The 129495-nt window shown below is 36.4% G+C and overlaps 10 protein-coding genes and 1 pseudogene across 16 annotated transcripts in view; 5 read left to right on the top strand and 6 right to left on the bottom strand.

Moving 5' to 3' along the window:
- Positions 1–21556: 21556 nt before the first annotated feature.
- On the bottom strand, positions 21557–23884 carry LOC143894795 (uncharacterized). The gene is made up of 2 exons (XM_077401426.1): positions 22326–23884; positions 21557–22232 (listed from the first exon to the last, which is right to left on the bottom strand). The coding sequence occupies exon 1, from the start codon at positions 23768–23770 to the stop codon at positions 22496–22498; it is 1275 nt and encodes a 424-aa protein (XP_077257552.1). The 5' UTR covers positions 23771–23884; the 3' UTR covers positions 21557–22232; positions 22326–22495.
- A 1870-nt stretch (positions 23885–25754) lies between these two features.
- Positions 25755–26957, top strand: LOC143894815 (uncharacterized). Its single transcript, XM_077401451.1, has 2 exons — positions 25755–26194; positions 26297–26957. The coding sequence occupies exons 1-2, from the start codon at positions 25755–25757 to the stop codon at positions 26955–26957; spliced, it is 1101 nt and encodes a 366-aa protein (XP_077257577.1).
- Positions 26958–28000: 1043 nt separating this feature from the next.
- On the top strand, positions 28001–28864 carry LOC143894813 (uncharacterized). The gene is made up of 2 exons (XM_077401450.1): positions 28001–28186; positions 28282–28864. Exons 1-2 carry the CDS (start codon positions 28083–28085, stop codon positions 28862–28864), a joined length of 687 nt encoding a protein of 228 aa, XP_077257576.1. The 5' UTR covers positions 28001–28082.
- Positions 28865–37471: 8607 nt separating this feature from the next.
- On the bottom strand, positions 37472–39743 carry LOC143894794 (uncharacterized). 2 transcript variants are annotated; one of them, XM_077401423.1, is made up of 6 exons: positions 39470–39743; positions 39210–39356; positions 38788–39129; positions 38492–38687; positions 37856–38379; positions 37472–37786 (listed from the first exon to the last, which is right to left on the bottom strand). In XM_077401423.1, the coding sequence occupies exons 2-6, from the start codon at positions 39331–39333 to the stop codon at positions 37587–37589; spliced, it is 1386 nt and encodes a 461-aa protein (XP_077257549.1). In that variant the 5' UTR covers positions 39334–39356; positions 39470–39743; the 3' UTR covers positions 37472–37586. The 2 variants fall into 2 exon arrangements, with proteins under 2 accessions (XP_077257549.1, XP_077257551.1); XM_077401425.1 differs by lacking the exon at positions 39210–39356.
- Positions 39744–44979: 5236 nt separating this feature from the next.
- On the top strand, positions 44980–48001 carry LOC143894798 (uncharacterized). Of its 2 annotated transcripts, none has more exons than XM_077401427.1 (2): positions 44980–47612; positions 47871–48001. In XM_077401427.1, exon 1 carries the CDS (start codon positions 44984–44986, stop codon positions 46562–46564), a length of 1581 nt encoding a protein of 526 aa, XP_077257553.1. In that variant the 5' UTR covers positions 44980–44983; the 3' UTR covers positions 46565–47612; positions 47871–48001. The 2 variants fall into 2 exon arrangements, with proteins under 2 accessions (XP_077257553.1, XP_077257554.1); XM_077401428.1 differs by lacking the exon at positions 47871–48001 and having other exon boundaries at positions 44980–47294; positions 47452–47736.
- A 5604-nt stretch (positions 48002–53605) lies between these two features.
- On the bottom strand, positions 53606–56383 carry LOC143894793 (uncharacterized). Its single transcript, XM_077401422.1, has 3 exons — positions 56378–56383; positions 54718–56310; positions 53606–54607 (listed from the first exon to the last, which is right to left on the bottom strand). The coding sequence occupies exons 1-3, from the start codon at positions 56381–56383 to the stop codon at positions 53606–53608; spliced, it is 2601 nt and encodes an 866-aa protein (XP_077257548.1).
- LOC143894816 (uncharacterized) lies at positions 54476–58029 on the bottom strand. The gene is made up of 3 exons (XM_077401452.1): positions 57641–58029; positions 56425–57400; positions 54476–54607 (listed from the first exon to the last, which is right to left on the bottom strand). Exons 1-2 carry the CDS (start codon positions 57810–57812, stop codon positions 56427–56429), a joined length of 1146 nt encoding a protein of 381 aa, XP_077257578.1. The 5' UTR covers positions 57813–58029; the 3' UTR covers positions 54476–54607; positions 56425–56426.
- Positions 58030–69029: 11000 nt separating this feature from the next.
- Positions 69030–73572, top strand: LOC143894796 (transcription initiation factor TFIID subunit 11-like; annotated as a pseudogene). Its single transcript, XR_013256165.1, has 8 exons — positions 69030–69512; positions 69659–69995; positions 70174–70245; positions 70730–70778; positions 70998–71264; positions 71359–71448; positions 71789–71883; positions 71958–73572. The product of XR_013256165.1 is annotated as a transcription initiation factor TFIID subunit 11-like (transcript).
- A 4004-nt stretch (positions 73573–77576) lies between these two features.
- Superdeath (Suppressor of ER stress-induced death) lies at positions 77577–127073 on the bottom strand. Of its 2 annotated transcripts, none has more exons than XM_077401436.1 (15): positions 126923–127073; positions 87201–87570; positions 85623–85921; positions 84912–85070; positions 84135–84434; positions 83068–83251; positions 82634–82790; positions 82472–82553; positions 82114–82297; positions 81650–81857; positions 81079–81356; positions 80733–80932; positions 79363–79674; positions 79021–79102; positions 77577–78804 (listed from the first exon to the last, which is right to left on the bottom strand). In XM_077401436.1, exons 2-15 carry the CDS (start codon positions 87555–87557, stop codon positions 78655–78657), a joined length of 2952 nt encoding a protein of 983 aa, XP_077257562.1. In that variant the 5' UTR covers positions 87558–87570; positions 126923–127073; the 3' UTR covers positions 77577–78654. The 2 variants fall into 2 exon arrangements, with proteins under 2 accessions (XP_077257562.1, XP_077257561.1); XM_077401435.1 differs by lacking the exon at positions 126923–127073 and adding an exon at positions 90738–90879.
- On the top strand, positions 105395–119743 carry LOC143894805 (organic cation transporter protein). Its single transcript, XM_077401441.1, has 3 exons — positions 105395–106535; positions 108501–108978; positions 117541–119743. Exon 3 carries the CDS (start codon positions 117652–117654, stop codon positions 119350–119352), a length of 1701 nt encoding a protein of 566 aa, XP_077257567.1. The 5' UTR covers positions 105395–106535; positions 108501–108978; positions 117541–117651; the 3' UTR covers positions 119353–119743.
- A 539-nt stretch (positions 127074–127612) lies between the features above and the next one.
- Positions 127613–129495, bottom strand: part of Vha100-2 (V-type ATPase subunit a family protein Vha100-2) — a 37154-nt gene continuing 35271 nt past the window's right edge. For all 3 annotated transcript variants that reach the window (XM_077401437.1, XM_077401439.1, XM_077401440.1), the window contains exon 14: positions 127613–129495. This exon is cut by the window's right edge and continues 2067 nt beyond it. The gene's annotated coding sequence lies outside the window, so the exon portion shown is untranslated.

The following is a 129495-nucleotide window of genomic DNA, read 5'->3' as shown; positions in this document are numbered from 1 at the left end:
ATAAATAAGGTTATGTTTAAAAATATAATATATATAAATATAAAAAAATATCTATATTTTTTGTAAAAATTATTTTTTATCATTTTCGGGGGGGGCCCGGGCCAGGGGGGAAAGTTTTTTTAAAACCCTTTTTTTTGGGAAATTTAAAAAAAATATAATACTTAAACAAAAATATTATAATGAAAAAAAATTGTTTTACTTTTTTAAAACCTGTAGGGTGGGGGAAACATTTTTCGGAAACCCCCTTTTTTCGGAATTTTTTAAAATTTTTCTGTTACCGTCAGGGAAAAATATCAAATTTTTCCCAAAGGGGGGTACTGTTTCGAAATACGTTCGCTCTTCCCAAAAATTTTTAAATTTATACCAATAAAAAAATAATTGCTCTTTTTAATATATATGGCTATTGTTTTGATGTATTTTTTTTTAAAATTAATTTACCCCCCAAAAAATGTGAAAAAAAATATAAAAATTTTAAAATTCAAATATAGTAATGGGGGGTTTTTAAATTTTTAAAATTAAAAAATTTTAAACCGGGAAAAAAAATAAAAATTATATATATATATTTTTTAAGGCGTAAAATTTTAAAAAAACCCTTTTACAAAATTTTAATTAAGCGTTTAATATTATCAAAGGGTTTTTCCCCTTTAAAAAAAGGTGATAGTGATTGCGGGAAAAAAAAATTGGACTCGAGAAATTTCCTTTTTTGGGGAAAAAAACCCGTTTTCGAGTCAAATCTTTGAAATTTTTTTTAATTTTATCTTAAAAAACCCCCAAAATTTTGTCAAACATACCTGTACGGGGGAAAAATAGGCACGTTTAATTTAAAAAACTTGGAAAAAATTTTTTTTTAAAAACCCTGAAATTTCCCCCCTTTAAAATTTTCGGGGGGGGGGTAGTACCCGATTTTGTTTTATTCAAACAGAATCAATAAAAAATTTTATTTTTCGTTGCAACAACAAGCAGAAAATTGCTTTGGGGGAAAACAAAAAAAAAAGGGTTATCAAAAATGTCACGCTACTTCGAATAAAAAGGGAAATATTAAAAAGGAGCTTGAAAAAAGGGACCAGGGGCGTAATACCGGCTTTTCCCCCTAAAAAAAAATTTTTTGGGGGTTTGGGTCTTTTTTTTCATAAATAAATAAAAAAATTAGAAGACAAATTTTTTTTGGGAAAAAAAAAAAAATTTATCTAAAAAGGAAAGATTTTTTTTTTTCCCCCCAAAAAAATTATAAAAATATTTGATTTCAAACTTTGGGATTTTACTTTTTAGAAAAAAAAAGTACATCAAAAAATATCTTGCATTCGCTATCCCAATTTTCCCCTCTACGGGAAAGGGGGGTTTTAACGGCTTGGAGGGGGGGAAAGGGCCCCAAAGGGGGGAGGAGCGGAGAACGGGGGTGCGGGGGAGAGAGAAAGGAGAGGAGGAGGGACGGAGGAGGTTTTTTGGGGATGGAGAGGGCAGGGGGAAGGGGGAAAAAAAGGAAAAGGGGGGAAAAAAATCGCCCCCAAAAGGGGGGAAGAGAAACGGAGGAAAAAAAGGGGGAGAAAAATAGGGGGGGTTTTGGAAAAAACCCCTGCTGGAAAAATGCCCTTTTTAAATAAAAATTGGTTCCTTTTTAAAATTTTTGGTGAAATTGAATGGGGGGGGAAATTTTTTTAAAAATTTTGGGGGTTAAAAGGGGGCCCCCCTTTTTGGGAAAAAGTAAAGGGGGTTTCCCCTAAAAAAAAAAAATTTTGGGGGGGGTTTTTTAAGGGGGTTTTTTCCGGGGTTGATCTGAATCCGTCGTTATCAGTTTTCAATCGTTTAAAATTTCCCCCCCCTTTTTAAAGGGGGTTGGAAAAAAAGGGGAAAAGCACATGAATCGTGAAAAACCCCGAAACCCCCCAAAAATTTTTTTAAAAAACCCCAAAAAATCTTTTTTAAAAGCGTTTTTCCCCGGTTTTTTTTCTGAACCGAAAATCGGTTTTCAATCGTATAATGCCAATTTTTTTTAAAAATCAGGTAAATAAAGTGCCCCAAAAAATCGTATTAAATCCCATCAATAAAAAAATTTTTTAATTAAAAAAAAAAATCGGATTTAATGCTTTTTTTCCCGGGGGTTTTTTAAAAATTTGACTGATCGGGTTTAGGAGGCCCAGGGGGAATTAGGGCAGCGACGCAAAAAAAAATTTTGCACAACCAAAAAAACAATTATAGTCAAAAAAAGAAAATATATTTCAAAAAACCAAGTAATCACGTACGTCGTGAACGAAGGAAAAACGTACTTTTCCGTTACGAAAAAAGAGCCGGGGGAGGGGGTTGGGGAGGTAAAAAAGGGCAGCGTCTGTCCGGGGGGGACACGTGGGTTAACGCCCGGGAAAAACCCGGGGGATCCCCAGCGCGCGCTTTTGGAAAAACCCCGCGGAGATCGTTCTATCCAAACTTCCCCGATCCGAGAACGGTGACCCTTAAAAAAGAGTATTTTGGGGGCTTTTTTTCCGGATAAGGCGATGACCCCCCAAAAATTTTTGGGTCTTGGTATGCCCTTCGAAAAACAGTCCCCCAATTATCGTCTGTAAACATGTTCGACACGTAGGCGTTTTTTCAGTGCCTCTCGGATAAATGGTGGAAATAGCGAATTTTTTGTACCGCATGGAAAAAACTGGTTTTCCCCGGAAATTTTTCCAAATGCACCGTTTTTTTATCGCTAAACCCCTCGAGGGGGGGTTAACTCCTCGAACCCTAGTTCGTTGAGAATAGCCCCCCAAAATAAATTTTTTTCCTTTTTGGCCCCCTCCGTTAGCGCCATAAAACTCTCCCGGGGGTGGACGATAAAGCGACGGTCCTCTGCTTCCGTGCATCCCAAAAGGGACCCCCGCTAAACCCCCAAAAACAAACCCGGAATAAGAGGCCGATCGTCAGGACAATTTCCCCCCCGGAGTGGGGGGCCCCTTTTTAAAAAAGGTTTTTACTCGGGTTTTAGTATACCCACCCCCAGGTTAGGGTCCCCTTGGATACCTCAGAACCCTCTTGGCAGAAAAACCCTTTGGGGCCCTTTTCCCTGGGAATTTTTTTAAGGGGGGCCCAAAAAAAATCCCGCGAACTTTTTTCCCGGGTTTTGGTGGCCAATCCCCCAAATAGGGTCGGGCCCCCCCCCAGTTTTCTGTAGGGAAAAAAAATTTTTTCCCAAAATTTATAAAAGGGTTTTTTTTTTGACAGCCTCTTGTTAACATCTATAGGCGAAAATGGGGTTTTTTTGGCCCCTCTTTTTCCTTTTTTAAACACTCGGAGATCGGTGATGAAAAACCCCCCTGTTTCCCCTTTTTTATCGATTTTTTTTGACTGAACGTTATCCCAAAACCCGGGGGTTGATGGTCCAAGATCTTTGATGTCAAAAGGGGAGGGGAAAACGATCTTCCATTTTCCCTAATCGACCTGGGTTCTGGGCATGATACGTCGTCCCAAAAACCGCGATCGGGGGCGGGGGTTTTCCCCCTTTTTCCCATATAGTAAAAAACCAAGGGGGCCCCCCTTTTTTCGGGGAAAAACCCCCGAAATCAATCAGGGCTTTCGTGAATTTTTTAAAACCCCCGGGGTTTTCCCCTTTGGGGGGCCCGTAGAGAGTTTTTTATGAGTAGGCATACTTTGCCCCCTGACCCCAAATTTGAAAAACCCTTTTTTCCCCCCCTTAAATTTTTAGGGCCCCCGGGGCCTTCCACTCCTACTATGGCTACCAGGAGTCTCTTGGGGTTTCTTAGGGGGCTCCACCCTTTTTTTTTCCCGGGGAGTCCCTTTTTAAAGGGTTTCAGTAGTTAGGTCAAAATTGGGGTTTATGGGGCATCCCGGTCGGGCAGCCATTTTAAAACAAACAAAAACGAAAATCGGGGCGGGCGACTGGGGCGAACGTCTCCTTTTTAAAGAAAACCCTGGTTTTTGAGAAATCCCTGAGCCACGAGCGAGCTTTTCAACGCTCCGGGGTTCCCCTCAGACCCAAAATTTTTTTTGCGTAAAAAAATTTTTTGTGCCATAAAATTTTAGCACCTTTGGGACGACCCCCAATTCCCCCCAAATTCGTTTTTAAAAAATTGAACGAATCTCTTGAATCATACGTCGAACCCCCCCTCCAAAATTGGGCCTGCTAGTGCTAGCTCATGGGTTTTTTTCGGAAAAAAACCCCTTTTGGGGGGGTTTTGATTCTGCGTCCGGGAAAATTTTATTGTACTGCTTCCCCGGGGGGGGGCCTTTTTCCCCCCTTTTTGATGATTTTTTGGTTTCCTGGTCCTCGTCGGGCGCCTTTTTTCCCCCCCCCACGGGGGGGCGTCGTGGGGGTTTTGGGCACCCGGGGGAAATCGTTTTCCCCCACCAAAAATTGATTCCCCTTTTTGAGGGCTCCAATTTCCCCCCGAAAAAAATTTTTTTTCCCGCCTTTTCCCTTTGTTTTTGACGCCCCTTTTTTACAATTTTCCCGGGGAGAAATCCTGATACTTTTTTTCCCATCTTCGGGGTTTTTGGAAAAAAAAACTTAAAAAACAAAAATGACGACAAAAATTTTTCCCCGGGTACCCAAAAACCCTTTCCCCTTTTTCCTCTCCAAAACCAAAAACCGGATGCCCTCTTTGAAAACCCGTGGTTCGAGCTTGCTCCCCCCCGGGTTTTCCCCGTGGGGGCCCCAAAAAACCGAAAAAAAATTTTCGAAAAAGGGGGTTTAAAACCCGACATCGGGAACTTTTCCGGTCCTTTTTCATATGGCGTTTCCCTTTTTTAAAATTTTTTTGGGGGGAAAAGGGGTTTTTGATATAAATTTGTTTTTTAAAAACCGTTTCCCCCCAAAAAAGCACGGCGGAATTTCCCGCTTGGATGAGAAGACAACCCCCCCGAAATCAGCATTTTTGGGGTTTTTTGGCCCCCCCCCAGGGCCATTTTGTTGCGATTGGGGGGAAAACCATTTCCCCCCCCTTTTTTTCCCGTGTGACTTCAGGAAATTTTAAAAACTCGTTGCTCAGTTTCCCCCCGCCGTTTTCTGTCAAAAAATTTTTTTTTTTAAAACCCCCCCCTTTTGTTTTGGGGAACGGGGGAAATACTTTTTGGGGCCCCTTTTAAAAACCTCGTCTTTTTTTTTTAAGGAATCCACTTCACCCCAAAAGCGCAAAAAAATAAATCGATTTTCCACGAAATACCCTTGGGGCCGTGGGGGAAAATGAAAACGCATGGGTCCGCATACGCCCCGGGGGTATCAGGCCCCCCCTTTGCAAGTTTCCCGCAAAAAACCCCTTTTTGGGGGGAAAAAGGATTTCGTTTTATTTTTGCCTTTAAAGTTTTTGTGCCCCGGGGGGGTTTTTTTCCCCCAAAACCCGGGGGGCGTTTTAATTCCGAGGAAGTTTCCTTCGTTCTGTTTTCGCGAAACCCTGAAATATTAAAAAGTGTTTTGAGTCGTCTGTCCCAAAAAATTTTTTCGGGAATCCCCCAAAAAAACTTCAGATTCGGTCGCGACACAGCGGATTTTCGCATTTCGTATGAAAAAAAAAACCGCCCCTCTTTCACGACCAGTTTTTATCTCCGTTCCCGGGCCAACCCAAGCGCCGCCCTTTTTTAAAAAACGCCCTTTTAATCCTTTTCTTTTTTCTTCCGACAGACAGTAAAGGGGGAAAGCAAAAATTTTTAACATGCAAAGATTCTTTAACAATAGGGGTTTTTAAAAACCAAACCCCAAAACCCCTTTTGGGCCCCGGGAACCCGGGGGCCCTGCCCTGGGGGGAAAAGATTTCGGTTGTTTCCCGGGGGTTTGCGAGGTTGTTTTTTTCCCCGCTTTTTTAAAAAACCCCGTGGGGGAAAAAGCAATGTTTTTGGGACAGGTGCGCCCCCGCGCCGCGGCGTACCCCCCATCCGCGCACGCCCCCCCGGATCTCGCGAGAAAAACGGGGGGGGGGGCCCCAAAAAAGACCGGGTTTTTGCTCGTTTTGGGGGGTTTGTATCGGGGGAAAATTTTTTTTACGAAATCTGGGCTTTGGGGTTTCCAAAAAAGTTTGAAAATTTTTCACCGAATTCTTTCCCTTCGATTGAAATTTAAAATTTTTATCCCCCTTCGGCCCTGATTTTTTGCGGCGGGTTTTTTTTTTTAACACACCCCCACGGCCCCCGTTGCCGCTCCAGGGGGGTCGGGGTTTCGAAAAATTTTTATACGTAGAATGGGGGGGGGAACTCACCCCCGCGACCCCCCCCCGGGCCCAAAGTTTCGGGGTTTTGGAGGCAAGCTATACAAAACGCAAACGCGAGCACTTCGGGATTCACTCGATTTTTCCCTTTTCTCTAAATTTTTTTAAAAACGAAAAGGGCGAAAAAATTAGCTACCCTCACGCAAAAGGGCCCCTTCTTCCCCCGTGCACTTTTTTGCTTAAAAAGATTTCCCCTTTTTTTCCCCCCGGGTTTTCCCCTTGGGAAAATTTATTTATCGCCCCCTTTTGGCGCCAAACACCCCCCGATTTTTTGAACCCCTTATTGTTTTTTCCGAGGCTGATGGAAAAAGGGGGGTTCGGTTCGGTTTTTTGTCGCCTTTACCCCCGGTGCGAGCGGTGTTCTTTGGGGGGTTATCGGCGATTATTTAGGGTTGACTTTTGTCCCGTTCACGTAATCCCACTCGTGGGGTTTTTAATTAAATGCCTCCATGTGAAAACCCCCAAAAGTTCAAAATTTTTTGCGGTTAAGCGGCTCAAATCCCCGAAAGGGGGAAAAAAAGGGTTTTTAAACTTTTTATTACGGACGAGGGGGTAATCGATTTATGCGAAAAGGAACGGGGGGAAATATGGCCGTCTTCCCCTTTTTACTTTCACTACCCGTATCACTGCGCGCACATCGGGGGCCCCAAAACCCGTTGGTTTCCCCCGGGGAAAATTTGGGCAGCGAGGGGGAAAAGGGAATGCACAAAAAACGAAAAAATAAATCAGAAAAAAATTTTAAATTTTAAAAACAAAAAGTAATCACCGTAACGTCGTGAACAAAGGGGAAAAAGAGTGTACGTTCCGTTACAAAAAGAGAGCCCCGAGGGGGGGGAAGGGGGAAAAAACGCGAGGTGTGCCCCCGGAAAAAAAACCCCCGTCGGTAACGCCCGGGGGAAAACCCCAGATCGCAGCGCGCGATGTTAGGGTAACAGCGAGATCGTTCCCCCCAAAACGGGGGTTTCAATAAAAATTTAAAATCCAATTTTTTTTTAAAGGGGGTTTTAAAAAAAATAAACCCAAAAAAAATGTTTTGAACCCCCCAAAAATTTTGGAAAAAATTTTTTAAAAAAAACCCGGGGGAATCTTTTTTAAAAGGGGGCGATTTTTCCGGATTATCTAAATTCTACTAAAGGGGGTTTTTAAAAAAATCGTATTTTCGAAAAAACTTTTAAATTTGGGGGAAAAAAAAGCTATGTGAATCGGATTAAATTTTTTTTTAAATCATTAAAATTGAAAACAAAAAATTTTTTTAAAAGTAATAGATTTTTTTTACACAGGATTTTTTTTAATAAAATCAGACCCCCAAAATTTTGGGGAAAAAACAAAAAAAATGTTTTTTTTTTAAAACCCCTTCAAAAACACACGGGGCCCCCAATTTAATTTTTCTTTCTTTTTTTTGCCCAAAAACTTTAAAAAATTTTTAAAAAAAAAAAAAAATAAAAATTTTTTTGAAAAAAATTTTTTTTTTTTTTTTAAAAAAACCTTTTTAATCTGACTTTACACACATTTTGATCGTCCATTTTTTAAAAATTGGGGACGAGTGCGATCTTTTTAAAAAAAAGTCCCGATGTACTGGAACATTGTTAAATCAATTGATATAAATAAAAAGTCCCGTTGCAATTTTTTAAAATTTTTTTAAAAAAATTTTTAAAAAAAAATTTTTTTTTAAAAAATTTTTTTTTAATTTTTTTAAAAATTTTTTAAAAAAATTTTTCCAATAACCTTTTTTTTATATCAAGGGGTTTTAAAAAAGGGGTTTCAAAACAGGGGGGAAAATTTTTTAAAGGGCAAATAAAAACTAAAAATTTTTAAAGGGGGTTTTGGACGACAAAGTGTGTATTTTTAAAAAAAGTTTCCCCCCGGGGTTTTTTTCCCCTGAATAAAAAAAAAGGTTTTTTTCTAAGGGGGGTTTTAAAAAATACTCCCCCTTTTTAAAAAAATTTTTTGGAAACAAAGAATGGAATTAAATAAATAGTAAATTCCTTTTTTAATACCCCCGGGGAAATTCACATTTTTTTTTTTTGAATCGGTCAGTCCCCCCTTTTTAAAAAATTTTTTGTTTTATTTTCGCCCCAAAGGGGGCCCCAATTTTAAAAACCAAATGCCCCCAACGTTTGGGAAAAAATTTTTCCCGGGTTTTTTTTAAAAAAGTGCTTTGTTTACCCCGGCCCGCATAACAAATTTTACATGCATCGTTGACGGGGTGCCTAAAAGGGGTAAAGAAAAGGGGGCAAAACTAAAAAAACCCCCAAAATAATTTTTTTTAAAAAAAAAAAAAAACTAAAAAAAATCGTCAAAAATCGGCGTTGGGAAAAAAAAACAATAAAAATTTAAAAACACAAAAAAAATTTTTTAAAAAAATTTAAAAATTTTTAAAAACCCGTTAAAAAAAAGGGGGTTTTGAAAAAAAAAAATTTTTAAAACCCCCCCCAAATATCGGGAAAAAGGGGTCTGAAACAGTAAGGGGGGCAAAGCAAAAAAAAAAATTGGGGGGGTTTCAGCCGATACTCCAAAAACCCCCCTAGCAATCGTGGCATTGGGCTCGTTTTCGCTTTTTCTCTTTTTTTAAATTTTTTGGGGATCAAAGGGGGGGAAAAAAAAGCGAAAACGAGCGACGTTCACGATTGCAGGCTAGGGGAGATCGGTAAACCCCGAGCCGGGGCCCCCAAATTTTTAAATCCGCGGAAAAAAAAAAAGGTGCTCTGGGGGGGGAAAAACGACCCAAAAACCCCAAATACCCAAAAAGCCGCAAAGTAAAAAAAATTGGACACGGTTTAAAAAAATAATGGCAAACTTTTCAGATTTTTTAAAAAATTTTGTTTGGGGAAAAATTTTTTGTTTTTTAATAAAAAATTTTTTCCGTTTTTTTCCCTTTTTTTTGAAATTTTTTCTTTGAAAAAAATTTTTTTGGATGCCCCCCTTTTTTAAAATATGATTTGGGGCAAGACGGTGTTTGCTCAAACCGAATGATTACCCCCATTTTTTTTAAAAATTTTCATCGATGTTCTTTGATGCGGGGTTTCTAAATTCCCTTTTTTTCCCTTCCCCCAAAATAAAAAGCATCACAAATTTCCCACAATCAAAACTTAAAAACAAAATCTTGGGGGGAGATTGGGAAAAACCCCCCCTTTCCCCCTTTTTTAATGACACAGTCTAACCCCCTCGGGAGGGTTTTTGAAAAACCCCCTAAAGTTAAATTTTTTCGCTTTTTTAGGGTTTAAAATTTTTTCCGCAAACCCTTTTTTTAAAATCCAGAAAAGCCCCTTCGGGGATTTTGGGCCACTTGTTACTGACAAACCCCTTGGGTTTTTACGTTTTTGAAATTTCCCCCCAAATTGGGGCTTTTGGGAAAAATTTTTCAACAATTTTTTTGGGGAAAAATTTTTTAAAAGGTTTTTTTATTTCCACAAATTTTTGCTTTTTTAAACCGCGCTCAAAAAAAAAATCCCCCCCATAAAAACCAAAAATTCCCCTTCCCCATGTTAATTTTATATTTCATGGAGGCCCTTTTAAAAAAAATTTTTTTATACCGGCCCGAGAAAGGGGGGTTTTGGGGAAACCCAAATTTGTGGCAAGGGCCCCCCCTCGCGGATGACCGGGGGATAAAGGGGGAAATCAATTTTACCATTCTTTTCATTTCAAAGTGAATTTTAATCTATCGTAAAAATTGTTGAACTGTTAATAAAAAAACCAAAAAACCCCCCGGGGAAAAACCGCAAAAAATATCTCTACATTTTTTTTTTAAAAAAAAAAATTTTATCCAAAACTGACCGCTGTAAAAAATTGTTTCCAAAAAAATCCTCCATGACCACCCCCTCAAATTTTTTGGGGTGGGGGGGGGCCCCCCCAAATGGGCTTTGAAGATCTTTTTAAAAAAAATTGGCGTTGAACATAAAAGGGGGTAAAAAACTAAGGATCAAGTCTCCAGCCCTTAAAATTGTGGAAGGCGGGGGATTTTTTTTTTTGTAGTGAAAAAATTTTCCCATCTTTTCAATTTTTTTTTAAAACCTTTTTCTTTGGGGAAACGTTTGAAAATCCTTTTTAAAATTTTTTTTAAAAATTTTTCGTGTTTTGGGGGGTTTTTCCCGAAATTTTTTAATAACAATTTAAACGATTAAAAAAAGGGACTGAAAAAAAACCGTAAAAACGAGGGAAATTCCCCCCCTTTTGGAGTACAAATCCGTTTAAATTTTTTTTCCCCAAGGGTTTTTTTTTCTTTAAATAAAAATTAATCGGGGTTACCCCCTTTTTTTCAAAAAAAAAGAAAAAATATTTTTTTCCAATAGAGTAAATTTTTTCCCCCTCAAGGTAAAAAGAAAAAATTTTTCACTTTTTTTTTTTAAAGTGAAGTCGTTAGAGTAAAAATTGTCCTCCAAACTTCAAAAAATTTTTAAAAAAAAAATCGCTTCCCTTTTCCCCTTTTTCCCCCGCGTGTTTATTTGTTCCCTTTTAAAAAATTTTTGTTGAATGGCCTTAAAAAAAAAAAAAAGGGGCCCCCCCGATTTTTTAAAAAAATATTTTTGGGGGAAAAAAAATTTCATAATGATCCAGGGGGGTTTTTGGGGCATTCACCCGTTTTTAAAAATTTTTATATTAATACCCCAAAAATTTTTATTACCCTTTTTAAATGAATTTTTTTAAAAGATGTTTTTTAAAAATTAAAATATTTGCCTGGGGGTAATATAGGGGGGGAAAAAAATTTTTTAAACGCTTAAAAAAAAAATTTAAGAATAGCACCAAAATAAGGCGTTGGCTCACAAATGCAAGGCCCCCATTTTCGCCCCCCACCAAGGAAAGGGGTTTTTTAAAAAATACGAAAAAATTTTTTTAATCATAAAACTGATCTTAAGAAAAAAATTTTTTTTTAAAAAAAAAAATTTAAAAAAATTTTTATAAAAAAAATTTTTTTTTAACATAAAAATTAAAACCCCTTTTAAAAACCCCAAAAAAAAATTTTACATCTTTGAATACAACCCCCCCCAAAATCTTTTTCAAGGGGGTTTTAATTTTTATAAAACATAACAATTCAATCGATGGGGGAAACCCGATTAAAATTACACCCTTTAAAAATACCAACCCGTTTCAATTTTTTCCCCTTTGGGTTTAAATTTTTTTTAAAAAATCCTTTTTTCCGGACAAGAATCCAGTTTTCCCCCCGGGTTTCAAAAGTAAAATATATCAAAAACAGTTCTAAGCCGGGGATCGGGGGGGTGGTGGGGGGGGGGGGGGCCGACTTTTTGGCGAGGGGTTTTGCGGGGGGGCGGGGGGGACGACTTTTGGCGAGGGGCCCTGCCGGGGGGACACTTTTGGCGAGGGTTTCCCCCGGGGGGGGGGAAAAACCCTTTTTGGGGCGAAGGGTCTGCCGGGGGGAGGGGGAACGACTTGTTGGCGAGGGGTCAGCCGGGGCGGGGGGATGGCCGAGGAGGGGGGGGAAAACGGGGGGGGGGGGGAGGGTCGAGGACAAAGGGGGAAAGGGGGGGGGGAGGGGAAGGGGGGGGGAAGGGGGGGGGGGGGAAAAAAATCGTTTTGGGGGGGGGGGGGGCGGGGGGAGCCAAGGGGGGGGGGGAGGGGGGGGGGGGGGAGGGCTGAGGAGGGGGGGGGGAAGCGGGGGGGGGGGGGAGGATTTCGAGGGGGGGTCTGCCGGGGGGGGCTCGGGGAAAAGGGGGGGGCAGGGGGGGGGGACGATTTTTTTTGGGGGAGGGGAAAGGGGGGGGGGGGGGGGGGTCGGCGTTTTTGTGGGAAAACATTTTTTTTAGAATTAATAAACATATCGTATTAAAAAAGGGGGGCCCCCGGGGAAGGGGGGGGGTTTTTCAAAAATTTATGGCGGGGGGGGTTTTAAAAAAGGCCCCCGGTGGGGCCCCCGGGGGAATTTTATCAGGAATATAAACAAAACAGCGAGTTAGACTTTGGGGGAATTTCCGCAAAAATCCACCCTTTAGAACATAAAAAGGGCCCTTTTTGGGGTTAAAACCGGGTCTCACTACAAAAAAAAAACCCCGGCAATGGTCCGGGGGGGGTTTTTGAAGAAAAAAAAAACCGAGGTAAACAATTAAAAAAATGTTCCCCCCATGATTTTTTAAAAAACCGGGGGGGGGAGTCCTCTTCATTTTTTTTTTTTGGGGGAACCCCCCTTTTGCCGTTTAACGTTTAAAAACCTTTTCCCCGGGCGGGGTATTCGGTTATGGCGCGGCATAATTTTCAAAAAAACGAGCGCCGATTCCGGCTGCTGGAATGTTTTTAAAAAAAAAAAATTCTAAAAAAATTAAAATTTTAAACCCTAGCATCCGTTTTTTTGCCCCCTGATTTTGGATCCAAATCTTGGTTCAGTTTCGGGGGGTTTTTTTGGGGGGGGAACGTTCCTATTCAAGGGGGGGAAAATTTTTTTTTGTCAAGTATTCAAACCAAAAAAAATTTTTTTTTAAAAAAAGGGGATGAAAATTTTAATTTTTCCCATATGGATCGCGATTTAAAACCCCCCACCGGACTTCTTCATGATTGTCGCCCCCCCCTCCCCCGGACCCCCCCATAACAGCAAAAGAAGACAAAAAACCCTAGAGAATTTTAAAAAAATAGTTTTTGTTTTCCAAAAATTTTTTTGCTTTTGGGTGGACGTAAAAGGGTTTTTTTGCGAAATTTTTTTTTATTTTGAAAACGGCCAGAAACTTTTTGTTTTTTGTGGGGGCGCTTCCCAACCCCGGTGACACATACGTGAACGTCAAGCTTTTTAACCCCAGCCTTTTCGACGTAAAAAAAACCCTTAAATTTTTTTCACAATTGTCGTATAAAATCCCTTTTTTAAAATATATCCATCCCCCCAAAAAGGGGGTTTGATTTGATTAAGTAAAAAAAAACATTATGCGGGGGGGGACTTTTAAAAATAACGTGACAACCATGGTTGGATAATTAAAAGGGGGAAATTTTGGCCCCCCCAAAAAAGACGATGTTTAAAAAGGGAAGTTTTTCAACAGATTCATCGAGGGTTTTTTCGTGAAAGAAAAAAGGAAAGTAAAAATTGGGGCGGATGTGAAAACCAAAATCGCGGGGCATTTTTTTCGGTTTTGCAAAAATGGGGATACGGGGGGAAACCCGGGCAACCCCTTTTGCTTAAAAAAAAATTTTTTTCCCTTTAAACCCATTTCCTTATAAGTGGGTTTTTAAAAAGGTTTCCCAAAAAAGGGGATCGAGGGGGTGCGGGGAGGGGGGTTTGCGAGGAAGAATCACGTCCAGCCGCGTGCTGACGTTGTCCCCTTAAACATATTAGACCTAATTTTTGACTACGCAAATTTTTTTGGTCAAATTTTGTAAAAAAGCTCTATGATTTTTGAAGAAACATCATCAAGATTCATACAGGAAAATTTGGGGAAAAAAAGTCAAAAATTGGGGGGTGTTTTAACAATTCGTTTTCGTTTGTATATTCCCTTTTACCTCTCAATAATCCAATTTTTAAAATTTATGTTTAAAAAAAAAGGGGAAAGTAAAATTTGATGGGGGTTTAAAATTTGGGGAGCATAACATGGATTTAAGTCCCCTATTTCCCCTTTTTTGGTTTTTTTTTTTTTTTCGCCCTTGCATTAAAAATGGCAAACGATTTTGTTCACGTGCGATCAAAAAAAAGTGAAAATGCCCCCTCGAAAAATTTGGGGCGTAAAATTTAAAAAAAAAAAACAGCTAAAAATTTAAAAAAAAAAAATGGAACATCTCTGTTTTAAAAAGGAACCGACCTGGTGAAGGACCCAAAAACCAAAAACGTCCCCCTTTGGGGGGGAAATCTCCCAATGGGGAAAAACGATTGGAGAAAAATTTAAAATTTTTCAGCTCGAAGAAGACTGTCGTTCCAAAAAAACCCCGGGTCCCGCGGGGGGTCAGACTGTGAAACAGGTTAAACTTTAGTGGCAAAAAAATCGCGGGGACCCCGATGGGGCGAAGACTCTATTCAAGACCGGGGTTTTTTTCAATCGGGGGGGGAGCACGCGGCGGGGGGGGGAGTAGGGGTTTTAAGGGGAAAAAAAGGAAAGACTCCCCCTTGGGGGAAAAGATTCCCGGTTCGAATGGCGTGATTAACCCCGGGGGGGGGATAAATACAATTAAAAATCGAATCGCAAAAATTTTTCCCAAGACCCCCCAAGTCACGTTTCCCCGGGGGGTGGTTTGGGGGAAATCCCTCAAAAAAAAGAAAAGGGAAAAATAAAAAAACCCTGTTCAAACCCCGGGGGGTTTTTTTGGGACGGGTTTTTAAAAAAGCGAACAAAAAAGGGGGAAAAAAAGGGGGAAAACCCCCCAACTCTTCGTGCGTCCCAAACTGCGGGGGTGGTACGAAAAAAAACGTTTTCCCGGGGGCCCCCCCTTTTTCGCGTCCGAGAGTTTTTAGGAACGCGATTTTTGGAAAAAGGGTTTGTCCGTAAAACTCAATTGGGCAGTGAACGTAAAAAATAAAAAAACCCTTGGGCCCCCCGGGATGTTACAAATTTTCCCCCAAAAAAAAATTAAAAAAAAAAAAAACGGGGGATAAAAAAGGCAAACGTGGACAATGCGGGGTTGCGTGGTCATGGGCGCCCCGGTGTAAACCTGTCCCCCCATCAACATTCGGGGGGAAAAATCGTACCCTGTTCAAAAACAGTATTAAATTTTCCAAAAAGGGGGTTTAGTTTCCAAGACTTTGAAACAGATTAAAAAAATTCGAACGACTAACGATTTTCCCCCCCAAAGGTATCCATCGAAGGAGGGGGAAAACCCCCCCAACGTTTTTCCCCATACGGTCCCCGACCTGAAAAAAAAAAAGCACGTCAATTTGCGTACGTGCAGGACCCGGGGAACGACAACGTGGGGGGGGTTTCGCTGGATAAAAAAACTATCCCGCCCCCTGAGCTCGCAATTGAACAATACATGGTCCCAAAAAAAAATTTGCGATCGGTGGGTACTTATACCCTTTTTTTAAAAAAAATTTTAAAATATTTTATTTTTTATTTTAAATTTTTAAAAAATTTTTTTTTTTTTTTTTGCAGATGTTTACATTATTTTCATTTGAGCGAGAAATTGGGGGAAAAACCCCCGGGGTAGGGGGGCCGAAGTAAAAAAAATGTGCCATCCACTACCGAGCAGGATGACAAATTTGGGGGGGGATTCAAGGGAAAAAAAGAGGAAGGAACGATTCCATATGTTTGTATACGGGGCCCCCCCCCCAATGTACCCTGGAAAAAACGGATGCGGGGGCCGGGGAAAGTCCCCCATACACGTTCAACATCCCGGGTATTTTTTTATAGGATATTTCGTCGGGGGTCGGACGACGATCTTATCCCGTATCGATTTTTTTCGCGATAAGGGGGGCGTTTTTCCCCCGGGGGTTTTTCCCAGGAAATAAGAGGGGGTTTTTTAAAACCCTAAAAAAAATCTTGGGCCGATAATATCCCATGGCGGAAAAATTTTTCGAGAAGAGTGGAAAAAATTTTTAAAAGCGCAAAGACTGTCACGTTTTGCGGAAAAAAAAACCCCCTTTCCAGACGACGTGCGCGTACGCGATTTTTTGTTCCCGGGACCGGGGCGTTATAAGGTTTTCCCCCCCCCTTTTAAAATTTTTAAATTAAATTTTTAAAAAAATTTCCCCCCCTTCATTCCCCAAAAAATTTTTTTTTTTAAATTTTTTTGGGTTTTTCGGAAAGCGCATTTATTACAAGGAAAAGCACACCCCACAAAGGGGGCGCGTGATTTTTCTTCCAATCACAAAGGAAAAAAAACATTTCTTTTTCCCAAAAACGTCAAAACACTGAGGAAAAAAAATCCCAAAAATTTTGGGAAAAAATTAAAAAAAATCGCCCCGTATAAATTTTTTTAGCGCGAGTCTCAAAAAAATTTGCACCCTTTTTCCTTTCCCCGGGGAAAAGGGGTAATTTTTTTTAAAAATTTTACTTTTAAATTTTTTTCCCCGTTATCCGACCAAGTTTTTTAAAATTTTGACCAAAAGGGTTTTTCTTTCCGTACGAGTTTTTTACTGCGTCGAAATTTTGGGGGTGGGGTTTTTACCATCGCGCGCTCTTTTAAAAGTTCTTGACAGGCGCCCAAACCCCCCCCAGAGCGTTTTCGCGCCAACGCCGTCAACGTCTGGCAGGGGTTTTTCCCCTTCCCCAAAAACCGGTGGCTACAGCGACTGTATAAAAAAATCGATTTTTTTCTGTTGGCCGATATCTTTGAAAATTTTCGCGATAGCTGCGTCCCCCAGTTTTGGAAAATCGATCCGGCGATTATTCACTCAAAACCCGGGTTTTAAAGGGGGAGAAATTTTTGAAGCAAAAGGGTTTTCCAATTTTTAAAAACCTCACGGACATTGCCCAGGGTTTTATTTCATCGAACGGGGGATACCGGTGGTCTGAGTCAATGTTGGGGGAGACACGCGCAGGCCAATAACTTTTCATGCAATTTTAAAGATACATGGGAACCATCGTATACCTGATATATTTCGCCCCTAAACAACTTGAAAAGGCGGGGAAAGTAAAAAACCCTTGCCTTATGCAGACTTTAAAAGGGTCAAGACTTTTCAAAAATTTTGAGTTTACCCCCGATCGCTTTGGATTCGCCCACGGGTTACATTCTCGAATTTTGATCTAGAGTATCCCCCAGAATAAAAAAACGAAAAAATGCCCCACCTTTCCCGTCCGACGGGGGAAAAAACCACCCGGAAAACGGCAGGAAAAAAAATTCTCCCCCCCGCTGTACGTTTAAAAAAGCGTTAGTCACACCAAAACCCCCCCCCACAGCAATGCACGCGCCACGGTCTTTTTTGGGCACAAAAATTTTTTCGCGTATTGCAATTCCCCCCAAACTCCCCCGGTTTTTTCAAAATTTTTAAAACGAAATCAATACAAAATTTTTAAAAAATTGGCCCCCAAAAAAAAATTTTTAGAAAAAAAAAGTATAAAAAAATTTGGGAAAAAGAAAAAAAGGGGGGTTTTTTTGGGGAAAGATTTAAGGGGAAAAATTTGAAATCACGTTTTTTGTAAAATTTTGTGGGGGAAAAAAAGGGAAAAAAAGATACGGCGCGGGGGAAGGGGGGGTTTATCTCGAAACCAAATTTTTTTTCAGCAGGGGGGGTTTTTTTTAGAAAATTTATAGCCTTTGAACGGGGGAAAATCGAAAAGGTTTAAAAATTTTTTAAAAAACCCCCTTTTAAAAATTTTTATGTGTATTTTTGACATATCGAAAGTCGTTTGTAAAAAAAATTTTATCACAGTTAAAAATTTCCCCCGTATCGCGGGGGAAAGGGAGAATTTGGGGGAAAACCCCCAAGGACCCAAAAACCCCCCGGGGAAAACAACGATTTTTAGGTGTGCGAGAAAAAAGAAAAAAGATAAACGCTAATTCGACCCCGAGCGATTAACGCGTCGACCCCAAAAGGGCGTAAAAACCCCCCGAGAACAAAAAAGTGGCGGGCTTTATTTAAGGACAGAATAACCCCGGGGGGTCATGACCGAATTCGTCGGACTCACGAAAAAGTATTTTCCTTGCGAGTGGATGGTAAGAAAGGGGGGTTAAAAAAAAAAAAGGTGTCAAAAACCAAAAAAATACCCGGGCGATAAAGTTTGAGATTTCACGGATGTCTGCGAACGAAATTGGGGAAAAAAAAACGACGCAGGCTTTAATAAAAAGGGGGGAAAAACACGAAGGGGGTTTAAAAACCCTATCCGAAAAAAAAAACGCTCTGAGGGGGGTACGACGACAAGCGATTTCATTTTTTCCTAATTCAAAACCCCCCTTACCCGGGGGGGACAAAACGAATACCTTTGTAAGTTTGTATTGTATAAAAAAATGTATATGTATTGTAGAAAAGTAATATATAATTAGTAGTAGTAGTATATAACGTATGGTTTTTCGAATGTTTTGAATGTATAAAACGTAACTTTTTGGGGGGAAATTTTTTTTACAGTAAGGAAAAAAAAATTAAATAAAGGGGGTTACCATGTTTTTATTTCATTTTTTTTTTTTAAAAATTTTTAAAGTTTTTCAATTTCAAAATTTTTTTTGTATTAAAATAAAATTTTTTTATTTTTTTTTTTTTATGTTAAGAATAAAAAAAAAGTTTTCACGAATTAAATAAAAAATTTTTCTTGTGTTCATGAAATTGTGGGGGATCCCCTGAAAACCCCCCCCCTTTTTTAAAAATAAAAACCCCTCGCCCCCTTTTTGGGCCCCCACTTTCTCCACGAGTACAGGCTGGAAATCGGCGATGCAACTCGTGCCGTAGAAAAAACCCCCCAAAGGGGGGTTTTCCCCCGGGGGGTCCCGAGAAAAAAGGGGGTTTTTGGGGGGGGTACGCTGCACTTTAACGATTTTTAAAACCCCCCCCGGGGGTCCCCTTCCCCGGGGGGTAGCCCTTTTCGAAAATTGTTTTGTAAAATTTTTTTTAAAGCGCACCCCCAGTCACCCACTTTGAAAAATTTTTGGGGCCCGCGATCTTCTTTATCGCGCTGTAAAAACCGTAGCCAAGATCTTTCGCGGGTTTCGCGGGGGGGGGGGTTTTTCCCGGGGGGGGTGCCGATGGTTCGAAGCTTCGCGCGTTTTTAATCCGACACGAGTCGCCGGGGAAACGGTCGAAAACCCCCCTTTTAAAATTTTTTTGAGCGAAACATCTTCCACATGTTGGGTTTTTTTTCGTACGATTGAAAAACCCCGAAAAACCGGGCCCCCCTTAAACCACCCCCTACGTGGAAAATGATTTTTTGTGGGGGGTTTTTTTTTCCCCCAGACTTTTACGTCCGGGGTTTGGGGGAAAATTTCCCCCCCCCCTGGGGGGGGTTTTTGGGTTTTTTTACTAAGGGGGCCCCCCCTTTCGCGTGAATTATCTCAAAGGGAAGCGTCGGCTGTCTCGCTTTCCGCCTTTTCCTTGAGCGGCACGGCCCAAAGGTAAATTTCAACACATCGAGATTCCCCCCGCCGTCTTGATGCCCCCTTGCTTCTTTTCACCGACCCCCTTTGATAGTCGTTTTTTTGAACCTTTGTCATTTTTTGGGGTTTTTTCGGTTCATTCCCCCGGGATCGAAGGCAAAGTTTTTTTAAACGCGCCCCAAACCCCTTGGATCTTTTCGAACGCAGTCGTTCTCGTCTTTCTTTTCTTTTTATTTTTTTAAAATTTTAAAATTTTTAGAAAAGTTTTTTAAACCGCGTCACCTCATCTCAGGTTTCGCCCCGCGACGAAAAATTGCGCGACTTTTTTGTCAAATCCCCCGGGGGGGCGAACAGACGTTATTGCGCCGAAATTTCCCCCTTTTTAAACCCTTTTCCCCAGAGAAATGCGTTCGTCGCGTTCCCTGTGCCCCAAAAAACCAAAAGTTGATCGGCTTTCCCCCGTGATTGAACGGTTCCCCCCCTCGCAGGGTTTTTAAAATTTTAAAAAGCCCGGTTCGGGGGAATTCCTCGATGATCGACAACTCGTCGTCGGGGCATTTTGCCCTTCCGAACGTCGAACGCAACGATACCACTCGTTGGGGGGGCCCAGTCACGTGTCCCTCTTTTTGGGGTTTGGTCCTCCCCGGAGGATGGGTAACCCTTTTCCCGATTTTTTTTTTTCTTGGGTTTTTGGGAGAAACAAAATGAGATTCAAAGATACTTAATCCCAGTTTTTCCCCTTTTTCCCCCCGGGGGACGGGGTTTTTTTTAAAAGCACTTTGTTTTGCAAAAATCCCTTTTTTGTCTTTAAAATCCCCCGGGGTTTTCTCTCGGGGGTTTTTTTGAAGTAAACCCTAAATACCCCGGGGGGCCCCTAAACGCCGTCGTAAAATGTTTCCCTTTGTCCCTTTAAAATTTATTCCGAGCATCCAAATTTTTATTCCGAATAAAAACCCTAAAGTCCATCGATGCAGGCGCCCAAAAAATTGCGAGAAATTCGGCTCGGGCCCAATTTTTCTTCCCCCCCGTTTTTTTAAACCCTTTTGCCCCCGGTTTTGGGGAAACCTTATGAACGGTCGTCCTGATCGAGTCTCCGGGTTTCGAAAAAATTTCCGGTTTTTCGAAATTGGGACCTTTTCGGGGTTCCGGGTTCCTCGGTTAGAGGGTTTCGGGGGTTTCGATTTACGATTTACCCCGGTTTTGAGCAATCCGGGCCCGGATCTGATCTTTCTTCTTTTTTTTTTGGTTAAAATCCCCTCCTCCCTCCCCGCGTGTTGAACGGAAGCGGTTCGTTTCCGTCACGTTCCCCCCTCCGTCGGCTCCTCTTTTTTCAAAACCCGATAACCGAGTTGGCAAAAACTTTTTTAAAGGGGCCCATGAGAGGTTTAAATCGTTCCAAAACAAGGGGCCCTTTTCGATTTACCGTTTTAAAGCGCGAAGTTTTTTGCGAAAAAGAATTACTCGTCCCTTTTTAATCTCTTTACGACCTTTTTCCGTTCGGAATCGTTCGCTTTTTTTCGACGAGCCATCGCGGAAAAAAAAACCGGTGTCGATCTTTCTCCCCCTTAAAACCTAATGTTTCCCTTCGAGAGGTAAACGCAACGTGATCGCTTTTCGGTATCCGAACATTTAAAACCTTTTCCGTTGGGCCGTTCGAAACGCGTTTTTGTCCTTTTTTATCACTACAAAATTTACTTTTTTGCCAAACTTCCAAGGCAAATTTATCGTACGACATGTCGGTATTCACGTGATCGTTGTACACGTGTTTCAAATTGGTACCATCCTGTTTAAACAGGATCAGCAGATTCGCGTTGTCCCGTATCAGATGTTTAGGTATTCTCGCGTACGTCTGACAGAGATAGAAGGAGTCGACGTTCGAGTGCCTGCCCATTGAGAAATACTCTCTCACAGCGTCTTGCTTATCGCACGCCACGTCATCGAAGACGAAGATCGAGTTTGGACGTGCGTCGCTCGGTGGAATGACGTCACTGTTATTGGAGAACGTAAAATAGCCGATTTCGTCGATCGATGTCAACAAATTCTCCAAATATCGATATTTCGGCTGTTGCAGCGATTTCGAGTACACGTACACGTTTTCGAAACGTACACTGTGCGGACTTTCCAGCAAGCTGATCAGAACGTTGGTTTTACCGCAATTCGAAGGACCGCAAATGATCGCGCGTATAGTAGTCGGTAACATCGTACCGTGCTTGCGTTTCTCCACGTTGCCCCCCATCGACCGTGATCTGTCGTCGCAATTTGTCACGCGAATCGCCAACGGTTGTCGCACGAATCTCATTTCTTTCCACACTGCCGACTTTCTGGCTGCCTCGAATGCCTATATATAGGCGAGCGGAACCGCGAATCGCTCAGTAGCAAAAATGTTCGTCCTACTGTCGAGATCTTCCGATATTCGCGACTTGAGCTCCGAACAGCTGCAATTTGTGCCGAAAGCCGTTCTGCTGCAAACGTGCGGCAATCACGTCCACTACGTGTGGGACAAGCTTCCGGAACATTTAAAGGCGGATTTGGAGGTTCAGACATATCGTCGCTGTTACGAACATTACAATCGACCGTGGCAGCGAACGCACATCGACGGTCCCGCGCCAATGATAAAGGATTGCGGCGAATGTCAACGAAAAAAAATGGTGGAGGCCTGTTAAATCGCGCGATAAACGCACTTCCGTTCGAATTACACATTCCCAGCTATCAATTTTGCGGTCCGGGAACTCGTTTACAAGAACGATTGGCGAGAGGCGATCAAGGTATTAATCCATTGGACGCGGCGTGTCGCGAGCACGACATAGCCTATTCGCGTAACCGCGATCTCACCGAGAGACACGCGGCGGACGAGATACTCGCTGCGGAAGCGCGAAAACGCATTACCGCGAGAGATTCGACTCTCGGAGAGAGAGCTGCCGCTACAGCCGTTTGGGCGACCATGAAGGCTAAGACGAAGCTCGGAATGGGTTTGAAAACGAAAAAATCGAAAACTGCGAAGAAAAAAATCTAACGAAAAAACGGATATTTAATAAGAATTATTCGCCAGTGATGAAATAATAATTTGGTATAGTTAAACGGCCTGACTGGCAAGTTTTATTAGTATATCACAACGACGTTTCGACCACTAATTTGGGTCCTTTTCAAGTTATTTTAACAATGCTAGAATACGAGAATGAAAGAATATATAAGAAATTTAAAAAACAACATTACTCGTTGAACGAATTTACGATAATAACGATAAATAGGACTTACATGGATCATTGTGCGTCAATTATATAAAATTCGTGGCGGGTCGGAAAAATACGACGGTCTCATGTGAAGGCCGAAAAACTAATGATACATTATCGCATAATACAGTAAACATAGAAGGACAACTTAAAGTAATACATTATCGCAAAATACAGTAAACATAGAAGGAGAACTTAAAGTGAAGAAATTATTCGATCATAGACCAATGGTAGGTTTTCAGTGTCTTTCTGTGAGTTGATTGCCCCTTTATGTTTTTTAATAAATAGCATTTCAGAAATTTCACGTTTTTTTACATTTTGTTCTTTGTGTAAGATTGTAACATCCTGCCATTTGAAATTATGGTCGCAATCTGTTCTATGTTTACTGACGACCGAATGTTGGTTGGGGGGTTTTTTTATGTCTGCGCGATGCTCTTTTATACGCGTTTCTAAATGTCGCTTCGTTTGTCCGATATAGCATGCATTGCAATCAGAACAATCGAGTTTATAGACGACATCAGTGCATCTCCCGATCTCCAATCTATCCTTCCCTTTCCTGATTAGTGTATCCATTTTCTTAGGGACCGTATACAAAGTGTTCAAACCGTAATTTTTGAACGTACGGCGTAATCCCTCACTAAAAGTTTTTACGTAGGGGATGGGAACATAATTTTTCAGATCAAGAGTAAATGCACTGTCCTCGTTGTTAGCGTTATCCTCATTATTCGATCGTTTGTTAATTTCTGAAATTCTTCTTTGAATGTGTTTGTTCACCAAAAGGTCCGGAAAACAGTTATTAGACAATATGGTTTTCACTAACTTGATGTTCTCATCGTGAAACTGTTTATCCGACAATAGTATGGCCTGGTCAACTAAATTAATGACCGTGTTAATCTTGTATTTCAAAGGATGACTGGAGAAAAAATTAATATACCTGCCAGAGAACGTTGGTTTTCGATACCAGTTGGTGAACAAACAGTTGCCGTGTCTAAAAACAGACGTGTTTAAAAAATTCAAGGTGTTGTTCTTCTCGAGTTCATACGTGAATTTGAGACGCGGATGATAGTTGTTAAACGTACGGACAACCTCATTAAGTTTCGAATGCGGAATGCACATAAAAATGTCATCGACATAACGGAGAAAAATCTCGATATGAAAATCAAAGGATTGAAGGCAGCAAGTCTCTAAATCGTCCATAACGATATCGGCTAAAATAGGCGAGAGGGGGGAACCCATTGGACTACCGAAGATCTGTTCGTAGAACTCACCGTCAAAAGAAAAACTAGTGGAGTTAAGAATCATTCTGATAGCGTGTAGAAATTGGTCCAGATTCATCCGGGTCTCTCCCGATATCGCATCCCATCTTTTTTCGATTCCAGTCAGAACAAGTTCTATGGGTATGTTCGTGAACAGCGCAACGACATCGAGAGAGACCAGGACGTGGTCAGGAGGGATGCTGTGTTGCTTCATGCTCTCCACGAACGACCAACTATCTTTAACATGGGAAGACGGCTTCACAACTGCTTTATTCAGAATGTTGTGCAGATATGAGGCAATATTATAAAGAGGGCTTCCAACGGCGGATACAATTATGCGTAACGGGTAGCCCTCCTACCCGTTCTACCTATTCTTTCATTCTCGTATTCTAGCATTGTTAAAATAACTTGAAAAGGACCCAAATTAGTGGTCGAAACGTCGTTGTGATATACTAATAAAACTTGCCAGTCAGGCCGTTTAACTATACCAAATTAAAAAACGGATACTTCCGACAGCGAAACGAGGCGGCGTATTGCCGATTCTACCGTTGTTGGGAGTTCTCGGCTCTCTGGCCGGCGGAGCGGCGGGAGTTGTAAAGGCCGTGAACGATAACAAAGCCGCGCGGCGTCAGCTGGAAGAAATGCAACATCACAATCGCGCCGCGGAAGGTCGCGGACTTTATCTCGCTCCGTACAAATACGGACGAGGGTTGTATCTCGGCCCGCACAAACGCGGGCGAAGAGTAGCGTCGAAAATAAAAAAAAAAACGTCAAAAAGACGTTAAATATGCCCGCGGGTATTACGACTAACGTACAATTGAATCGATTGGCAAGGCGTATGCGCGTACCGTTCTTCAGAGGTGTCTTCATGCGTGATTCGTTACCGATCGGCGGTGTACGTCGAAACGAGAGCGGTATTGTGAATTTGGACGACGCAGCGGGTCCCGGTACTCATTGGGTAGCGTACGCAAAGAGGGAAGATCGAGTCGTATATTTCGACAGCTTCGGCAATCTTCGACCACCGAAAGAATTGGTGCGATATTTTGGGCCGAGCGTGACGAAGATCGAGTACAATTGCACGTCTTATCAGCGATACGATCAGAACATTTGTGGACAATTGTGCCTGCGATTTCTCCGGACGATCGACGCAAATTTAAAGCCCGACGGTGCGCCGTAGTGACTCAGTATTCGTTAACGGTTTCCGCCGACATGTCTATAACGTTCACGCTGACCGGGAAGAGCAGCATCCTTGCGGAGCACTATTTTCCCGCCGTGGATCTGAGCGACGGTGACTACGAACTCGGTCTAACGTGCTTTGAGACTTATCACACGATTCCGAACGTGAATTCTTCGAACAATAAATTTTATTTCGACGAGGATGACACGGAAATTACGATTCCCGAGGGATCGTACAAGATACGAGCCATAAATGAGTTTTTGAAACGCGAAATTTCACGAAAACGCCCGCGACGCGTAAATCGTTCCAAATCGTCGCGAATATCGCGCGAGAGGCGACCGCTCGCGCGAACGGCTACGAAGACGAGGCCGCGGAATAACCGATAGTGCTCCGCGCAAATTACAATACGATGAAGAGCGAGATCAAGTGCGCTTTCAAAGTGAACTTTAACAAACCGAACAACGTTGGATCGCTGCTGGGATTTTCGTCGAAGCGTATATTGCAGCCGAAACAGTGGCACGAGTCGGACGCGTCGATTAATATTATCAACGTAAACATTATCCGCGTGGAGTGTAACGTAACCGCGGGTGCGTACAGCAACGGCAAACGCGTTCACACGATACACGAATTTTCACCGAGCGTACCACCGGGATATAAGATATCGGAAACGCCGGCGCAGATCATTTATCTGCCGATCATCGCGCGAAGCGTTACGGATCTAACGATACGCGTCACGGATCAAGACGGACGATTGCTCGATTTTCGAGGAGAAGAGATCACCGTCAGATTGCACGTACGACGGCTACAGCGATAACGCCCGACGTGTGACATGCTCGTGTTGAACGACTCGGAGCACGCGACAAATAAGAATATCTTTACGACTGCGACGATCGACGATATCATCAAATCGACATTCGGTAGCGTTAAAACTGAGACGAAAACAGAGACGAGAAAGAAGCTCAACGCATCGAACGTTAAATTTTTACAATCTCTAGGATTCGCGGTACGAAACATCTGAACGATGACTGAAATTCTTAACATCGGAGGCGAGCCGGTCTTTGACGATCGCATCGTCAAGATCGAGACTCACACGTACAACCCGTACGCCAACACAACGTTCGAGTATAGCGACGAGATACGAATACCCATACAACAGCAGGATCTGTATACGTTGCCGTGCGAAAGTTTTCTCTACGTCGAAGGAATATTGACGGTGACCCGAGCAGCCGGCCAAGCCGATGACGTGGTATTGGGGAATAATTGCGTCGCGTTCATGTTCGATGAAATTCGATACGAGCTCGACGGTGTGGAGATTGATCATTGCAGAAACGTAGGAATAACCAGCACGCTCAAGAACTACGTAACGGTATCGTCCGACAGAAGCGTGATCCTGCGAAACGCGGGCTGGGAACCGCATAATAACGCGAACGGATACTTCAATTTCTGCGTACCGCTCAACCTGTTACTGGGATTTTGCGAGGATTACAAACGCGTGGTGATCAACGCTCGTCACGAATTAATCTTGATACGATCGCGCACCGACAACAATTGTCTGATGGGAAGTTTCGCGTTGGAGCCTACTGTCAAACTAGTCAAGATACAGTGGCGAATGCCTCACGTGGTATTGAGCGAGGTCAACAAGCTGTCGATGCTGCGCACCTTGGAAAACGGACGATATCTAAGTATGGGTTTCCGTTCGTGGGATCTGTACGAGTATCCCCTGTTGCAGAACACGACCAAGCACTCGTGGGCCATTAAAACCGCGACTCAGCTCGAGAAACCGCGATACGTCGTCTTCGCTCTGCAAACGGGTCGGAAGAACGTCATGTCCGCGGACACGAGCCGATTCGACGACTGCAAATTGACCAACGTGAAACTCTACCTAAACTCGGAAGTCTATCCGTACGACGATTTGAATTTGGACTTTGGTAAACACAGATGGGCGATTCTGTACGATATGTACGCGCGTTTCTGCAAGGGCTATTACGGATACGAATATCTCGAGCCGAGTCTCACCGTTTCGACTTTTCTACGTAACGGCCCGTTCGTGATCATCGATTGCTCTCGACAAAACGAATCCGTCAAAAACGCCACCGTGGATGTCAGACTAGAATTCGATTGCATGGAGAACGTACCGCCGAATACCTCCGCGTACTGTCTCATCATACACGATCGCGTGATCGAGTACAATCCGTTGACCAACGTAGTGCGCAAAATAGTCTGAGTGTTCGCGGCAACGTCGACGAAAATTTTGTCTCTCTTTAACCTCCGATACAAATTTATGCGAGGGGAAAAAGGGGAGCAGGATATAAAAATCAGAGTGTCGCGAAACGCGCGTCATTCCTCTCGATTCACGCATCGAAGAAAGAGAGATATCTCTTCATGTCCGCACCAACGTTCGTCGACCTGCAAGGTTTCGTCGTCGGGATGAAATTTGTCGTAAAGGAGGCGGCGGTGCTGAAAAACGGGGCCGTTCTGGCGCATTACATCTTTACATGCCCCATGCCGTGGAATCTCCTCACAAAATCCGACAAATCGTGCGCTTCCTGGTTGATTCGCAATCACCATGGATTACGATGGGAAGACGGAAACGTGCCGTACAGCAAGGTGAAGCGTTTAATTACATCGGCCGTGCTCGGTGAGGAAAAGGACGACAACGATGACGACGACGACGACGACGACGATGACGACAAGATGCCGACTCTCGTGTACGTCAAGGGATGCCAGAAACGAGAATGGCTGGTGGATCTGCTTGAGAATAAAGCGAGAAACCTAAACATCGAGACTCTGGATGCGGATTACGAAGATATCGAATCTTTAAATATTCTAGATGCTACCAATACTATGCGATGTGGAAAACACGTTAAGAATTGCGCGTTGCAAAATGTATTAAAAATATTTAACTGGTGGTCGAAACGCCAGAGAGAATTGTCATCTTTTTAAAAAATAAATTTTATATGTATGTGTAAATTTTACAATGTTTTATTTCCTTTCCCCCATTAATCGATAGTGTACAAAAATTAAAGAATAAGTAGGTATCGTGATGAATTCTAACTCGATAGCTTCGATATCAGTTTTAGACGAACATGTTTGAACATGTTTCGCGGTTGATGTCATGTGGAGGGGGGAGGGGGATATACGTCTTAATAAAGAAAAAAACATCTTACTTTAATCCCCTCTCCTAAAATTCAGAGCGCTAATTGGGCGTTCCAGAAACATTAATCCCTCCCTCCCCTCCTTCATCATAATTTTGTAAGTTGCCGCGTATATTCGATTAATTTTTTATACGACTAGTCTCGTATCGACTGCTTGTGCGAACGGTGTTCACTTCTCATAACCGAGAGAAAGAATGTATTCCGCTGAAGGAAGCAACGGCGGTAACAGCAGTGGCAGTAGACGTATGAATTATTACGTGCCGATTCCCGATGTTGAAACTCCAACGTGTGAAAACAAGTAAGTTTTGTATAATTTATAGAGCTTTATATTTTTTTATATCTTTTTTGCGAATTGTATTATTTTGAAAGTAATCTCATTACTTTTTTTTATAGCATTTCGTTGGAGCGTCGCGCGGTTCGTATACTAGGCAGACGATACGCATTGACAGCAACAGCTTATAAATATTTGGATATTGGGATCAACGTGGGACCTATGTCCTCTGTGGATATACATATTGGCGATAACCGAGGCAATCGAATAATTCTGCCTCATGCAACGTGGGTGACGTTCATCGAAAGACGTGCGGATATTCAGCAACTCGTGCAGTCACCATCGCATGCAGGACCATCATCGCTAGCGATTCGAGATCTGGAACTCGTTAAAATACGCGACGCAGATATTGTAAAATTGATCTCGTGCGACACCAGCTTGTACATGAAACCGTCAACCGTACTCTTCTTGTTCGAACTAGAACATTGCGTCGAAAATGTGTATTTTCAACTGTGCCAAAATATTCATGGCGTAAGTGAAAAATTTAAACAATTTGTAATCATTTTACGTCAAAATTGTATCACCGATAAATGTAACGCAGTTAGAATCTTGCGTGAATTTTATGATAAGAATTCAATTATTGATTGTGAACTGTTGGCGTATGCTGCAGATAATATTGTACATGATGCATTACATGAGAAATAAATGTATATATTAAAATGCATATCACTGTATCTAAAATTATCTTTCCTTCTCTCAATTATTTATTATAATGAAAAGAAACGCGCGAACGGGGGGCGGGAGCGAGAGAGAACGCGCGCGAGAGAGAACGCAAACGGGGGACGGGAGCGAGAGAGAACGCGCGCGAGAGAGAACGCAAACGGGGGACGGGAGCGAGAGAGAACGCGCGCGAGAGAGAACGCAAACGGGGGACGGGAGCGAGAGAGAAACTGCGCGCGAAAGAGAACGCAAACGGGGGACGGGAGCGAGCGCGCGAGGGAGAGAGAACGCGAACGGGAGCGAGAGAGAAACTGCGCGCGAGAGAGAACGCGAACGAGAAGACGGTCCTTTTCGAGAGGAAGACGAAGAAAATAAGGAAAAAAAGAAATAACGCGCAACGTCATAATCGAATGGCGCCGCAAAAAAACGTGATCCAGTGAACCTGTGACCCACATGTTCACCAAAAAACCTCAATAAATTGCCCTAAAAAGACATGTCTGAAGAGGACATTGCGGCGGTATACGTGCACAGCGGAGGTCTCCGAGAGACTCCCAGGCCAACTTTTTTTTCCGGCGTTTTTCATTGTTTCTCTTTATTTTTTAGTGCGCTACCGTAGTACGTAAAAAACAAAAAAATATGTAAAAGAAAAAGAATAAAAAAATGTATTTTTTAAAATATAAATCATGACTTAATTTCTTCACACGCATTTTCATTTGAGCAGTATATGCGACGTTCGACTCGAAACACTCGAGTCGCTTGGATATATCGTAAACTATGAAGCCATGCTCTGGCGACGCTCGCTTTTGTAGTGTGAAATGACATCTGTTTATAATACTATCCCCCCTGAGATCCTCGCCTAGAACTCTTATTGACATCACTACTCACGACGGAAAAAAAGTGGCATTCTGACTGCAGTCGCAGAGCAGTGCACGCGTTAGACGAGTCCGCATTTTTTGTGATTTTTAAAATTATTTTTGTGATGCCTCCGTACGATCTTCCTCCGTATAACGCGAAATACGTAAAAATCAGTGAAATTTTAAACGATCCTAATTTTAACGATTTTGATTTCGAGGACTTTGCTGGTGCTTGTGATCAGGAGGAGAGGCCCGCTGCTCTCCCGCGTCTCCCGCGTTTCCCGCGTATCCCGCGGACGATCGGTGTTGGACGCGGCCGGCTTTTCCCCCGCGGGCGGCGGCCTGTGCTAAACGTTAGTATCGGGGAATTTTTTAATTCCGATATTGATATTGACAATTTAGAGGACAGTAGTGATAGTGATAGTGAAATTGAAGAAGAGAGGTCCGCTGGTCCCCCGCGTCAGCCACCCGCGCCCCGGCTCCCAACAGCTCAGGTGGGCACGCCACCCGGGATTTCACGCGGGCGAGCGCTGAGGAACGCTCTCGGCCTCCCGGCTCTCGGACGCGGGCGGGCACAAATAAGTGACATTTGAGAGGAGAGGTCCGCTGCTCCCCCGCGTCAGCCACCCGCGCCCCTGCTCCCAACAGCTCAGGTGGGCACGCCACCCGGGATTTCACGCGGGCGAGCGCTGAGGAACGCTCTCGGCCTCCCGGCTCTCGGACGCGGGCGGGCACAAATAAGTGACATTTGAGAGGAGAGGTCCGCTGCTCCCCCGCGTCAGCCACCCGCGCCCCTGCTCCCAACAGCTCAAGTGGGCACGCCACCCGGGATTTCACGCGGGCGAGCGCTGAGGAACGCTCTCGGCCTCCCGGCTCTCGGACGCGGGCGGGCGCAATCTTACGCCGATTCCCTCGCGCAGGGTCTCGCGTATCGTCCAACGCCAGAGGACGAGAGATTGGCGGACGAGCTGGTGTTCAGCGTGGCTGAAATTGTGCACACGCGGGTTCTCCTCCTCCTCCTCCCGTCAACCGCCCTGGCCGCCAAAATCCACGGGAGGCACTAGCGGCAGCATTGAGACGGATGTCGGTGGGCCGCGGCCATGGAGCCCCCCCTCGTCGAAATTAAGGTATTTTTTTTCTTTTTTTTACCTAAAAATTGAAGAGCGAGAGAGAGACCGCGCGCGAGGAAGAGATAACGCGAACGGGGACCGGGAGCGAGCGCGCGAGGGAGAGATAACGCGAACGGAAGCGAGAGAGAACGCGCGCGAGAGAGAACGCGAACGAGAGGACGGCGCTTTTGTAATACCCCCGCGCCGATAAAGTGACGACCCTCCCCCCCCGGCGGTACCTCTTGTCAATGCGATATGTTTATTAATATTTAATAAACATGTCCCGACACGCTCGCCGACCCCCCCCCCGCTCCCCCTCACCGAGTTGTCCCCCCCTCCCCCCTCTCCCTCGCCAACGAGTCGTCTTTCCCCGCCCCACTCCCCCTCGCCCTCGAGCCCTCCCCCCCCGCCCCGCTCCCCCCTCGGAGCTCCCGGGGTAGATCTCTTATTGATATATCTACTTGCGAGGAATCGACTAGCTCGACCTAAGGGTTGGGGCGGGAGTGATGAAAGGCGGCGCGATATTCGGCATAAATGAGGCCACGAACTCAAGCAATTAACAAATCAAAATAACATTTATTTGTTAGAAATTTGCGCGTGAACCAATAAAAGCCGGCTTCGGTCGGTCAGACAAATCATATCATCAATCGCGCGAGCGTCAGAAATGAAACAAAAAGAAATAGTGATAGCGCGGACACCAGAATAAACGAGGTACTGCGTTATCGTATAGTAACGCGCAGAAGGCGCTGCGATTATCTTAGAACAGTATGACAAAACTTACAAGTAATATGGAACATCGACGGTAAACACGAAATAATCACGGAATTAGAAAATAAGATCTCGCAGGAAAGATCGCGACAGGACGACACCTCACGCTCGGAGTGCATGAACGCAACGCCGGGAGTCGCGCGAGAATTCTGTCGCCAATTATCTAAGCCTAACGCAAGTAGGAATCGTGGCGTATAAGCCCCGTCCCAACGTAATGATGAGGACCGAACGCAACACAATAACGAGCGCGAACGTTATACGAAACGGACTCGCAGTAACGGATTTTGTTACGAATCTTTCGCGATCTCCAGAGGCTCGCAATCGCGTCTTGATCTCAATTCCGCGGCCACGATACCATCCCGAGGCCCTTCGCTCTCGCTGTCGATCGCCATTCGATACGCGGTCTCATGGGACCGTACGCGTCGCGATGTTACAACGTTTCCCCGGACGAGAGCGTGCCCCGGAGGGCGGCGTCGTGGCGTTACATCTCGAGGTTAATTACTGCGGGCAACCTCACCGATGTGATGTCTCCTCGTAGGGCTCCTCGCCGTCACCTCGTATGGAGGATCGTCGCAGCGTAACAGATTTTCCCGACTCGGGGTGGCTATCGCGTATTTTAAGAAAAACGTTCGGACTCGCCGACGGACGACCAGAGAGTGTCTTGGAGTGTCTCGCTAGATTCTCTCGATAGCGGTATCGATGCGGCACCCCCTTCCGTAGGGGCGTGCCAACCAATCGAGAGCGAGCTTGCAAGCTCGCGCGATATTCTAAAGCAGGATCGTCGTAAGGTGGATCCTTCGGGGGCGCGCAACGGTCCCTCGGCGGCGTAGCGACTCCTTCAATTTGTCCCTGGACAGCGGACTGGACTTGGTTCTAGCCGGTGTGCCTCCGGTTTGACCTCGGAGCGGTGATCAGTCACCCCGCGGGCCGGTACTTCGTGAAGGCAGATTGCTGAGGCCGGATTTTCCCCAGGCGCCTGGGGCCCCGCTATCGGCGGCCTTGTCCATCGCTGCCTCATTCGCCGCACGCCTGCCGCGTTGCTCTCGCCGCCCGTGATCCATGTAGCTTCCGCTCTCGCCACCCCTCCTCGGTCCTTGGTCCTCCCGGACCCCTCTCGTTATCGGTACTCCCTCGAAGATTCGCCGTGGTGTGGGTGAGGCGCCGCGCGCATTATAATTACACATGAAAATAAGAGAATAGTCAAAACGCGGAAACGATATCGATTTTTGGCCTCTGGAGATCTCGTCGTAGCTTCTCTGGCTCGTCCCTGGGCGCAAACTTCCGCGCCTTGTGACGGCGGCGGAGCGCTGCCACGAAGCGGCTGGCCGCAACGTCACAGTGTGTATGTGTATGTGTATATGTGTGCATGTGTGTATGTATGTGCCAAATTTACCGAAATTTCTATAACTCTAGAACTAATCAACCAAATCTTAACGAATTATATATGAAATAGGGGTAGAAAAAACTGAAGAATATAATAGAATTAATAAAAATTGCTAATAATCAAGTTCTTTTTTAGGAAAATTTTGAATTTGCAGAAATGTTTGTTTATGCTTTAATTTCCGCAAATTTGGAGATTTCGATCTATTTTTAATTTTATTATATTTTTCAGTCTTTTTTCTACCCCTATTTCATATATAATTCTTTAAGATTTGGTTGATTAGACTCAGCTTTATACACGATCAAAGGTCCCTAATTTTTAGAAAAATGTCTGTAATAACTTTAACTTCTGTAAATTTTAAGATATCGGTGTATTTTTTATTTTGTTATATTTTTCAGTCTTCTCTATTTCTATTTTACGTAATTCTTTAAGGCCGGTATTCATAGTCGGGTCTTATATTCAAGATCGTCTTAAGGCGTCATCAGTTAATCAGATGGCTATATTAACATCTTATTTTATAAGCCTGACTATACTGTTGTAGCTCATTATGAACGCGATGTATAAAGCACCTAATATCACGAATGCGAGCCGCATCGTCTTCGCAGACTCAAGTATAACGGACAGAGAAGAATAGAAATGTTAACTGAACCCAACCAAATGATGTGCTCCTTCATGGGCAATTTCTTTGTTAGCGAGGGCAGGCAGAGCAATGTTCTCAGAGTGCTCGCGAAGGGTCGCGTACCCGATTTAGATATTATATCAATAATGCAAAACATTCTTTGCGGACGCTTCTATGACGAGGGTCGTCCTATTGGTAATAAGCATTCTAATCTAGTTACAATTAATTTAAAAAATAGATAAAAAGATGTTTGTATTATATATCCTATGTTTCGTCTTGCAGCCTTAGGTGGCGTTCTTAGGATGAGGAATTGACGAGTGGCACAAAACGTTATGGCAGAACAATATCCGCCGCAGGTGTTATCATTTATCGATCTCGCTAGATCGTTTCAATGTCACGACATAGAACTTGAATCAGATCTAATAGCTATTGGTACAATTATTAACACAGAACCGGAAATTTTGTCCGAAGAACTGCGTTATGGTTCTTTAAGTAATTTATTATGGTATGATAGTGCAAGTGGATAACAGTGACCATTTATCTTCAAATTACTGTTTTGGTTTACTAGCAAAAACTATTATTAATTATAAATCTCAATTTTTTATTTATTAATTCGTGTAATTGTATATCTATCTGCTTATGTAAAAAAATAAGCATTTGTAATTATTAAATTAAAGTAAATTAAATTAATAAATTCTAATTTTACTCATTTACTTAAACGTTAATCATGACCGTGATTACAATCTAATTTTCAATTTCTGTAAAAACATTATAAAATATTTATATAATTTTCAGCCTCTCTGCCGAAGAGGCATCATCAATTCCACAATTTTTCTAATTACGGAGCAGGCGGGCAGTTTGTTAACGATATCACGAAGGACACGATCGAGTATGAAGGATATTTCAATTTAGCAAGCAAAATTTATATGTGGGTTTGATGGTATCTCTATTCTTAAACTAGTTTCTTATATGTTTTTATATATAAACAGAAGTTTACGTAATACAAGGAATTGACTTGCTAAAGTACTTAAAAATTTATACAAATCTGAAAATAATGTTTGAGTGTCACATAATTATTTTGATGTTTCAACATAATTATTTTCAGATGTATGTCTTCCTGATTTTGTGACGAAGATATTGTGTCGGATTATAATATTTTATAAGTTTTTTGACGCATTTTTGATATAATTAATAAAATTTTTAATATTCTTCAAGAAACGCTTCAGCAATCAAAGACAAAAAATCATGATTTTAAAATATAAAATTAATCTACATTTTCTTGAAACGACAGTTGATTATGACACAGTTTTTCTAAGCAAAAATGATTTAAATCCCAATGTTTTGATACAACAGAACAAGAATTCTTGCAGTGTTATTCTGAAATAAGCTAAAAAATTACTTGAAAAATGATAAGATTAAAAGATTAAATCTAAAGAATAAAGAAATAATCTAAACATTATTTTTTATTATTTTATTACGTAATGCTAAATATATAAAACTTAGTTTAATAAAAAAATTTTGAATTGAAGCATTACATTTTATTCATAATTATTTTATGATTTATTTTGTATTATTATTATATAATATAATATTTTATTTGAATCAAGAAACACGGTAGTGTCTCGCGCTAAGTACACGCGGAGCGAGACCGACCGTGACTCTTTTACGCGACGCGACGGGTTGCGAGTACCCGAGATGTTGAGATCTCGATAACGAGTGAACGGATCAAGTTCTAAGGAAGCTTGATCGATAGCTTAGGGTGCAGTCCCATGCACAGCGAAAAATCGGAAACGACAAAAAGGGAACCGCAAAATGGAAATAGAGCATGCGCAGCTGCACAACGCGTCGTCTGCTTATTCCGTTACTTTTTTTCAACTTCAGGCATCCCATGCACGCTAAAAAATAGGAAAATTGAAGAAAAATCAGAACTTGTTAAAATCGAAAATACTATTTAAAAGTAAAAAGTAATAAAATGTATTATTTATATAAAGAAAATAAATATTATTAAACATTTGTATAACAACTACACTCGAAATTACTAATTTTTTGGTTCTATGAAGAAAAATTGGTTAAAGAAAGAGGTTAGAGTACCATTCCTTGTTGAAAAAGCTGCTCCATGGGACGCTAGAAATCGAAAAATAGAAACGGAAAGGTACGCAAAATTATATTGATTAAAAATTTAAGTTAAAAAAATTTTTATTTATTCTATAAATATTCTGTAATAATAGTGTCAATTACCATTGTTTAGGTACGTGAATAATTCATAATGAGATCAAAAGTTTATTTGATGCTAATACTGCAAAAATGCAGACAGTTGCAACAAATGCCACAAACACCTTGGCAATCTGAAATAAATTATGAACAAATTAACAAGATGTACTGCCTTTATCTTTTACTAAAAAGAAAAGAACTTGTTAAACGAAGATTCTGGGTAAGACCCATATTTACAGAAGAAATGAGATTATTACAAGGGTTTAGCGATAACTTAATTATTGAAATGATGCATCGTGATGAAGAAAAATATTTTGATTTTTTCCGTATGCATTTGCAAAGTTTAAATGAATTATTTACTCTTATTGAACCACACATTACAAAACAGACTGTGGTGAGGACTCCCATACCATCTAGAACTCGTTTTGAAATCTGCATTCGCTATTTAGCTACAGGTGATAGCTTTCAGTCTCTTAGTTATGCTTTTCGAGTAGCACCAAATACAATATCTAAAATTATATCAGAAACTTGTCAAGTTATTTGGGATGTCCTGGCTGAAATAGTTTTTCCAGAACCAACAGAACAGTTGTGGTATCAGAAAGCATGTGATTATGAAGATTTGTGGGACTTTCCTAATTGCATTGGGTCTATAGACGGTAAACACGTTGTTTTACAGGTATTTATGAATTTAAAAATGACCAACTATACATATACTGTATAACAAATTATTATGAAAAAAATAAACAAAAATTTTATTTACAGGCACCATATAAGAGTGGTTCTACCTATTATAATTATAAAGGTCAACACAGTATTGTATTGCTTGCCATAACAGATGCAAATGGATTATTTACTGTAGTAGACATAGGAGCAGAAGGAAGACGTAGTGATGGAGGAATTTTTATGCACAGCGATCTTGGTATCAGTCTAAACAATAATGAAGTCAGTTTGCCTCCATCAAGACAATTAGAAGAAAATGGTCCAAATTTACCTTATGTGCTAGTTGGAGATGAAGCATTCGCTCTTACTAACTACATGATGAGACCATATTCTAGAAGAAATGATTTAGATCTTTCTGAAAAAGTGTACAACTACAGACATTGTAGAGCCAGAAGAAGTGTTGAATGTTCTTTTGGAGTGTTAGCAGCACGGTTGAGAGTTTATCGTAAACCCATGGAAACCTCAGTTACTACTTCTGTTAAAGTTGTTCAAGCAACAGTATGCTTGCATAATTTTCTAATGGCTAAAGATATAACTCGATCACTTCAAAAGAGGCAATATTCGCAACTTTTTCCAGCAGAAAGAGATGCACCTGCACTTCATGATCTGCATGTTCAATATGTAAATATAAATAATGCTACTGGGATAAGAGATGCATTTAAGCAACATTTTAATACAACTGGTGTTATTGAACAACAATGGGAGAGAGCATTGCAAAATAATTTTTAAGCTTAATTTATACAAAGAACAGTTTATTTAAATTTTTTAATAATTGTAACATGAATAAATTGTACGTTATAACAAATACATGTTTGTCATACTTAAGTTTAAATATGTGCTTATTACATAATAAAGTGCATTTTAATATAATATTCAATAACCATATATGTATTTGTAACATTAAACTTAAATTAGTTTGTAATACAACAAAAAATCTTATAGTTATAGCTTTCTATTTATTTAGCCTATCTCCACTTAGTTTGGCATTTAATTTTGGCATTAAATTATTTATTAATAATATTGCTGATGGTTTAAAATAAAGGAATTAGGCATCAATATCTTGTAAATCTTCTTCTTGTTGTAAGCGAGTCAAAAAATCTATTTCTACTCTTGCTCTAGCTTTATAAGAAAGTCGTCTCATTCCAGCAGCTAACCTCATTGCAAAACTATCTATTTCATCCATCTTTTTGGGCTCTGTTTTTATATGTTTCATTATTTCCTTTTCTACATCGGCAGTTCTTTTCTCTGTTAATAAACAATGTTTTATTACAAATAATTCAAGTTTAGAGTATGTTACAAAATAAAGGTACTTACTATTGGAACTACTTGATTGCCCTTGTGAAGGTAGATTTTGAGTACGATTATTTGAAGATGATGGAAATAATGTTCTACAAGCATTTTGTACCTCTCGTTGTATTAATACATTGTCTGCAGGCTTTTGTTGAAACACACGTTGTAATTGGGATTGTGCTCCTGTACAAGATTTTTCACTCGGAGAGAATTGCATTTGAGTAATACCATGTGGTGTTGACGTATTCGATCGTGCTTGTGATGAAACAGTGGAGATTATAGATCGAGATGGAGATGGAGAAACTTCTGGCATGATTGCAGACTGTGATATTGGAGAAACACACGATCGCCTGCTATCGTTACTGGAAGATCCTGAAGCAACAGTATTTATTGTATCTGAGATATTACTTAATGCTGAAATTGGTCGAAAAAATCTCTCTTTAAAAATACTGTCGTGAACAAGTGTCTGTTGTGAATTGAATTCCATATTTTCTTTATTTGATGTACGGTTTGCATTCTTTCTCTTTAACTTCAATGATGATATTGTTCTAAAAAACAAAAAGTTTAAAAAGATATTGTTTAAACTCATATTTAAAATAAAATGTTTTGGAATAAATGTTACATGTACGCGTGCGTGTGTAGATATATACATATACGTACGACTTGTATGTTAAAAATTCATTCAAAAAACTCATTGTCTCATAGTATCTAAAAGATGACTTTAAATCATCATTAGCTGCAGCTCCACTTCTTTCAAAAGCTGCCTTCTGTTTCATTAGTTTATTTCGAGCTTTACAATAACATTCTCTTAGATATACCCAGCGCCTAGAAGCATTTACAGGTGTAAAATCACCTCCTGGAAAATAAGAAAATATATTTTAAAATATCTGTATTTTATGTTTTAATATGATACATCTTAATACATAAAATAATACATATATTTTAAAATACACTACCTCCAAAACTATTACTTATTAATTTCCATAAATCAGCTTTTACTTTCTTTGCTCTCTGCTTGGCAGAAAGTCTTGAGTCATAAAGCGCAGGCTTAAGTTGCACCTGGCCAATCAGACTTTCATCGTACTTGCCAGAAGCAAAAGGACCGTATACTTCCACAGCTTTACCAAGCTTTTTCCCTGATGGATCATTTTTCATCATGTCATCATAATCATCATATTCATTATCAGAAAATTCACTATTTTCCACATCATCTGCTTCATTTAATTCATTTCCATCAAGTTCTTTATTTATGCATTTACTGGAACTGTCATTTCCTACTGATATTTCTTGTTTATTAACTGCAAACAATGTGATAATCATTATAAAACGTTTGGGGTACAAATACAGCGTTACACTATTTACAACAAACAATATTTACCTATTACTAACATTCCAGTCTTATCCATACAAAATTCATTCAATTCACTATTATATATTGCTAACAACTGTGTTTTAATAAATTGTTCAAAAAACCATTCATAATATATCCACAATAGCCACATTTTATCGGATTATTCACTATTTGCTAAAAGAAAAATTTAAATATTGTTTTCTTATTAAATAAACACGTTCGTATTAAAATTATTTATATTATACAATTTTTCATTAATACAGACAAATATTCTTAAAATTACTTACTTCTGACATTTTTAATCGCTATCAATTTGCTCGCTCGTACTTTTAACTTATGCCTTCTTTTTTTAGGTTTAACGTGCATGGACCTGCATTTAGGTATATTGCACTCTTGTTCTTTATTCTTTTCAAAACGATGTGAATCTTTTAGCTTGTGCGCAGCGTCTAAGGTTATGTTTACAATCTGACGTAAATCACGTAGATACAAGATTGTAATTCTGCACAGTATGCACGCGCGTCCATTCCCCTTTTGCCGTTTCCGATTTTTTGCTGTGCATGGGACTGCATCCTTAGGGTCCAATTAGGGGGGGGGGGGTTTCTCTTATAATATTCCGCTACGTGCCCTACGAGCGGAGATATTGCGACGCAAAGTCCAAATGTGAAAATTTTTTATTAAGATACTTCCTCCTCCTCCTCCTCCTCCTCCTCCTCTTCCTCCTACTACTAACGCCGATGTCGTATATGATAACGTCATAAGAAACGTTACTTTCACTTTTTCGACACTGGCGGCTAGCGGCGTTAGTATCGCAGTGCAGTGCAGTGCAGACAGTGCGTTCGTTTAGCGCGCTGTCAGTCAGTTCATCATCAGTTAACCCATGGTAGAAATACAAGGGTATGCTCATACCGTGTCAGACCACTGCGCATTCCCACCACTTTTGTTTAAGCTTACGTCATATTCGTGTAGCATCGGAATGAATCGGATGTACTCGGTGATTCGCAATGGCTGCGTTCGCTCGGTTCGCTGTTTATGTCGAGTAATTCGTTTGTGATTATTACAGTGTACGCAATGACGTGTAATGTGAAAGGGCATATATTAGGCTGCGCGAAATGAACCGAGCGATTGCAATCGCAAATCACAGGCAAAAAAAAAGAAAGATGTCAAAATTTACTAATAAAAAACCTGTATATTAAATATTTGCATTTATTGTTATTTGATCTTTTATCTGCATCTTTCCTCTGCATATATAATTCTTTATGTCGTACGCCACAATATATTTTTGTTTTGCGTCTCAGCTGACAATTCTTTTCCAATCGTTTTCCGACTAGTTTTGATTAAAACTAATAATTCGCAGAATTTTAATAATAAATGACTGGAAATTAAAATCTCGTTTTATGTGAAATTTTTCCGTACGTCGCAATGATTTTTATTCAATGCACACAATTCTTTTTTTCTTAATAATAATAATATTTTCTGTAATATCATATATTTAGACAAACCCACATAAAATAATTATAAAATTCGTCAAATAACAATAACGTTTCTAACATCTACAACGAGAGACAAATTCGGGAAACGATGAGCGTTTATCCGTATGTCACGTGCGTTTTTTATATTTATATATTTTCGTTTATATATATTTATTTATTTATAAAACAGAATTTTCTCTCACATAAATGATCAACATTATTTTGTATTCACATATTGTCCGCTCAAAATGCTTTTATAAATGACTATTATAGATTCGCTGCTTAAATGTGCCGCTCAGTGTGACGTAATCTTGAACAAGTCACTGATTGGCTGGGTTCGGAAATATGCGCAAGAGCATACCCTTGTATTTCTACCATGAGTTAACCTATCTCGATCGATTGAGAGACACGGGTAAGTCGCATAGCGGCCGTGCTAGCGGGCGGACGTCTTTTCGTTGGCGGGCTTTTGCGAGTTTTTTAGCGTTCAGTTTTGGCGAACTTTTAGGTAGCGGTGAGAAAGGTTCGGAGGTTGAAGGAGGTCTTTGAGTACCTCTTGTCTGATTTGGGACGAATTAGTCAAGTATATAGTCCCCCTTCGGAGGGGGGACGATTATTAGGATGTCGGCGGGAAAAGGAGGTTATGATAGGGACAAAGACGATGAAAGGGACCTACTGATTAAGAAGAAGATCAGGGAAAATGAGATGATGAAACGGATGACGAATGGAAATGACCAATCCAGATCGAACGTGGTAAATAAAAAGGATGAAATGGCTGTTGTCGAAAGTCAGGAAGGAGATAATATTGCAAATAAATCAGAGGAAGTACGATCGAATACGTATTCCGAGACGAAAGATAAGTACTCAAAGAGTCGTAAAGATAAGATTTTTGTGAACGTACAAGGTAAGTTAGTCAAAGGACAGGAACAGGCAAGTAAAGCAGTTGATACAGTTCCTAGATTTGAAGGTGATTTTGAAGGTATGAAAGTAGTATGCTGTAAACTTACTAGTCAAAATGTCTGCAATAAAAAGGGTATGAATAAGATTAAAATACAAATGTTTTTACATAAAATTAGATGTTACCCTGATATTTTTGATATGGATCAGTTTAACTTAGCTAGACTTAAGTTTAAAAGCATGGAAGAAGCTAATATTTGTTTGGATAAACTAGTCGGGGAATGTAAAGATGACGTGCTGGTATATATAGATAACAGATCGATAACATGCAAGGGGGTGATATCGGATTGGCCCTTTAGTATTACTGAGTTATGGGAAGTGATAGTTGAGAAAGAAAATATAGTACAAATGGAAAGAATGACTAGAAAACGGTTTGATAAAGATAAACAAGTCAGAATAGAGAGTGACACGGATAATATTAGCGTTGTTTTCAAAAAAAAAACACTCTTCCAGAAAACATCCCCATTTTTGCAGGTTTCGGACACTTAAAGGTTAGACCATATGTAGAAGCAGTTAAACAATGTTTTAGATGTTACAGGTTTGGACACATTAAGGCTTTTTGCAAAAGTATGGAAAGATGTGGCAAATGTGGAAAAGAACCTCATGCCGAATGCAACTTTGATTATTGCTGTGTGAACTGTGAAGGATCTCATAGTTCAACCTATAGAGGATGCCCAGTGTTCCAATGGAATCGAGAAGTCAAGACGGTGATGGCGCAACATAATACTACTTTTTACGAAGCTCAAAGAATATTGAAGGGTATTGAGAATAATCCGGGAAAAGAATATGATAGATTTGTTAAACCATCAGATTGGCCGGAGATAAATTCATATGCTAAGGCGGTGAAACAAAGTCCACAGGTTAAAACGAAAACACACGGAGGTTAAAAGTACAAATAAATTAACGGAAGCAGGACAGGGTAGCAATAAAAGACGTATTTCTAGTCAGGATGCGCCTAGTACTTTCATCAATAGACGAGATGGTAATCTGTATAAAAACCAATACTACAGTAGGTTTAATGTGAGACAGGGTGAGATCAACCGTGATAAAAGAGGTATTGCGTTAAGGGGTGTAGTGGAGGAAGTAGATGACGCAAACAGGGTAAATAAAAGAAAAAGAGTAGAAGTAGAATCTGAAAGGTTAGGGAGTATTGTTAGAGATATAATGAATCTAGCTCAACAAAATTATTTAAAGGATACTATAAGCGATGTAGATATGATGGAATGTTTTGATAAAGTAGAGCATAATGATGATAGGTTTTACGGTGAGAGATATAAGCCATATAGTCAGGAATTGTATGATCAAAGACTCAGGGACAGAAGAAATAGAAGTCAAAAATTGAAAGATATCGATTATAGATCTTATGATGGTTAAAATATTATTATGGAACGCTCGTGGTCTTCGCAATAAGAAGCATGAGTTTGATTCTCATATTAAGGATTATGATATTGCGGTTGTTACAGAAACAAAGATTAGCGATTTGAATAGATTTCGGATATCGGGATATAATATAGTAGGTGTAGATAGTGCAAGTAATAGTGGAGGCATTATCGTTGTAATAAACAAAAAAATAGTATTTGAAGCCATTAAAGAGTGGTTTATAGGATCGGACAATTTTGATATATGTGGTATCAGATTAAATAACACACAGATAAAATTTAACCTTGTTACAGTCTATAGGAGACCAAATGGTAAAGAAGAAAGTAAGGTTTGGTCTAATATACTTAATTTCGATAAGAAAGGTTATGGAACAATAGTTCTGGGGGACTTTAATGCTCATAATGTGCTATGGAACTGCAATGATACGGATGTAAATGGGGAAAATCTACATGAAAAGTTCTTTAACCAGGGGTTCTTGAGCGTTAATCAAGATACCATATCCAGGTTAAATTATAGAAATCAGTTTGCGTCTAACTTAGATTTAATTTTTGCGGATGGCAATATGATTGATTACATTAACTATGAGCAACTAGAGGATACTTGGGAGTCCGATCATTTCCCAATTAGAATAAACATAGATATAGATACGATAGTTTATAAAAAAATTACAAATAGGTTGTCGTCCAAAAAAACAGATTGGGAAAAATATCGGAATATAATGGATAAAGCTATTGAGGTATTAGAAAGTAGTATGTACGGTAGAACTTTACAAGATAGATACACTATTTTTACAAACCAAATGAAACAGGCAGTTAATATGGCTTCAGGCAGGAAAGCTAATTATGTAAGGTCATCTAGTCCGCAGAAAGTTAAAGAAAAGAAAAATAAGCAACAGGTGAGATGGTGGGATATAGAGTGTTCCAAAGCTATAGACTTACGCAAAAAAAAATTGGCGATATATAGGAAGCTTCAGACTCTTCATGCATTCATTGAATATAAAAAACAGGCAGCTATTACTAGGAAAGTAATAAAGAAAAAGAAGAGGGAAAGTTTCAAATGTTTCTGTAATAGTATTAGTAGATTCACTAGTGTATCTTACGTTTGGAACACAATGAGGACTTTTAAAAAAGCTAGAAATAGAGTAAGTTGGAATAAATGGCAGATGGGGGATAGAGAAAAGCTTATTAAAGTAGAAATAGATAAGCTCTCGGCTCCGGGAGTTTCAAGGAGAGTAATAGAAGATGATACATATGATAGGACAGATAAAGAGTTAGATGCGTTTTTTACAGAAGTAGAATTAAGTAGAGCTCTTAGTATGATTAAAAAAGATTCGGCACCGGGTAGGGATGGTATAGATTACAAAATGATTAAGAATCTTCCTAGAAAAGCTATGTTATGTTTGTTGAGTTTATTAAATGATATATGGATAGGATTAGGTTTTCCAAAGGAGTGGAGAGAGTATCAAGTCTTATTCATAGACAAAGCTAACAAAAATAAAGTCAGACCAATATCATTGTCATCCTGCATGGGTAAAGTGATGGAGAGATTGGTTAACGAAAGGCTCATCTGGTGGGCGGAGAAGGAAAATAAGCTTCATCCTTTTCAAAACGGCTTCCAAAGAGGTAGATCATGCACGGAGAACCTGGTGAAACTTACCTCAGATATAAAAACGGCGCTTCTCAGTGAAGAGAATACGTATTAGCGGCATTTCTTGATGTGGCATACGATAATGTGAATTTCCATATCCTGAAATCTAAATTAAGAAGAAAGGGTTGTCCTGGTAGGGCATTCAGGTTTATTAATGTGTGGTTAGATGAAAGGGACGTGGAATACATCATCGATAATAAAACAACGGTCAGAAGAATATCAAGAAAAGGTCTACTCCAGGGTGCGGTGTTGAGTCCAATCTTGTACGCTCTCAACTCTGATGATATTACCGTGGATGTTGATGCCGACGTAATGGAGTTAAAATTTGCGGATGATATAGTGGTATATAAGATGGGTTCGGATAGAAAGCAAAACAGAGATAAGATTGAGGAGGCAGTAAATATAATAGCCAAAAACTTGGAGCTACTAGGCCTGGATTTGGAGCCTAAGAAGACAACGCTGGTGGAATATTCAAGGAGCGGTTTCGTAAATGACAATATTAGTATTATGGTGAAAGGGGTGACAATACCAAATAGCAGCGAATCCAGATTCTTGGGAGTTCGAGTGGATAATCAAGTAAAATTTGAAGGGCATATTCAAGATGTGAGAGCAAAAATAGAAAAGGCAAATTCTATCTTAAAGTATTTGAATAGTGTAACAAGAGGTACTGATTGCTATACTGCTCTTTTGCTGTATAAGAGCTTAGTAAGATCTGTAACAGACTATGGATGTTTTGTTTATGCACCTACTACCGGTTCGTTAAGACTGAAATTAGAGAGAGGTCAATATCTGGGTTTGAGGACGGCGCTTGGAACTAGGAACAGTACCCCGACGAACGTGTTAGTGGCGGAAGCCAAGGTAGATCTTCTCAGCGTAAGAGCTATGATGTTAGCCAAGAATTTCTGCACGAAGATGATTAAATATGGTAACCCGAGTATTAGAGAAAGTATAGACATCTTGAGCCAAAAGGAGATGTTGCATAGGATGCGGCACCCACAGAAAAAGAAGAGTATAATTTCATTAGCGTGGGATAGAGTCAAATTGTTTAGAAAGGATATCGGTCAGTCACTGAATAATTTTGAAGTATGGGACATGAATTATGAAGATCTCACGGAGGATATAACGATAGATACTGAAATAGGTTTTTCGCATAGCGCTGGTAGGAAAACCAAGGAAAGAAGACGTCTTGAAGAAATGAAATATGAAAAAAAGGATTTGGATTTTATCAAGGAGTTTTGTGATGAGCACGATCTGGAAAATCCTATGGTTATCTATACAGACGGATCAAAATTAGAGGATTCCGTCGCGACAGGAGCTAGTGTGATTTTTGAAAATAACAGTCAAGCTTTGTATGCTAGTCTTCCGAAGATGTGGTCGTCGTTCTCTGCGGAGGCTTTTGCAATATCTACTGCATTGAAAAAATTGGAGAAGGATCAAGATCAAGGAAAAGGATTTTTCAAGAATGTATTAATCTTATCGGACTGTCAGAGTGTTTTGAAAGCCATTAAAAACAATAGGCTGGATGTGTACAAGAGTAGTCTTATCTTAGATATCAGAAGACGTCATTTTAGGCTGAAAAATAAGTATGGATGTACAATTATATACGGCTGGATTCCTGCTCATCGAGGATACACAGGTAATGAGATGGCGGATTTGCTAGCGAAGGAGGGTGCATCGGAAGAGGCTATGTCGAATTTTCCAATCCCGATAAGTGATCTGAGATGTATATTTAAAGAAGAAGCTTGGAATTCGACCCAGGATGTATTAATCAGTGAAAGTTCCTATAAAGGAAAGGATTATTTCCGGAATTTCTATAACAAAAATACAAAACAGCCTTGCCCAGATAACAATTCGTGCAGGGTCATATTGCCTTCACGGCGTGATTATCACACCGTGCATGCACGAACGCATCATGCTCGCTTCACGAAGTGATTTTGGCATACGTGCGCGTATAGAAGGTCGCACTATGCCATCACGTGTGATTACACGTGTGATGGTACAGTGATTACGCACACGTGATGGGATAGTGATTACACACACGTGATGGCATATTGAACACACACATGATGATATAGTGCGATCTTTTACGATTAATATATAATTGATGATGAATTATAATATTTATCGTAAAAGATCGCACTACATATAAAAATAATATTTAAATATCAGATAAAATGGCAAAAACGTTACAAATACGTATAAATTCGGGTACGTATGCCAAAATCACTTCGTGAAGCGAGCATGATGCGTTCGTGCATGCACGGTGTGATAATCACGCCTAAGCGACCCCGCGTGCTTTCATTGTTTGCCCGCCTACGTGACTCGCTCGGCAGCAGCGGCTGGATTGTCATTGTCGTCCTTCGTAATCCGAATGTCCTCGCGGTAACATTTCGCGTGCTCCGCGTGCTCTGTATCCCGCGAGTGCTTAAACAATATAAGTTCCCGTGTACCCATTTCTGCCTTCACGGGCCATCCACGCCTTCCTGGCTTATCCTCGAGCCTTGCCTATCCGTCTGGCGGTGTGAATTTTGAATCCACCGCCATAATCGACCGGCCGGTCGCGCGCGGACACGCCTGTCCGCGTCTCGCCATTCGCCCCTCGTCGCCGTCGTAAGGAGGAGGATCGAGTTAATCGCTAATCGATCAACGCCAGTTGCTTGAGGTTAGTAGGATTATTTATATAAATATATATATACGACGATCGGTTACATATACGAAGAGGCATTCTTATATACTCGTTTTGCTCGGTCTTGCTCGATACTAAAATTAAAGAAAATAGAAAAGAGATAAATAAATATTATTACTATTATTGATTGCAGATTTACTATTATTGATTGATTGACTTATCCTCGAGCTTTTGCTATAATAATAATTGTTTGACCGCATAACCATCATTTGAAATAATTAATTATTCTTGACATTGCTATAATTTGAATATTTGACAACGTAGTCTACAACTCCGCTGCTGCACATCGTATCGGTGAGTCATGAATCATATTTTATTTGAAGTAATGGATCTTTGAAAATTGTATCGAATTTGTATCGAATTACATGTATATATAAAGCCTTGTGTACACGATACTAGAAATCAGTCCGAGTTTCGGTTTAAACCAATGAAACTGCTGCTTTTCTGTAAGAGCTGCAAGTTGATTGGCTTAAACCAAAACTCGGACCGATTTCTAGTATCGTGTACACAAGGCTTAATATATGGTTAGATATATGTTGACGTGTGTATCAGGTTAAGGGTCGACAGGAGTCACGGCCGAACTCCGAATTGATGTTGGAGACCTCGCGCGGTGACAATGCGAAACTTCGTTTCAGTGTCGCCAACGTCGAGAAACTAACTTCTGGTTTTATGTGTTATGTGGCCCTAGTCCGTGCCAGTTCTGAGCTGAGCGTTGAATGGCGGCCGAAGAGGACGACCACGACGACTCGCGCCGCCACGGAAGCCTCGCAGCAAGGAAGATCCGCGGGAGGCCAAGGCACGGGACCGAGCTCGGATCCCCGGGACCGGCGCGAGAACGCCGATCGGTTCACCTCGCCCAGGCCCGGCACGTCAGCCAAACCCGCTTCCCGACCAAGCCCGACACGCCCCGCTCCTCAGAGCCAATCTTTATTCCGAAGTTACGGATCCAATTTGCCGACTTCCCTTACCTACATTAGTCTATCGACTAGAGGCTCTTTACCTTGGAGACCTGCTGCGGATATGGGTACGAACCGGCGCGACACCTCCACGTGGCCCTCTCCTGGATTTTCAAGGTCCGAGGGGAAGATCCGGACACCGCCGCAACTGCGGTGCTCTTCGCGTTCCAAACCCTATCTCCCTGCTAGAGGTTTCCAGGGAACTCGAACGCTTATACAGAAAAGAAAACTCTTCCCGGATCTCCCGACGGCGTCTCCAGGTCATTTTGGGTTACCCCGACGAACACTCTTACGAGGGCCCGAATTGTATGCGGTTCCGCTGCCGGGTTCCAATTGAACTGCTCACGCGGACGCACGGTAGAAAGACATATGCTAAGACTGCGGCGTTGCCGCGTCTGTGCGGCGTTGCCGCGTGCTCCCCGCTTTAGCAATACGGCCTGAAAAATGCTTTCTGGCCGTCCGTAGCAGAAGACAGTATCGTACCAAGGCCAACAAGCACCCGCTTTAGATAAATTTTGTGTTTTACTGATGTATTTAGAAAATTTACAATAAACTAGAATGATTTATCAAAATGATTTTATATCAGCGGGGCACACGTACTTTTGTTGTTAAAATTTTGCAGCAAATATTGAGATTCTGATGTATTAAAAAATTAGATGGATAATAATGTTGATAAACACTCCGTTCTTTTTAATGTTATAAAACTTTATTTTAACATTATACGAAATTATTTCACAATAAGTCTTATTTCTGTAATATTATATGTAAGTTAATATATATCACATATGTCATAATTATATATATATATATATATATATATATATTTATTTATTTATATATATATATTATGACATATATGTGATATTAACTTACATATAATATTACAGAAATAAGACTTATTGTGAAATAATTTCGTATAATGTTAAAATAAAGTTTTATAACGTTAAAAAAAAGAACAAAAAACGGAGTGTTTAATCAACATTTATTATCCATCTAATTTTTAAATACATCAGGCTCTCAATATTTGCTGCAAAATTTTAACAACAAAAGTACATGTGCACCGCTGATATAAAATCATTTTGATAAATCATTCTAGTTTATTGTGGATTTTCTAAATACATCAGCAAAACACAAAATTCATCTAGGTTTTCATTTATGTCTTGCATGTATGTTGAGATACTGCACCTCTCTGGCCACCTTCTAATGCATAGAGCACACAGTCTTATCCAATATAATACCGACTTCATTGGTACTATTTAATATCTTATTGATGTTTACTGCTTTTTTATTATTAAATTTTGTAGTTTTGGAATTTTTATTTATAACTCATTTACCTATAATATATAAAATAGATATTATTTTCAAGTTACATCATATTTTAATCACAGAGAATATGACAGATATATTTATAGCATTATTTACTTTAATCTTACCATTGATAATAATGCCAAAGAGTTTGGTGTTGAAAATTTATAATTATACTTCGACTGTATGTATAATTGTATATAAAATTGTATATAAAATCATTTTGATAATAAATCATTCAAGTTTATTGTGGATTTTCTAAATATATTAGCAAAACACAAAATTCATCTATGTTTTCATTCATTTCCTGCATAACTAATTATAATGTATGTAAAGAGTTACTGCGCATTTCTTGCACTTCTAATAATTTTTTTTCTTGTAATATAAATGAATGATGTAAAACATAATTTATTTTATTTGTATGAAAATAAATAGGCAAGCAACAAAAAAAACGAAAAAAATTATTAGGAACTATATAGGAGATGGTTTATAATGCATTCAATGTACAAATCTGGATGGATGTCGTTCTACAAATTAATGCAAATCAAGGACCTATTAAAGGATTCAAATTCATGTTAATTGCCAGTATGAAATCTACACATGCGTCACAAGATTTTGGGACGTGTATAGAAAAAGCAGTGACCGAAGCTACTAAATTTGCATCCAGACATTTAAAAAAAATTGAGCTTACTAATAAGAATGGATAAGCGATTATACTTGTTAAAAATTATTATATTATTAGCACAAGAAATACATATAAGTAATTGTAATAAAATCATATTTTTATCTCTATCTCTATATAAATGAATGTATGTGTTTGTCCGCTATGCAAATTTATACAGTTTTGAAATTAAATCAACCTAATTTGGTATACTATTTTATGATACTCTATAACTTAGACCGTAGACGTATTTTGAGAACCGCATCATTACCGATTTTTTGGGATATCGGTTCTAAAATATTCATAATGTCTGTTTGTCTGTCTGACTTACTGCGAACTACTCATTTATTAATGGACCGATTTACTGGAAACTGGTGCCAAAATTCTAACTTTTCGGAAATAATGTACTAATATATAACATTTTTACGGGTGGTGTGCGTACGTATGTTTGGACGTTACATTTATATATATTATGTATTTGTCAAATAAAGAAATATAATAAATAATATAATATAAATTATGTCACTCTTGGTCGTGTTCCGAAACTGCCAGTACTAAAAATCTATAGGTCACGTCACATGTATTACAGATTTTCAGCACTGGCAGTCAATTTCGGAACACAGCTCTGTACGGCCTGTATTACAATATATTGTACAAAATGTTTAAAATAGTCATTGGTAAAGATAAAAATAAATTATTATTTGACGAGGTATTCAACGTACGTTGAATGTACGGACGTAATGTACGTATTTCATGTTAGTTTTTCAAGATAAAAACGGGTTTTGAATGACAGTCCTTTAAAACGTTGTTTTTTTAAACAGCTGTACATAATTTTGCACAAAATTGTACTTTTAAGTACGACATTCCTATAGAATGTTTCTCTTGGCAAAATCAAACAACTTTTTCTATTCTAAATTGTGTAAAAAATGTGGAAGAAATATATATACATATATTATTATTTTATTAAATACATATATGTATATATGTGTATATAATCCGTGGTTATAAATTAAGTTTTATATCTGTTTTTTTTTAATAACATTATTTATATTGATTTTGATTTTATTATAACATATTTTTTTGTTGATTTCAAAAATTGGCTGTAGTTGTCGTAATAGTTTGGATGATTTCTGAAATATTTTTGCTATAAATATGGTATTATTTTCAGTATTATAATAAATAAAACATGTGCATTTTTTCCGATTAAACACTAGAAATACCAAAAGCTATTTTCAACTGTTTCTATTTTTTAATATCTTGTTTTTTATTGTAAAAGTAAAAAATGTAGATTATAATAAAAAAATTATTCGATGTTTTTAACATAAGTAATGTAACATTACTTTTAAAAATTGAAACGGTAGAAATTTATTTGGTATTTCTAGTGTAAAAGTTACTTATTTAGACAATCTAATATAATTCACGTCAGAAGAATTATATAATTCTATTTGTTATGTTTTGTATTTTGTAATCTAGAGAACATTTGAAGATGTATAATTAATGTATGTATGCTATACATATGTCTGTATCTGTATATATTTTTTTTACATATATGTACCTCTAATTTTTTGAATGTTTTTTATATATGCAATTTTGTCACAAACTGTCGTGAATTATAAATCGTGTAAATTAAAACTAATACTCTTTTAATATCTTTTCTTTTTCTATGTTCTGTCCTGTATATTTTTGTCTATCCTTTTATATTTTTTTATGTTTATTCTTTATACTAATTGTATGTCTCTCTCTATCTCTCTCTTTCTTTGTTCTATCTGTATTCGTAGGAAATGTAAAGAATTGTTTTCTTTAATATTAAAGAAAACAATTTTTACATTTCCTCTTGACGGAATAAGAGACCACCACCTTCTTGCGGTTTCCGTTGAGCAACAATATGTACGTTGTCCATGCATTTATTTGAGAACGAATATTACAATAAATTTATCATATTGTTGCACAAATAATTATTCCTTTTTTAAATTTTATATTACATGTATTTGCATTAGCGAAGGAATTATACTATCAAAACAATATTTCTAAAACAAACAATATATAATTTAATGTTTTATTTCACTTTTCTTGTGTTAACAATAATTTATTTTCTACATGATTTTTTTTAGAAGAAAGCGTACATATTGGCCAAGAGTGGATTTCTATTATTTACGCTTTTTCTGTTTTTTATTTCTTTTATACAGTTTATTTTTAAAATAAAGATAATGTAGTTTTATTAGATATTATTTATCTAATTGATCAATTTTTCTAACATTTTTTGTTATTAGTTTCATTACTTTTAAATAAGAGACACACGATAGTGTTTCATGCCTAGTGTGGGAAGGGATATTTTATTGTCATATGCAATGTCATAATATATATTTTATTCATAAATCAACATCAGAAAGGATACGCGAGACATAACAGACGAGCCAAGTCAGCCGACGCGCTAACGCATATGAACGCATACGCCGACTTTCGGACCGGCTATGGCTATATGGCTATGCTTATGTATGCGCTCTTCTACCCGCCCGAAGCTGGCCGAGCCGCGCCGAGTCGCCGCCGAGCGCCCAGCGCACACGTACACGGCTTCGTCAGCTGTGTGCGTGTCCCCACCAGGCGCGCAGGCAGCGGGCAAACAGCACCATTGGCACCTCTGAACACAGCCCTTGTCAGTATGTTACCACGGAAATTCCCCATAAGCTGCTCTTACTAGTGAGAATCGTTTGTCCCAAAGTTTAGCCTAATTACGTAATGAATCTCATTAAAATTAGGCTCATTTTAATCAGTAAGATCAGCCGCAAGCTGGTACAGAGCCGGATTTTGGAAAAAGGATCGAAATAAAATTTATAATAAATGTGGGGAAACGCGCAGCTATATATATATTTATATTCAAGTCTCGTTCTCACGATTAACAAGTAGTACCGGCTTCCATGCCCGGTGGCGCCACAATCTTCAGAGTAACTTTTTTCCCTAGCCCCATGCTTCCACGCTTCTGTTCTTCATATAGTTTAGAGCTCGACTAGCTCACTAGTCGATATGAAATAAAAATTATTAGAGCTGGGGTTGGGAAATGTATAATTACAATGGGTGGGAGTAATCGCTCGAACGAGACTCTTCATATAATTACGATCGAACATCTCTCTATGAGATCGTTTGATCTTCCAATTATATTCAAGTCTCGTTCTCACGATTAACAAGTAGAGGTTCAGAGAAAATAATTTTTATTTATCCGTTATATATTTTGGATTCACATATACATATGTATATGAATCATAACCAGCTTATTCGCAAATTCCAAAAAAAAACTAACCTTTACCTTAGGTTGATAACACAAAAAATAAAATTTTTTATAAATCATATTGTGTTTTGTAAAATTAATATTAACGCATAAGCACTTTTACAAAGGATTCTTTGGCTGAAACAATAGTTCTATTATAATGCTTAGCAAAAACCTGTGAATTTTTGGACCAACCAGCAGTTCTCCTAATAGTTTCTAGGTCAACTCCTTTCTTCAATGCTGCTGAAGTCGCCGCATGTCTCGTAGAGTGAGCTGTAAACCTTTCACTTATACCACAGCGAGACATAGCCGCCCTAATCCATCTACTTATTGTTCCTGTGGAAGCTGCCCTGAATGGCTTTTTAATTGTCAGAAAGACACTATCTATTTCACCTCTCAACTTCGATGTCGCTTGAATATAAGCGTCAATTGTCGACACAATACATAACTTGGGATTTTCCAGAAAAATTGGCAAGACTAACAAAGGCTGGTATGCTCCTGGCCGGGAGGTTTTTATCCGATCTGGTATTTCAATTTCGTATCCTTCCGAACTACGCTTGATGTTAGAAAGCTTAATTGACGCCAGAGTTTGCGCCCTATGCGCGGTGCCCAACGCGAGCAGCAACACGAGGCGCTCAGTCAACCGACTAAGGGGCAACTCGTTCAAGGGAAACCATTCTTCAATTTTCCGAAAAACTATCTCAACATCCCAAGTTCTGTCATACTTCGGTTTTGACGGCCTCAGTGAAAATATCCCTTTAAAAAATCTAGAAATATTCCTATTTTGGCCAATATTGCTGCCGCTGATCAGGGAAATTGCAGATCTTATCGAGTTAAGAGATCCGTACGCCGCCCCCTCTTCAAATTTTTTGGTCAGAAATTGGATGACATTAACCTCTTCCGGTTGATACGGGTCCAGATTCTGATTCAGGCAAAACGACCACCATTGTCTTAAGGGGCCTGCATACTGCTTACGCGTTGACTCCGTTAGCGAAGCTTCGAAGATGCTGAGGGATGAACTAGGCAATCCTTTCCTTCTAAAAGATTCCCTGATAATCTGCCGACCATCAGGGACAGCTTCCTTGCTAGTGGATGCTGAATCGACCTACAAGGTGATAAAAGTAAGGTAGGCGAAGGATTAAAAATTAATGGTTTTTCAGTCAAAAGTTTCATAAATAAGGGAAACCATGGTTGGCTAGTCCAATAGGGAACTACCACTATACCCGTAGCCCTATCTACCGTGATCTTTTTTAGGACTCTTAAAATGAGAGCGAATGGCGGAAACGCCCAAAATAAACCTAACGAATGCCAATTCGCAGTGAATGCGTCAACTGCTAATGCTTCTGGATCGTTTTCCCAAGCAAAGAACTTTTCGCATTTTGTGTTACATCTAGTAGCGAATAGATCGATTTTTGGATCCCCAAACGCTTTTACGGCATGACGAAAGGCGTAATCTGCTAATTCCCATTCCGTATCTATATTTTTTATTCGAGATTCTTGATCAGCTTCAACATTATCCTCGGACTTAATGTATGAGGCCACTAACCAAATATTCCGTACTTCGCACCACTGCCAAATTTCTTTTGCAATTCTATGTAGATTCGGGTGTTGCACTCCCCCCATCTTGTTTACATATGCTATAGCTGTGGTGTTATCCATACGCAAAAGTATTTCGCAATTTCTAAGGTCCCTAGCAAAGCTTTTTATAGCAAACAATGCTGCTTTGAGCTCCAAACGGTTAATATGCCATTTTCGTTCGTTTTCTGTCCAAAAACCTCGAGCCTTATTTCCCTCACAAAAGGCGCCCCATCCCGTGGTGGACGCGTCAGAGAAAATCTCATGCTTATAGTTTCCTTGTCTAATGGGATTCGAGGATTTGGGAATATTTATCTTCCACCATCTGAAATCTGGCTCGAGATTTTCTGGGAGACAGATTTTTGCGTCATAATTGTTATCATTTTTTAACAATCCTAAATATCTGACACGTTCGAATCCTTTAGTATATAATCGGCCGTATTTAACTGCTGGGCAGCATGCGTTAATTGAACCGACGAAGCTTGACCATTGCCTAAGAGAGACCGTTTTTCCGGGAACAAATTTTTTCAAAAGGTCGAGTATCTTTTGCTTCTTATCTTCTGGTAATTCCAGTGTCATCATCACGGAATTGTACATTATTCCCAGAAACTCCGTTATCTGACTCGGTTCCAAGCTACTTTTTTTATAATTAATAATAAAGCCTAAATATTCCAAGAGTTCAATCGAAGTTTTTACATTATCTATACACGCCTGTCTAGAGGACGCCACGAACAGCATATCATCTAGATATGTAACTGAAGAAAGACCTCTCTTACGCAGATGGTTCACGACTGGTCTTAAGACCTTAGTGAACACATGAGGAGCCACATTAAGACCGAAAGGTATACATAAAAACTCGAAACATTGGCCCTGAAAAATGAATCTTAAGTACTTAGAAGAATCTTCGTCTACCGGTATCAAAAAATAGGCATTCTCTAGATCTAACTTTGCTAAAAAATCATTTTTAGCGATTAGTTTTTTCGCTGTACGACCGTCTTCTAATTTAAAGTGCTTTGTCCTTATAAATTCGTTAAGTTTTCTTAAATTTAAAACAAATCTGAAAGTTCCGTCCAATTTCGGGACTAGAAAGTACGAAGACACAAACTGAGGATCTTCCGGCGTACACGGTCTAATGGCCCCTAACACCAAGAGTTTATTTATTGCCTCTCTGACGTCATCGAGGGATTGTGAACCCTGTAACAGTGGTGCCTTTGGGACTAGCGTCTGACAAGGCTGAGACGTAAACCGGATCTTATAACCTTTGATACAGTTAAGTACAAATTTATCTTTGGTAATTGACTGCCATTCTTTAGTAAAGTACTTTAAGCGACCAGCCACATTTCTCACCTCTAACGATTGTACCGGTTTGACCTTGTCGACCTTGTGGGCGCATGCTTGTTCGAATAAGGGTACCTCTGGCGATCTTTGAAACGCAGGGATCTCTGAGGGCCTGATTTTTGAGCCTGCTGTGAGTGGCCCTTGGACTTCCTCTGCAGGCTTCTCCGGTTTCCCCAGTTAGAAGTCTTTGGATACTTCTTGGATTGCTGGTGCGGAGTGAGATCCTCTACTACTTTGCCCAAGGATTTTGTATACTTAAGCCTCTTAAACAGATCCTTGCCAAATAACTCGGACGTAATATCCGACTTCCTCAACAGATCTCGATATTTCTCCTCGATACCTGGCAAGATAAACGCTCTCCTCGTTACCGATTGCTGATAATGCAAGCCTGCTAACAGCTTGCCTGCATTTCCCAAAAAATGCAACAGGGCACTCGAGGCCTCATCTTCTTCCAGTTCGAGGATTAAGGAGATAGCTTCGCCCATAGCTACCATCGCCGAGCCTAAAGCGTTTTGCGAAGAGACAAAATGCTTGTCCCTGCTCTTTGCAGTCACTGACATGTAAGCCAGAACCTCTGGGTTGAGTTTCGGAGCTTCTGCTTGTAACGCTCCCCCTCTAGGAAATTTTTTCATGATTTCCTCGCGTAGCTTACTCTCCTCCTCCTCACGTTTCTTGTCGTCTTCTTCGTCCCCTTCATAGAGGCCTTTGCGCATCCAGTTCATCCATTCTGCAATCAGCGTGGGGTGCAGGGCGATATCCGTCGACCGCGCCGGCTCTGCTTTGAGGCAAAGTCTCTCTCGAGTCTCGTTACTGAGGCTGCTCACCGCAGTATCTATCGCCTCGTCTTTTATAACCTCTACGTCCGCGTCCCTTCCAACTTCCTCGTCAGTATCTGACGCGTTAACTGACGTAGAGGAACGAGAGGACTGAGAGGACCCCTCCTCGCTCGCGTCCTTCACAAGGTCTGCTTCCTTCCTTGTGGCAGCTGTCATGAAAACAATAAGAATATGCAGCTGACTCGCTATCCGTACGATCTGTCCTCCCTCGAGTGAAGGCTCATCGCCGCGAGATTTTTCTTTTACAGACGTGCGATATGTCCTTCCTCTAGTGAAGGCTCATCGCCGAGAGATTTACTCTCTTCCGAGCGCGCGATATGTCCTCCCTCTAGTGGAGGCTCATCGCCGAGACGCTTACGAGCACGAGCACATTTTTCCTTATTACTTACCGATTTCTCTATCGTCTTTTTGACCTTGTGCCTCGTCTACCACAATGGCGGCCGAAGGTTTCTTAACCGCTTCGGTCTCTTTTCGTTCGAGCTTCTTCAGTTTTTTACGCAATCTTTTCATTTGCTTATTTAACTCTCTTATATCCGCTTCACGCAGCTTCCTTTTCGACATCCTGGCAGAAGAATATTGACAAGAAAAAATCTCTTAATCTCAATTCAATACTCTGAGTTGTGACTCCTACGAGCACAAAAAACGTTATGAAGAACAGAAGCGTGGAAGCATGGGGCTAGGGAAAAAAGTTACTCTGAAGATTGTGGCGCCACCGGGCATGGAAGCCGGTACTACTTGTTAATCGTGAGAACGAGACTTGAATATAAATATATATATAGCTGCGCGTTTCCCCACATTTATTATAAATTTTATTTCGATCCTTTTTCCAAAATCCGGCTCTGTACCAGCTTGCGGCTGATCTTACTGATTAAAATGAGCCTAATTTTAATGAGATTCATTACGTAATTAGGCTAAACTTTGGGACAAACGATTCTCACTAGTAAGAGCAGCTTATGGGGAATTTCCGTGGTAACATACTGACAAGGGCTGTGTTCAGAGGTGCCAATGGTGCTGTTTGCCCGCTGCCTGCGCGCCTGGTGGGGACACGCACACAGCTGACGAAGCCGTGTACGTGTGCGCTGGGCGCTCGGCGGCGACTCGGCGCGGCTCGGCCAGCTTCGGGCGGGTAGAAGAGCGCATACATAAGCATAGCCATATAGCCATAGCCGGTCCGAAAGTCGGCGTATGCGTTCATATGCGTTAGCGCGTCGGCTGACTTGGCTCGTCTGTTATGTCTCGCGTATCCCTTCTGATGTTGATTTATGAATAAAATATATATTATGACATTGCATATGACAATAAAATATCCCTTCCCACACTAGGCATGAAACACTATCGTGTGTCTCTTATTTAAAAGTAATGAAACTAATAACAAAAAATGTTAGAAAAATTGATCAATTAGATAAATAATATCTAATAAAACTACATTATCTTTATTTTAAAAATAAACTGTATAAAAGAAATAAAAAACAGAAAAAGCGTAAATAATAGAAATCCACTCTTGGCCAATATGTACGCTTTCTTCTAAAAAAAATCATGTAGAAAATAAATTATTGTTAACACAAGAAAAGTGAAATAAAACATTAAATTATATATTGTTTGTTTTAGAAATATTGTTTTGATAGTATAATTCCTTCGCTAATGCAAATACATGTAATATAAAATTTAAAAAAGGAATAATTATTTGTGCAACAATATGATAAATTTATTGTAATATTCGTTCTCAAATAAATGCATGGACAACGTACATATTGTTGCTCAACGGAAACCGCAAGAAGGTGGTGGTCTCTTATTCCGTCAAGAGGAAATGTAAAAATTGTTTTCTTTAATATTAAAGAAAACAATTCTTTACATTTCCTACGAATACAGATAGAACAAAAAAAGAGAGAGATAGAGAGAGACATACAATTAGTATAAAGAATAAACATAAAAAAATATAAAAGGATAGACAAAAATATACAGGACAGAACATAGAAAAAGAAAAGATATTAAAAGAGTATTAGTTTTAATTTACACGATTTATAATTCACGACAGTTTGTGACAAAATTGCATATATAAAAAACATTCAAAAAATTAGAGGTACATATATGTAAAAAAAATATATACAGATACAGACATATGTATAGCATACATACATTAATTATACATCTTCAAATGTTCTCTAGATTACAAAATACAAAACATAACAAATAGAATTATATAATTCTTCTGACGTGAATTATATTAGATTGTCTAAATAAGTAACTTTTACACTAGAAATACCAAATAAATTTCTACCGTTTCAATTTTTAAAAGTAATGTTACATTAATTATGTTAAAAACATCGAATAATTTTTTTATTATAATCTACATTTTTTACTTTTACAATAAAAAACAGGATATTAAAAAATAGAAACAGTTGAAAATAGCTTTTGGTATTTCTAGTGTTTAATCGGAAAAAATGCACATGTTTTATTTATTATAATACTGAAAATAATACCATATTTATAGCAAAAATATTTCAGAAATCATCCAAACTATTACGACAACTACAGCCAATTTTTGAAATCAACAAAAAAATATGTTATAATAAAATCAAAATCAATATAAATAATGTTAATAAAAAAAAACAGATATAAAACTTAATTTATAACCACGGATTATATACACATATATACATATATGTATTTAATAAAATAATAATATATGTATATATATTTCTTCCACATTTTTTACACAATTTAGAATAGAAAAAGTTGTTTGATTTTGCCAAGAGAAACATTCTATAGGAATGTCGTACTTAAAAGTACAATTTTGTGCAAAATTATGTACAGCTGTTTAAAAAAACAACGTTTTAAAGGACTGTCATTCAAAACCCGTTTTTATCTTGAAAAACTAACATGAAATACGTACATTACGTCCGTATATTCAACGTACGTTGAATACCTCGTCAAATAATAATTTATTTTTCTCTTTACCAATGACTATTTTAAACATTTTGTACAATATATTGTAATACAGGCCGTACAGAGCTGTGTTCCAAAATTGACTGCCAGTGCTGAAAATCTGTAATACATGTGACGTGACCTATAGATTTTTAGTACTGGCAGTTTCGGAACACGACCAAGAGTGACATAATTTATATTATATTATTTATTATATTTCTTTATTTGACAAATACATAATATATATAAATGTAACGTCCAAACATACGTACGCACACCACCCGTAAAAATGTTATATATTAGTACATTATTTCCGAAAAGTTAGAATTTTGGCACCAGTTTCCAGTAAATCGGTCCATTAATAAATGAGTAGTTCGCAGTAAGTCAGACAGACAAACAGACATTATGAATATTTTAGAACCGATATCCCAAAAAATCGGTAATGATGCGGTTCTCAAAATACGTCTACGGTCTAAGTTATAGAGTATCATAAAATAGTATACCAAATTAGGTTGATTTAATTTCAAAACTGTATAAATTTGCATAGCGGACAAACACATACATTCATTTATATAGAGATAGAGATAAAAATATGATTTTATTACAATTACTTATATGTATTTCTTGTGCTAATAATATAATAATTTTTAACAAGTATAATCGCTTATCCATTCTTATTAGTAAGCTCAATTTTTTTTAAATGTCTGGATGCAAATTTAGTAGCTTCGGTCACTGCTTTTTCTATACACGTCCCAAAATCTTGTGACGCATGTGTAGATTTCATACTGGCAATTAACATGAATTTGAATCCTTTAATAGGTCCTTGATTTGCATTAATTTGTAGAACGACATCCATCCAGATTTGTACATTGAATGCATTATAAACCATCTCCTATATAGTTCCTAATAATTTTTTTCGTTTTTTTTTGTTGCTTGCCTATTTATTTTCATACAAATAAAATAAATTATGTTTTACATCATTCATTTATATTACAAGAAAAAAAATTATTAGAAGTGCAAGAAATGCGCAGTAACTCTTTACATACATTATAATTAGTTATGCAGGAAATGAATGAAAACATAGATGAATTTTGTGTTTTGCTAATATATTTAGAAAATCCACAATAAACTTGAATGATTTATTATCAAAATGATTTTATATACAATTTTATATACAATTATACATACAGTCGAAGTATAATTATAAATTTTCAACACCAAACTCTTTGGCATTATTATCAATGGTAAGATTAAAGTAAATAATGCTATAAATATATCTGTCATATTCTCTGTGATTAAAATATGATGTAACTTGAAAATAATATCTATTTTATATATTATAGGTAAATGAGTTATAAATAAAAATTCCAAAACTACAAAATTTAATAATAGAAAAGCAGTAAACATCAATAAGATATTAAATAGTACCAATGAAGTCGGTATTATATTGGATAAGACTGTGTGCTCTATGCATTAGAAGGTGGCCAGAGAGGTGCAGTATCTCAACATACATGCAAGACATAAATGAAAACCTAGATGAATTTTGTGTTTTGCTGATGTATTTAGAAAATCCACAATAAACTAGAATGATTTATGAAAATGATTTTATATCAGCGGTGCACATGTACTTTTGTTGTTAAAATTTTGCAGCAAATATTGAGAGCCTGATGTATTTAAAAATTAGATGGATAATAAATGTTGATTAAACACTCCGTTTTTTGTTCTTTTTTTTAACGTTATAAAACTTTATTTTAACATTATACGAAATTATTTCACAATAAGTCTTATTTCTGTAATATTATATGTAAGTTAATATCACATATATGTCATAATATATATATATATATATATATATATATATATATATATATATATATATATAATTATGACATATGTGATATATATTAACTTACATATAATATTACAGAAATAAGACTTATTGTGAAATAATTTCGTATAATGTTAAAATAAAGTTTTATAACATTAAAAAGAACGGAGTGTTTATCAACATTATTATCCATCTAATTTTTTAATACATCAGAATCTCAATATTTGCTGCAAAATTTTAACAACAAAAGTACGTGTGCCCCGCTGATATAAAATCATTTTGATAAATCATTCTAGTTTATTGTAAATTTTCTTAATACATCAGCAAAACACAAAATTTATCTAAAGCGGGTGCTTGTTGGCCTTGGTACGATACTGTCTTCTGCTACGGACGGCCAGAAAGCATTTTTCAGGCCGTATTGCTAAAGCGGGGAGCACGCGGCAACGCCGCACAGACGCGGCAACGCCGCAGTCTTAGCATATGTCTTTCTACCGTGCGTCCGCGTGAGCAGTTCAATGGTGTGTGTGCGTAATTGCGTATTCACAGTCGACCTTAAGGGTCGACAGGAGTCACGGCCGAACTCCGAATTGATGTTGGAGACCTCGCGCGGTGACAATACGAAACTTTGTTTCAGTGTCGCCAATGTCGAGAAACTAACTTCTGGTTTTATGTGTGAATACGCACACACACCATTGAACTGCTCACGCGGACGCACGGTAGAAAGACATATGCTAAGACTGCGGCGTTGCCGCGTCTGTGCGGCGTTGCCGCGTGCTCCCCGCTTTAGCAATACGGCCTGAAAAATGCTTTCTGGCCGTCCGTAGCAGAAGGCAGTAACGTACCAAGGCCAACAAGCACCCGCTTTAGATAAATTTTGTGTTTTGCTGATGTATTTAGAAAATTTACAATAAACTAGAATGATTCATCAAAATGTTTTTATATCAACGGTGCACACGTACTTTTGTTGTTAAAATTTTGCAGCAAATATTGAGATTCTGATGTATTAAAAAATTAGATGGATAATAATGTTGATAAACACTCCTTTTTTTTATGTTATAAAACTTTATTTTAACATTATACAAAATTATTTTACAATAAGTTTTATTTCTGTAATATTATATGTAAGTTAATATCACATATGTCATAATTATACATATTATTATGAGAACACTTTGCAATAAGTATGTATGTGTATATATATATATATATATATATATATATATATATATATATATATACAATCATGCAAGTATTTGCGACAATTTTTCGTCAAATAATGTTTAAAATAATTTTATTGCAAAACTACGCAATTAGGCAGTTCTGTAATGAAAAAAATGAGAAGAAAAATAAAATAATGACTTTTTTACTTGCTATAGTTTTTATATAGTCACTCTTTCAAATACTACAATATCAGAAATGTTAAATAAATGAGAATTAAACATATTATTACGAGAACACTTTGCAATAAGTATGTGTATATATATATGACATATATGTCATATATATATATATATATGACATATATGTGATATAACTTACATATAATATATTACAGAAATAAAACTTATTGTGAAATATTTTCGTATAATATGAAATAAAGTTTTATAACATTAAAAAAAGAACAAAAAACGGAGTGTTTAATTAACATTATTATCCATCTAATTTTTAAATACATCAGGCTCTCAATAATTGCTGCAAAATTTTAACAACAAAAGTACATGTGCACCGCTGATATAAAATCATTTTGATAAATCATTCTAGTTTATTGTGGATTTTCTAAATACATCAGCAAAACACAAAAATCATCTAGGTTTTCATTTATGTCTTGCATGTATGTTGAGATAGGTACTGCACCTCTCTGGCCACCTTCTAATGCATAGAGCATACAGTCTTATCCAATATAATACCGACTTTATTTTGGTATACTATTTAATATCTTATTGATGTTTACTGTGCTTTTCTATTATTCAATTTTATAATTTTGTAATTTTTATTTATAACTCATATTTACCTATAATATATAAAATAGATATTATTTTCAAGTTACATCATATTTTAATCACAGAGAATATGACAGATATATTTATAGCATTATTTACTTTAATCTTACCATTGATAATAATGCCAAGGAGTTTGGTGTTGAAAATTTATAATTACTTCGACTGTATATATAATTGTATATAAAATTGTATATAAAATCATTTTGACAATAAATCATTCAAGTTTATTGTAGATTTTCTAAATATATTAGCAAAACACCAAATTCATCTATGTTTTCATTCATATTTTCTGCATAACTATAATTATAATGTATGTAAAGAGTTACTGCATTTCTTGCACTTCTAATAATTTTTTTCCTTGTAATATAAATAATGAATGATGTATAACATAATTCATTTTATTTGTATGAAAATAAATAAGCAAGCAACAAAAAAAACGAAAAAAATTATTAGGAACTGTATAGGAGATGGATTATAATGCATTCAATGTACAAATCTGGATGGATGTCGTTCTACAAATTTTTAATGCAAATCAAGGACCTATTAAAGGATTCAAATCCATGTTAATTGCCAGTATGAAATCTACACATGTGTCACAAGATTTTGGGACGTATATAGAAAAAGCAGTGACCGAAGCTACTAAATTTGCATCCCGACATTTAAAAAAAATTGAGCTTACTAATAAGAATGGATAAGCGATTATACTTGTTAAAAATTATTATATTATTAGCACAAGAAATACATATAATTGTAATAAAATCATATTTTTATCTCTATCTTTATATAAATGAATGTATGTGTTTGTCCGCTATGCAAATCTACAGTTTTGAAATTAAATCAACCTAATTTGGTATACTATTTTATGATACTCTAACTTAGACCGTAGACATATTTTGAGAACCGCATCATTACCGATTTTTTGGGATATCGGTTCTAAAATATTTATAATGTCTGTCTGTCTGTCTGACTTACCTACTGCGAACTACTCATTTATTAATGGACCCCGATTTACTGGAAACTGGTGCCAAAATTTGTCTAACTTTTCGGAAATAATGTACTAATATATAACATTCTTACGGTGGTGTGTACGTATGTTTGGACGTTACATTTATATATTTTATGTATATTTGTCAAATAAAAAAATATAATAAATAATATAATATAAATTATGTCACTCTTGGTCGTGTTCCGAAACTGCCAGTACTAAAAATCTATAGGTCACGTCACATGTATTACAGATTTTCAGCACTGGCAGTCAATTTCGGAACACAGCTCTACGGCCTGTATTACAATATATTGTACAAAATGTTTAAAATAGTCATTGGTAAAGAGGAAAATAAATTATTATTTGACGAGGTATTCAACGTACGTTGAATGTATACGGACGTAATGTACGTATTTCATGTTAGTTTTTCAAGATAAAAACGGGTTTTGAATGACAGTTCTTTAAAACGTTGTTTTTTTAAACAGCTGTACATAATTTTGCACAAAATTGTACTTTTAAGTACGACATTCCTATAGAATGTTTCCCTTGGCAAAATCAAACAACTTTTTCTATTTTAAATTGTGTAAAAAATGTAGAAGAAATATATATATTATTATTTCATTAAATACATATATGTATATATGTGTATTTAATCCGTGGTTATAAATTAAGTTTTATATCTGTTTTTTTGTAATAACATTATTTATATCGATTTTGATTTTATTATAACATATTTCTTTTGTTAATTTCAAAAATTGGCTGTAGTCGTAATAGTTTGGATGATTTCTGAAATATTTTTGCTATAAACCAGGTAGCAGACAGTCGGATCGTCATAATGACGTGATTTTTACGTCATTTTATGACGTATGTTACGTCATTTATTCCTAGAGTTTAACGTAAAAATGACGTATTTTACACGGTCCTAAGTCACATCCCAAAGACGTCATTTTCTGACGTTTTATTGACGGCAAAAATGGGTTCAATGTACGACATACCGGTTTCTAGAAATGTTTTTTATGAAATTAAAATTTTAAAACTTGAAAATTTTGTCTACTTGATAAACGTTTATAAAAATATGTTCTTTTTCTTTATTTAAGAAAAAAAAGTTTTTTTAACTGTTTCGTTACATGCCATGTGCATATAGACGCTCTCTCAAGGCGGTCACCCACCCATCCTAGTACAGTACCGCGTCGGAGTCGCTTGACTTCGATGATCCAGTGGACAGTGACGATCTTCTCACCCTGATGCTTTCTTATTAACTGTACTTATCTATAAAACAGGTACATCTTTAAAGTGTTCAAAAATCTTGTAATAATATCTTCTTGATAGTTATAACACTGCATGAAGTAGTTGTCATAAAACTATAATTACACACGCAACTAGATCCACTTATACCATAAATTCACCACGTCAATCATAAAATTACGAAACACTTTATAAATGTAGGAATATTCCTGTGAAAAATACTGTGAAAAATATGCCATTTTTACGTTAAACTTTAGGAATAAATGACGTAACATGCGTCATAAAATGACGTAAGAATCACGTCATTATGACGACTGTCTGCTACCTGGGTAGTCACGTAAACGTCTATATAATGTCATTTTACAAAGTCTTTTTGACGTATTAAAACATGACGTTAAATATACGTCATTTAATCGACGAATGACGTTACTGACCAATTATGACCAAATATTGACGTCAAAATGACGAGTGCTTGCTACCTGGAATGTTATTATTTTCAGTATTATAATAAATAAAACATGTGCATTTTTTTCCGATTAAACACTAGAAATACCAAAAGCTATTTTCAACCGTTTCTATTTTTTAATATCCTGTTTTTTATTGTAAAAGTAGAAAATGTAGATTATAATAAAAAAATTATTCGATGTTTTTAACATAATTAATGTAACATTACTTTTAAAAATTGAAACGGTAGAAAATTATTTGATATTTCTAGTGTAAAGGTTACTTTAGACAATCTAATATAATTCACGTCAGAAGAATTATATAATTCTATTTGTTATGTTTTGTATTTTGTAATCTAGAGAACATTTGAAGATGTATAATTAATGTATGTATGTATACATATGTCTGTATCTGTATATATTTTTTTACATGTACCTCTAATTTTTTGAATGTTTTTTTATATATGCAATTTTGTCACAAACTGTCGTGAATTATAAATCGTGTAAATTAAAACTAATACTCTTTTAATATCTTTTCTTTTTCTATGTTCTGTCCTATATATTTTTGTCTATCCTTTTATATTTTTTTTATGTCTATCCTTTATACCAATTCTATGTCTCTCTCTATCTTTCTCTTTCTTTGTTCTATTTGTATTCGTAGGAAATGTAAAGAATTGTTTTCTTTAATATTAAAGAAAACAATTTTTACATTTTCTCTTGACGGAAAAGACCACCACCTTCTCGCGGTTTCCGTTGAGCAACAATATGTACGTTGTCCATGCATTTATTTGAGAACAATTACAATAAATTTATCATATTGTTGCACAAATAATTTATTCCTTTTTTAAATTTTATATTACATGTATTTGCCATTAGCAAAGTAATTATACTATCAAAACAATATTTCTAAAACAAACAATATATAATTTAATGTTTTATTTCACTTTTCTTGTGTTAACAATAATTTATTTTCTACATTAATAACATGATTTTTTTTAGAAGAAAGCGTACATATTGGCCAAGAGTGGATTTCTATTATTTACGCTTTTTCTGTTTTTTATTTCTTATATACAGTTTATTTTCAAAATAAAGATAATATAGTTTTATTAGATATTATTTATGTAATTGATCAATTTTACTAACATTTTTTGTTATTAGTTTCATTACTTATTTTAAATAACAGACACACGATAGTGTTTCACGCCTAGTGTGGGAAGGGATATTTTATTGTCATATGCAATGTCATAATATATATTTTATTCATAAATCAACATCAGAAGGGAAACGCGAGACATAACAGACGAGTCAAGTCAGCCGACGCGCTAACGCATATGAACGCATACGCCGACTTTCGGACCGGCTATGCGGGCTATGGCTATGGCTATGCTTATGTAAGGCGCTCTTCTACCCGCCCGAAGCTGGCCGAGCCGCGCCGAGTCGCCGGTCGCCGCCGAGCGCCCAGCGCACACGTACACGGCTCCGTCACTCGTCAGCTGTGTGCGTGTCCCCACCAGGCGCGCAGGCAGCGGGCAAACAGCACCATTGGCACCTCTGAACACAGCCCTTGTCAGTATGTTACCACGGAAATTCCCCATAAGCTGCTCTTACTAGTGAGAATCGTTTGTCCCAAAGTTTAGCCTAATTACGTAATGAATCTCATTAAAATTAGGCTCATTTTAATCAGTAAGATCAGCCGCAAGCTGGTACAGAGCCGGATTTTGCATTTTGGCTCTTAAAAATTTATTATAAATAAAATACGGACTCGCAGCTGACCCAACCTGACCCGTGTCTAGCTGCGCGTTTCCCCACATTTATTATAAATTTTATTTCGATCCTTTTTCCAAAATCCGGCTCTGTACCAGCTTGCGGCTGATCTTACTGATTAAAACGAGCATAAGTAAAATGAGATTCGTTAATTAATTAGGCTAAACTTTGGGAAAAACGAATCCGTAATTCCCGACCGGCCGACAGAGGTCTCCACTCTTACTCCTGTCGACCCTTAAGAATATAAGAATATTACACGTAAAAATGTCATGTCTCATAAATATCCACTGCCTTGAAATGGATGGCTAGAATAGATTAATAGTGATATTTAATCCTGGATTATATGTGCATGATATTGATTTATTGCGCATGCAAGGATGCACACATATGAAGCTTATAGAATAGGGCTTATATTAATATATTATTTATTGACACATTTTAATGTCCTATTATACGACAAAATATTAATTACGCGATAGCAATTATATAGTCTAAAATTTTTAAGAAAAATTTGTAAGTATAAAAAGAAAAATAATAGATACTAACAGATAGACTAAACAAGTTTAAACAAGTTAGAGCGGAGAGATATTTTTATTCATTTATAAATCGAATAAGAGCAAATCACTATAACCTGAATGAGTCCCTAGCTAGAAAAAACTATATAGATTTCCCTAGATGTGAATGCGGATATGAAATCGAAGATATAAATCACGTGATATGGCAGTGTAGCAGGTATGACGCAGAACGTGAGGTTATGGGCGAGGAACTGGTGAAACGGAACATTCATGGAACTGAGGATATTGTTGATCTGATTAAGAGAGAAGATTGGAATAAAATAGGAGTGATTTTTAATTTTATCAAGCGGACGGGCAGAATCATATAAGGGTCTTAACTATTTGCGCTATATAACCCAAAGGCAGGGTTGAAGGCGCTTTGCTCCTTCCCAAAGGAGCAGAAACCAAAAAAAAAAAAAAAAAAATTGAGAGACACGGTAATACGCGCGGATCGAGACCGACCGTGTGACTCTTTATTATATTTATTACGCGACGCGACGATTATTAATTCAACAAGGTAATTGTTTTATGTAATTATCCTATAATCATCTTATTCTATATATTACTGTTATACTTATTTTATTTACTGTTTATACTACGTTTACGTGAGTGTTTATACATACAGGTTATAACCTATTATATTATTTTTTATATTGACGGCAGGGAGCTGATACTGAGACTGAGATCAAGGAGCCTGTTCACACGAGGCGTTTCTGCCGCGCGATTGCGGCCGCGCGTTAACGTTTGCACGAGCCGCACGCTGTCGCGAGGTAAGGTGCGACAACGCGCGCATATACGCGCGTACGCGAAACGGCAGTAACACTGTAATTGTGCCGGCGATATACTGAATTGAATTGCTTCGTGCTTATCTGGAGATTTCGTATCCCTACATCGTGTTACCACCGCTGCCGGAAAAGAAGGTTCTCTACGCTTGGCAGAAAGTATGACGACTGACACGTTCGATCCCGACTTCGTTGATCGCAGAAGAGCTGGACTCGAGGTATACGTTTCCGATTTGTAATTTTAAAAGTATCGTGCGATGAATGTTGTACCCAATTATAACCTCAAATGAAGTTGTGCACGTTGCTAGTAATGCTGTCTGTAAAAATTTGCGTGAAAGATATATATATATTTTGATATATAATCATATTAACACATTATTTTATTTTTAAACGTAGCTATTGATGGAAGAGAATTAGATGGTGACTTAATTTTTGGAGATATAGGTCAAGGATTGCCATTTAAAGCTGGTACGTTTGATGGGACTGTCAGTATTTCTGTGCTTCAATGGTTATGCTATGCAAGCAAATTTTGCACAATCCTACAAAATGTTTATATTGTTTCTTCTCAACGTTGTATGCATGTATATATTGACAGCAGAGAGTTGATACCGAGGAGATCAAGAAACCTATTCACAGGAGGTGTTTCTGCCGCGCGTACATAATATGTTGCACAGTTTATATATATATATATATATATATATATATATATATGTAGGTCCAGGGGTATGTTCCGGGACTGTTTACGTTTTTTGAAATGTACAGTCCTGGAATATAACGCATATATATGTAATCAGATTCAAAAAACTGTCCCGAAAAATGCCGTAGGACATCAATTTTTTCCAGGACAGTCCTGGAAACTGCCAAATGTCCCGGAATATACCGATATCAAAAATAAAAGTCCCGGAACATACTTCCAGACCTACATATATATATATATATATATTGACCGCAGGGAGCTGATGCCGAGGAGATCAATCCCGTTTACGCGCGAAGAAATTATCGTAAGTTATTTTATTATCGGTTTTAGTTTTAAAAGATAGAAAAAGATAAAAATGCTCTCTTTTCATTTCATATATACATTTTACATGTTTTCCTTCTCTCTTTTATTCACTTTTACTATTTGTTGTACTTCGAAATTACTTATCTCTCTTATCTCCCTTTCTTTTGATGTTACTTAAAATTTGTAACTTTTCCATTTTTACCTTATCTGTATTACTTAGGCGGAATTGTTGGATGCAATGAGCTCTCAATCGCAGTCGGATACTGAAGAGACTGAAAATACAGGATCTAATTCTACCTACCGGATTGTGGAGGCAATAGAGATTGTGAAGCAGGAATTTGACAGGAAGGAAGACGAAGACTGCAGAGGATATATTCAGTAATGATATTATGATACCTCGCGCCAACCCAGTCAGTACAAAAGAAAGGCGGGAGAGTAAGGAGAAGAGCAGAAGAGAGATAGAAGAGGAGGAAAAAGAAAAGATGCAGTACGTATTTGACGTCTTACAAGTTTATGTGCACGTATAACAAGTTTCTTGCTTGACTATTGAGAATATATTTTTGAGAACTTTTCTTTCACAGAGTACTAATATCCAACTTCACTGAAGATCACGTGGACAGATACGAAATGTACAGACGATCTGCATTTCCAAAAGCAGCTATAAAGAGGGTACGCACCTTATTTTTAGTCGTTATTTACAAAAGAAATAGCCATTCCATTAAAGAAGTATTATACTAAATATGTTTCACAGATTATATATATATATATATATATATGTAGGTCCAGAGGTATGTTCCGGGATTGTTTACGTTTTTTGAAATATACAGTCCTGGAATATAACGCATATATATGTAATCAGATTCAAAAAACTGTCCCAAAAAATGCCGTAAGACATCAATTTTTTCCAGGACAGTCCTGGAAACTGCCAAATGTCCCGGAATATACCGATATCAAAAATAAAAGTCCCGGAACATACTTCTGGACCTACATATATATATATATATATATATATATGCAAACCATAACAGGCTGTTCAGTGTCTCAGAACGTTGTCATAGCTATGTCGGGAATTGCTAAGGTATTTGTTGGCGAGATTGTTGAAGAAGGTACGAGCTCTTTTTTATAAGTACGGTTAGAATATTGGAATTTAATTCTAGATTATATTGTGCTTGTTGTATAGCTTTAGATGTTATGGAGGTCCAGAATGAAACTGGTCCATTACAACCAAAGCACTTGAGAGAAGCTGTCCGCAGATTAAGACTGCAGGGTCAAATACCGAATGGTCGAGCGCACAAAGCTTTTTTCAGGCTATGATTAGTCCAATATTTGCGACATATTAATACAATGCTTCTCTTATAGAAGCTTACCGATATTAGATTTTATGAGCGTAATCTAAATATAAATCAGCTTTTACATTCAAAGCGTTATCGGCAGTTAGTTAAAATTTATAAATATATGGTAAATGTTTTACTAGCAATCGTTTTATATTTTTTATCTTCACGTAAATTAAGTCGAACATAGTCACGTATTTTTATATCGTAAGCAAATTTTATTAATACATAATGATTATCAATTTTAAACAGTTATTATTAACAATTATTATTAAAGCTCATAGAGCAGGCAAATAGCAAAATATTTTATTATAAACTCAGTACACACACATGCAATCATATGTAACATATGCATATTCATATTTTGGGAGTTTCATGAATACAATAATATTTCTTATGTGATAAGAAAGTCTGATGATAATTTTTAGTTATTTGTATGTAATTTCTTACAGCTTACAATTAGTTATATTTTTATACACAGTCAAGATCTTCATGTGTATAAAAATATAACTAATTGTAAGCTGTAAAAAATTATCTTTATAGCATTTTTAAATAGAAACTAATGTAACGTTTTATATTTTGTTGCTATTGGACTTTTTTATCGTTAAATTATTAATATATGATTCTATGTAAATCTATAAAAGTTTAATTATCAAAATATGTAATAATTTTCGAAATATGTATTATTCTGTAGGAACATAATTATATATAAAAATATTAGTTTTTTTTTTTAAATAGTGATAAATTGTAGTACAATTACAAAACTTGGACAAATTAAAGATATTTTAATATAAAAGAAAAAGAGAAAGACAGTGTAATTCAGTAAAAATATAGCAAACTACAGAACAAACTAAGAGCTGTTTTATTATATTGTTACAATCTATATTTTTTATCCTGTTTGCAGGAATATTTATTTAATGTCTCTGATTTTTATTTAACTATGAAAACAAGATAATATATTCTCTGATCGATAAAAAAAATATTTAAATATTTTCTCTCTTGCGTTTGTTCCAGATACCGTGTTTATACAGTTTAATATTGTATTATTTTGTATTATTGTGATTTCATTGTATTGTGAATTTAGACACAGAGTACGGAGTTTTTTTATCGATATTTATACATAACCGCACGATATGAGAATCTGAAATATGATATGCAAGTATTACTTAAACTAATTTTGACGTATATTATAATATTTACTTCGGATGCGTTATTTATGAAGTATTAAATTTTCCGAGACCCTGCATCGTCAGAGCATTTGCGATTAATGTGCCGAATTATGAGCACAATATAGTTATATCGATTACCGATCCGTATAATGAATCTGGCAAAAGATAAAGTTGCCACGTTTATTCAAAGAGTATTATTCTGTATGTTGTTTACGTACAAATGTTTTGCGATATACAAATACTTTATCGTAATACAAATTAAAAAAAAAGGTAAAAAAAAGGCGCCAAGTACACGCATATAGTAGTGTATATGTATTATGTTGTTACCCTGTTATGTTGTTACCTCGAAAAAAACAAAGTGGTAGTAGAGGAAAGTACCCGATTATGAGATACCATATCTATTTTGTGTGATTGCCGGAAGTCTATGGGCAGAATTGAAAAATATAGTAGGTCATTTTTTGAAGGGAATTTAATAAGCTTTAAGATACTGAAATGTAAAATTTAATTTAAATATTAATTTCGCTGAAAATTAGAAAAATGTGAAAAATGAGCTTTCGACAAAATCGCAAAAGTGTGCTCCTAATATGAGAGACCCCGGGAAATCGCTAATAAAGTGCAAAATACATGATATTGCAATTAAAAAACTTTATTTAAAGTTTTTGAAAGATAAATGTAATGGAGAAGCATATTTGCAACAATTGTAAACCCACTTATACTCAATATTGTACCTAATCTTCCCCCTCCACCCTTCCCTCTCAAATCAAGGTCAGCACACTCTTATAAATTCGTATAAACCTTCTCTTAACGTTAATATAGTATTTTCTCTTCTTTTATTACTATACAATAACTTTCATACTCCAGCAACCCAGGAGTACCCTGAGTATCTCATGTTACAAGCACCACGCCTTGCGGTTTCACGATCACCAAATCTAATCTCTACAATTGAGCAACTCAACATATCCCGTATTTTCCTATTAATACGACCTTACTCTATCGCTGCATGAAGAACTTATTGCCAAATATTTATTAATTATATATATAATAAACAAGGTTCATATCCATGGCACTTGACAACATCCAATTTCACAATTTCTTTCTCTGCAACGACTACACGCACGATCAAACAATGAATTTTCTACTAAATAGGTTTTACCCGAAGGGCAATAAGTTCATGGTGGAATCAACAGATAGGGCCTATTAGTTTAGCAGAAACCTCGCTGTCGCATATTAGGAGCCTATCTCATAATAGGGGACTTTCCTCTATTATTCCTCCAAATAGAGCTTTACCCTGTACATACTGTTTATAAAATGCGTAATACTACAAAAAGGCATAATATCTGTACAAAATTACCTTTTTTTAAAAAAAGGTGAAAAAAGGCGCCAAGTACACGCATAGTAATGTATATGTTGTTACCTCAAAAAAAAAGAAAATGGTAGTATTATACCTCGAAAAAACCTAAGTAACAAGTGGTAGACGTAATCTTTATATCTCAAAAAATCTCGAAAAAATCTAAGCAGTAGTATCTTTATTTCCGAAAAATTATAACCCAAGTGATATACATCACAAAATTATGTTATCTTATCAAAAAGAAGAGTCGCGCTTCAAATGATTTATTACAATTACAAAAAAGAAATGATATCTCTTTAAATTACAGCGCCAATTATACAGAGAGAACATATATGTATACATATATGTATAGTCTTATAATAAATTTTACATTTGTAATTTCTTATAAATGTTGCCATTTCAAAGTTTTTGTAAAATATCACTGTTATGTGTTGACAATCTGGTTGGTGTTGTGCAAATGAGATTAAGAATGTCAGGAATGATGAAGAAGCGTAAAGAGCAAAAAAGTTTAACACAAAGAATTTAGGAACAGCATAAACATAGATCACAAGAATGAATGGTGCGTAGATCAAAGATGTTTAATATGAAAGACGTAGAAAAATCAGGAACGTAGAACGCAGGATGAATGGCGCGCAGATCAATGATGTTTATCGCGCAGGACGCAGGAAAAATCAGAATCGTAGATCGCAAGGATGAATGGCGCGCAGAAAAATCAGGATCGTAGATCGCAAGGATGAATGGCGCGCAGGAAAATCAGGACTGAGTTAAATCTGTAAATAACAAATCCAAATAATTTAAAAGTCTCAAAAAAGGTGTATCAATTCGTCATTCGGCGTATTCGGTGTATCAACGTAATTCAGCATTATGATAAACTCAAAGCGATGTATCAAAAACATCATTCGAAATCTCTTTACAGTTTCGAACTATTCGTCATCAGCGGTGTATCAAAAAACATTCATTCGAAATCTCCTTACAGTCTCGAACTGTTCGTCATCACGTAAGAGGTCTGAATCTTACATCGCAGTCTCGAACTGCTCGATCACCTTTAAAGGTGTACGCAAGAACATTCGTTGTCCTTCACCATAATATAAAGCTGATCGCAAAAAGCTACGCGGTAATCACGCAACATCGTGTTGCCCGTCATGACCTCGAACGTATGAATCCACGGTTAACTCAATCGTAGTAAAGCTTACTCTTACCTTTAAACTTCTATCTACCTTCTTACGTATAAAGACGACGAATTCGAATAATCCGCTATGACTCCATCATTCGAGCAATCCGCTATGACTCCATCGAATCTCCTTTCGAAACTCCCTTCGAAATGTCTCCGTCGAATCTCCTTTCTCCGTCGAATATCCTTTCTGTACGTCTCCGTCGAATCTCGCACTCCACTCTTTCGAACTCGCACTCTTTCGAACTCGCACTCTTTCGAACTCACACTTTTTCGACTTTATCCCTTTTATCTTTCGTTACGATATTTTCTTTTTCAAAAAAGTTCGCGATATCGGAGAGAGAAGTAAGGAGACAGACAAAAAAAAACAACAACACGAGAAATTCATCGTTGCTAAAATCGATTCTCTGAAGCCGCGTTCGTTGATCGTCACGCTTTCCTCGATCGCGCTCGCGACGTCCAAACCGACGTTAAAGCGGCGTTAATTTCGAAACATAAATATATGCACTTTGTTGCATAGGTATATTTATATATTTATAAGTATGCACTCGTATATGAATAGTCAACCAACCCCGACTATGGGAGGTATAACCCCGTGTGAAAGATATAAGACAAATATTCAATTATTTTAATTATTAAATTAAGTTACTTTAAACATTTAATTTAATAGCCTACGTTTTACCGTAACGTATAAACGCAACAATTATATTTCTTTTATGTATTTTATTAAAAATCACAAACTAAAAAACTGATCTATTAACCCCGGTTTTCTCTATACCTAGGTAGCACATATACGTTTCAGAAATGTTTTATAAGTGTTTTTCCGAAACGTTTTATAACCAATTTCTAGAAACGTTTTTCATGAATTAAAATGTCCATTCGAAAAACGTTCGCGCGTTGGAACGTTTCTTTTCCGATAAAATAACGTTTAAAAAACTATTATAAAAATGTTTTGTTTTAATGATAAAGACATTTTAGATAAAGACGTACATTTAAAATTCTTACTTTTCACATCTTTTGAATGTGTTTATGACGTCTTTGAGACATGCGTGAGAATGTTCTAGAAGCTTTATGCATATACCATCTATGACGTCTGTTCTTTTTCGAAGAAATTCCTGAACTGGTGAAAATTCGTGCAATAAGTTAAAGTGAAACAAAATATACCTGTCTCACTCTAACCCTAATTGCATCACTGATGTGCACTAATTCAAGAAGTTCTTCAAAACGGAACACACGTATAAATGTTCTTTCAATGGCCACGTCAGCAAAACGTTTATTTTGCAACTGTTGGAAGTTCTCAGATTTATCCGATGACAAATAAATTAAAACCGGTAGGACAACATTAATTTAAAAGTAAATAAGTGGATATATATGTGCATGGATAAAATAATTTATTTTGTGCAATAATTAGTGCAATATAAATTTAAATGTTTCAAAAAAGGTTATATTAAAGCTATTTTATATTTATATATATATATATATATATATATATATATATATATATATTAGTACTTACTTACATAATACAAAATACTTACCATAAAGTAGCTAGGTCGATAATACGAACGTTGACAAACTGCTTTGTATTAACAATAATAAAACTAAATAGCCAAACTGGTTTTATTATAGCTGCATGCACTGGTGTAATTATATAGAAGATCATTTTTCCTTCTTAGGTAAAAAGTTTACTTGAAAAGTTTCAAAGTTCGCAAGTTAATATTAAAAAAATAAATATTTGTTTCTTCGTTATAATAGAGAATGAAATAGATATACGACATAGTTTGTAAAAAAATTAATAAGATTTTATTTTATATCTATATGACATATATCAATATTTTCAAAATAAAGCGGTATTGTATTTGTCAGGTTTCTGCTGTTATAAAATACAGACTATTACATAGTAGCAGGAAATCTTTAATGAATAATTAAATCTTATCGCATAATAGTTAGCAATTGGTTATACGTATAGTAGATATTTATGTATTAAGAATAGAAGATTCTTTGAGTATTCTAAGTACATATAAAACACTGACTCATGACATAGAAAATATTTGATTTTTCAGCAAAAAAATTTTAACATATGTATATATATATTTGCTATATTATACATATAAATTTCTTTATTGTCTTTATTGATGATCGATTAAAAATATTTAGTTATTTTCAACATGTATTAAATTGAATGTTTTATAATAGCTGCTGAAAACGCGATTAATATTATACACGAGTATTTGTATCAATTATTACTTACTAATTATTTTGACCTAATATACAATTATCTAATAATGGTACTGTTATAAAATTATTTCCAGCAATATTTAGTGGAGAAAATGTAGAACCTTAGAACTGAAAAAATGTTGCAACAAATCCGCTACTACTCATAATATTCAATGTTACTTTGAACACGAATCTTTTTTCTTGCCCCTTTGGTATCCGATGGATTGACGATAAAATTCTTCAGACAGCGTAATATGCGCAGCAATTGTGACTCGCGAAATCTATTGTAAAGAGATTAATAATATTATCACTTTTCTCATTTGAAATATATCTCCATAATCTAGCGGCATAATCAGGAATGTGAACATGAAATACAGTGAGCGTCATTCCACTCTGCATTATAAATATCGCATTAATGCTGGGGGGCCATATATTTACAAATACATACAAAAACACATAATAGTCTTGTACGATTCAACAGTAGACTATTTGCAATTTCATTCCTCGTGCCCCATTTACCAATTTTCGCGCGTTACTTTGACACTATAATGAATTCGGCCCAAAAATTGCAAGCAACTATGTATGTTGCACTTGCGATTCACCGCAAGGAGAGCCGAATAATTTTCTATCAGTATCGACAATTACGCGGTGTTCCTCTGTAACCAATCGCGAATCGTCGCATGATTGTTGTCAATCCATCGTATGTTGGATTCCGCACGCTCCACCGCTTGCTGTATGGTTCGCGTTGCTGTACCAAGTTCGTCCAGATGTTCCTTTGCAAACTCTACCAGCTAAAAAAGTAACATAAAAAGTAAATATGTTGCAGAATTATCTTTTGAAAGAGTATAACGAGATTTTTGTGGAAATTGATTACATATTTTTATTTATTTATCGAATTTGCCAAGAAGAACTTAACATTTGCGTAATGTTTTCTATTAAATGTTTTATTTTTAAGTTTGTTTTAAATTATCTCAAAAATATATTCATACTATTACTTCTCAACTTACGTCTTTCAATTCGTATCTTGTACTCATTCCTCTTGTTGCTGACTTTACGATGTTATTGACAGTTGATAGCGACGTTCCAAAACTGGAAATAATAAAAGGTTTATGTTATATCAAATTTTCACAGTAAAATATAATTCTACAACAAAGATCCATAGTAATTAAAATTATGATAATAAAAATCTGCGATCTGCTTCCTAACTACACAAGATTAATTAATGTTTCTATAATTAATGATGTTTCCTAAGGAAAGCTTTCCATGATAGAAGCATACGAATATAAGATATACAAACATAAGAATATAAGAATATAAGAATATAAGAATATAAAGGATTGACAGCTTACTATTCCCTGAGATGCGCCCATTTATTTCTAAAGTAATCAAACGTGAGTTGTTGTCCGACAATATTGTTGGCGACCGATCCGAAAACTCGGGTGGCATCTTGCTTCCTGATTCCCGAATTTTCCGTAATGGCCCAATCTAAAAATCGATTTAACAACCATATCTCTCTTGTGCAGGCTAATGCCTGCAAGAGCAGATCCTTCTCCGATCCTACGTTGGTTCCTCGGTATCGCTGCCAAGCAAATTTCCATTCGCTTTGTCCACCCACTCGAATGGCCGTGCAGTAAACCACGCTCTTCAAATTCGGCGAAATTCTAGAACGCAATTTTTTTTTATCAGTTAAGAAATTACAAGTAAACAATTTTATTAATTATTCTTTAAAAGTAACAAAGAATTTAGAACACAGCAATTAATATGTCTAACGCCGGCAACATGAATCATGCGACCTGATCACTGCGGTCATCCTATTCATCAAAGAACGCAACAGTGTATCAATGAATAATAATCTCATCTTAAATGATATGATATGATATGATATGATATGATATGATATGATATGATATGATATGATATTATATGATATGATATGATATGATATATGATATGATATATGATATGATATATGATATGATATATGATATGATATATGATATGATATATGATATGATATATGATATGATATATGATATGATATATGATATATGATATCTATTGATATCTCTCTATGATATATGATCTCTGCTCTCTTCTCTCTGCTATCTTCTCTCTGCTCTGCTCTCTGCTCTCTGCTCTATGCCTTGCTCTCTGCTCTCTCTCTGCTCTCCTGCTCTCTGCCTCTCTGCTCTCTCTCTCCTGCCTCTCTGATCTCTGCTCTATGCTCTCTGCTCTCTGCTTCTCTGCCTCTCTGCCTGCTCTACTGCTCTCTGACCTCTGCTCTCTGCTCTGCTCTGCTCTCTGCTCTCTGCTCTCTGCATCTGCTCTCTCTCTGCTCTCTCTCTGCGCGGCTCTCTGCTCTCTGACGCGCTCTGTCTCTGCTCTCCTCTGCTATGCTCTGCTCTCTGCTCTCTGCCTGCTCTGCTCTCGGCTCATATGCTCCTGCATCTCCTATCTGCTCTCTGCTCTGCTTCTTGCCTCTCTATCTGCTCTGCCTGCCTGCTCTCTCTCTCTGCCTCTGCTCATGCTCTCGCTCTCTGCTCTGCTCGCTACTTGCTCTCTGCTCTGCTCTGCTCTCTACTCTCTGCTCTGCTCTGCCTGCTCTGCTCTGCTCTGCTTGCTCTCTGCTCTGCTCTGCTATCTGCTCTGCTCTGCTCTGCATCTCTGCTCTGCTCTGCCTGCTATGATATATGATATATGATATAATATTCCCACTTACGGATTGTTGACGTCTGGGTTAGGAGTGTTACGCCAATTCTTAAATTGTTGCACGGCGTTCGTAACGCAATTCTCATGATCGAAGTTGCACGCCCAATTTAAAACGTCAATTCGGGTGAAAACTGTCAGCTGAGGATCTCCCACTTTGTCAATGAAACCGACTTGCTTGTATACATTATCGAGCAGTTTCAATATGTACAACTAAAAAGTATTAAAGATTAAAATAATAAAGAATCATGTATTATTATATATTCCATGCTAATATCATTGATATTAAACATTTAATTGTAAGTATAAGTACTTATTGATATTTCTTACAAATATCTATCAGCGGTATTTATACGTACTCTGAATTTGTCGTAACCTTGGGTCTTGATTAACATATCGTTGAGATAATCCATAGCATTGAAAGCTGCTTTCCAAGGCAAATACTCGATTTCGTGGGCCAAGTAAGACGTGACATCAAAAGCGATAGTATAGTCGAGCTTTCCAGCTTTAGCCAAGTTAAGAGCGTCGTCGATCAATTGCGCTCGATTAATCGTCGAGATATCTTTGAAATTTTGCTCATTTAATTGTTTGATTATCATTTGCCAGTTTGCTCTATCATAGTTCACTCTATAGTACCCTGTTACGGAAACACAATTTATATCATTTAACGTTGTATTTATATTCTCATAATATATTAAAATATAACAAATAAATCACCTTCTAAAACATTTATTTAATATATTTCTATAATAGATCTAGAAAAAGTTTACAGAAACATTAATAAAGTTAATCAAAATTATTTAATAATTAATGTTCTCGAAAGAAACTATAGAGATAAATAATAAATTACGCATTATGAAAGTATTTTTTATTTTTATCTCAGAGAAATATAGTTCTTTTTTATAAATATTTTTATCAGAATATAATTACCAGTTTCTTGCACGTTAAAAAGTACCCACTGAGACGGGCTTACATCCAAATCGTTAAGGATGACCGAGCGTTCCGCTTTCATCCATTTCGTAGGTCGAGTGCTATTGAAGTTTAATTGCTTCTCGCTCGTATAAGTGATAGGTACCCACCATAATGGTTCCGACTCAGATGTGATCGTCGTGCCGCTATTACGAAGCAGGAAACGTTCCTACGAAAGACGATAAGTATATAAATGCAATTATAAATTACTTAAAGCATAAATAATTCGCGTTAGTCTATTTATTATTCGCTATAATGTAATATTATATACTTTATATTTTTTTGTGACGAAATAATATCTGCGTAATAGAAAAAATATTAAGTGGAACTGTATGTGAATCCAGACATGCTGGCTTCTACTTATTGTTATTTAATAAGCGACATACTTTATTCAATTATTATTTAATTTATGACTGTCGGCATACCTGTGTCAGCGTAATACTATTATTGTTGTAGTTACGTGAAACAGTAACTACAGGAAAGCCGGTTTGCAGGGTCCAAGTATCCATTATTTCTTTAACGGTTACGCTTGGGTCAAGTACCTTATCTTTGTGAGCTTGTTTAGTCAAAGCGTGCCACAAATCATTTTGCTCCGCACTTTGATAGGCTCTGATGAATATGCAGAAATACCATCAATTATTTTTGCATTATATAAAAATTTGTTTAAAACATTTCATTTATATTTATAATTACGAAAAAATGTTAAGGTTTATTATTATTAATTTTAAATCGCTTTACATAGAAATAAGTGCAAGTTTAGGATATTAAATAACTTTTACTCACTTTCCATTCAAATAATTAGTTAGACCTTTCTTGAAAACGTCTGTCGTGAGGAAATGGTCCATCATTCTTATTATAGAAGCACCTGAGCAATTTCAATATGGATATAGTACATTAAATTACATTTGTTTAGGATTGTCATAATTTACATAAATCGCGAAGTACCTTTTCCATAAGAAATCTTGTCAAAGATTTCACCGATTTCATCCGGATGGCCGACCTCAATGGATATAGGATGGGAAGATTCCAAAGCGTCTAAACTGAATACATTTTGAAGATCGTGAACGACGAATTGTTCCAGCGCTTTCCACGTCGGTTCCACCTGCATGTTTAAAGAATATTTACATTACAATATAATAGATACATAAAATATATTCAAAACATTTAACATTTTCTAAATCAATTTCCTAAATTGCCGATTTGTCAACACCAGGGTTATTCCATGCAGACAACACGCATGTCCCAAATCGGAACATATGACGTCTTAAAGACGTCATTAAGACATCATATATCCCGATTTGAGACATTGTATTTACTAGGATAATAGCAATTTTGACAATACGTGCGATATGTAACTCTGTATTAGTTAAACGGCTTACCGCATCCATGCCAATATATTCTATATAACTAGCAAAACCCTCATTCAACCAAAGATCCGTCCACCAACTTGGAGTGACCAAGTTTCCAAACCATTGATGCGCAAGCTCATGAGATACCACGACGGCTACCCGCTGCTTGCTACCACTGGTCGATATACCTTCCTGATACAACATTGCTGTCTCTCTAAATCGACAAAATAACTAATTGGTTATTTCCATATCTATAAAATTATTAATGTGTGTTTTTAGCTTTACGTAACGTAAATTATAACAATACCGGTATAAACTGTTTCAAAGAATTTTCTGACATTTTAAGTACCATGTTTTAAATAATACTCTTGTATATACATATAAACGAGATGTGCTTTTCCAAGCTTAAGTCAAATCAACAAATAGCAAAATAGATAGATTTAATAAAATTGCTTTAATGTTTAGATTAATCGCAAATATTGATTAATAGTTCCTATATTATAAAAAGCCTACTTGAAAAGAAATCCGTCACTGTGTAATTTTATTAAATAATGTTAAAGTAAAAAATAGAAATAATCAAGATAACCATTTCAGTGTTAAACAGACATGTTTATACACAACCAACAAAATAGTATAGAAAAACTCTGCCTAATATCGCACCCCATTTTTAAAATCCAAAATTTTGACTGAAAACTCCTATAAGAATATAACTAAACTGTATCATTTTATTCTAGGATTATCATAATATGATCTCCATGACATGAATGTGTTCGAAGTTTACTTTAACTATCTTTCCTAAAGAAAAACAAAAAAGTAGCATTTTTTGACATAAAAAAAATATTCCTAATTTTGCACCCTTATATATATACATATTTTTATAAACACAGTTCTGACTGAAGTAAAACAAAAGATCGTCCAAAACAGCGTTCAACAGCTTCCATTGCTCACTAACAGAATGCAACACATAACAGTCTCAACGTGATATGAAACTTCCGTTTATTTACGATATTGCAATATGATTGATAATGTTTTCTTATTTCATGTAATATTGAAGTAAATATAATTATTAATCGTCAATGCGCACATGATATCCTTACCTATATGTTATCAATCCCCAATTTTCCATGGCACCGGCGGAGAAGTCAGGTAACGCGACCATATCCATTTTTGGTAAAGGGAATTTGATTTTGAAATAGTCCTCGTAGTATCTGAGTACTTTCGGCCCAATATTCAAGCTATATTGTGATTGATTAATGGCATCGTGGCGCGCCCAAACTCTAAAGTTACCATCTTCTGATTTCCGTACATCAAAATCGGAAACTATGAAGGCCACCAAATACGTAGACATCGGTACCGAACGTTCATAATGATCCCACACGTATGTGTCTAAACCGGGCCTGATTATAACAAAATAAAAAAAAAGAATGCTCCTTCAAACTCCTGAAAACTCTACAACACTTATTTAAATGATTTTTTCTAAAAGTCAATATTTTAAGAGAAATATTGCACGTTAAATACGTTATAAATTATTTTATATTATTACGTTATTATTATTTTTATCAACTCTTTTTTATTTAAACAGTAGAAACAATATTTTTTAAATGGACTTTGTCAATGCCAAATCGCCACAATGGGATATACATTAGCTTTTTTAGTGCAGTATTTGGATGATTATTATTTTAATTACGTCAAATTTTACGTTTTAGATACTTTGCGCTAAACAAAAATCTAAATTGTAAAGAGAAATCCATTCAGTTGAATCACAAAATAGATTTTGTAATCCCGGAAATTACTCCAGAAGATACGAACCAGATATACGAAACGACGCAACGGCGCCAACGTGAAAGTATGACATACAATTTACAATTACTCACACTGGCATCGGTTCCCCTTTTCTGGGCATATTCGAGATAGACGTCATGTTCCTGGGACGTGCTATGTTGATTTGGAATTTGGCTTTCAAAGCCGGTTCGTCGAAACATGGGAAAGCACGGCGCGCATCCGTCGGTTGAAACTGAGTCGTGGCAATCCATCTATAATGCAGAAGCCCGATAGGTACCTTTAGCAAACAGTCGACAGGAGGAAACAAGGGTTTGAATTTGTACGTAAGCCAAGCACGCGACCGCAACAAGACTATTCAAAGAATAATCACGCTCTATTCGCCAATCAAAACACTTTGCGGTGATAAGCCCGAATATAAGATAACGAAATAAAATTTTATATATATTATATATAATATATACAATATATATATATATAATATACAATATATATATATAATAACAACTTTTCTCTTTCTTTCTCTTCAAGAAATGAATTTAAATTTGTCTTTTGACGTTTCAAATGTTTTTATGTTACAATACAGAGAGCTATGCTTTTTTGTCTAATTAGATGTTCCGTAGGTTGAAGTTTCAGGTTTTAGACTTTAGATGGACAATTGAGCAATTGATTGAACAATCAATAAAACAGCTTTATATCAGAATACACTAAGATTAAATGGTATATTTAATCTTAAAACAAATGAAGCACGAAGGAACAAATCTGAATTCACACCGGCCACAAAGTTTCGTTGCGACATCGTTTACCTCGTCTGATTGCCGACCGTATATGAGCTCCTGTAGAAACCCTGCAGATAGTCGTTCAGATGGCCAATGAACTTGAGATGCACGACGTATTGCTTGCCTTTCTTCAACGTGTTCGATGTTCTAATCACGTGAAATTGCCTGTCGGTGTCGTTTCTCTGCTCCACGATCTCGATTACCTTAGTCTTGTTGCTCTTAACCAACAACTCCCTGATACTTGTAAAGCCCTCGTCGATCTTCATGTCGACAACGTGCAACGTAACATTGTTCGTATCTTTTGTCACGTTTACCAAAATTTTGACCTAAACAAATTGAAAATATTTCTGTTTTTATAAGGCAGCGTTTATAAAAGGAATTAATAATTCGACGTTGAATTTCATCAAATACCATAAAACTTGAATACCGTAATTTTAATTATATGTGAAATTTTTAATTATCTCATTATAGTGCTCAAAGATATTTCAAAATTGTATATATGGAATTCTACACACAAAACTGAAAATTTTTTTAATATAACCGAATAGAATTCTCTTTAATCCACGAGGTCTAAAGAGAAATCCTATACACATTTATATTTTCTCCTCCAAACGCAATTCGAAAAATCATTGCGAGCTAGAACAAACAGCTGGTAAAAAAGTAAAAGAATAAAAAACGAAACTTGACAGAGAGTTGAGATCGGGACACACGTGATTTGCCTAAGCCTATAGTCCCCATGAGTCTAACATATGAAAGTGAACGGTTGCATCAATCGCTATATACTCCGTCCAACGAGAGATCATGATTAATCAAACATAAATAACGATGAAGCACAGAGCCGCAACGAGGTGTTCGCGTTAAATTATTTTTATTTTTAATAGATATTTTTCAACACATTATTAAAAATAAAAATAATTTAACGCGACACCTTGTTGCGGCTCTGTGCCCTATCGTTATTTATGTTTGATCAACCATAATCAGTCGTTGGACGGAGTATAGGCGCGTCTCTCTTCGTGACGGCAGTAATAGCTTACGTATAGAATTGAGAATTAAGTACATATAAGAACATTACGCTTTCAATTCTCACTAGAAAGTAGATGTTCATAAAGTAGTCAAACCGGTTTGTGTGGCAATAATTTGAAGTAGTGAAGAAAAATATCTTACAATGTCAAAAAAAGGACAAAATATTTCGGTGAGTGCTTAAGTACGACAGTCAATCAGCAAACGTAAAATATTAAATTAATTATAGTTAATTATAGTTATAGTTAAAGTATATTTTTCGAAATAAACATCTAAATAACGAAATAATAAGTTATAATGAAATCATCTCTCTCTATAGAATGAAAATATTACTCTACAAATTCTAAAAAATTATATTTTGATAAGATCTGATAGAACAGCAAAACACGCAACATATAATTAATCAGCGCATACAATTCGTTTAAAATGTGCCAAAATTCATTTGTAAACAGAAAACTTTTTATTTATTACAATGTATCATTGTATATATATATATATATATATATATATATATATTAATTAAAATATATCAATAAATTAATATATCATTATTATTAAAAAATATGTGTTATAAAGCATTATTACCTCGCCATGAAAAGTGAAATTGCCCTCCCATATGAAGGGTGTCAGCCATAATTCGTACAAATCAGGCACGACAGCCTTTGGTAATCTGACATCTAATTTCTTCTTCGTTGGCATCGTCGGGAAACTTCTCCCGGTCTGCAAGAGCGAATCGCCATCAGAGCTCGTGCACGTCTGAACTTGTTTCTCCTCGAGGCAAGGTGCGAAATGGTACACCAATAAACCGGTGACGACCAAACTAATTAGAAAAAATGCGCCCAGAAGGAAGGCGCCGCATCGGGAAATCGTGCAGCCTCTTTTACGTCCGAACGTGGTTGTATGCGCATCCATCATCGCCAGAGCCTCACGAGACTGAGTCATATCATGCGTGAGCCTGGCAAGAAAAAAAACACACATGCGCACTTTTCAGTTTTACCGCTCCTTTAATTTATGCTAATTGTTGCTTAGCATAGTTTATAAATAAATTAACATTATTTTTCTTTAACTAGACTCACGTCATCGATCTATTTGATTCTTATGCTATCTCGCACTTTTTTATTTATAAATATATAATTGCATGCATTAGTAAATTTAATATATCTTATAATGCAATTATATCACCATGCAATTCTCACTGCAACTTTTTAAAATCTATTTACTTTTGTAATCTTATTTTGCGATGTTATTTTTTTGTTGCGACACTTAAAGTAGAAAGGTCTATAATCTTTTTTTTTCGAAATTTAAGGAACAATTGTCTTTAAAATAGTCAAAGTTTCTATTATTAAAATTCTGTTATTAAAATTGTTAATATTAAAAAGATTGTGAAGTTTCCGCAAAATATAAAATATGTAATGTAAAATTGATGATTAGCCTTTATTTCTTATGTAGAAATTACAAATATAACTGCTATTATATTATAGAAGGTCGCACGCGCTTTACCTGATGTGAATAGTTTGTATGTGTACAGATATAAATATAGAAGTCTGCAAAGGTGATGGTAACAGGAAAATTCAGTCGCTTTAAATCTATATATGAACAGATCTATTATTGCTTACGTCGACAACTAGACATGAAGAGAAAGAAAGAATGATAAAGAAAAAGAAAACATTTAAATGTAGATATTTAGTATCTTTTACAGTAAAATCAGCATGCAAAATAACAAGCAAAAGTCGAAAAATTTGCAAAGATAACGATACATCGTATAATTGTTGTTGAAACGATATATATCCCCAGCGATACTTTCTTATCTAACAACACGAAAGAGGATATACTCATTTAAACTTTTTAACTTTAACTTTACTTTTTTTACCCATTTCTTTAAAATCTTTAATACATTTTAACTATCTACAAAAGACGTTTACATAAAATGTTACTCAATTATTTATTTAACATTTTTCTAATATTATATATATATATATATATATATATATATATATATATATATAATACAAAAAAATATGTAATTTCTTTATCAAATACAAATATCCGTTTTACATTTAAAAAAAACATTGTCTATTTGTCACGTATTTATTTAAAAATATATAGAATAAATACAAGGAAAGTAAAATCAGTAATGAAACCATTTAACACTTTAACTGGACGTTTTATACAAGCATATCGTTTGAATCGTTTAAATCATGATATTATATATTTGACTTTTAATTGACAAAATTATCAGTCGAACGCATTAAAATAAATATAATAATTTTATTAAGATTTATATCGAGAAAACTTTTTGTCCCGCGTAAACCGGGTGAAGGCAACTGATCATTGAAAGTAATTTCACGTTCCAAACGGTTCGAGTGAGCGTGTCAAGGGGGCCTATTACGTATCTTTTCACGAGGTGAAAATGCGAAAAGTGAACAGATTTACTAGATATCGACCAATAAAACGAATGGCGTGCCTGAATTGATATAAGGTTCTTGCACCACAATTACAACACAATCCTACGTACACTGACCGTGACAACAATGTAATTTGAATTACAGATAGTTGTTATGCGAACCAGCATAACATCGCATAGATAAAGTGAAATTGGTAAACAATTTTCTTATAAAAACGTTTGATTATACCTTAATATTAAGTATTGTTAATACTAAATAAAAGACACGTATCTTGTCAAAAAAGAATTGTAATTTATATTTACAGAAATAAAAGATTTACACGTTGATATACTTATACTAATATTTTGATTATATGTTAAATGTTAAAAAATACAACAATTAACAATAATGATAAAAAATATTTCTAAATTTATTACGTAAGTATATATTATTATTTCTGTATTACAATAAAAATATTCTAATAAATAATGATTTATACAGCATTGTATTAGTTATTTATTGCTTTAGACGTATACATAAAAGAATATTGTAACACATCTCTTAAATCTATATAAAATAATTATGCAACTCAAATACAACACTGCATAAATCATTCGATTATTTAAACAATACATACTAAATGACGTGTCTACTTTTGCCGTAATTACGCAAGATGAACTAAATTCTTATGCGCTCTAGCTGCCTTGTATTTAAATGAAGAAACGCTGCACTGAACTTAGCAAACACTTAATATCACAAATCAAACACACTGTTTAGCCACGCGTTTTCAATTTGCAGGCATTTTCCATTTCACTGATGAATTATTTATTCCACGTTCCAACTGTGTTTCCACGTTTGCAAACGCTCGCAAAGCAATCAACCGTGCCGATTTCACGTCGTAAAAGAAACGTAAAGCACGTTTGAGAAGTCTGCGATGGCATCGCAGTTTTCTTCGACGTATACCTATCCGTCGCGTCGTCGAGCATCATGCCGACGCATCGTGTTGCTAATGACGAGATTTATCTACCGCGTTTATGCTCCTAGGACAGAAAAGATTGCAGATTTCCTGGATAGACTTTGAGTCCCATTATTGCCGCGTATTATAAAAGACTCTTACATAAGAGGACGACTCCTTTATTGTTTTTCTGTACGCATCCTCCGTTACGTTTTACCGATATAATTTTACTCAAGGTTATTCAAGGTTATCTAAGTTATTTTAAAGAATAATACGCATTTATATATTCATATTCAAGAAACACCTGTTCCTGCCATTAAGGAATAGACAGAAATTGGTAATCAATTGGAATAAATCTAATATATTGTTTAATTCCTGCACTCGCTGAACGGCATGTCTTTTTCTTATAAGATGGAATAATATTTTAATGAAAATAACTTGATGAAAATGATGAAAATGACAATAGATAAATCGATATCAGAAAGCATTAACTTCCTAGACAGGGGGAACATAAAACGTCTTATGTCGATTTTGGACATGCGTGCTAAGTTTTAACATGAGACAGGATCTTGGATAGTTCAATGATCTACGTATATTTTTCAATAATTACGCTACAGATTCATACACACAATTCCAACGACACCGAGGTTCTATCGCAAGATTGTTATATGTTTGTCAACGTAAACTGGAAAACGAGTCCTAAGTTTTTCGCGTCGTATACGCCGGTAAAACCGATCAATATTGTGGACTTTGTTTTCGCCTGAAACCGAACGCTAAACTCACACGATAGGTATCTCTCGGACTCGTGGTCGAACTCGTGTTTACTCTTCTATCCCACGACACTTCGTACCATCGAACGCCGATCGGAAAACAGGATCACCATCGGCAACGAAGGCGCTCCGCTCCGCTCCGCTCGATGGTTCGCGCGCAACTGCCAAGGAACAGGGCGCGATACAGCTTTGTCGCTTCCTCTCTTGGTCATCCAGGTTTCCTGATCGTCGCCGCGATCACTGTATCGGCCACTACGTACGATGTCCTTCCACCTGCCCAGACAGATCACGTGCTGTCTTTCGAATCGCGGGATACCGTACGAGCGGTGTCCGGTTCGTCGCGAACGACGATCGTAACGATCGATATCCAGGAGAAGGCATGTCTCTTTCTCTTTCAAGCATGCATGAACTCCGAATAGTCCGAATTAACCCGAATTCGCTATGTCCCGGCGAGTTCATTGTACCATTGGCTTCGTCCTCGTGAATCCTGCATCCTGCGATCGAATTCGAAGTCTATCTTTCCTAATACTAATTATATTTCATTAGACGCTATTTTATATTTCTTTAAAAAAAAGAGCGTTTTTTATTGTCATTAATTGTTTAATGTTTATGTTTACTAATTGTTTAATGTATATTGTTTATTAATTATTTAATGTTTATTAATTATTTTATAAATGTCTAAGAAGCTCCATTGGTTCTCACATCATGGCTTATTCTACAGGAATCGTACACGTAATCATTTTTATTTTTTAAATAAAGAAGAAGTAATTTTTACGTTGCAAATACATAAAATTCCTAATTTATTATCTATGCAAAAATTTCTAATAAAAAACGCAACAGAAACAGGATTTACTAATTTTAATGGATGAGTAGAAATTACATACATACATGTTTATATATGATAGCAATGACCTTCTTGTGTGCCTCAGAAAATCGTTAAATAAATTACAATATTTTCCACGTATAAGCGTGTGTGCGCGTTTGATGTATTTACGGACGATTATGTTCCAAGAATTACGCGTACATCGCAGTCCAATATTCCCAAAAGAACTATCATTGTTCTTGATTATTTACATATTTTAACTAAATGAATTTCTACTTATAGAATATCAATAATAATTCAGATATGTATCAAAAAGCTTGCTGAACCGTTGAATGCGCACGTATAGAGTGCGCGATGTCAGCAATGATTAATCAATCATCGAATAAAGAAAGAAGAATGATAAGGCAAAAAGTATGTTGTTTACCTTGAAAAAGGTAATCTTATTTCAATAGTAATTTGAAATTATCCAGTAGCCGTTTACTACAAAATCACAAAAAGGATTTACGCTGTGTTAACATGATAATTGGTGTACGTGTAATCATTAATTATCAACGCACATAATGTAAAGTGTTAGTAATATAGTTTGTACAAGCTGCCTTCGGCAAAATATTTAATGTAAAATCCAGTTTATTCTACCGCAGTATTTTTAATTAATTAATTTTGAGCATAATATTTCTTTGTAATTTCACATAATTTCACATTGAGAATTTTATTCCATATTGAAATAATTATATTAAAATGTTATACATAAAAGTATCATTGTTATTCATTTTTATTTTGTCCGGAATCACTATTTACGATTTCATAATTTGTACAATGCAATGCACTCTTAATTGGATTTCAAAAATATATTTTACTTCTAATAAGAACTAATTCCTCATCATTTTATTGAAACTTGCATCCTATCAAACTTGTTATCATTTACTAGAAATTTGAACTTTTTCGAGTTTCGAGGTACATATTGAACTTTCTTCATAGTTGTGTAATTTATTTTATTTCTAGTAAGTGTAATTTGTAAATACAGCTGTAAATAAAAATTATCAGTGACAGAGAAGCTACCGAAATAAGTCCAGGGACATCAACGTTTCTTCAGTTTATGCAAACATTACGTTGTGCGATATCCGACAAATCTTTCATTTATGAACATAAGCGCGATATGAAGTACAAATTCAAGAAATATCCACATCGTGTGACATATCCACACGTGAACTCGCATGTGTTCTCTAACGTAACTTCTCCCAACTTTGAAAAATTCGAAACTTTTATTACACGCAAGCAAAGGAGATTACAAAATTTTATCTACAAATTTGATCAGCAAATCTCTTAATTGTTATTTTATTCAAGTAAACGTTATAAGTACAGGATAAGTACAGGAAAATTATAAGAAAAGTTAAAGACAACAAAACGATGAAAAGAAAACTCGCGGAATTTGAAACGTTAGTATTGAAATAGGCTAATAATATCTATAAAATCATTTTATATGAGAAACCGTAAAGAATCTAAAGATTCATGTTGTAAAATGGATTCCAAGAAAGATGATTTAAATCCAATTATACATTCTATACTTTCAAATAATATAATTAACAACTAAAAGATTTAAATCTTCTGTATCTAATCAACGCAGCAACATCTATTACAGAAAAAACTGCTTCTATTTTACAAAACATTCAGGAAAAACATTTCATAAGAAATATAGCATATCAAAAATTTGCATTTTATTTGCATTTCAGTCGTTTCTCGTAATGAGTGCGTAATTACGTACCATAAATAATAAACAGAAAGATTTATTTAATCTGCACATATTTACATTGTCAGTAGTAATTCTAAATAATCTGCAGAGTGATCTCCTCCGCAGAAATCGTAGATTCCACTAACATCTGTAAAAACACGTATAAAGACCGGAGCATCTGTGTAAACGAAGAAGTAGTGTAATTATTTAGTCACAGTGTTATAAATCATCCGTTATAGAAATGAAAATCGTTTTGTCATCAGGCAATTAAGTTTAGTCTTATTTAAGCGACGTCGCGAATTACACGTCGCAGAGAAGCGGGAAACGTAGCCCTTTAATCCGTCAATCAAAAATCGATAAGTTAAGATATCGGGATATCGGCCCAGTAAGTATCTAATAATCCTATAAATTACCAGAAACAGATGATTGAGTTAGGCAAACGGGCGTCCCTAATTGATTAAAGTCATCCGCCAGCGACGTTGGCGACGGCTCGTAACGGCGCGATTTGTCACACACGAGTCCCGACGCGTTATTGAATCTTGCCATGTACCAACGCGCGCTGACGATATAAGTGCGAAAGTGAATTAACCCAGAACTCCACTTTCACAATCGTGCCGTACCTCCGGACGCAGAGCTGCGAACTTGGGTCAAGATGCGTCTCACACGCATCAAATGCAACGAACACAGAATCTAGCTTCACGTATTTACGTTTATCTTATTTAGCAAAATTGGTTTAACGAATCTCTTTTACGCACGTTTACTTCATCGAAAGATAACTAGCTTGATTCTCAATTTTGCAGCATACTTATCTTTGTTAGTTAGTCGAATGGTCAAATATATTCTATTGCAATTGGCGCTTATACATGCAAGTTATCCTATTGCAATAAACGTATTCTATTCATTCTCTCTAACAGGATATAACAAAATCATTATTATTATGAGGGGTATATCGCGCTTGAAATCATGAAAGAAAGACACGCGAGTCGCCTGGTATTGGCCGCTATGCACAATATCATTTTTCATTCGCGTCGTTTTGGTGACGTTTCTTATCGCGGCGCCGCGTAAATCGAGGCGAGCTAGCTTCGCCATTCCATTAGAGCGGCAAAGACTGCTCTTATCAGCCTGGCGTGTTTCGACGATCGAATTCCCGAGAGGTTGGCACATCAAATTTCTTTTTCCTCGCGAAACTCTCGAGATCCGAATATACGGGTGAATCGAAAATCCCGAAGCACGAAGGTAATCCTACACCGTGAACGGGACGAAGACACGGTCCATCTGCCATCGTGACGCAGGCTTGGGTTACTCTTCATTGTGGTGTGCCCTTACGGAACAAGACACCGACTGTATCCATCATTGTAATCGAGCGTGCCGCAACGTATGCGAAACCTGTGTATAGACCCTCCTTCAGCAAGCCCGAAATTTTCTTAAGGTTTCTTCCGCCCGGATGCGCTTCCTTCGCATTTCCTTCGCGGCCTTACGTGATATAGGATATTCGGTAATAAATATGCCGATATTCGGAAGTTGCAATAATGTTCTTCTCTAAAAATGTGGGTGGTTTTTGATAGAAATAAATTTTGACGAGATGATGCTGCGCGTCAGAGATACACTCTTGGAAAATGTTTGTATTTTTGTGAAAAAATCTGCTGGTTAAAGTTTTTGTGTAAAATAATCAGCACATACATGTGTAGATTTAAGATTTAACATACGTCTGCTATGTTAATAGAACTTAACAAACATAAAATGTAAAATTATTAAATTAATGTAAAAACTATGTTAAAGTAACACAATTTGAACGTATTTATTAAAAGTGTTAAAATTTACAGAAAAAGTGTGTTGATTTTACTCTATAACAGAAGTGGGGATAATTCAACATAAGAATCAACATAAAAGTTATGTTAATTGTACACACAATGAACTTAAAATTACGATCAAAATTATATTTCTTTTCTGTTGAAATATTAACATAGTATCGGTGTTACCATTTAACACATCCATATTATGTTAAATTAACACAAAAATTTGAACAAACCGTGATTTGGGACGTGTGATTTATGTTATATTTAACACAATTTTCCAACTATGTATAAAATCTTACTGTTTATATGTAAAGACTAATCTTAGTCTCCGCTTTAATGAAATATTGATTTGAGGCACAGTTATAAAGATTTTATAATGCAAAAAAAGTATGAAAAATTAGAAAAAACTCAGTCAAAATTATTTCTATTTCTAACGGAGTATGTCTTCTAGAAGACAGTACCATATTCGAAATCCGGGCATAAGACGTCAAAAATACGCATTAAACATTTTAAAAGCGTTTTTCTCCGTTGCTTATTTTCTTCTCGTTTTACATAAATAAACGAAAAAAAGCTGTTTGATTTTTCTTCTCAAGAACTTGAATTTGCACAGACTTTTTAGAGGTTCAGTCAAATTATACATATATTTTGAACATGCTCAATTTTTTTCAAGTCGATTTGAGCCTCTGTATGAGTTATTGCTGCAAAACGGAAACACTTTTTAAAAAATCCTTTTCAATCAGCCTCTTCTATTTTCAACTAAAAAAATTGTTTTGTTATAGTTTATGATTCTAATAAACATTGTGTTAAAAAACAAGTCTTGGTTTTAATTCATTTCTTTGCTTTGTAATAAATTTTCCCCCCCCCAAAAAGCTTCATTTTCGACAAATCTGATTGTCTAGCCCCCTTAAAGACATCTTAAAAATGTCTTATGTCCCGATTTTAGATGCGTGCTGTCTAGGCTTATTCGCCAAATGTGTTTGTTACCGAATATTCTGCCTCTTTTTAATGCTTTGTACGTCACATTTTATCCATTAAAGCATGACTACAATGACTATACGTCACCATCCTGACCATCCGTCCTAAACTCAAGAGCCACTAATTGCAATTTAACATTACTGAGCCTGAAAACGAAACAGGAAATACAGGTCCATTTTTCTATAAGGCACAAAAATTATCATGGTGTGTATGACATTTCGATATTTCGTGACGAAATCATAAAACTGATGTGAGGAAGGTCAGTTATTTATCGCAATGACAGATCACTTTATACTGAACTACTATACTCGTTTAGATAAACGCGCGTCGAACTGACAACTCAAGGAGGAGTAACGAGATGTTTTCTTCTGAACAACTCGCTATGCACATTACAAATACGTGCCTTCTTATATTCAATATGTACAATAATAAATTAGATTAAATAATAATTGATTCTTGTGTATATATTATTATGTGAAAACGATATCTCGCATCGTCCGAGTATTATTTGTTAAAACGTGTCGAGTTCAACGTCGCGGATGAAGCTGCTAAACCGGATGATATCACAATGCGGTTTAAACGAGATTCCCTTGCGATACCGTAGTTTAATGGATAACCACCGCAGATCATGTCGCCAAGATCCGTTTAAAATATATACGTGAATGAATTAATGCAGACATTCGCGTTTGAAGAAGTCGCAAAATCTAATAAAAAATGTCGATCCGGAGTAAACATCCAACCGTCGGCGCTGAACACGTAATACGCATACTTGCCCATTGACTGAATGCATCACCCGGTGCATTCACCCTATATCTATTCTGCCATTATCCACTTGGATCCCGCCGCCTACCCCCGCGGTTCTACACTTCCGCCCGTCGTGTATACTCGTAAAATAAATCGTATAATCGGATAACGAGAGCTGCCTCTTTGCAGCTCGGGCGAATAACTCGCGATAACTCGATCTCGGCGCGAGTCGTCTTGCCCGAGCCAACGTACCTACACATATATCGACTACCTATATCAATAACGCGTCGGAATTGCGCCGTCTGTTGCGATGCAATCATCTCGATATTCATGCTGAGCAACGATGCTGCGAATTGTATAATAACTGTATTCAAGAAAAAGGGAACAAAGATTACAATTTGCTCGGCAACAGCTCTTCGTATTAATTAACTGGATTGAAGAGTAAGCAACTTTTTTCACATTTAGATTTTTGTGATTAATCTTCAATATTAATATTCTGTTTCAATAAAAGTTTTGATAATATAAAGAACAAAATTTTGTTTTATTTATATTATTATTATATATATTTGTTTACGCCATTGAAGATTTGACTCCGGAAAATCTCTAGGTTTTTAATTACCTGAAATTATAAATATTTTATTATTTTTGTTAATGAAAATTGTTGATTTTTTAATTCAAGTTTTACATATGATCAAATTAGTCACAAGTACCGTAAATCTAAGACATTATATGAATCATATAATGTCTTGAATTTACGGTCATCATAGTTTATGATACGCCATATATGTATTAGATATATCTAAATTCTTACTGATCGCAGCTAACTGGAACCGTTACTTGCCATTTTCTTAATCTCGATCTGATCATTCCAACGACATTTACATCATCATTGATCCCCGGCGTTATCAGGGAATGCGCGCCCAAAGAGAAAATGAGTATTTCGACCCGTTATCAATACTCGACGATTACGTCGGTCATTGACACTGGAATCCGTTACTTGCAGTCGTGCGCTGGATGCCAAAATCCTGCTCGCTTGTTGTGCATAAGCCAAGTAATTCGAAGAAACTAACGCGAAATATAACGAACGTTAAAATTGACGTAGACTAATGAAAAAACCTCCAGGATCATGTGCGCAAAAATATAACTACCGTCGTCTTCATTTTTAACATCCCAGATAGCACCATGTCCAAAATCGGGACATAAGACGTCTTAAAGATGTCTTGTGTCCCGATTTTGGACATAAGATATTTGGGATGTTTTGCCTTTATTTTTAAATAAAACCGCGCGTTCCCGCAGATCCGTCTCCAGATCTTAGCGCGCCGCGATTTTTTAGCTGCGTGTATTGTGCACAACGCGTATGTGTGTGTTCGTGGTATCTCTGCGGTAAACATTATAGTTTTCCATTATTGTCGACGGGTACGCGCCACGCGCGCCAGAGAGAGTACTTCGTCATTCTAGATTCTATCCGCCGGCGAGCCAATACCGCGTTTAACGTCTGACCCGCATTCCGTCAAGCAGCCTGAAATTTCGCTCTGTCCGCGCGTCTTCGTCCCCGTCTTTTCTTCCGCATCGCTCCCCCCTCCCCTGCTACGCAGCAGCCGGTTCGCGCGTCTCTCGCGTCTCCGCTCCTCTCTCGCTGCGACCGTTCGGCAGAATATCTTTGCGCGTTTGCTGCGGTTAGCGCAATGAAAAATATTGTTATTCTGCAGCCAAAGACGTATGCCTGAGCATACGTGACGAATCTCGCGATGCGCATGATGCCCATGCTGAATCTTTTCCTGTGCTCGCAAAGCGTAGAGACGTCTTAAGACATTATTGTCTCGCATCATATCGTAAGACGTCTTAAAAATGTCTTTAAGACGTCTTATATCTCGATTTTAAACATGCCTGCTGTCTAGGCATGGTGATACCTTAATAGAACGCGGGCACAGACTGATGACTCCGGTTAGAATTTATTGCCTAAAGAAATACCCGCGACATATCACGAATCGTGACGCGTTGCAACTTGCATGCCATCTGCATTTTTGTGCGCGATTTATCTAAGTCAAAAGTTACATACGATAAAAATTATGCTTACTTGCTACATTTACTACATTTTTACATTTCGAATTTCCTCTCTGTGCATTAATTATAATAAATATATAATTAATGCATATCAATTTTCAACGCTTTTAACATCGATGTAACTATTGATGAAAAGTAATACGAATAAGGAAAAAGTTTTCGGATTTTTAGAAAATATATCGATACGACATATTAACGAGAATGAATTCTATTGATAATTCAACGTAAATTTAATAACGCGGAATAAAAAGCTATTTTATGAAAAACAAAAATGGTAGAACAAAGCTGAAGGAAATTTTGAAGCGCGTTAATCTATACTATTATATAAAATCCTTACGGGTGGTGTATGTTTAAACGTTAATAACTTAAAAATCATTGGACCGAATTTTTACAACAAGTATATAAAATAGGGGTAGAATTTTCTGGAATGTGCTATAAGGTGTGTATTTTTTTGTAACCGATTTTCTGGAAACCGATTTTTTTAATTTTTCTAATTTTTACGGGTAAAAGAATTAAAAAAATCGGTGTCCAGAAAATAGATAACAAAAAACTATACATCCTATAGCACTCCCCGGAAAATTCTATCCCTATTTTATATGGTTTTAATACAAATTCGGTCCAATAGTTTTTTTAAGTTAAAAACTATATTGGACCAAATTTTTTGCCACAAGTATATGAAATAGGAGTAGAATTTTCCGGAGAGTGCTATAGAGTGTTTTGACTTACGGGTGGTGTATGTTTGAACGTTAATAACTTAAAAATTATTGGACCGAATTTGTATTACAACCATATAAAATAGGGGTAAAATTGTCCGGGGAGTGCCACTATGTGTATAGTTTTTTGTTACTGATTTTCTGGAAACCGGTTTTTCTAATTTTTCTAATTTTTTGGGAAATAATTCGCCGAATCTCAAAAAATTGTAGATCAAATAACAGGAGTAGAATTTTCCAGGGAGTGCTATAAAGTGTATAATTTTTCATTACCAATCTTTTTGGAAACCGGTACAAAAATTTTTTCAAATTTTTGGGAATTTATTGACCGAATCTTAAAGAATTGTATATGAAGTAAGGATAAAATTTTACGGGGAGCACCATGATGTGTATAGTTTTTGTTACCGATCTTTCTGGAAACCGATTTTTTTTAATGTTTCCAATTTTTCGGGAAATTGATTGAATCTCAAAGAATTGTATATGAAGTAGGGGTAGAATTTGCCGGGGAGTGCTATAAAGTGTACTATTTTTTGTTACCGATCTTTTTGGAAACCGGTTCCGAATGACCGAATCTCAAAAAATTGTACATAAAGTAGGGGTTGAATTTTCCGGAAAGTGCTATAAAGTATATAATTTTTCGTTACCGATCTTTTTGGAAACTGGTATCAAAAGTTTGACGAATTTTTCGGGAAATAATTAATCGAATTTTAAAGAATTGTATATAAAACAGAAGTAGAATTTTCCAGGAAGTGCTATAAACTGTATAGTTTTTCGTTACCGATTTTTTTGGGAACCGGTATCTTTTTGGAAATCGGTTACAAAATATTTCCAATTTTTTAGTAAACAATTGAGTAAGAGGAAGAGGGAGAGGGTGAGGGAGAGGGAAAAGAAGAGGGAGAGAGAGAGGGAGAGGAAGAGGAAGAGGGAGAGGGAGAGGGAGAGGGAGAGGGAGAGGGAGAGGGAAAGAGGGAGAGAGAGAGAGAGAGAGAGAGAGAGAGAGAGAGAGAGAGAGAGAGAGAGAGAGAGAGAGAGACTATTTGCGTGTCTTATTACATATGTCCTCCGGGGCGAAGCCCGGGTAACCAGCTAGTATTAAATAAAATTAAATAAAATTATTAAATTTTTCTTTCTGTGTTTGTTATTAATATATTTTTATCTTGAATTTATTGAAATTGATCTCTGTAAATATCAGATAAATCGCTATTTAAAATTTTCAAAAAAAAAAAATAAAAAAATAATAGAACATTAAAATGTTGTAGTAATGTAATGGAATGCGTTCTCACGTTTTAAATTAAAGTCTTATTTTGTAATGCAATTACGCTTTATTCCGCATGTACTTGAGCTGGCGCCAGAAAGAAGAATCTGATAAGAACGTCGTTACATGGCGCCGCTTAATGAAACGTTATCAGGATTAAACTCCAGTTGCACCGTAATACATCCCGTTGATTTATGCCATGTTAAATATAACTAAAAAACAACAATGTAATTGCACTCGAATGTGTGTACGTACGCGGATAATTATCAACAATAAACTCGACGTTTGTCCATCAAACGTTAAGACGTTAAATATTTTGATTATACAAGTCGCACGTTGTGACTGTCACTTCGTAACACTTTAACGCAATAGCGCGTCATGATGTTACGCAATATCATTACGAAATTAGCACATCCTACACAGTTATTTCTCAAAGTCTTGTGTCTTAAGCATGTTAAAAGTCTATTTTTAAACCGTTTGTTTTCTGTCCTAAAACTTCAACGAGACCACATTTGCTCGGCAGTAGATCTGTTTTTCCTGTGTGTGTGTGTGCGTGTGCGTGTGCGTGTGCGTGTGCGTGTGCGTGTGCGTGTGCGTGTGCGTGTGCGTGTGCGTGTGCGTGTGCGTGTGCGTGTGCGTGTGCGTGTGCGTGTGCGTGTGCGTGTGCGTGTGCGTGTGCGTGTGCGTGTGCGTGTGCGTGTGCGTGTGCGTGTGCGTGTGCGTGTGCGTGTGCGTGTGCGTGTGCGTGTGCGTGTGCGTGTGCGTGTGCGTGTGCGTGTGCGTGTGCGTGTGCGTGTGCGTGTGTGTGTGTGTGTGTGTGTGTGTGTGTGTGTGTGTGTGTGTGTGTGTGTGTGTGTGTGTGTGTGTGTGTGGTAAGAAGAATTATTGTGTTTGAGCGTTTATAGAAATACATTTTTTTCTGATTATGAGATCATTAATCATACAAAATCATACAAATCATACAAAATATTATTTTATTTTACAAACACGAATAATTTTTATTTTCTAATCGACCATCTCTGGTAACAAGCATAACTCATTCGGGTAAAATTCCTGTTTAGGGGAGACACCTCCAGCGACCTTGCTCTTCACATATATTATAAAGATCATCCTCCTGAGTAATTTTTAGATTAAAAGATTTTAGCCGTCGTTTGTTATTTATTAAAAAATTGTTAACGAAAAAAGTTTAAAAAATATAAGTTTGAAAAACATAAATGATTAATATGTAGGTATGTAAATGACATCTTAATGATGTCTTTGAAACGTCTTATGTCCCGATTTTGGACATTGTGCTGTCTGGAATCCGCCTCTTTCCTGCACCCTAAAAGAACCAAACTCAACCTATATTATTATGACAGTACGTTTTTAGTTTAGAGCTTCGCCTCCCCCTCCACCCGCCCAAAAATATACTTGCAAATTTTTTATAACAACGTTTATCATTGTACGGTTTACGTATATCGCCGCTCGTGCGCGTTAGCGCATGCACTTGGCGCGAGACTATCGTGTCTATCGTATATAAATATCTTTTTAAATGTATAGAAAATTGCGTTCTATTCATTAAATTTATTTCAGGGCGGCAGTGTGGTCTAGTGGTATATAGAGCGCCAGACTCGTAATCTGAAGAACCAGGTTCGAGTCCACTAGAGCCATGTAAACATGGAAAGTTTTTTCCGAAAAGCTGCGCCCCCCGTGCAAGATAGGCTCTTGTGCAAAGCAAACTGGGCTCCGTCTTTCGGAAAGAGACGTTAAGCCGTTGGTCTAAAGGGTTAAGTGAGAGGAGAAGGGTAGTATTGGATGAGAATTAAATAATGGGTTGGGAACGTCCCTATACAAAACGCCTTACAACCTTAAGGGGAGTTAGTCCAGTCAAATTAGACAAAAAAAAGGCTTTTGCTCGGAAGTGAAGCGGTATCAATGAAACCTTTTTAGGGTTGTTGGGAGAATGTAGAAGAGCTTATTTCTGAGTTGTCGGGTTAATCGGACCAATGGGTTTTTAAGGGGGGAAGGGGGAATGAAAAATTTCGTTTTTTTGCAATAACTCGGCGAATTTTGACCGTACATGATTTACTAACTCTTCATTTTGTAGTTCTTTTCAAGCCCTACAATTCATTTCCGGAAGACCCTAACTTAAAATCAATATTTGTCGAGTTCTAGCCGGTGAAAGTGGGAAAAAATGTATTTTGTCGCGGTTTCTTGCGTTTAAATTTTATTTAATATTATGAAATAATACACTTTTATTGTGAAATAAAAGACATGAAAAAGATAATGAAAAAAGCTATCAATAAAACGAGATAAACGCAAAAAACCGCGACAAAATACATTTTTTCCCACTTTCACCGGCTATAGAACTCGACAAATATTGATTTCAAGTTAGGGTCTTCAGGAAATGAATTGTAGGGCTTTAAAAGAGCTACAAAATGAGGGGTTAGTAAATCATGTACGGTCAAAATTCGCCGAGTTTTTGCAAAAAAACGAAATTTTTCATTCCCCCTCCGCCCCTTAAAAACCCATCGGTCCGATTAACCCGACAACACCGAGCAACGGCTAAAACTTTTTGAACTATTTTGAAGATTACTCAGAAGGGTGACCCGTAATATATGTGAAAGACAAGATCATTGAAGATCCTTCTTTAATAGAGTTTTACCTTTATTCGAAATAATAATATTAGGTGTTTGGGTTACATTAAAAATTATTGTGTTTACAGCATTTATAGAAATAGATTTTATTTTTAACCGATTTGAAAAAGAAAGAAGGTTTTTTTTCAATTCGGCGAGTATGTACGTAGGTATGTCCACGATTTTCTCTGACACTACTGGACGGATTTAGATGCGCTTTTCACTGTCCTATAGAGCAATCCTTCAGGTAGGTTTTAGTACATAAAATATTGTGTTAGAACATCAGAGTGCTAAGCAGTAAGGAAATATACGATAATAATTACAAGTTACTAATGAATTATTATTTTTTAATCGATTTCATTATTCATATTTATTGAATAAAGCACTAAAAAAATATGAAATATATATATAAAAAAATGTTTTAAAAATATAGAATAAAAAAAATCTTTTTAAATAGAACCGACTTTAAAATTTTTTTTTTAATTTAAAAAATAAAAAAGCTCTAAAAAACAAGAAATAATACTTTTTTTGGAATCAGCGCCAAATTAATAATACTTTTAAGAATTTCTCTCAATTTATTTAAATCGGCGCCAAATTAATAATACTTTTAACCTTCTAGTGCCCACAGTTGCAATATAGTGCAATATTACTTCATGCAACCACGAGACCGAAAATCATCCGAGGAACGTGCTCGAGAAACAAGGTTAGACTTATTTTTTCGTAAATACGTGTTGATCCCTTTAGTTAAAGAGTAAATAAATATAAAAAATGATTGCGGGAGTTATTTTAATCTTTGGCTGTAGAATGGCAAGGTCAACGTTGCACTATAACATAATTTAAACTACTATAACACAATTTTCACCCTTTGGGCTCCAAATCTTTTTCTACCGGTTTTTTTCACCTTCAAATAATAAAATAAGCCAAATATATGAGTTTCAGAATTTTATGACAGCAAAATCAAAATGCGGGCGTTACGGGGTTAAAAATTCCTTTCAATTTTTTGGAGTCGGCGCTAAATTTATTTAGTAATTATTAATTTGGCGCTGACTCCAAAATATTGAAAAAAAATTTTTAAAGTATTATTTCATACTTTTTAGAGTTTTTTAATTTTTTTATAATAAATGCTATCATTGGTCATACAATGACCTTTGTGTTTTACAAATACAAGAATGCGTTTATTTTTTAACATCTCTGACAACGAGTACAACTCATCTCAAACATCAAAGACTTGATATATTTATAATTATCGATATTACATAATTTTTTTTCATTGATTGTAATAGCTTACGAATTAGCATAATCGATATTACACGAGTTATCTATATTGGGTAAAACTGAAGGAGAGCTCCCTCCTCACCGATTTCGATGAAATTAGGCTTAATCGATTCGTTTTTGCACTAAACGAATGAATCTGGCAGAAAAAAGCCCCGCTCGGCCCCGCGACGCGAGATATATTGCGATAAATATGAGCGTGACATTTAAATCGTATCTGCAATTAGCATATAAAACTTTTAACCTGCACTGGTTAAATTGAATTAGAAAAATGTCGAGTTAGTCACGCGATATTATCTTGAAACTCGATTCTGCTAAACGAAATGACAAAACAATATATATATTGGTCACTCAATCGACATTGTTGGTCGTACACACGGGGCGTGTTTGTCGTCGTATCGCTGGCACAAATTATCTCGAAATTATGTCCTCGCTTCTCGTGGATAAAAGCGATTCAAGCCCCGGTAATAACTTTCTCTTTTATCGACGATTATATATTCATGCGCTCGCGCGTCTACACGCGCGAGGAACACCGCAATTGCATTTAAAATTTTAAAAGCAAGGTTAACTATTTTAATGTATTCGCAAAAACTCGTTAAAGCGATAACGACTTAGTTTTACCATAAATTATTAATCAATCAGCGGTTTGAAAACAAGAAAAGGAAACTCCTGCAGATCTGCCAGTCGAGAATCAGTCGCAAAATCGATCACAGTCATTACGTTTCCGTGTATGTACGTCAAATTTCGTTAAATGCGACAGATCGACCCACGGACAAATCGCAAGTGAATACGCGCGATTGCCAATCGATCTTTCGACGCACGAAGTGAGCTTTGGCAACTTGAAACATCGACTAATTATGAATAATCTATCTACTTGTCGTCTTTCACGAGACCGAGCAGCCGCAATTTCTCGCACGTCCCGCGACAATCAGGCAATTATTGCCTCGCTATAGGCTGGCTATGTAATGTCAAGGACACAAGGCACACGTTTAAGTACACGCTTAATTGAAGAAGAGTTTGGACCAATGACGCTCCAGAAATTCAAAGTAGCATCAAAGCTGTTGGGCATTACTTAACGTGTGGCAAACATATCGTTTAAAGTCGGCTGGCGGTAAAGCTGTGTTAGAACGTGTGTGAGCATATTATCATCATCTAACAGCGGTTAATCAACCAAACAATAATTTATTTAATGTCAATCAATTACGCACTGTGGAGTTCGGCGTACCCCATTTCCACTTCTGCGTTCATTGACACAGTTATCAGCTTCGTCTCTGAAAGAATATAGCCATCCGCTGATTCCGCCGCGAGACAATGTGTCGCAAGAAGTTTGAGAAGAAGCAGCATAGTGATGCTGATAGTGACAGTGGTACCAAAATTGTGGTTTAAAATTATACAGAGATGCGCGTCTCGTGTTCGAAAATTTTGAAGAAAACGCAGTAAATTGATTCTATCGAGAATCTCTCCGACATTGGTCTCAATTATTCTATCAATTAACGATTTAAGATAAAAGAAACGTGCACGTTAGAATAAAATATTCAATTGCGCAAAAAATATTCAAACGTGAAACTTTTTAAGACTCGCGTTATCGCGGACGCCATGCGATTATCAGCGGTATCAAAATCTAGGAATAATGTGATGGATTTATGATAATGACAGTGCGATTAGTTTTCAACGTGAAGATATCGCGGCGTATAAAGCTGTCGCATTTATTTGTGTCGCGACATTTGTGAAAATACGCGACACAATAACAAAATGAGCCTCACACGGCGTAGGTAGAGACCGTAGCAACTGTATTCTTGAAGTCGACAAAGTCACGCTGAAATATTCCGTAGGCGACGAATCTTTATAATTTTTTGTAGACTCAAGGCAATTTATAATTAAGTATGAAGCTGATGCCAATTAACAATGTTATGGATTAACTGACTTCATAAAATATTTTTATATTGCTTAGCGTATTACAATAAAAATAATTGATAATTAAACAATACTTTTAATAATTATCAATTTCTAGTAATTGCGTGCTTTTATCTCATGATATTTTCACAAAAACATAATCCCGAAATCGACAGCTTCTCATTCGGTATTCAACGTTCTGTTTTCTTTCTAAATGGCGAAGTAATTTCATAATATCGCAAAAAGTTGATTCCTTTCTCTTCTTTATTCTATAAACTTCGATACTACGGAGATTGGCACCTCGACGCAAAAAGTGAGCATTTATCAAAGTAAAATGTCAGCAATATTCTGCGACAAATCTGTATACATAAAGAAATACTATGATAATATGCGATATCGTCATGCTTCGATGGTCGCGCATATACGTGCTATTATTCGAGTATCGAAAATAACTGCTATCATCGATCAGTACCATCCGTAACACGCTCTCAAAATTACAGTGCCGAGAGTTTGCAAGCGTAATCAGTACAGTGATACAGTAACATGTGACTGATAAGAAATCTGGTTTACTTCACAAGTTAAACCACAAGTGTTTTTTCAATAGCTTATTACTTGAAATATTATTGAAATATTATTTTAAAAATATGATATATAAAAAAATCAAAGATACTATCAATACACAGTAAAAAATCGTGCGTCCAAATGTTAAAATTTTCTTGTGTTACCAAGATTTGACTATTATTTCAATGTAAAATTAACATACAACAGCTATGTTATTATTTTCGTAACATTTTCATGTGTTATATTTATGTCAACGTGATAACTAATACCTTATGTATGTCATTTAGAAATTAAATATTATTTTGAGTTCTTTTAATATAATTATTTCAAAAAATCAACACATCTTAAAGTTATTTTAACATAAACAAAAGTTAAAGTAAATCTTCTCAAATAATCGTAAACTTTGACATATAAAATAATCAAATTTACTAAAATATGTGTTAATATAACTCAAAATAAAATGTATAATATACATTTCGTAAGAGTTACATTAAATCAGACGAAGCAAAATGTTATATCGACATTTTGTACAAGTTATTTTTACATTACACTTAAAGTTAAAAAAAACACATATAAATATAAAATATAGTGTCAATAAATTAACATTTCTAATTTGTCAACAAGTAACACACGATGAATGAGTTATTTTAACATAAAATTTAGAGTGGACTTTCTGGGACATTTGAAAAATGTTACGATTAACATTTTATTTTTTACTGTGTAATTAGGTCGAAAAATATCCAAACTCTACACTCTCGCAATTGGATTGATTAGATAATAATATTACCTAAATAATTGTGTAAAAATTATCATCTGATAATCAAAATTGAATTGGAATTGAATCTGGACCGTAAAAGAGAGCTACTTAAAATGTAATAACAAATTATTTTAATGATTTTGTAAAATATATATCATTATAAATATATTTATTATATAATCATATATTTTTGCTCCACATATTATAAACTATCTACATCTTTCAAAGAAGGAAAAAGTGTAATTATTATAAAATATTATTTTTTATTTATTTTAATTACATTTTTAATTTACGCAATCAATAATTCCTTAGGATAAAATAGATTTAATAGATGAACATGAATAATACTATGGTGTTTTCATTTTTATGATTTTTTTATCCTTTCTAATCTCTTCAGAGTAGAGATTAGAACCATAGTGTGCACAAAAAATGCAATAAAAAAACTATTTAATTTAATAAAAAATAACAGCAGAAAGATTATTTATTCTATTAAGAAATTCTACATGAAACTACTGCTAGTAATCACAGTAAATACATTACTGCGTAAGGTCATGTGTGTTGAGTACTTTTAATAATTTGCAGGCAACAACTATTTATAAGCTCCCAACTATGGTCGTCGGTTATTGATAACGCAATCGCCTTGCGCGAAACTCTTTTTCCCGGACGGGCGCTGCATCTCGCAGAGTGGAATTTACTGAACTAAAAGAAATAATCCATCACGCGGAAGAGGTTGAGCGCGAGTGACGATCGCGAGTGACTGTGTAGCGTGCAAGAGCAGCCGCAAATTTCATTAAGTACTATAAAGTCTACTTGGAGGAATCGTCCAATCTCCTGGATTCAAGTTGGAGAACGGAAAACCAGTCGTTCTTCTCAGCTCGCCGAAGGCATTAGGCAGCGGTGGTTCGCGCAGCCGCTCTCCCACGTTTCGCGATCGGGACCGATGTACCGGCAAATTTATCGATCATCCACACACGAGCCATCCACTTGTCATTTTTTGTGATATCCTGGTTGTGATCGAGTGGATGCTACTCGTTGTGCGCTGCATAATTATAGACGAAAGGTACCTTTTAATATCAACAATAAGCTTTGTGTTAAAAGCTTTATGTCTAATTTGTGTTCGGTAAACCAATTTCTAACTTTTAATAGCAGTTAATTAGATCCCAATTTATCACAATATAGAATTTCACATATCGCGCGTCAATATTATTACGACAATCTACATATTTCTATTTCTATTTTTTCATAGGTACTTTAATGATATATACATGTATTACATTACCGTAAAATTACCGAGAAATTTAATTTTTATTGTATAAAGAAAGAATTGATATACTAATTTTCAAGTTATTTAATCGATTAAGCAATTAGATCAAAGTATAATAAAAGTATAAGCATCAGCATTTTACTGCAAAATGCGTCACGTAAAAAGGTCAAATATAATTTGCAACGTAATACGAAAAAAGATTGCATTACCGACATAGACAAACTAGATTTTTTAGCATTGTACGCAAAATAATTATTGTAATTAAAAAATCTGTTTTCTACAAAAAAGAATAATTTATTATAATATAACGTATAATATCTATATTATATATCATAATATAACACCATTAGATCTAATTAAAAGTAATTCTGATAATTTAATTTATAAAAATTTATTTTTTTTTAAAAAGGCACAAAAAAGGCGTCAAGTATACGCGCCTGTCTACCTACAAAAAATATAATATCAGAAAATGACACCAAGTAAGAATAAATTTTTGGAAAAAAGCTGTTGCATTTTTTAAATTTAATCAAAATTTAAAAAATATTTAATGCAAAAGAACTTAGTGCAAGAAAACAGAAAAATTGACATTTCAACTTTGCATCACAATACCTCCGAGGACACCTAAATGAAAAATAAACAGTTTTATTTATAATTCGAATTCAAGCTATCGATTGAGCCTACTCAGAATTTAGTCGGTTTAACCGTTATTGAGATTCGATAATCTAGAGTAAGAATCTCTCAAGTAGTTTTGCGTATAAATACACGGTCTGTGTCTCGTTGCGCATATATAACACTTGGCACGAGACACTATATACCTCTTGATTCAGAGTATTAATGAAACGAATACTTATTTTTATTAAACAAGGGTATGGCATATTGAATTAACAAAATTATTTCCAACTAGCTGGTTACCCGGGCTTCGCCCCGGAGGACATGTGTAGTAAACACACAAATAGTCTCTCTCTCTCTCTCTCTCTCTCTCTCTCTCTCTCTCTCTCTCTCTCTCTCTCTCTCTCTCTCTCTCTTCTCTTCTCTCTCTCTCTCTCTCTCTCTCTCTCTCTCTCTCTCTCTCTCTCTCTCTCTCTCTCTCTCTCTCTCTCTCTCTCTCTCTCTCTCTCTCTCTCTCTCTCCCTCTTTCTTTCCTTCCCTGTTTTTATATACAATTCTTTGAGATTCGGTCATTTGGAACCGGTTTCCAAAAAGATCGATAACAAAAAATAGTACACTTTATAGCACTCCCCGGGAAATTCTGTCCCTACTTTATGTATAATTCTTTGAGATTCAATCAATTATTTCCCGAAAAATTAAAAAAATTAAAAAAACCGGTTTCCGAAAAGATCGGTAACAATAACTGTACACATCATGGCGCTCCCCGTAAAATTCTACCCCTACTTCATATATAATTCTTTGCGATTTGGTCAATTAATTCCCGAAAAATTGGAAAAATTTCTGATACCGATTTCCAAAAAAATTGGTAACAAAAAATTATACACATTATGGCAATCCCCGAAAAATTCTACCCTCACTTCATATACAATTCTTTGAGATTTTGTCAATTATTTCCCGAAACATTGAAAGAATTAAAAAAACCGGTTTCCAGAAAATCGGCAACAAAAAATTATACACTTTATGGCACTCCCCGGAAAATTCTACCCCTGTTTCATATACAATTCTTTAAAATTCGGTCAATTATTTCCCGAAAAAATGAAAAAATTTCGAATGCCGGTTCCCAAAAAGATCGGTAACGAAAAACTATACACTCTATAACACTCCCCGGAAAATTCTACCTCTATTTTATGTATTTTTGGTAAAAATTCGGTCGAATAGTTTAAGAGTGTATAAAGAACATACATACATACATACATACATACATACATACATACATACATACAGACATTCTGTTTTATATATATAGATAGATTAATAATCTAAGGTTGTTGAAATATAGCATTGTGTTTTCTGCGTAATAACTGCATACTTCAAGATAAAAAAACTTGATGCCTCTAACACAAATAAAATTTATAATTATCAGAAAAATTAACTTTCTATGAAAGGATTTTCATGAAAGTTTCGATTTCGGTTTTAATCGAACCTAATTATTATTGACTTGACTATACTAATATGCAACATATAATAATCAATATGTACATAATGAAAATTTTGTTCGACAAAAATGAGAATATTTATTAATTATTTTAATCAATGTTTGAAAATTTATTGAATTATAACGTTATATATTTTCGATAAAGACCCCAGCATGAAAAATGTCTCCTTACTCATTGATTTTTTTATCTTTATAGTTATGAAAATTTTTTTCAATGTTGTTCAAGGCTTAGAAAAGAGAATAAAATGCTTATATTGTTAAAATTTCAATTTCAACATAGTATAAAAAATTAAGTAAACTGAGTACTGCTAAGTGTACAAACGGGTAGGTCAATCACTCAACTATCATGCATCAATGGGAGCATGAGCTCCACTTTTAGCGGGAACATTTGAAAATTATATCATTGTAAATGGTCTGGTGGCATTTAAGGATTACTGCTTAAAGATTTTTTTTATCCTATCAACTAGCAAACTACAGTACCTAGGAACTCAATCCATAACTTGCATATAACATTAGATTTAATTATACTAATTACATAACATAAGTGTATTGAAAAAACGATTTAACTCTCCAGAATGAGAAGTATTATGGGGAAAAAACATTTCACATGACAATACAGAAACATTGAAAAAAGATGCAAATATGCACTCTACAATTAATCAATATCTACCCCTTAATCGGGAGATCCTTCATGTAATCTCGAGTTCTTAAAACTCTTCAAATTATTTTTGTTTTCCCTTAAAGGGATGCTGTAGTAACATTAATTACCAACATTTTTTTAACACTGTTACAAGCGAGAAACCACGTAATGTTGAATGTTGAAATGATTGATGGCAATTGTCCATTAAAGACTTTATTCAGACACAGGTTAATAGTGAATCGAAGATGTAATCGTTGAGACTGTGGATTTGACGACTGACTGAGCAGAACTCAGCAGGACAAGTACTAGACAAGACTGCCTTGGTAACTATCTCCGATAGAAAACGATTAAAAACGGCTATATCTGTATCATTTTTAATCGTATTTTGTCGGTTCTATCGTTCCATATTTAGAAGACAGATAAAACATTAATCGAATCAAATCAGTTTCTATCGTTTTAGATCCGAATAAGAAAATAACTATACAAAATTTATAGTTATTATGAATCATTTTCTATATGTACAATTATTACCCGTCTGAATCAATCGTTTATACACGATATAGTATATATGGTATATTGTTATTTATGGTAATAATTTTACCGTATGCATTAATACAAATATATAAGAATAAAATGATAGATATCTCATCGATATTTATATGACTTAACCGAACCAACACATCTATCGTTTCTTATCAGGATTTTCCGACATACAACTTATTATTTTGTACAGCAGCTAATCGGTTGGTTTTCTGTTGTACAATACAATGATATAAATTGAATCGTTTGAAAGCCTTCTACTTTGTATATGTTTTTATAAGGTTAAAACAATAGACATCTCGTCGAAATTTATACAACTTAACCGAACCGATACATCTATCGTTTCTTATCAGGATTTTCTGACATACAACTTATCATCTTCTTTACGGCAGCAAATCGGTTCGTTATCTATCGTATGTCAATGATATAAATTGAATCCGCATCAACCAATCGGCGATTAATTCGCGACAATGCCGCTAGGCCGCGCATGATAGAAAGCGCTTCTCGTATTTAAAATACATCCAGTCATAATATATAAGCAGACCCCCTGCGAGGCGAAAAAACAGAGAAATCCAGTATCGTAACTGGAGGGATCTCTTCCTATAAGGACCTCCTGGCGGTAGCCGCTCCGGACTCCCGGACACCGAACAACGAGCCCAGCGACCTCCGACTCCTGGCGCTAGTTGCCCCGTTCCCGGCGTTCTTCAAAACGATAAAAACCGATTGGAAGAAATGAATCGGTATGAATCTGATTCCTTAATTCACGGATTTATAACGATTGAAATGGATTGACTAAAACCGATTCAAACGTACGATTCATTAACCATATTAAAAACGACAGAAACTGATGTGCAGTTGATAAGACATTTACGATAGAATCCCATCAAGTATTTAGTAACGTGAATTTCTGATAAAGTATCGTAAATAAACCGATTCACTAACCATATTAAAAACAATAAGAAATTTTTTATCGTTTTCTATCGTTGGCGGTTATCAGGGCATGGACAAGAACTAGACAAGAACTAGACAAGAACTAACTCGAGTTCAACAGGGATCTTCTTTTATACGATTATTCATCGATAAGTCCTAACCAATAACGCGTTTTAATGTCGGAAGTAACGATTGAAGCGGCTGATTAAAGAACAATAAAATAAAGTTTAGTATATGACGAAAAGGTCTGTTAGTATAGGATTAATTTATAGCTGTGATCAGAAAATATTGAAAAAAGGATTTGAAGTAAGTTACGTAAGGGTAAAGGTCTAGACAAATATGTAGTGTTAAAAATTATCTTGAGAATTTAGAAACGGAACTTGTAAATATGAAAAATCTAAAGGCACGTAACAACACTCACACTGAGCTACAAGACATCCTCAACTTGAATGTTAAGAGTTAAACTATCATTTTATCTCTAACACAGTTCGATAAAAATTATTTTTTCTATACATATGTGGGTGCTTTCCAGCAAGGACACACGCTGTGTGTTACACTGTGCTACACCGTGTAAAATAGTTGTTAGAACGCAGTTTAGTTTCTTAGTGTAACACCAGAATGCATTATAGTTTTCCATTCTTATTTTTGCGAGTATTTACCGCATCTATAATAATAAACTTATAATTTTAAATTGTTAAATTATAAGACCCTGTGCACAATAGAACACATATTATATAGGGGAATAAGAGTATATATTAAATATTAGGGTATATAAATGTAGAAATATTCCTGTAATAAATATTAAATATTTGGATATGAAAAAATGTAAGAATACGTTAATTATATTATATTATTTTCCATTATGCATTATGTTTAATTAATTATTATTTCTAATTCCGATTCCTAATATTTAATATTTTTTCTTATTTGTTAAATGTGCTCTATTGCGCGGGCCTATAAGTCTCTCAAGGAGTAACGGTTTTTGTGATAGGTCTCAACAATATTTAACAGGTTACAGTACTCTAACAGGAGTAAATATTAGGAAAAATTTAGGAAATTGTAAAAAGTTATAAAATAATAGAAGTATGAACTTTTTGTCACATATGTCTACTTGCTTTGTATGTTATCTACATTAAAAAATATATTTTTGTATAAAACAATTCTATTAGATTTTATGATAGGGTTGTGTGGGGTGATGTGCAACGTTTCCGATTCCTGATGGTTTGCATGTCGACATTTGACAGAACCGCATACTGCCATGTGTTTGTGTTGACAGTACCTTGTTTTAGATAAATAACTCGCGAGATAGCACGCACCCTGGTTTGCTGTACGAAAAGCGAGTTAAATTTCTCGAGCTCAAAGTTTTTTTTTTCTTTTCACATTCATAGTGATTTCGTGAATTGGTTTTAGTCATCTTATAGGTAAATATTTTTATATTGGTAGTTTTTCAATTGCTTTTGATAATCCAAAGCGATTTTGTGATTTCCTTACATTATTGTGTTGGTGTCACGCCAGTACGCGCAAAATAACGTGTTTGGGGTGATGTGCAACACTGTGTCGACATGCAAGGTCGCAACCATTTTACTTGTGACAACTGCGATTCAGATGATGAAAAATAAAGTTTTTTGCGTTTTTCCTTTTATTATATTAATTTTTAAGCGAAAAATATATAAGAAATCAAATAAAAAATGAATTTTTTTTTGTGAAATTTCCATTTGTCAGAGGTCGATTACAACATAGTGAAATTTTTTGTTCACCAGATTTTGATTAATTTGCATTTAAGAAGCCTAACTTTAACATTTAAGTCGATTGATTTCGATATTCATGCATTTTTTACCTTAATTTTACCTGTGTTGCACATCACCCCAAGAAAATTTGAAAATACTAAAACAGACGTTTTTGAAAACTCGAAAAATTTTTAGGAAAAATTTAAAATTTTAAAAATTTAATTACACAGAATTTAATATTTTCTTTCCTCTACATTATACAGCCATGATATATTCAAGAATTTGATTTTTGGATATGTTTTTCGAGCAACGAAAAAAAGTGTTGCACATCACCCCACACAACCCTACATATATTAGCATCATTTTGTTCATTTCAATTCTGTTCTGCAAAAGAATCATACTTCAACAGTAACCATCCTAGCCTCAAAAGGAGTGATCTGAAATCAGTATAATAAATTTCTTTATTTATTAGGATTATAATTATTGGTTCATGGAGTGGATTTAAAAAAAAAAACAAAATTTTGCAAAATAAAAAAATATATAAAGTTAAATTTAATCTCTTTACTGAAAAATTTGTGCTCGTGAAATAAATAAATAACGGTTATTTATTAAAATCTGCGAAAAGTCTCCATGAATTGATGCAAATATTTATAGTAAACATTTAAAGTTGTTCGAATAACGTTCTCGTGGTTACAGTTTTAAATAATGCTATTCTAAAAAACACACAGTGATAATAATATATTTACTATAAAATATAATTTTTGTACACTAATATAAGATATTGTTAAATGTACTTAATAGCAAGTAACAAAAAATGTATACTTCTATTAACATACTTTTTGCAACTCCCCAACTTTTTCATAATTTTTACTTCTGTCAGCATCTCGTAACCTCTAATTAAATTATATAAGATAAATTGTATTTTTAATAAAAATATTTTTTAATTTTCGTATTGTAGTAGCTCAAATTTAAGAATAAGCATGGCTACTAAATGTTAACAATTTTTTGAAATGGTAACACTATATAAACCTGCTTTATCTACACGCTGAAACTTAGATTTTTACTGTGTCAAACTGTGTAACACTGTGTCACTGTTGGAACTTGGAACATCCCGTGTTGAACACAATATTACATTGTGTCTTATGTGTCTCTTACTGGAAAGCACCCTATATATATATATCTCTTGTGTTAATGTTTTTTAAGTATTTTTAAGCAAGATTGCCATTTTATTTATTAACAGAAGCTTTATTTTATTTATTTATCAAATATAAATTATTTTTATAGATATTGTAATAATTCTTGACGAGAAATTTTATCTATATACATAAATATATGCATATGTATGTATAAAATGTAAATCCGTAATCTCTACTATTATATAAAAGGGAAAAGTTTGTAGCATTGTTCGGGGTAATCTTAGAAACTATTGGACCGAATTTTTACCACAAGTATATCAAACAGAGGTAGAATTTTCCGGGAAGTGCTATAGGGTGTGTAGTTTTTCGCTACCAATTTTCTGGAAACCGATTTTTTTAAATTTTCTAATTTTCGGGAAATAATCGACCGAATCTTTTTTGTTGGTGGGCCGAATTTTTATCGAAGCCACATGAAATAGGGGTAGAATTTCCCGGGGAGTGCCGTGAAGTGTATAGTTTTTCGCTACCAATTTTCTGAAAATCGATTTTTTTAATTTTCTAATTTTCGGAAAATAATCGACCGAATCTCATTCGTATGGTAAAATACGGTTAAATAAAATCAAATATGGTAAAATACGTGTGAAATAAAATAAAAATCGGTAAAATACGGTTAAGTAAGAACAAATACGATAAAATGTGGTAAAATACGGTGAAATAAAATCAAATACGGTAAAATACGGTATGATATACATTGATTTATAGTTTGCTTTTTAGAATGATTAAACAAAATAAAAACTGGTGAAATACGGTTAAATAAGAACAAATACGATAAAATACGGTAAAATACGGTGAAATAAAATCAAATATGGTAAAATACATTGAAATAAGGCTAAATACGGTAAAAAACGATATGATATACATTGATCTATAGTTTTTCGCTGCCGATTTTCTGGAAACCGATTTTTTAATTTTTCGAATTTTTCGAGTAATAATCGACCGATAACTTATTGGTCAGGAGGAAGATTTCTATTTAGACCGACCGGGGAAAAGTTTGTAGCATTGTTCGGGTTAGTTACACCATTTATAACTCAAGAACGGTTGGACAGATTTTAATGAATTATAATTTGTTGGATTCGTCTCCGCTCCAAATAGCATAATAACTAAAAGAAAAAAGAAAAAAAGAAAAATACCGGGGCCGGAGCGAAGCCCGGCGGGGCATGCTAGTCTTTTATATTCGCGATTAGTATGCTGAATAATTCACATCTGCAAATGTCCTTTCAGCGTAATCGTATGCAGCGCCTAACACGAGGACGACCAACGATTTAAATAACCACGATACCCGTCAAGGTACCCAGACAAATTTCCCGACTGCAAATTCAACAAGCGGCCGAGATGGCGAGCGTGGACAAAGATCTCGAGGAGCTCATGTCCCACCTGGGTGAATTCGGCAAATATCAGTTCCGGCAGTACTGCCTTCACTTACTCGCCGCCCTTACGGCCGGTGTGCACATGCTGTCTCTACTGACAGTCGCGGCGGTGCCGACGCATCACTGTGACATCCCGAAAGCGAATGTGTCGTCCGTCCTGACCAAGGAGTTGTTCAACTACACCGTTCACAACTGGAACGATTCCTCGGACGTGCTAGAACATCTTCCACGCCGTCTCGATAGCTGTCACTATTTGGACCCCGAGAACGTTACCCGGGAATGCGACTCGTGGACCTACGACACGACGCACTTTCAATCCTCGCGTGGCATGGAGTGGAACTTTGTTTGCTCGCGACGTTGGATGGGTGCCGCGGCGCAATCCTCGTACATGTTCGGCGTATTCGTGGGCGCGGTTACCCTCGGCAGTATGGCAGACAAGTACGGCAGGAAAATTATATTCTACGTCTCCGCCGTGGCACAGTTGACACTCGGAGTATTAGTCGCCCTGATCAACAACTACTATATCTTCCTGGCGATCCGTTTCCTGTACGGTATCTTTGGCTCCGCCGGCGCGTACATCACTGGATTCGTGCTGACGATGGAATTGGTGGGTCCGTCCAGGAGGACAGTGTGCGGCATATTGTTTCAATTGGCCTTTGCCGCAGGTTTTATGCTGGTGGCTGTGTGGGGCGCCGTGCTCAAAGACCGCATGTGGCTGCAGATTGTATACGGTATGCACAGCGCGGTCCTACTCGGCCACTGGTGGTGGATGGACGAGTCGCCCAGGTGGCTGTGGGCGCACAATCGCGCCGCCGAGGCGATTATCATCGTACAGAGAGGTTTAAAGGTGAACGGCAGCAACGTCCACGTGGACGCCGCCAAGTTGATCAGCAAATCGAAGGTGCAGCAGGAGACCAAAGAAGACAAGTGGCACGGCGCGCTGGATCTCTTCAGGACGCCGAATCTCCGCAAAAAAAGTCTGAATATCTGCCTCAACTGGTTCGCCAACTCGATCGCTTATTATGGACTGGCGCTCAACATGGGCAACCTCATCGGCAATCCGTTTATCATGTTGTTCCTCAGCGGCGTGCTGGAGTTTCCGGTATACATTTTGATAATATTCACCATGGACCGCACCGGTAGGCGATGTCTGGTCAGCGCGTTCTTGATAATAGGCGGGTTGTGCTGTATATGCGCCGCCATCATCACCGGCGCCACCGACGAACTGGCGGCCGTGGCCAAGGTCACGATAGTGCTCCTGGGCAAGGGTTGCATTGCTGGCTCGTTTGCCATAGTGTACAACTACACGGCCGAGCTGTTTCCCACGGTGGTGAGAAACACGGCGCTCGGTATCGGCTCCATGTGCGCGCGTCTCAGCGGCGCTCTCACGCCTATGATCTTCCTGCTGGACTCGCTGGACCCGCGAATGCCAGCCGGGTTCTTCGGCCTCATCGCCCTGGTGGCAGGCTTCCTGGCGCTCTACCTGCCGGAAACACTGAATCAACCGATGCCGGAGTCCATCGAGGACGGCGAGAACTTCGGCAAGGGCGACACTTGCTTCACCACCTGCATGGGCGGCGACGCGAAAACCGCCATGAGCGATCGCGACGTCACGATGAACAAGATACACGAAAAAGACGAAAAGGAGAAATTGAATGATATATAAACAACCGTATTGTCTTAGGAAGTGCCTTCAATGAGTATTTATAGCTATAATTTGCTAAGATAAAATTGGACATACCGCTTGGTCTTGACATCATACAGACATCGTACTGCGTAGATGGTACTGATATTTGAAATTACAAATACTATTTTTTAATTAGCTTAACTAAATATACCAGCTAATAATACGCACAAATTACTATTGAAAAGAAGACATTTAGAAGTAATTTATATATCATGTACAAATAAAGCGAGAGAGAATTATTTCTTAAAATTGCATATATGTATATATACATACACATACAGGATGTCCCAGGTTTTTCCGTAACAAACTTTACTATTATAGTACGTTATTCTAATGAGCAGAAATAAAAAATAAATGTTATATAAACATAGATCCCAAAATGCTTTATTATATAGAAAGTTATAGCAATAAAGATTAAAATTTTATATTGAAGAAGTAATAATAATGGTCTTGACATAGATATGTAACACGCCGTTATCTTTTCCGTTTCTTCTATTCGTGTTTACTATTTAAATTAATTGAAAATGCTCATGAAAACTTGTATAAATACTAATAACGAGCAATATATACCTTTCCAGATAACAAAATGTCTTATAATGACGTCTTAATGACGTAGTTAAAACGTTTTATAATATGATGTCTTAATGACGTCTTTAAAACGTCTTATGTCCCGATTTTGGACATTGTGTTATCTGGGTTGTAAAGTATTGTCGCAAAATGCTGCGAGTTTTCACAAACAAAAAATACACAATATTTATTATTTTCTATACAGATTTGTGTGCAGGGAATGCAACGGCTTCTGTTAAAGAATATCAACGCAGTCGAGTTCCTAAGAGTGCCGCATCACACATTCTTTACCAATGTTTATTTACAATTATGCTTGACGGATTCAAATTCTTAAAGTGATAAGTTTACATCGATGTATAGCTTGTATTTACATGGACTGGTGGCATTTTAAAATGCAAATTTAAGTAAAATTTCCAGACAACACTATGTCCAAAATCGGGATATAAGACGTCCTAATGTCTTTAACCCTCAAACACACATGTGGGTTACGGTAACCCAGTTCGTTCGGAACACGCGCCAGCATTTCTAAATGGTGAGGAGTGAGGAGTAAGAGGTTGAAACCAGGGGGGGGAGGAACTTACACATTCCCACTACAAATCCCCCGGTATAGCAGCTTTAGTGTGCTGAGTGCTCGACGCTGCGTAGCTAGAATGTGTTAAAACATATATATGGTTACGTTGACCCATCAGTGCTGTGATAACGTTTAAATAGCAAGGCGTCGCGGCGTCGGTTCGTCTCAAGAAATATTTTTACGGCATGTTAGATCCAGCAAATGTAAATTCCTTGATTTTGATGTACACTTTATGTGAAAATATAACGTGAAAATAAAGCGCATTGATTTCATACTAGATCTCAGTTTGGCGCTCATCAAGGCGCTTTACGATTATAACTCTCCGATCAGATTTGAGAGTCCAGATTAAAAGTTTTTTAAAATATTACGAGATCCCCGAAGATCAAGATCCGCGCGACCTAATAACCGACAATAAAATAGAAAAACAAAAAAGTTTATCTTATTATTTTTAACGAAAGATGCGACTTTTTATGCACAGAACATTCGTTTAATCATATACTTTAATAAAAGTACAAAAATCACCTAACTTCACCTCATCGATTAAATATACTTTTTGAAACAAATCATTATGACGTATTTTTTTTCTTAAACCAACTCATTACCTTTCCATTCATATATAATTAAACCCTCGTATCTCTTTTTAAAAGAAAATTGTGATTTAATTTAAACAACCGGTTTTTTCAATGAAAAATAATCCCCAAAAATATTTAGTCCGATACGAGCAACTAAATATTTTATATAGTTTAACTAAACATTAATTAAATTAATTAATTCTTGATTAAAAAATTTTAAAGGTTGACATGAATGCATTCCCAGGTAGCAAACACAAGTCATTTTGACGTCAAATTTTGGTCCTTTACTGACCATTCCTGACGTCACTAACTGGCAGCATAATGACGTTAAAATGACGGTCTAATGCACAGACAATTGACGTCATCGCGGATACGTTATTTTGACGTCATTTTCTGACGTCTTATTGACGGCAAAAATAGGTCCATTACGACATACCGGTTTCTAGAAATGTTTTTAGGAAATTAAATTTTTATAAAATGTTTACTTGATAAACGTTTATAAAAAAATGTTCTTTTTCTTTATCTAAGAAAAAAAAGTTTTTTTAACTGTTTCGTTACAAGCCATGTGCGTATAGCCGCTCTCAAGGCGGTCCACCTATCCTCTAGTACAGTACCGCGCCCGAGTCGCTTGACTTCGATGATCCAGTGGACAGTGACGATCTTCTCACCCTGATACTTCCTTATTAACTGTACTTGTCTATAACAAATACATCTTTAAAGTGTTCAAAAATCTTGTAATGATAATCTTCTTGATAGCTATAACACTGCATGAAATAGTTATCATAAAACTATAATCACACGCAACTACATCCACTTATACCATAAATTCGCCACTTCAATCATAAAGTTGCGAAACAAACATATTGTAGTTAATTTTGTGGTTTTTATTTTATTATTACTTTATTATACAATATTAAGAAGTAAAAATAGTTATATTACAAAAAGTCCTTATTTGGACGACTTTAAGACGTCTTTAAAATGACGTCTTTAAATGGTCTAAAAAATGACGTCTTATAAACGTCCATTATTAGTCGCCGATGTCATAAACCAAAAATGACTAAAAATAGACGTTATAATGACGTTATGAAATAACGTCAGTATAATGTCATTTTTAAAGACATAGTCGCTTTTTGGTCATTTGACGTCATTCGTACAAACATGACTAGTATTTGACGTCAAAATGACTTGTGTTTGCTACCTGGGTTATACCTTTTTTAGTGCAACTTAATAGTCCGTATTGGATTAAATATTTTTTGGGATTAATAAATTTTTTTCTCAATGTTTGGATCTTTATTGGTTCTTTCTCTTCTTTTTTTCAAAATATCTCGAATACCAGAAGTTTTATGTCATTTTCATCTATATATTCTTTTTCTTTAATGTTTGGTGTATCGATTTTAGAAAAATGACTTTAAAATTAATGCATTAGATCCCGAAATAAAAAAAAAGCAAACTAGGTTACGCTAACCATGTGCGGTGTTAATAGCCTAGAAAATTAGGATTTATCTGCGGAAAAGTTCGCACCCCGCTTATAGAGCGAATGTCGTGTCGCAGCCAGTGATTACGTGCAAAAACAAAATATGGTCTTTACTTTTACCATATTTGCTCTTCGATTTAACAAAGGTAAATCAAAAGCTTTAAAAATATTAGAAAAACGTGACGATTTAAGAAATTCTGCAGATTTTTAAAATAAAAGTATATTTGCCACAATTAATTTTTACTAAAGGAGTACGCTTCCTTTTGGCGATGTATGACGCTTCACATAATGAGGAATCAATAGACACATTCAGATATTATTGTTTTGTTAATCAACGCTGCTTACTATAAGACAGTGAAATTATATACTCTTCCACCAACATCTATAGTGTTGCTCAACAGCATTTGTATCGGGTGTACTATCAAATGCAAACATGGCTCGAGGAACAATCTCAATCCTGAAAACTGAGGATGGATAAGGAGGAATAATATTTCAGAACCAATTCCATCTTTGCTACCATCTGCACCGCACACTTTGTCAAACTCCATTTTTTGCAACTGCTCGAAAAGTGGTGGATTCTACTGTGGCTGCAGGAAAATTGGTTTAAAATATTCAGCAGTGTGTGGACATTCCCGTTGCCAGTTTTGCCTCAACACAGCACTTAATGCAATCGAAGAATGCTATGCCAACAGCTACGAAGATGTACATCCTGTAGATTTCTTGGTGGAAGCCATGAAAATTGAAGAAGTTATGGATATCGACCCAACGAAGGAAATTGAAGAAGAAGTACTTAATTGTTTTATTTTTCTAAAAAAAAAACAATGAATTAGGCCTGTTGGGGACACCACATTACAAAAAACGCGCCTAGCACTGTATCTCCGAGGTAGTGTGGAAAACAATGCATTATCTCTGAAATGTATGAAAGTTGAAACTTTGTAAGCTACAGGACATGAAAACGATTGATCTTACGAAAAAAACTTATGGAATGTTTTTTATAGAGAATTTTATAAGCTACAAATTTTGTAATAACTATTTTTGCCGTAGAACTAATGAATACAGAGATATTCGCAAAAAACTGTTTTTTTTTATCTTTGACCCTCTGTAAAATTTTTAGCAGGGATCACATTGATGGGCACTTTTCGCATATTGTTTATAACGACGAAATAAAGGTCTATGCAAAAATTCAGCTGAGTGCGAATTTTTCCGCAAATTTGTTTTTTTTTGTCTAATTTTCCTGAGCTATAATGGGTGGCCCAGAAAGTGAGTGTTTGAGGGTTAAGACTGTTTGGGTTGTTTCTTATATATTTCGTATTTTTGCTATAACTTCTAATAAAGCATTTTAGGGCCTACGTTTATATAACATTTCTCTCTTATTTCTGCTTATAGAACATACTACTATAGTTTATACGGAAAAATATACATATATGAGAAAGAAATTTATATAAACAATATTATATTTAATTATCCATCTTTATAAAAAAAAATTTTTAAGTATTTTAAAATTTTAATAACAAAATATATGTATATATGCGACAAAGGACAATATTTTTGATACATAGGAATTATGTATAAAAGCAGTTTCTATTTTATTATAAAATTATCAATATATTCCGTTGATTAGATTTATATAGCAGCGCTATTTACATAGTAATTATTCGCCATAATACTGCAGTGACTTCAATTTTTATAAAACTGTACACGTATATAGGAAACATTCAATGGATGCCTTCAAAATTTAGGAAATAAAATTATTAAATCGCAGGACGATCACGTAGTTAGTAAAAATATTCAAATACAAGCAACTTTTACAGAAAAATAAACTTACTCAATAATTGCTTTCTTATGTAAAACCCTTCCATTATTTATATGACAGAATTATCATTGTGGTTTTCCTACATGTTAATGTTTGGTGATCAAGAAGATTTTAATTTTATGAGTAGGCAATTTCCGTGGTAGACGTGATTGAAAGTTCAAGCGACACCCTGTTTCCGCTGTAAAATTCTTCTTGTGAGACGCTGAAATAATAAGAGAGAGCGAGAGAGAGAGAGAGAGAGAGAGAGAGAGAGAGAGAGAGAGAGAGAGAGAGAGAAAGAGAGAATCAATGAGGAAATAAATTTGTTGACATCCGACTTATCTCGCTAATTTCGGCAAGATGAACTATATAGCCGAGAAAAGTTTGAGAGTATGCTAGATAACGGGAAAGACGCGAGGCGCTTTAGAGCACGCTATGATCCTAATGGCGAGGATGCAATTCAGAGAGAATCTTCCGGGAGGACGCGGGAGATTCTCGGCCCTGATGAAACCGCCGACTCACTCCTCTCTTCCTAGCTAATGGAAAAACTTTGTCGCCTGGCCCAACGCTTTTCCAATCATAAAGTTTGAAAAATGGTCACGTCGGTTATCCGCGATTTTTTTTTCGCCATAGAATTAACGATGATAGGAAAAGATCCTATCTCTCTCTCTCTCTCTCTATATATATATATATATATATATATATATATATGGAAAATTTCGTAAAGTTCTCGCTGGACACTTCAGTTGTTATAAAAGGACCATGTGATCCTTATTTAGATTATTTCTTAACTGATATTATCAACGATAATTTATCATAACGTATTATATATTTTGTATTTTATTATAAAACTTATTTTGTATGAAAGTTTTAAATCCTCTCGTTATTTGTATTTCATTTAAATATTTTTAACATTATTTATTGTTAGATAAGACGATATCTATTATGTAAACGATATGCACCTGGAAGCTTGTCGAGTTATCGAAGATTAAATTGTATTAAAATAAAACGCGAATTAATTCTGATTTCAGTTGGTTCATCTTTAATTGTTTATTAATAAATTAAAAATCAACTAGATCACAAAATAATAAAAATAATAATAACTAAACAAAATATATTTATTTCTTAAATCCCGTGCTAAAATGTATCGCGCATCACGGCTAACCAATTACTAACGCAACACATATAACACGCTTCACGAAGTTTTGGATCCTCAATGTCACGTCGAATTTTCGCACTTCACGAGACTTACCGGTGCATTTTGCAAATGCGCTCGCTATTTGAGGAAGAATACGTCCTATGGCGTTATGACTTATAACTTATACGCAAGCTACGACGCAACGGTTGACAACAATTGATGTCTTCTTGGTTGTCCGACGATTAGAAAATAACTACCGAGCAACCAGCACCTGCACAACGTTGCTCGCATTATCTCCCTTTCAACGCACTCTCTAAAAGTCGAAGAGCGAAATATCATTCAAAACGAGTGAAATGCAAGTGTAACGAAACGTGAAAATTGAACCTGTGAACTTTGAGTGATGATCGCCAAGAAAGAATAAATTGCACTCTATAAGTTGAAGTAAAATCGCACTCTATTTCAGTAAAAGAACACTCTTTACTTTTCGAGTGCAGTAAATCAGTGTCCATAAGAGTGAATTATGTCACTCTACATTTTTGAGTAAAAAAATCATGATTTACTATAGCTTTAGAGTGAGATCATATCACTCCGATAGAGCTAGCCGCTCTAAAAATTTGAAAAATTCACTTCCACCTTATGAGTGTCTGCATTTACTCAAATTAGAATGACAACTCTCTCTTTTGAAGTGATTATCGCAATCACTCTAATATATTAGTGGCGAAACTACTCTATGAAATTTAGAGAGCGATGATTCGATTTAATATAATTAATGAAATATTTAACGCAATTCATATATCAATTACTTTTATGCAAAATTAGCAAGACACTAACGCTCCCGCGCCTGTAAAATCCCGAAATTCCACACGTGCATAACGTCGTCGGCATCAGCGAGATTAAACTGTACTGCAGCTCTAAGCCGTAATCTTGAAATTCTACCAACTAAATTGAAAGCGGTTAAAAGTCGAAAATAAACGATTTATAAATATATCTTCAAAACGTTCTATCATTTGCTGAGTGTTCCGCGAACGGCTCATGTTTCTTGAATAAACACTGTTAATAAATCTCAATGAAATAGCAACTGGAAATTTCATAAATTTTTTAAGAAGGCAGTATAATTAACGAAGTGATTATCACTTCTGATTCATTGTTTGTTCATTGTAAATAAGCATAAGAGAAATCTAGAAAAACAAAGAAAAACTTATTTAAATCTTCATTCATCTATATTCGTTTATCTAGCGGAAATCTGGGAGAACGCATTTCAGATAAATGCCCGAAAATAATTTCGGGAAGTGGGACGTGCCCCTTGGGAAAATGGGACAACTCCTCGCAACTGTGTGAGTCGCAAAGCTTCAATTTATATATATTATACATACATTATATTATATATATTATATATACATATATATAAATCCGACTCTGATGATCGTACACTCACCTGCGTTATCGAGCGCGTACGGGTCCATGCGCGAGGGATGCTGGCGCCCGGGATATATACGGGAACACACGGTGGCAGGGAGCCAGGGAGCGCGCGTCGCCTACTGAACTCTACTCTCGCTCTCGCTCTGTTCTCGCCCATTAAATCGGAGAAAACGTTGCATCAGCGCGCGCAACTCTGTCAAATACCCACGGTGCGACCGTTGCCGCAAATTCGATCTTCCGTAGGATTGGATCGGAAGTGGCGGAAGTGCCATGCCATGCCATGCCATGCCGTCGTGCTCCAAGTGGAAGATCGCGAAACACGAGAGAGGGAGAAAGAGAGAGTTTCGTGCGATCAATAACGATCGAATAGCTTCAAAGCTGTTAGTTCGAGTTAATAGAAGTCCTCCGATATCTGCGCCCTCGTCGAGATTGACTTCGGCATAGCGATCCGCAATATTCAACCCCGTATAACTTTGTAAATAGTTCCGGTGAATAGTTTGCGTATAACATTTTTTTGGAACTTTCGTAAAATTCTTTAAATAATAAACAAGGGATGATTATTATACATTACGTTAATCAAATTTTCTTGTGATTACACGTTATTTAAACTTATAACCGTCGAGACCAATCATTATTTAATATAATAAATATTATAAAAACATTCTCTCCGATTGTATTAAACATCAAATAAATAGCTTTCAAAAAGTACGAAACAATAAATACTTTTTTTATTTTATACACTTTTTCCATGCAATAAAGACAGATATTAATTTCAAGTTTTTATTTCCTAGACAAAGTCCGATGGAAGCGCGATTATTTCACTTAAATAAGCAGAAACTTTTTATTACGCTTTCATATCTCTCTTCGCGACAATTTGTGACAGCAGAGCTCTTTCCTCGTGTCGATTGAAGAGCAAATCCGCGATCGATTTAATGCGTACGAAGCGGATTTCGTTGATACCTTGGTTTATATTTTGCACACGTTTTCAATAAACATTTATATCTCTAAAAGCGAGAAGCTGATTAATCATTAAAAAAAAATAATTGTCTAATCAAAATTGGTAACCATTTTGGAGTTTACAACCATTAAATTAAATTTAATATACATATATTAAATTAATTAAACAAAATATATTAATTATTAATGCAATATTAAATCTTAATAACGTAATTGCATTAATAAATGTAATCATTAAATGTCTGATTAACTATAAAATCAACAATAATAAGTGGAATTTGATCAATATGTGAATACCACAAGCAAGTTATAGATATGCACGATTTTCGGCTAGGCTGGATCTTTGTAGCCTAATATCTTTTGTGTAAATTTATGTGCATTTTTCTACTCAGCAAACTACGCATCAATTGTTTTATCAGTCTTAAAACACAGTCTAGTTCGAATAGTAAATTCACATAATTAAATCGATTTAATAATAATAATAATAATAATAAGCATCCTTTAAATCACTACAAGATTTATTGCAAAAACTATATTATTCCAGCCAGGGTTCGAAGATCTGGACCTCCCTCCAATCTGTGACTGGCGTCTTTACCAATTTGACTAATTTAATCAATATTCGACTGCCGCATGTAGTGATTTCATCGCAATAACCATTATTATGCGTAAATATTAAGGAAAACATTCATTACTTCAGGCAACGTAAATAAAAATATTATTAGAGGCTACCAAGATCCAACTCAACTGAAAATAACACATCTCTATTTACTTGTGATAACTGTGTACGGAATCCTTTGTTCTTAGTTTTTATTTCTCAGCCTGTACGGTATTGAAGCCGGCTGATATTGACGCATTATTTTGCATATCATGATGAATTCTTTCACAAGGAGGCGGTCACGATTTAATTATCGTCGCTAGACTTTAATTAAATTGATACCATCTTTGGACGCACCGTAAAACAGTTGGACGTGTCCTAATTGCAAATTCCCGGTGACTTATTTACAAGCAGTGGGGATACAACACGTTACGTCATACAAGTCGTTCTAATTAGAAAAGGCTTACGAATTTTCATTTGTTTCTGCGCGGAGACAGGATGTCTTAAATAGCAAGAAAATGAAGACCAGGAAAAGTTGATTAAACGACTTTCTTGTATTGGAAAAAGTTTAAAATGCTTTAAGATCTTTTTATTCCTTTTCTAATTGAAAGTAATTTCTTCGTTTCTTTATGTGAAAGCTACAGCAGACAAAAGATGTATAACGTCCAATATGACACATTTCTGTATTTAATCAAACGTTAATTATCGCATTTCGAAGTTTGCCAATAAAGAATCTTTCCATTTTACGCAAAAGAAAAAAATTAAGGATAATTGTTTTCATTTTTAGAGAAAGAAGCATACAAATCTGTTGAAAGTACACGGAATTTAAAGAGTTAATCCGCTAATATTTTCAACGGAGTTATTTTAATATTCATAATCTATGAAATATGTAAAATAAATCCAGTCTGTGTTATAATTTGTAGCGTATTATACACTAATTATAAAAATACACGCACGTTCAGCTAATGAGAAATGCGGGACAGCTTTGTGCGTAACATTTTCTTAAAAAGAATGTCTAAAAAGGATATCTATATATG

The sequence above is a fragment of the Temnothorax americanus genome, unplaced genomic scaffold, assembly GCF_048541705.1.
Source record: "Temnothorax americanus isolate GAGA-0224 unplaced genomic scaffold, ASM4854170v1 Scaffold142, whole genome shotgun sequence".
In the NCBI taxonomy this organism is placed as follows: domain Eukaryota; kingdom Metazoa; phylum Arthropoda; class Insecta; order Hymenoptera; family Formicidae; genus Temnothorax; species Temnothorax americanus.
This window is presented reverse-complemented; position numbering and strand designations above follow the sequence as displayed.

Bases quoted from the DNA above. Each gene is read 5' to 3' on its own strand.
- LOC143894795 (XM_077401426.1), bottom strand. From the start codon at position 23,770: ATGAAGCAACACAGCATCCCTCCTGACCACGTCCTGGTCTCTCTCGAT.
- LOC143894815 (XM_077401451.1), top strand. From the start codon at position 25,755: ATGACTGAAATTCTTAACATCGGAGGCGAGCCGGTCTTTGACGATCGC. The intron at 26,195-26,296 runs GTTACTGGGATT...TCTGATGGGAAG, and splicing joins TTCTGCGTACCGCTCAACCT to TTTCGCGTTGGAGCCTACTG.
- LOC143894813 (XM_077401450.1), top strand. From the start codon at position 28,083: ATGTATTCCGCTGAAGGAAGCAACGGCGGTAACAGCAGTGGCAGTAGA. The intron at 28,187-28,281 runs GTAAGTTTTGTA...TTTTTTTTATAG, and splicing joins ACTCCAACGTGTGAAAACAA to CATTTCGTTGGAGCGTCGCG.
- LOC143894794 (XM_077401423.1), bottom strand. From the start codon at position 39,333: ATGTGGCTATTGTGGATATATTATGAATGGTTTTTTGAACAATTTATT. The intron at 38,380-38,491 runs GTACGTATATGT...TTTGTTTTTTAG, and splicing joins GAATTTTTAACATACAAGTC to AACAATATCATCATTGAAGT. The intron at 37,787-37,855 runs GTAAGTACCTTT...GTTTATTAACAG, and splicing joins GCAATCAAGTAGTTCCAATA to AGAAAAGAACTGCCGATGTA.
- LOC143894798 (XM_077401427.1), top strand. From the start codon at position 44,984: ATGGGTTCGGATAGAAAGCAAAACAGAGATAAGATTGAGGAGGCAGTA.
- LOC143894793 (XM_077401422.1), bottom strand. The intron at 54,608-54,717 runs GTAGTTCCCTAT...ATCACCTTGTAG, and splicing joins ATAGGGCTACGGGTATAGTG to GTCGATTCAGCATCCACTAG.
- LOC143894816 (XM_077401452.1), bottom strand. From the start codon at position 57,812: ATGTCGAAAAGGAAGCTGCGTGAAGCGGATATAAGAGAGTTAAATAAG. The intron at 57,401-57,640 runs GTAAGTAATAAG...TTTTCATGACAG, and splicing joins AAAAGACGATAGAGAAATCG to CTGCCACAAGGAAGGAAGCA.
- Superdeath (XM_077401436.1), bottom strand. From the start codon at position 87,557: ATGACTCAGTCTCGTGAGGCTCTGGCGATGATGGATGCGCATACAACC. The intron at 81,858-82,113 runs GTATGCCGACAG...CGTCTTTCGTAG, and splicing joins ATAGTATTACGCTGACACAG to GAACGTTTCCTGCTTCGTAA. The intron at 79,103-79,362 runs GTAAGCTGTCAA...TATTATTTCCAG, and splicing joins TGGGCGCATCTCAGGGAATA to TTTTGGAACGTCGCTATCAA.
- LOC143894805 (XM_077401441.1), top strand. From the start codon at position 117,652: ATGGCGAGCGTGGACAAAGATCTCGAGGAGCTCATGTCCCACCTGGGT.